General features: G+C 53.9%; 4 protein-coding genes and 2 non-coding genes across 10 annotated transcripts; 5 read left to right on the top strand and 1 right to left on the bottom strand.

Moving 5' to 3' along the window:
- Positions 1-8,073: 8,073 nt before the first annotated feature.
- On the top strand, positions 8,074-21,675 carry STAC2 (SH3 and cysteine rich domain 2). Of its 2 annotated transcripts, XM_056128038.1 has the most exons (12): positions 8,074-8,602; positions 15,505-15,609; positions 15,757-15,811; positions 16,133-16,230; positions 16,344-16,434; positions 17,987-18,099; positions 18,174-18,246; positions 18,329-18,390; positions 18,744-18,841; positions 19,070-19,121; positions 19,400-19,537; positions 21,138-21,675. In XM_056128038.1, the coding sequence occupies exons 1-12, from the start codon at positions 8,513-8,515 to the stop codon at positions 21,240-21,242; spliced, it is 1,080 nt and encodes a 359-aa protein (XP_055984013.1). In that variant the 5' UTR covers positions 8,074-8,512; the 3' UTR covers positions 21,243-21,675. The 2 variants fall into 2 exon arrangements, with proteins under 2 accessions (XP_055984013.1, XP_055984012.1); XM_056128037.1 differs by having other exon boundaries at positions 15,505-15,811.
- A 9,900-nt stretch (positions 21,676-31,575) lies between these two features.
- On the bottom strand, positions 31,576-35,170 carry RPL19 (ribosomal protein L19). The gene is made up of 5 exons (XM_056128043.1): positions 35,110-35,170; positions 34,482-34,588; positions 32,392-32,635; positions 31,943-32,053; positions 31,576-31,788 (listed from the first exon to the last, which is right to left on the bottom strand). Exons 1-5 carry the CDS (start codon positions 35,112-35,114, stop codon positions 31,665-31,667), a joined length of 591 nt encoding a protein of 196 aa, XP_055984018.1. The 5' UTR covers positions 35,115-35,170; the 3' UTR covers positions 31,576-31,664.
- A 3,767-nt stretch (positions 35,171-38,937) lies between these two features.
- On the top strand, positions 38,938-58,837 carry CACNB1 (calcium voltage-gated channel auxiliary subunit beta 1). Of its 4 annotated transcripts, none has more exons than XM_056128029.1 (14): positions 38,939-39,235; positions 41,458-41,544; positions 45,063-45,182; positions 46,411-46,533; positions 47,026-47,162; positions 47,296-47,372; positions 48,684-48,703; positions 48,930-49,010; positions 49,402-49,460; positions 49,543-49,652; positions 49,738-49,889; positions 55,389-55,484; positions 55,856-56,041; positions 57,833-58,837. In XM_056128029.1, exons 1-14 carry the CDS (start codon positions 39,152-39,154, stop codon positions 58,295-58,297), a joined length of 1,797 nt encoding a protein of 598 aa, XP_055984004.1. In that variant the 5' UTR covers positions 38,939-39,151; the 3' UTR covers positions 58,298-58,837. The 4 variants fall into 4 exon arrangements, with proteins under 4 accessions (XP_055984005.1, XP_055984004.1, XP_055984003.1 ...); XM_056128028.1 differs by lacking the exon at positions 48,684-48,703 and adding an exon at positions 47,803-47,957; XM_056128030.1 differs by lacking the exons at positions 48,684-48,703; positions 57,833-58,837 and adding an exon at positions 47,803-47,957 and having other exon boundaries at positions 38,938-39,235; positions 55,856-56,251.
- An 11,974-nt stretch (positions 58,838-70,811) lies between these two features.
- TRNAC-GCA (transfer RNA cysteine (anticodon GCA)) lies at positions 70,812-70,883 on the top strand. The gene has a single exon. It is a non-coding gene; the product is annotated as a tRNA-Cys (tRNA).
- A 638-nt stretch (positions 70,884-71,521) lies between these two features.
- Positions 71,522-71,593, top strand: TRNAC-GCA (transfer RNA cysteine (anticodon GCA)). The gene has a single exon. It is a non-coding gene; the product is annotated as a tRNA-Cys (tRNA).
- Positions 71,594-73,451: 1,858 nt separating this feature from the next.
- Positions 73,452-126,620, top strand: PLXDC1 (plexin domain containing 1). The gene is made up of 14 exons (XM_056128032.1): positions 73,452-73,634; positions 80,578-80,756; positions 94,265-94,408; positions 94,691-94,760; positions 95,217-95,339; positions 96,178-96,296; positions 97,253-97,352; positions 108,507-108,602; positions 112,478-112,559; positions 118,446-118,506; positions 119,792-119,927; positions 124,864-124,899; positions 125,516-125,676; positions 126,458-126,620. Exons 1-14 carry the CDS (start codon positions 73,559-73,561, stop codon positions 126,575-126,577), a joined length of 1,503 nt encoding a protein of 500 aa, XP_055984007.1. The 5' UTR covers positions 73,452-73,558; the 3' UTR covers positions 126,578-126,620.
- Positions 126,621-138,622: the final 12,002 nt, after the last annotated feature.

Raw genomic sequence — 138,622 nt, 5'->3', positions numbered from 1 at the left:
GTTCATGTTGTCCTCTTACTCAGACCCTACTGTGTTTGCTGTCCACAGTCGGGGGTGAGGCTGGGCCTAACTGCGTGACCTCAGGGTGATTCAGGGATCAGCCTGGGGGCAGGGAGCACCCTCCACGGGGCCAGTCACTCTCTCTGGATCTGGGAGCACTCTGGGAGCAGCCTTTGGTGAATCCAGACAAAGTAGAAGTGGGGTGAAGAGGGAGGATCGGGGAGGGAGTGGGAACATTGCAGATGGGGAGGGTGTCAGGTCCCCAAGATTACTGTTACACAAGACTAGGAAAATCCTAAATTGGATTTATTTCCCAGAGGTTCCCAGAAAGCCCCGGAAGTTTTGGCAAAGTCAGGTCCCAAGCAGGAAGAAGAGAGCTGGAGAGTACCACAGCAAGGTATTTGCCTTGTGGCAACCAACCCAGGTTCCATCCCCAACACCACATATGGACATTCCGAGCACTGCTGGGCATGATCCCTGAGCACAGAGGCAGGAGAAAACCTGAGCTGGTTCAGTGGAAGCATAAGGCCTTGAGTTCAAGCCACCAGTGCCTCTGCCCATGCAGGTCACAGTCCTGGCAGTCCACTGTTGGCAATTCCTGGTGCAGCCAGATGCGTAGGAGCCCTGAGCACTGCAAGGGCCCTGAGAGCACCACCACTGAGAACTCTCGCACACAGCAGGGAGGAGTGAGCCCCAGCAAGCACCATGAAGAAATTGTGAGCACAGCAGCCACGTAGGTGCCCACTGCAAGGACAGCATGGAAGGAAAAAAAAAAGGAAAAGCCATTTTAAAGTTTTTCTTTATTTATATTGCTTATTAAGGCCACACCTGGAGGTGCTCCTCGTTCCTCGTGGCTCTGTATTCAGAGATCACTCCTGGTGGTGCTCGGGGGACCATATGAAGTGCTGGGGATGGAACCAGGGTTGGCTGCATGTAAAGCAAGAGCCTTACCCCTGTGATATCTCTGAAGCCAGGAGAAAGCAATTACCTGTGTGAGGTGGGGTGGGGCAGTAGTTCTGGATCATACTCAGAGCTGCTCAGGGCTTACTCCTGGCTCTATGTTCAGGGATCACTCCTGACATGCACAAGCCAAACCACTGTACTGTCTCTCTGGCCCCAGAGTTTGTTTGTTTAACTGGGGGTCACACCCTGTGGTGCTCAGGGATTACTCCTGGCTCTGCACTCAGAAATCACTCCTGATAGTACTCAGGGGACCATATGGGATCCCGGGGATCGAACTCTGGTCAACTATGTGCAAAGCAACGCCCTACCCATTGTACTATCTCTCCAGCCCTCAGAAAGTAAGTTTTTAAAAGGGGAATAAGCCAGAAAGAAAGCAGATGGGTTAAAGTGCTTGCCTTGCACTGTGCCAACCCCAGTTCAGTCCGTGACTCTAAGTAGGATCCCCAAGCACTGCCAGGAAGGATCCCTGAGTGCTACTGGTGTGATCCAAAATCAAAAGAAAAAACAAGCAGGGCCCAGGAGACCTCTCAGGATTGAGCTGGGCCTTGCATGCCAAAGCCTCCGAGTCTGAGCCCGGCACTATATGGTCACTAGAACACTGCTGGGAGTGACCCCAGAGCCCTGAGTCAAATGGCCCCGCAAAACCAAACAAAAATAACAACGAAGAGTCAGAGAGGGGCTGTCCTCCTGGGAAGTTTACTTCTCTGCGGAGAAGGATGAATAGCCCCCGTGTGGCAGGATTGGGGGAACGCTGGCGTCCACCAGAGCCCATGTTCCTCCCTGCCAGGGAGCCTGGGGCACAGAGAAAAAGAACAGTTCACTGGGGACATGTTGGGGACAATGCCACGGGCAATAGGGGGACGGATCAATGCCAGTGTCCCTGACTCCAGCTGCGAAGGCTGGGGGGTGGACCTCCTCCAGCCCCTGGGACCTGGCTGTCCCAGATGCTGCAGACAGGAAGTATGTCACGCAAGTCACTTGCGTAAGAGCCTTCCATATTTCCATAGAGTCATAATTACCGATGCCTGCCATGGGCCTTTGTTCATTAGCGCCACGTCTGCCTCTGGGGACCGGGTGGGCTGGCCGCGGAAGGGCAGACACTGGGCCCAGCCGCTATCTGCTGGTCTCTGCCGCCTCAGCCCGCCAGCCTGGGCCTCTCCCACTGCCCTGGGCCAACTGGGGACTGAGGCTAAAGCGGGGCCTCAGAGGAGGCCTCTGTAGGAGAGAAGGAGGAGCAGTTCCTCAGTTCAGAAGCTCATGATTGTTTGGGAGAGAGAGACTCTGGGCCAACCTTGGATATACTCAACCTCATGATGAGTGGCTGGTGTGTTGTGTGTGTGTGTGTGTGTGTGTGTGTGTGTGTGTGTGTGTGTATTTTGAGTCACACCTGACTGTGGCTTACTCCTGTGCTCAGGGATCACTCCTGGAAAGGCTCGAGGGACCATGTGAGATACCAGGGATTGAACCCAGGTCAACCACATGGAAAGCAAATGCCTTTCCTGCTGTACTATGGCTAGGCCCCAGTGCTTGGCAGTTTTAGGTGTTGACCCAGCTGTGCCTGGAGCCATCAGGGCCATACCCAATGGTTCTCAGCAGACCACAAGGTGCCAGGGCTCACGGATATGGGTGTGCATTCAACCTTTGAGCTCTATCGCCAGCCCCATGGATCCAACCTTGAAGGGGAGGGGGGAAACATGCTGACATGCTAAGCCTAGCATGACCCCTGGCAATGATGACTAAATGTGGTGCAGAGATTCATACCAGTATGCCCACACTGACACAACTGCATGCAAGATAGGTGCCTTCCCTCCTGTACTTTGACCCTGGCACTCTGGGGTTCTCTAAAGAACAGATGAAAGCTCTGGACTCCCCCATGCCAAAAAAATCCTCCAAAATTATGTGCAGCATCAAAGGATCACTGTAAGCCAAGGTTAAGTATCTACTGGACTAGGAACAATTCATGCATGAAACTATTATTAGTATTAAGAATCACGGTACCTCGGGTCTGGAGTGATAGCACAGCGGGTAGGGCGTTTGCCTTGCACGCAGCCAACCCAAGTTCGATTCCCAGCATCCCATATGGTCCCCTGAGCACTGCCAGGAGTAATTCCTGAGTGCAGAACCAGGAGTAACCCCTGAGCATCATCTGGTGTGACCCCCCCCCCAAAAAAAAGAATCATGGTACCAGGGCTGGAGAGATAGCACAGCCAGCAGACAAGGCACTTGCCTTGCATGCATCTTACCTGGATTCAATCCCTGGCAGCCCATATGGTCCCCCAAGTCCTGCGAGGAATGATCCCTGAGCACAAAACCAGGAGTAACTCCCGAGTACCACTGAGTCTGGTATTCCCGAAAAAGAAAGAAAGAAAAGCAGCTTGCTCTTCAAGTCCGTGTTCTCCCTTTAATATGTCTCTTTGCTGGCTTGCTTTTCTCCACTCTGGAGAAGCCTGTGTTCTCTCTTGAGTACCTATTTCCTTGAATAAAAAATAAAAATATTTCTTCAATGGATAAATAAATAATATTTCTTACATAAAAATAGGGTGCACGCGGCCGACCCAGGTTAGATTCCTCTGCCCCTCTTAGAGAGCCCAGCAAGTTACCGAGAGTATCCCGCCTGCATGCAAGGCAAACGCCCTACATGCTGTGCTATTGCAAAGCCTGGCAAGTTACCCATGGCGCATTCAATATGCAAAAAAACAGTAACAAGTCTCACAATGGAGACGTTACTGGTGCCTGCTTGAGCAAATCGATGAACAATGGGACAACAGTGCAGTGCAGTGCAGTGCACTATTAAAAAAAAAAAGAAAGGAAGGAAGGAAGGAGGGAGGGAGAGAGGGAGGGAGGAAGGAAGGGAGGGAGGGAGGGAGGGAGGAAGGAAGGAAGGAAAGAAAGAAAGAAAGAAAGAAAGAAAGAAAGAAAGAAAGGAAAATCATGGGCGAGAGAAATAGCATATCAGGGAGAGCACTTGTCTTGCATGTAGCCAATCTGGGTTTGATTTTCAGCTTCCCATATGGTCCCCCTGAGCACCGCCAGGAGTGAGTCCTGAGTGCACAGTCAGGAGTAACCCTGGAGCATCATTGGGTGTGCCCCCCTACACAGATAAAGAGGGGCTGGAGGGATAGCACAGTGGGTAGGGCGTTTGCCTTGCACGTGGTTGACCCAGGTTCAATTCCCAGCATCCCATATGGTCCCCCGAGCACCAACAGGAAGAATTCCTGAGTGCAGAGACAGGAGTAACCCCTGAACATTGCCAAGTGTGACCCAAAAAGCTAAAAAAAAAAAAGAAAGAAAGAAAAGAAAAGATCAATTTCAATCAATTTCTCCTTCATTTAAAAAGGAGAAAGGGAGGGGCTGGAGCAATAGCACAGCAGGTAGGGCATTTGCCTTGCATGCGGCTGACCAGAGTTCGATTCCCAGAATCCCATATGGTCCCCCAAGTACCGCCAGGAGTAATTCCTGAGTGCATGAGCCAGGAGTAACCCCTGTGCATCGCTGGGTGTGACCCAAAAAGAAAAAAAAAAGGAGAAAGGGAGAATCATTAGGGCTAAGTCCAGAGAGGTGGCACAATTGGGTGAGACATACATACTTTGGGGTCAACCCCTGACATTCCATGATCCCCCAGAAAGTGACCCCCAAACACTGAGCTGGGAGTAGTACCTCTTAAGCATCCCCATGTGTGAACCCCCCAAATTAAAGAATAAATGAATAAATAAATGAATATTTTTATATAATAAAAATGTTTATTTTTTTTTAATTTACTTGCCAGAAACCTAAGACCAAAACCAAGAATCTGAAAAAATAAGTCACTAGGGCTGGGAATACGGCTCAGTAGTAGGGTACTTGTTTTGTTCATGTAAGGCCCTGGGCTCAGTTCCCAGCAACACACACACACACACACACACACACACACACACACACACACACCACAGAAGATTTAGTAATAATAATAAACAATAATATATGTTACCTGTTTAATCTTCTAGTTATTTACATGGCAACTCACTTGATCCTCAGTGGAACCTAAGAGGGTCAGAGAGACAGTGCAGGGATTAAGGTGCTTGTCTTGCACACGGCCAACCCTAGTTTGATCCCAGATATCGTACGGTCCCCTGAACACCTCCAGAAGTGACTCCTTGAGCACAGAGCTAGGAGTGGCCCCTGAGCATCATGAGGTGTGACTCCAAACCGCCTATAACAGAACAGCAAGACCTAGACTATTTGTGCCCTATTTTTGTTTGCTTGTTTTTAGGTCACACCTGCCAGGGCTTAGGGGACCATAAGTGGTGCCAGGGACTGAACCTGAGTCAGTCAGTCACATGCAAGGGAAGCGCCCTACCCACTCTACTATCTCTCTGGCCCTAGTGCCCCTATTTTAATCCCAAACCCCACTTTAACCTGGACTGGTCCAATGACACCAGCTGAAAAAGGAGGACCTTAGCAGACAGCAGGTCTCTGCACTGGTCACGGAGCAGGAAGGGACAGGCCAGTCAGGCGGAAGATCAGGGTCTCTAAAGAAGCTGGATGGTGTGCCCACTCAGATGTGAAGTCGGCGAGTCCCTGGCTCCCGGCCTCCCAGCAGCCACCTCACCACCCACGGCTGCCCACCTGCAGAGCCCTCCGAGATTCTGCCTCCACCTTGTAGCCTCTTGCCCCTTGCTCTGTGCCCCACCTTTAGTGCTCTGAATTGAAGGTAGGGTCGTGCTTCTCCTGCCCTGAAGCCAGAGGCTGCTCCTGCCTGGTCCCTGAGCCACTGCAGCGGGAGATGTCAGCTGAGCCACTGACTCAGACTCATCCAGGAAAGGCTGCAGGCCGGGAAGGAGAGCCAGAGGTCACAGGCTCTGGCCCCTGCCTCCCCACTGGGTCCTCAACTTCTCTGGCTTCCCTGGGGTGCTGGTACCACTACATCCGCTGGGAATTCTTCCCCACATCTCATCTGAATCTCCCAGTCCTCGTGGACAAGCAGAGGGACATGAAGGGAGGAAACTGCTCCCTCTCCAGGCCTCAGGGGAAGCTCAGGCAAGGGAAAGGTATGTGGCTCCCTGCAGAAAGGAGGGAAAGAAGAACCCTGCCTCTGCACAGAAGGGAGGGCTGCAGGACTGTGCTCCCCCAGTGAGATGAGGCTGCCCTATGGCCATTCTGCTGATGAGGGCAGCAAGACTTGGAAAGGTCTCCTTACCTGCCCAAGGTCGCTCCATCAATTACTGAGTACAGGCATTGCTCCGGAAGCTCAATTGGGTTTTGTGTTGTTGTTGTTGTTGTTGTTTTTGGAGGGGTGTTGGGGAGGTGTGGTGGGGGTGGGGGGAGCCTGGGGAGAGGATAAAAAGATGCATCCTCTCAGGAGTTTCCCAAACACAGAAGCCTAAGTCAGCTCCAGCCCAGTAGAGATGGAGGATGCCAATTCCTGGCCTCAGGATGCTCCAAGGACCCCTAAGACTGACTTGCAGGGGGAGTAGGAGGTTGCACTCATCTGGACTGGACAAGGAGGAGGTGGAGGCCAAGCATGAAGAGACTTGGAGACCTGAGTTTGAGGACAGAGCCAGGTTTGAGGAAAGACTTTCAGGAAAGCTTGCACCCAGAAAGGGCCTGTGGGGGTTGTAGGGGAGGGGCCAAGCCCCCCAAGTTTCAACTCTCACCTCTGCCCTTGACCTACCGGTGCCAACAGCTAATAGGTCTCTGCCTCCCACTCAGTGACCTGAAGCTGTACTGGACCACAGCAAGCTTCCTGAAGGCTGAGGATCTTCTTCCCTTCTGACCAGCCCCCGAGGCTGCCCCTACTGCTGCCCTCAGGAAGAAGATCCTGAGACATCCCAGCCCCATCTCAGGCTCACTGTAGAGGAGGCCAGGAGAAAGACTTAGAGCCAGTGGTCTCTCCCTCCACGCTCAAAAAATTCTCTCAATCCCTCAATCTCCCTCCACCTTCCTTCTCTTGGTCAAGATATGAAGTTAGACTTTTTGAGGGTCAGGAGGATCTGGGAGAGCAATAGAACAGCCAGAAGAGCACTTACCTTGCACACAATTGACCCAGGTTCAATCCCTTGCACCCCATATCCCTGAGCTCAACATGAGTGATCCCTGAGCACAGGAGTAAGCCAATGAGCGCTGCTGGGTGTGACCAAAACAAAACAAAACACCATAAGGAGGGGAAGAGAGAGGGAAAGACTTGGGGAAACAGCGGGAAGTGGCGTGTACTAGGAGGGGTACATCTGGACCTGGGAAGCGGAGCCAAGGGTTTATGGAAGAGACCCTGGTTTGATTCCCTGCACTGTGTGGTCCTCTGAGCAGAGTGACCCCTGAGCATTGCTAGAGGTAGCCCCCAGCACCACAGTGTGGTCTCTCAAAAAGGAATAAGAGGCACCCTCAGAGAGCACCCTGAAGCCCCAACACCTCTCCCACCCCTAATCTAGACTTTCGTGGTGGATCCTGGAGACTGTGTGTGTGTGTGTGTGTGTGTGTGGTGTGTCTCACTTCCTGGATCTGTGTTCAGGGTCACTCCTGGTGGACTCAGGGGACCATATTCCAGGGATCAAACCAGGGCAACACGTTCAAGACACGTGCAGTGCCTTAAGCCCTTGTGCTGTCTCAGGCCCAAGGTGCTGGGCACCTTAGGTGGACGTGTCCCTCTTTTCTTCTGAAGCCCAGACTCCCTGTACAGCTCTTTCCCTTCTCAGCTTGAGGCACCCCCTACCTCCTGTCCAAGGCTGTGTGCATTCGGAGACGTCCTCTCCAGGACAGAGCCATCCAAAGGGGCGCGAAGGTCCCCATGCTTCCTCCACCAAAGGCCTTCTCAGTGAGGAAGTCCCAACTTTGATCTTGGCTACCCTGGTGCAGCTCCCATGGGTTTCTCTTTGCCCCAACAACGCGGTCCAGGCTCAAATGAGCTCTGCCTCAATCTTGTAGAGCCCCCCGGGGCGCGCAATGGAAACCCCGATTCCTGGTTTTGCCTGTCAGTTACCCGGAAGCCCCGCCCCCATCCCGGCGAGCCCCCGCAGGCCCCGCCCCTTCGGCCCTCCGAGCCACCGCGGGAGCCAATGGCCGAGCAGCTGATTTGCATAGCGGCGCGGGGGAGCGGCGGAGGGAAGGGGGCGGGCCCAGGCGACCTCCTAAATCAAAGTTGGGCGGCGAGGACTGGGCGGAGGGGCCGCCGGGTGCCGGGCTCGGGCCGGCAGGGGGCGGGGGGTGGGGGGCGGGCGCAGAGCGCGGCGGAGCTGGCCGGACACCGACACCGCCGCCTCCCGCGGCTCATCCCCCGCGCGCCCGCTTCCCTCCTCCCCTGGCCGGGAGCAGCATCCTCTGCGGACCCTCGCACCTCATTCCCGGGGGTCGTCGGGCTCCCGCGGCTCCTCCCCGTCACCCGCCCACCCGGGAACTTTCCCGGCCAGTGCCGGGGAGGAGAGGGGGCTCCTGTGCCTAGGCGGGTTTCTCTTGGGGGTGGGGGCAGTCTCGGAGGAGGGTTTCGGGGTCCCGGAGGGACGCTCGCCACCCCACAACCTTGCCCCCCGCGGGCCAGCCGTCGGATCTCCGCACCCTCTCTGCCCCTGTGTCCCCCACCATGACCGAAATGAGCGAGAAGGAGAACGAACCAGATGACGCGTCCACCCACAGCCCCCCGGGGTCCATCTCTGCCCTCCAGGAAACCAAGGTAACTCGTGGGCGGAGGGGGGCTCATGGCCTGGCCCCCGGCCGGGTGAGCCCTTAGGGCGCGCGCGCGCGTCCTCCTCCCGACGCGGTGGCCACCGTGGTGGGCTCGTGTTGCCCGTGGGCGGGGGGTCACAGTCGCGGGGCTCCGGTGCCTGGGAGGTCACGCTCGCTGGGCGGCCCGGAAGAGTGGGTGGGTGACGAGTGGCCGCCTGGCGCCCCCAGCGCACCCGCACGACACGCCCTTGCGCGCGTGATGGGCCGCCGCGCGGGCGCGACCCTCCGGGGAGCTGGTCCGCGGGCTTTGCTGGGGGGACCCGACGCGGCGGGTGCGGGTGCCGACCGGGGCACGCGCCGTGCGTGCGTGCAGGGCGCACCCTCGCGGCCCCGCCAGGTCGCGATCGCTCTTTGCCTGGCTTCTCCGATTGTGTCTCTACAACCTGTTTGTCTCTGTCGTGTTGTCTCTGCGCGTGTCCCTCCCGGGGTCCCTGGGCTCTGCCAAGTGTCTGAGGCTCCCCGGGAGTCTGTGACCCGCCGCAGTCCTGCATTCCCCCCTCCCGGGCGGGCGAGACCGCGGCCCGGGGGTGCGCAGCTGGCGAGTCCGCGCTCCGGGCTGCGGCAGCACGGGCCATCGGGCCATCGCTGGCGGGGACCGGGGTGGGGGAGCCTGAACTGGAGACTCCAGAGCAGAAAGACCAGCGGCCCCACCCCGGGAGCAGGACGGGCGGGAAAGAAGAAAAAAAAGAGAGAGAAAAGTCATCATAATTAATGAATGTCATAATTAACCCTAATTATGTATGATTGTTACTCCTGCGGGAGTCGCAATGAATAAATTATTCCCCGGTGAAGGCAGGAGGAGTCAGACTCCGCGTGCTGCAGCGCTGGTAGGAGGCCTGGGCTCACCCTCAACCTCTGGGCTCCCTACTCGGACACCCCCCACCCCAGTTCTAGGTACTGGCTGCCGACCCTCTGGAAATTTGCCTGGAAGCATCTGACCAAGTGGGCCTGGGCCAGGACAGTGAAAAGGGGGCTGAATCTAGAGCTCCCTGAGCGTTCCCCAGCCTCCCCACCCCGCAGACCCCCTCCTCTCTCCTGAAACCATGGTGCTTTGTTCAGAGGGGAGCACCAGGAATGGGGCGGGGGTCTCTGATTCCCCCTGGTAGCTCTAACTCGGTTTTACACTATCCAGAGCCCATAATTCCACTTCAGTCTGCTTTAACCCCTCCTATAGTCCCCCATCAGAGTTCATTCAAGGTCAAGGTCATCTAGGGAGTGATGACTAGGGCTAGGGTGGGGTCCAGCTAAGGCACCCCAGGTAGCTCCACATCTCTAAATCAGAGGGACTTGGTGCACTGTCCAGTCACACCTGACTTTCTCTTGTTGCCTTTTAGGATAGTGTGCACTCTGGGGACACAGAGTTAAGACCCCCCTGAGATATCCCCAACCACACCACACCCCCAATCCAAGTGTGGGATGGAAGGATGCTGCTTGGAATCTTCAGAACAGCTTCTTCCAAAACGGGGGCCTGGGAGCGGAACCCCAGCTGTGCTCCCTTGACCCTGCTCTCAATGCTCGCTGGAGGGCTATCCACTCATCCCCCAGCGCTCGCTTCCCAGAAGCCAGGGGGCTTCCCACACCCGGGCTGGCTGCTGGGCTCTGCCCCCTCCTTGGCTGGCAGCTGCAGGAGACTGGAGGTGCTGCCTCAGCAAACCACAGAGCTGGCTCAGCTGCGGGGAGGGGAGGGGGTCAATGCAGCTTGCCCTGCCTACCACCCCCCCAGACCCTCCAGTGCTAGCCCTGCTGCATGGAACCTAGAAAACCCAGAACAGGGGAGCAGGGGAGCTGGGTACCCACTGAGGGATCCGGGGGGGGCCCTCTGTGCAGCCAGAAGGTCACTTACGGCTGTACCCCGGCCCCCTCCCCTCTACTTCTCCTTTGAGTGAGGGGCTGAGAATTCAACCTGCTGGCTTCCTTCCACCAGCACCATTTTGACCTGTCCCAGCAACGCTCATCTGCAGACTGTCAGGGTGAGGAAGAACTTTGCCAAATCAGATCAAGGTTGTGCTGGAAAGGGGGTGCTGATGTTAATCAAGGGGTGAAGCCAACATTCCCAATTTTTCATCAGCATCTGGGGCTCCAGGGCATTTCTTGCCAGCCCTGCTATCCTATCCTGCAATGGGGTGTCATACCAGTCACACTATGACTGCCCCCCTCCTGCCAGCATTGCCTTCTCAGATTCCCACCCTGTCCCCCATTTCTGGCCTGCCATTCCCCCCCCACTTTGGTGCCATCCTTGGGAGGACCCTGCCATGCCAGCTCTGCCATCTGAGTCAGCTCCTGCCACCACCCACCACCAGCTGCCGACTGTCCTTTCCGGAGCTGGCGGGAAGTGAGGGAAAGAAGTGAGCGACCAGGCCTGGGGTGGGGGCACTCAGGAGCTGGCCAGACAAGCCCCTGCAATGGGGGGAAGGAAAAGGGGTTGGGGGGCAGCTGGACAGAATACATAACAATTTGGTCCCCATGTCAGAGAAGGGGCCCAGAAGAGAGGGCCCAAATGATAACTAGGAGGGATGGGGCTAGGTCCTCCCTGGAATGAGAGATTTGAGAAGTGGACCCACCTGCCAGGATAGATTCAGCTAAAGTGAGGTTGGACCTGAGCCAGGCCAATGTCTCTGGGGGGCAGGCATTGCGCTATCTGGCAGAGGTGCCCTGGCCATGGCCCTTGTTTTCTGCCTGCCACCCAAGGTGGGTGCCGTTCATTCTTGCTCCTCCACTCTCTGGGGACCTGCTGGGCCCACGGCTCAAGCTAGCAGAGCTGAGCTGGGGCTGCCCCGGGGCTGCGGAACATTCTGTTCCAGAGGCTTCTGGTACCCTCCAAGTTGGTGCTTGGCCCTGAGGCCACGGGGAACCAGGAAAGGGCACAGACTGAAGAAGGAGGCTTGAAATCAGTGATGAGGATGGCTGTGATCGTGGTGGCCTTGTGAAGGGACGTGGTGATGTCTTCACCTGCTGGAAGAGCTGGTGGGTCCCAGAGGGAGGAGCTTTTTCTGGAAGAACATGCACTAATACGCAAAAATCGGAGGGAGCACATTTCTAAATAGGGAAGCACTGCCCGGGAGTGCAGCTGCCCAGAGATGGAGCGACTGTCCCCAGGGACGGGCGCTTCGGGTGGAAAGAGGTGTCTAGCCGTCACAGAACCTGACTGTCAGGAGGGCGTGTGGCTGGAGCATCCCGTCTGGTCCTAAATTTCTCTCTGGACCTGGGAGACAAATCCACAAACAACGTAGGGACCCTGCCAGGGCCGAGGATGGCTCCTAGCTTTCTGAGTCCAACAGCCAAGGCCACTGGCACTGCCACGTACCAGCTGAGGATTCGTGCTGATTCCCCTCCCCCACCTCCCCGTGAGCCTGACTGCCTCCTGGGCAATCACGGTCCTGCCAGGATTGAGATGCTTTTTAGTTCGGACACACTGGTTCCACTCCAGTGTTCTGGCAACTACCACCCCTTGTTGTATTCATGTGTTTCTGTTTTAGGGCTCTGTGGCTCTGTGGCTCTGTGGTCCTGTGGTTCTGGGTTCAATCCCAGGCTTGGCAAAACAAACAAAAACACAAAATAAGAATAAAGTTTATGCTCATAGTTGGTTTTTTTGGATCACACCCATGGTGCTTGGGGCTGCTCCCAGGCGTGGTGCTCACTCCAAAGGCCCACCTCAGAGCTCCCATTCACAAAGCGTGTAAGCATGTGCTCCAGCCTTTTGAGCTGTTTCACTCTCTTTCTTTCATTATTTAAAAGAGGCATATCCCTGGCCCCGTTCTTGGTTTCGTTTGGGGACTTGTGACAATGCTCAGGGCTTCTTCCCAGCTCTGAACCCCAGGATCGCTCCTGGCAGAACTCAGGGGACTGCAATGGGTATTGGAGATCAAACCAGAATTGTCTGTATACAAGGCAAGCACCCCCTCCCCCCCACTTCCCGACTGTACTATCTCCTTGACTTCTGTTTATTTTCACGGTGCCAGAAACTGAACCCTGGGCCTCACCCATGCAAGGCAAGTGCTCTACAGCTGAACCTCATCCTCACCTTAATACTTGTCATTTTTGCTTTTTAATAAAGCATTTTTGCTTTTTTTGGTTGGTTTATTTGCTTTTAGGACCACACCAGGTGGTACTCAGGGCTTACTCTTAGTTCAGTCCTCAAGGATCACTCCTGGTGGGGCTCAAGAGTCACACAGGGTGTAGGAGACCAAACTCAGGTCAGCTGCATATGAGACAAATGCTCTACCTGCTGTTCTATCTTTTTTGGGGGGGTCACACCCGGCGATGCACAAGGGTTACTCCTGGATCATGCACTCAGGAATTACAGTGCATGAGCAGTAATTGCAGTGCATGGCAGTGCTCGGGGGACCATATGGGGTACTGGGAATTGAACCCGGGTCAGCCATGTGCAGGGCAAACGCCTTACCTGCTGTGCTATCGCTCCAGTTCCCTGCTGTTCTATCTCTTCAGTCTTCTATCATTGCTTTTGTTTTGTTTTGTTTTTAGTTTGGTGTCATACCCGGCAATGCTCTGGGGTTCTCCCAGCTCTGCATTCAGGAATTACTTCTGTCGGTTCTCAGTGGACCATATGAGATGAACCCAGGGGACTGAACCCAGGTCAACCACGTGCAAGGCAACAGCCCTATCAACTGTACTATCACTCTATTTTTGCTTTTTGAAACCAGAGACTATGTTGCTTAGAGAGCATTCGAACTGCCTTCTTTCTCTCAGATATGGGGAAACTGAGACTGAGACAGGAAATGATGTTCCTTCAAGCAGCAGCCTCCTTTTGTCCATACCCCGACAAGGGACCAGTATCCTCTGTGCGCTCGGCACCAGACCTGTATTTTGCTCACCTTTCTGGCTAGATCAGAGCCCTCAGATCTTCATTCAGTCCCTAGAGCACATTCGGGTTCTAATTAATTGTCCCCCTGGCCATCTGGGGGCCTTGCCTCTCACACACACAGACACCCACAGTGCTGCCCAGTAAGCTGGATTTGGAAGGAGCTGGGCTACTCTCTGTGCCAGGCAGCCCAGGGCTCTGGCCTCCCAGCTGGCACACCAGAGTCTGCCTGGTGCCCAAACATCTCCCCCTCTCTGCTGCCCCTCCAGCCTGCTGCCTGCTGGTCTCCCTGAGGGCTGAAGGGGCCACCACTCTATTTACTTGGCAGGCTGGCGGTCCAGCATGCCAGCTGGGAACACAGGCCAAGTCTCTGCCTGAAGCCAGGCCTTTGGTTCCCTTTATCCATCACTGGTCAAAAGGGTCCAAGGGTGGGGGGCAAGAAAGAACCTTTCAACGGGAGAGGAAAGGGGCAAGGGTCTGAAGAGCCAGCAAGGAACTCAGGGTGAGAGCATTTGCCTCGTGTCTGTGAGACCCTGAGTTTGGTTCCTGGCACTGCAACAACAACAAAATATAATAAAAATAGCGGCCAAGGATTTGGGGAAAAGAAGTTTCCCGCCCTCACTGGGGACTGAGCAATAGATGCGATACATCAGGGGACCAGAATTCATGGGGCTTGAGAAGTTCTGGATTCCAGCCGTTCCCTTGTCTTGGGCTCAGCAAACATCCCCAAAGCACCCGCTCTGGGACTCTGCCCCCAGGGACTGGAAGCCACTGTCCCTGCCCTGGAGGGGTGTGGGGTGTGGGGGGGACTAACTGTCTTCTGAGGGGCCTTGATTGGCTTGGCCACCCCAGGGTCAGTGGCTCCTCTCAGGAGGGAGGGTAGAAAGAAGAGAGAGGACAAGCACATCTGCGGGCAGTTCAGAGGCAAGAGCCTGTGGCCTTGTGGGTCAGTGTTCACCTCCCAGCAGGTGGTGGGAAAGAAGGGCAGGCTGGATTTGGGGTGCTGGGCCAGAACAGGGGCAGGGCTGGGATGATAAGGAGATAATTCCAGGCATGTGCTGGAGAGATTTGAATTTTGTGTTTTGTTATATTTCTCGTTTGGGAGGCCACACCCAGAAATGCTGGGGAGGTCAGCTGCTTCTGACTCTGTGCTCAGGGTCACTCCCAGTAGTACCTAAGGGTTCAGGCAGTGTTGAAGATGGAACCCTGGACTCCCTCAGTCAGTTATCTTTCTGGCCCTGGAGAGATTTTGATAGGGGGAATATCAGGGGGCCCTGAAGCCACTCCCAGCAGTACTTACCCTTACCTGCCTATGCCAGCCTGACATTCAGTGCCTGGGTGCAGTGGTGCTGGGGACTGGTACAGAGGCCGCACCAGGCAGTGCTTATTGGATCATGCCATACTAGGAATATCATGTGACTTATCAGCCTCGTGCAAGGCCAACACCCTCCCCACTGTACTGCTCTGACCCCTAGAGCTTTGCTTTGCATGTGTGAAACTCCTGACTTGATCCCTGTCATTAAAAAAAAAGGGGGGGTACTGGAGCAATAGCTCAGCAGGTAGGGCATTTGCCTTGCAAGCGGCCGACCCGGATTTGATTCCCAGCATCTCATATGGTCCTCTGAGCACTGCCAGGGGTAATTCCTTCGTGCAGAACCAGGAATAACCCCTGTGCATCACCTGGTGTGACCCAAAAAGCAAAAACAAACAAACAAAAAAACAAAGTTTTGAAAAACTGGAAAAGCTGGCAGCATTCGGTTAGCATATGAATGAGCCCCTCCTAGAGGAGACCAGGAGCTACTCCTGGACATCTAGTTTGCCACGGTCCCCACCACTCCTAACTGTGCCTGTCTAACCAGAACTAAACTCAGGAAAGCTGACTGCCTGGCCCCTAGACTGGTCGCTGGACTGAGGCCCCCCTTCTGGAACTTGATTGCTACTTTTTTTATACTTCTCTCCCCTGTAGCCCTTAGTCCACTCATGGCCACTGACCAGCCGGCAGTCCCTCACAGCCCCTCTTCCTCACTTAGCTCCAGCGGTTCAAGCGGTCCCTGTCCCTCAGGACCATCCTCCGGAGCAAGAGTGTGGAGAACTTCTTCCTTCGCTCGGGCTCGGAGCTCAAGTGCCCCACCGAGGTGCTGCTGACGCCCCCCACCCCGTTACCCCCACCCTCCCCACCCACCGCATCCACAGACAGGGGCCTATCCACCCCGGCACCCTCCCCTTGCCCAGTACCCCGCCCCCTGGCACCGCTCAAACCCCTGAGGCTGCACAGCTTCCAGGAATACGTCTTCAAGCGTGCCAGCCCCTGTGAGCTGTGCCACCAGCTCGTCGTGGGTAGGTGCCTGGGCCCTGAGCTGGACAGGGTGGACGTTGGGGTGGGGGGAGTTTGGGGAGCGGGCCTCAACCTGTGCCCCTCCTCCTGAGTGGAGAAATGTGCCTGGAAGGGTTGGAGGAGGGTTTGGGGGTCGATGATGTGGATCCCAAAAATCCCGAGCTTCGGTGCCAGCTCATGCCCCAAAGTGTGCTGGGTAGACACTAGACCTAGAGATTGGCCTGAGGGTGACCCACGCTCTGCCACTGTCCCCAGTCCTAGCACAGCCTCCTTTGCTCCTCCCCATGGGCGCATCCTCCCTTGGCAAACCCGGTTCCCCCTAGGCAACTCCAAGCAGGGCCTGCGCTGTAAGACATGCAAAGTCAGTGTCCACCTCTGGTGCTCTGAGGAGCTCTCGCACCAGCAATGCCCAGGCAAGACGGTGAGTGCTGAGTGGGGAGAGCTCACTGAGTGGCCCCAGGACCACCATCTCGGGGAGCACCATGCTCTGGTGGGCTGTGACCACTCCCTTTCTCTCCATCCTTCCTGCCACAGTCCACCTCCTTTCGCCGCAACTTCAGTTCCCCACTCCTGGTGCACGAGCCACTGCCAGCGTGTGCCACCAGCAAAGAGTCACCACCCACGGGTGAGTGTCCCTTCCTCCGCCCCAGGTCCCTGATCCTCCTGGGCTAGGATAAGAAACCCACATGCCCTTCGAACAAGAAATGAGGTACAGATTCCAGGCCCCACTGGATGCTTCTGTCTCAGTAGAGAGTTTTGTTCTTTCAGTCATCCACTTATTCATTCCACAAGCACTTTATTAAGCACCTCCTAAGTGCCAGGCAATGCTAGACATGGGAGATAGCATGGAAGAAGGTGGAATGCATGGGCTGGTAAGGGAAATGAGAGAGGAGCAGATAACAGATAAATTCATCCTCCATCACCGAGGCGGGGGTGCCTCACAGAGAGGGGATAGAGGAGAAGCAGCACCCTCCAACACCCAGAGCCGCCAGCCAAGGTTTTCCAGAGACAGGAACAAAATATGTGGGCAGGGGTGGCAAGGCGAGAATGGGGAGGGAGTTCAAGAGAAGGTGGCAAGGCTGGGGCTGCAGGAGACAGCCAGTGAGGAGCTGTGCTATGAGGGGGAGCAGGGGGCAAGGGGAGCGAGCAAAGCCTTGGGGCCCAGTCTGGCCTTTGCTTTTATTTATTTGGGGGCCACACCTGTCAGTGCTCAGGACTTAGTCCTGCCTCTGTGCTCAGGGATTACTCCTGGGGGTGCTCTGGGGGATCATACGGGGTGACAGGGATTGAACCTGGATCAATGCATGCAAGGCAAGCACTCTCCCCATTGTACTATTGCTCTAGGCCTTTTTCTCTTTTAAAATATTTGGCTGGTGCAGTTAAGGCACTCGACTTGCACACAGTTCAACCTCTGGTACCCCATATTGGTCCCCTGAGCCCCACTAGGAATGATCCCTGAGCACAGAGTCACACAGCTCTAGGCACTGTTGGATGTTGCCTCCCAACTTACTATTTTTTATTTTTTTTTTTTGCGGTGGGGGGGTGTTGAACCTGGGTCAGTTCTGTGCAAGGCCTCACCTGCTGTACTCTGGCTTTGTTCTTTGGACTTTACTCTGAGAGTATCTGGCTGCCCAGGGGGATGAGAGGAGCTGGAGTGGAAGAAGATAGCTGTCTTGGTTGCTCAGAGAGTTTGGTAGCTCAGACTGGGCTAGTCACTAGAGATAAAGGGAAGTGGGCAGGTTCTAGAAACTGTTTTTGAGGTAGACTAGGTGATGGAGTGATTGAGGAGAATGGGAAAGGGAGGGCTGAAGGTTGATGGGGGCCCTGAGTGATTGCTGGAACACAGACTTTTCATGCTGGAGGCTGGGGTTCAATCCCTGGCACCCCAGGATCCCTTGAGCTTTGCTAGAGGGCCCCAAGCATTGTGCTGGGAGTAGCTACCAAACCCACGTGTACTTCCCTCCACCAAAAAGCGTCTAATCTAGAGTAACTCTCGCGGGGCTGAGGGGCAGCAGGCTAAGGGGAGATACAGCACTCAAGCCTGGACCGGCATCCTGAGCTGGGGCGGTCCTGTTGGACGCCAGGCTCAGATCGGGCTTTAGGGAAGAGCGAGGCAGGCAAGCAGCTCTCTGGTCCGGACCTGAGCGGAGGTGCCCGCCCCGGTGCCTGTTCGGCAGGGGCCAGCGGGAAGGTGGATCCCGTCTACGAGACGCTGCGCTACGGCACCTCCTTGGCCCTGATGAACCGCTCCAGCTTCAGCAGCACCTCTGAGTCCCCAACAAGGAGCCTGGTAGGCGGGGCAGCGGGGAGGGACGGGGCTCCTTGAGGGGCGTGGTCGGGACTGACCACGCCCCCGGCCCCCAGAGCGAGCGGGATGAGCTGACAGAGGACGGCGAAGGCAGCATCCGCAGCTCAGAAGACGGCCCTGGGGACAGCGGTGAGTGGGGAGGGCCAGAGCGGGCCCGGGACCCAGATCTGGGCCCGCTCCTGCTGCCTCTCACCCGCCCTGACCTGTCCAGTGTTCGCAGCCCCTGCGGAGAGCGAAGGGTCAGGCCCAGAGGAGAGGAGCCCTGGGCAGCAGGTGAGGCTGTGCGTGCGGGCGTCGGGGGGAGGGGGCGTGGCCTCTCCCAGGTGCAGATGGGGGTGTCCTGGAGAGTTTGGGGTGCACCCAACGTCCGGCCACAAGCCCACTCCTGCTCGCCGAGGAACAGTGGCTCCAGGCTGCAGCTGGTCTCACCGTCCCTCACGGGTGCCCCAGTGCCCAGCACCCCGGGGAGGGTGCGCGCAGCAGGCGGCAGGGCCATTGTCAGGGACAATGGATAGTGCTCCAGCAATCACTCAGGGCCCCCGTCCCCACTGGACACAGGACAGGAGGATGACAGATAGCGTGAGGGCGTGGGGTGCTCCCCCTACTCACCCAGAGCTTCCCCACAGGCCCCCAAACCCGCCGTGCGGAAGGATGTGGGGCCCATGTACTCCTACGTGGCCATCTACAAGTTCCTGCCTCAGGAGAACAACGATCTGGCTCTGCAGTGAGTCCCCAGCCCACCGCAGGGCTAGTCCTCCCAGCCCCCGGAGCTCTTCCTCACTGCTCACTTCCGGCTAAGAGCCCCCCAGAGTGGCCGCTGATGTGTGTGCCCGGCCCTGTCCAGGCCCTGTGTTGGAGGGCGTTCTTCCCAGCTAAGGGGGCGCGCGGGGCAGCAGGACGCAGAGGACGGGTCCCTCCTGCCCGTTGTGCTGCCCAGCTCTGTCCTCCCCAGGCCTGGAGACCGGATCATGCTGGTGGACGACTCTAACGAGGACTGGTGGAAGGTGACTAGGTGGGGGGCAGTGGGAGCACCCTGGTAGCCACCTTAGCAGCCCTCGTCCTCCGGCCCTTTGCCCTGTCAAGTTCTGGACCCTCCCTTTCAGCTCGCTCCCCGCCGCAGCCGTGTCCCTCTGCCCACCTCGTGCCCTCCCCAGCCAGAAGAACCACTGAGAGCCCGGCATCTGGAGGGCAACTGGAGGACAGTGGCTCTGAGGGGGGACTGGGTCTAGAGAAAGCCGAGGAGGAAGGGGGGAGCGGTGCTCACTGCCAGCCTCGTCCCCAGGGCAAGATTGGCGACCGGGTTGGCTTCTTCCCAGCCAATTTTGTGCAGCGAGTGAGGCCAGGTGAGAGTGTTTGGCGCTGCTGCCAACCCTTCTCCGGGAACAAGGAGCAGGGCTACATGAGCCTGAAGGAGAACCAGGTGAGCTGGAGAGGGGGACCAGCTGGCGGAGGGCGGGCCCTGAGGGCAGGAGGGGCGGGCCCTGAAGAAGGGGCGGGCCCTGAGAAGGGGGAGGGTCCTGAGGAGGGGCGGGCCCTCAGGTGGGCGGGTCTTGAGGAGGGGCCGTCCTGAGGAAGTGGAGGGTACCAAGGAGGGGGAGGGCCCTGAGGAGGGGCGGGCCCTGCTGAGAAGGGGCAGGCCCTGAGAAGGGGGAAGCGCCCTGAGGGGGCGGGTCCTGAGGAGGGGCGGGCCTTGCTGAGAAGGGGGCGGGCCCTGAGGAGGGGAGGGTCCTGAGGAGGGGAGGAACCTGAGGCCGGGAGGGGGCGGGTCCTAAAGAAGGGGCGGGCCCTGAGAAGGGAGAGGGCCCGGAGGAGGGCGGGTCTTGAGGGGCCGTCCTGAGAAAGTGGAGGGTACCAAGGAGGGGGAGGGCCCTGAGGAGGGGGCGGGTCCTGAAAAAGGGACGGGCCCTGAGAAGGGGGAGAGTCCTGAGGAGGGGAGGGCCCTGAGGAGGGGAGGGTCCTGAGGAGGGGAGGTCCCTGAGGAGGGGGCAGGCCCTGCGGAGGGGGCGGACCCTGAGGAGGGGAGGGACCTGCGGAGGGGAGGGGGCGGGTCCTGAAGAAGGGGCGGGCCCTGAGAAGGGGGAGGGCCCTGAGGAGGGGGCGGGTCCTGAGGAGGGAAGGACCCTGAGGAGGGGGAGGGTCCTGAAGAGGGGAGGGCCCTGAGGAGGGGAGGGCCCTGAGGAGGGGCGGTCCCTGAGGAGGGGGCGGATCCTGAGGAGGGGGCGGGCCCTGAGGAGGGGGAGGGCCCGGAGGAGGGGGAGGGCCCAGAGGAGGTTGGGTCTTGAGAAGGGGGCTGTCCTGAAGAAGTGGAAGGAACCAAGGAAGGGGAAGAGCGGGTCCTGAGGAGCCGGGAAGGAGAGGGCGGATCCTGAGGAGGGTCTTCTCAAGAAGGGGAGGGTCTTGAGGTGGGGCGGGTCCTGAGGGCGGAGGGCAGGCCCTGAGGCGGGGAGGGCCCCCGAAGAGGAGGGGAATAGGGAGGGTCTGAAGAAAGAGAAGGTCCTGAGGAGGGGGGTCCTGAGATGGGACAGGGTCCTGAAAAGGGGGAAGGACTGGGGGAGCTTGCTGGGGGAGAAAGTTGGGGGCGTGTGAAAAAGCAGGGGCAAGGCAGGGCCCTCCTGCCATCTGCTGGGAAATTGGGTGTCCTACAGAGGAAGGGGCTTATTGCCTTAGAGAGGGGTCTTGGAGAAAGGAGGGACAGTGGAGTAGGAGCCTCGAGGCTCGTTTCAGGACCCTGGAAATGGAGATGTTCGAGGGCCATGAGTCGGGTTCACAAAGCCGGAACTGTCGCGTTTCCGGCCCTCAGAGGCTCAGTCCTAAGCTGGCTCTGTCTAGTTGCAAGCTTGGGCAAGGCCTTTGACCTGTTCCCTCCTCTGTGCTGAGGGGCCGTGGCCCGGGGCCTGCTAGTGCTCCCTCTAGCTGCTGTACTTGTGCCCTCAGCCCTGGTTCCTGGCCTCCTCCCCCTGGTGGGCCCCTGGCACCCCCGCGGGACAGCTGGACTGGCCTCAGTGCGTGTCTCTGCACAGATCTGTGTAGGCGTGGGCAGGAGCAAGGACGCTGATGGCTTCATTCGCGTGAGCAGTGGCAAGAAGCGGGGCCTGGTGCCAGCCGACGCCCTGACAGAGATCTGAGAGAAGCCCAGGGAGGCCAGATGCCCTTCCTGCACATCCCAGCCTCGCTCCTGGCCCTGACAGGGGGTCCTGGCTCCCCCATCTGCGTCTCATCTAGGGAGTTCACCTGGCCTGGGGCCTTCTCCTGCAGGAAGGTTTTATTTTGGGGGGGTTACTCCTCTGGGAATTGGGGGAGGAGAAAATGGGAGGGAGTGGGAAAGCTCCAGGGAGACCCCACAGGGCTCAGGGACCCCCGCCCAGTGGCCATTCCAAGTCCAGCCCTGGGGGGTGTTCAAGGGACACCCCCATTGCTGCTTCCGAGAGTCTTCCTGTGCCCCTTGCATGTGCCCACCTGTCCCCACAGAACCCCTGCTTGGGTCTATGTGTGTGACCCGTGGCTGACCTCGGGGGCATGGGGTCTCTCTGGACAGGACAGCACCTGCGGGGGGGGGGGTGGGGGGTGGGGGGGCGGGGGCGCTACTCAGCCCTCCCAGCCATCAATTCTCAGGAAAGTTCTGTGGGACCCGCTCCCATTACTTGAAACCTGGGCAGACGGGGTGGGGCTCACCGCGACTGGCCCTTCATGAGGACCAGTCCTCCTGGTCGATGGCAGAAGGACACCCAAGAGCGGTCCCCACAGAGAGCACAAAACCGACCCATGCTCGATCAAGCAGCCCCATTTCACAGTTGGGAGACTGGGAGTCCCTAGAGGCAGGACCCATGAGGGGGGCACCAAGGCTCCCCAGTTTCTGCCTGGGAGTCCCTGGCCCTGACCTCCCATCGCCCTGCCCCAGCTCTCGGGACTGTCCGGTTACTGTCCCCTTTCTGGCTGCATCAGCTGTGTCCTGGCCACAGAGCAGGGGAGGAAGAGGGGGCGCAGGAAAGCAGAAATTCTCCTATGCCACCAGGAAAAGAAGGGGGGCTCTGGGGGAGGCCGACACACGAAGGAGACCCCTCTGGTGCCCGCCTCTCCTCCCAAGCTCAAAGCCTCCTTTTTGTGCCCTGATCATGCCAGCCAATGCCACCCCTATCCTGGGCACATCCTCTCACCAGGGGGAGGGACACTGCTTCCTGCCCACTGCCCCCCCCACTTGCCCTCCCCCACACTGCAGTGGGAGAAGTCACACTGCCCTGTTTGCTGCCATGAGGCCCCCCCCCAGCAACACCCCCGGGGCGGGCCCCTTGCCCACTGTACATGAGGCTGCATGATGGGTCTGCGGGGGGAGTGCGGAGCCCCCAGACTCCTAATTAAATGTTTCTGGTCTCAGCCTGTCTGAGGTGTGTGTGCTTGGGCCAGACAAGGAGTGGAGCAAGGAGTGGGGTGGGGGAGAGGGGGCTGGCCAGGCGTTTCAGGGTCCTACTGCACCCCACTACCGTCAGTCAAGGTGCGCAGTTGTGGGGGGGAGGGGGGATGACGCATTAGGACCCGAGCTAGAGCGCGGAGGAGTTGGGGCGGCTGGGGTGCCACCTGGGACCTGCGCCTGGAGAGGGGTGCGCCACGTGTCTGACCCCGCCTAGATCAGCCTCCGCCCGCTGCAGCCCCGGTGCGCTCGCCCGCAGAAACAACGCGGTGGCGGTGGCTGGGACGATGGGACCTGAGATGACTCAATCACGCCCGTCATCGGGAGACTGGCAGCGAGGAGCCGGCGGCGCCCCTCCCGCCCCGGTGCCCGCCACCCACCTGCTCCCCGGGCTGGCTGCCCCTCCCGCTGCCCCCTCCCGCCGCTGCCCGCGTCATCATCACGTCCAGGGCTATTTATAGGCAGAGGGGAGCAGCAAGGGAGGGAGAGGCGGGCGCAGGGGGGGTGCCAGAACACACAGCGTGGGGGGAGGGGACGGCAGGTACCCCCCCATCCTGAGCCTCAGGGGTTCTGGCCCCCCAAAACAAGGGAGGTCAAGTGGGAGCATACCTTGAGTCCCTCCCCAGGAAAGGTCCTAGAAAGTCCCCTAGGACTCCAGGGAAGCTCATCCGGGGTAGGTCTTGTAGCTTTGTAGGAGGTCCTTCCTAGACAACCCCCTCCCCCCCCCCCTCGCCCGTGGTAGTGGATATAAGGCTCACAAACCCAGCTGAGAGGGCAAATCACTTCAAGAGGGGGAACCTGGAACTATGCCAGGAGCTAAATTTGGTTTAAGGCTCTCCTGGATCCCAAGGGAGGGGTGGTGTACCCCTTTCTCGAAGGAAGAAACTGAGGCAAGACTAATTATCCCAGGACTAGAGTGATAGCACAGCGGGTAGTGTGTTTGCCTTGCATACGGCCGACCCGAGTTCGATCTTCGGCCCCCCAAGCACCACCAGGAATAAGTCCTGAGTGCAGAGCCAGGAGTAACCCCTGTGCATTGCTGGGTGTGACCCAGAAAGAAAAAAAAAAGATTGATTATCCAGTTCTCACTTTTTGTTCTATTTTGTTTGTTAGGCCACACCTGACAGTGCTGAGGGAGGAAAACTACTGCCAGGCTCATGGCTCAGGGGTCATTCCTGGCAAGCCCAGAGGATCATTTAGTAGCAGGGCTAGAACCCAGGATCCTGTGTGTAAAGCATTGTCCATCGTCCAGCCCTTTGAGCGTGTGCCTGACCTTGCCTCTTTTATACCTTGGCTTTTTGTTTGTTTGTTTTTGGGGGGGCACACACAGCAATTCTCAAGGTTTACTCCTGGCTCTGCACCGGGGAATTATTCCTGGTGGTGCTCGGGAAACCATATCGGTGTCAGGGATGAACTGCATGCAAGGCAAATGCCCTACATGCAGTACTATCACTCCAGCCCCTAGTAGTGGCAGGGGTTTGCGTTGGACTGGTGGTGCTTAGGGATCACTTTTGGTTCTGTGCTTGAGGCACTATATGCAGGCATCAAACCAGGGTTGACCACATGTAAGTCAAGAAGCTTTACCCAGTACTCCTAAAAATACCACCCCCTTTCTGCCAGCATTTTATTTTTTTTATGAGTCACACCACACCCAGTGGTGATCAGGGCTTACTCCTAGCTCTGCACTCAGGCTTCACTCCAGGGGTGCTCAGAGGATGCTCTGCGGTGCTGGTGATTGAACCTGGGGTCTGCTGCATGCAAGGCAAGTGTCCTACGGGCTGTACAACTCTAGGCTCCTACCTTGCCTTTTTAGGTAGGAGGCTCAGAGGAGGCCAATAAGGAGGCTCAAGGCCAATTCCTGGTCCAGCCGGCCTCAGAATCCAGTCTCTAACTTCCTAGCTCAGCTCCCATGCCAAACCCCTGCACCCCCCTAACTTAGCTCCAGGGTCTCTCTGTGTCTTCAATCAACAAAATGGAAATAGCTGCCTGAGATGCAGGCTCCCCCCACACACAGACTGGGGACAGTGAGAGAACTGCAGCCAAGCATCTGCACCCTCCCCGGCGTCTGCCACCAGCTGGCCTGGACCCCCGCCTCCACCCAGTGCATTTGCTGCGCTGCTGAGCAGAGCCACTTTCTTGGGTGACTGAACCCCTGACAGTGCACTCACTGCCTGGAGGCTGTGACAGCTGGTGCCCCCACAGTGGCCCGGCTCCCCACCCTCCTCCATACCCACCCTGGGGGTGGCAGACCGCAACACCCTTGGCCTCGGGCAGAGGAGGCCCAGGAGGTGCCAGTCCATCCATGGCTCTGTTTTCTCTGACCTCCAAGTACCCTTCATCTCCCCCAGCCCCCCAACCTCAGCTTAACCAGCACTTACTGCCTGAGAGAAAAGAGGGAACATTTGAGAGGAGAGACCCCCCTCAATGGGCAGAGGACAGAGGGTGGGTTGCGAGAACACAGAAGAAGGAGCCTCACTGAGCACCCCTCTTCTGTACCATATCCCTCTAAAGCTTGGATCAGGCTGGGGAAGCTGCCAAATGGGGAGTCGGGGGGGGGGGGGGCGGTGTCTGTCCTCAGACGTGGGGCAAGAGACAGAGAACTCTAGAACCCTTTGCTAGCTCCTGTACAACAGCAGCTGTACCTAGCACCTCCCCTGCCCTCCCCCCTCTGACTCACCCCTCCTGTTCTGTGTGCACCTGTACCGCAGTTCTAGGGGTGGGGGCCCTGGTTCCTCTGGGCCTCAGTTTCCTTGGCTAGAAAGTGAAAAGTTAGGACCCCAAGGAGCAACACAAGGACTTCACCTGCCTTGCAAGCATGCTGCCACGAGTTCAAGTCTCCGATCTGCCTTAGGGTCATGGTCACAAGTTGCAGTTCCTTGGGGTTCAGCATGTGCAAAGCACCCTCACAGTTCTGCTCTTTGTGATCCTGCGACTCAGGTGACTTCTCCTTTGAACATCATAAAAGTAGGTATGGCTGCCCAGCAGGCACATGCTCCAGCCTGGTGGCAGGCCTGAAAGTGCGACTTCTGGGGAGCACTGCAGTGACTCCCCCGCCCACACACACAGTACTGCAACCATAACCTTTGTGCCTCGACTCAGTGCAAGCCACATGAGCACCCAAACAGACACTGTATGAGCCTGATGTGTGACCCTCACCAGTCCCACAGCCAAGGAACAGAGGCTCCAAGAGATAGGATAGCAGGTCAAACCTACCTTGCACAAAACAGACCTGGGTTTGATCCCTGACACCTTTATGATTCCCCAAGTACCTCCAGGAGTGATTCCTGAGCACAGAGCCAGGAGTACCTCCTGAGTACTTCTTGGTGTGACCCCAAAACAAACTCACATCTGGGTCCAGAGAGAGTACAGGGGTTAAGGCAATTGTCCTGCAAGCAGCTGAACTGTGCTCCATCTCTGGCACCCCATAGCGTCCCCCAAGTCTTTTCAGGAGTGATGCCTGGGTGCTGTAAGGAGTAAGACTTGTACACTGCTGGATGTGACCCAAAACAGAGAGAGGAGAGAGGACACCTATTTTGGAGGAGGGGGAGGCACACCCAGTGATGCTCAGTAGGTGAGGATGAGGGGTTGTTCCCTGTAGTGCTCCCCAGGGGACCAAAATCAGGGTTCCTGGGAGCCAAAACGATAGTACAGCGGGTAGAGCAATCTCGACGTCCCATATGGTCCCCTGAGCACCACCAGGAGTAATTCCTGAGTACAGAGCCAGGAGTTACCCCTGGGCATTGCAGGTGTGACCCAAAAAGAAAAAAAAATCAGGGTGTAAAACATGCAGTCAACTCTTTGAGCTAGTTCTCTGATCCCTTGTCTCATCTTTCACTTTTTCCATTTTTTTAATTTCGGATGGGGGCTACATATGGCAGTGCTCAGGGATCACTCCTGGTGGGATTTGGGGAATCCTGTGGGATGCCTGGGTTGGAACCTGGGTGAGTCACTGCAGGGCAAGCACCTTACTGCTGTATTACTTTTTCAGTTCCTGGACACATATTCTCTTCAGTCTCACAGAATCCAGAATCTTGGCAATCCAGAATATGTGCCTGCCACGGGGACTCTTTCCCATTAACTGCCCTGGAAAGGGGTTGAAGATTCAAAGTGAAAGGTGTTGATCTCTAATCTTCGGGGAGATTGAGAAAGAATTAATTAAACACAAAATGTCCCAAGAGATAAAATTATAACCCTGGGACCCCCTTTTTTTTTTATCCACACTCCACAACACCATCAAATAGAAAAAAATTTTTGATTTCTTACACCTGCAGTGAGAGAACAGCGCCATCTCCTGGTTCAGGTTGGAAACAAGTTTTCTCAGCAGATGGCAGGGAAGCCTGAGGGACTTCCCAAGCTTGAGTCACCTCTGATCTTCCCAGTGTGACTGGCCGGAAGACACAGCAGTGGCCTTCCTCCTCTGGTCCAGGCCTCAGAAGGAGTCTCCTGCTCGAAGCTGTTTGGCCGAGGCTTTCCCCATGCACTAGTCTTTTGCCTTCCGAAAAGGCACTAAAGTGAGTGCTCTGAGAGATAGTACAGCAGAGAGGGCGCTTGCCTTGCGCTCAGACAGCCCAGGTTCAAAAATCCCTGAGTGCTAAGCAGGTGCAAGCTTTGAGCACAACTGGGTGTGGCCCTAGAACCAAAAACATTGGGAAGACTCAGGCCTGTAGCTTCCGGAAATGGGGCTGGAGTGAGAGGAGTAAATTGAGATTTGGCTAGATTGAGTGGCAGCTGAGGGGCATATCCAGGTGGAAGAGATCAGTGAAAACAGGCATGTGGATGGGTGGGAAAGCTTTAGAGTAAGGCTCTTTAGGAGGGCTGGAGAGAGTACAGGAATATACAAGCCTGGGCACCAAATAGGCTTCTTCAGATCACCGATTATGTCCCCTAACCTCCCTGTTCCCCCTCCCCCCACAAAGCTAGAAGACTGGGTCCCTTTGTTCCCCCCACCCTGCACCCTAGCCCTTTACTCCTTAGTCAGCCTTCAGATGTGCTGAGTAAAAACCTGAACAGACTTCATCTTTTCTAACAGCTGCATAGTACTCCATTGTGTAGATGTACCAAAATTTCTTTAACCAGTCATCTGTTCTCCGGCACTCAGGTTTTTTCCAGATTCTAGCTATTGTAAAGAGTGCTGCAATGAACAAACAAGCACAGATGTCACTTCGACTATACTTTTTTGCCTCTCTGGGATATATTCCCAGGAGTGGTACTGCTGGGTCAAATGGGAGCTCAATTTCTAATTTTTTGAGGATCGTCCATACTGTTTTCCAAAAGGGTTGTCTGCATTCCCACCAGCAGTGAAGGAGAGTCTCTTTCTCGCCACATCTGCGCCAACTCCGATTGCTTTTGGTCTTTTGGATGTGGGCCAGTCTCTGGTGTGAAATGATATCTCAATGTTGTTTTGATCTGCATCTCCCTGATGATTAATGATGTAGAGCATTTTCTCATGTGCCTTTTAGCCATTCGGATTTCTTCTTTGAGAAAGTTTCTGTTCATTTATTTCGTTGCCCCATTTTTTGATGGGATTGGTTGTTTTCTTCTTGTGGAGTTCAACCAGTATTTTGTATATCCTTGATATCAACCCCTTGTGAGATGTGTATTCGGAGAATATCCTTTCCCATTCTGTAGACTGTCTTTGTATTTTGGTCACTGTTTCTTTTGAGGTGCAGAAGCTTCTTAGTTTAAGAAGCTTCATTTGTCTATCTCTGTTTTCACTTGCTTGGCCAGTGGCGTGACATCTTTGAAGATACCATTAGCTTCAATATCATGAAGGGTTTTTTTTTTCTTTTTGGGTCACACCCGGCAATGCTCAGAGGTTACTCCTGGCTCATGCACTCAGGAATCACTCCTGGCGGTGCTCGGGAGACCATATGGGATGCTGGGAATTGAACCTGTATCGGCCACGTTGGCTGCGTGCAAGGTAAACGCCCTTCCCGCTGTGCTATCGCTCCAGCCCCTATCATGGAGGGTATTGCCAACTTTGTCTTCAATGTACCTTATGGATTCCAAGTCATGAAATTCATATACAAGTGGTACTACATGGAAAGTATCATGCTAAGCGAAATGAGTCAGGAAGAAAGGGACAGACATAGAAAGATTGCATTCATCTGGGGAACATAAAGTAACAAAATAGGAGACTAACACCCAAGAATAGCCGAGATAAATACCAGGAGGATTACTCCATGGTTTTGAGGAGAGCCGCACACGCTAGGGGGAAAGGCAGCTCAGATAGAGAGAAGGGAGAACCAAATAAAGGGTGTTGGGAGGTTCTTCTCAGGATGGGAAATGCGTGATGAGAGTAGACTATAGACCGAACAAGATTGCCACTCAATGTCTCTTTTGCAAACCACAGCACTCAAAAGGAGAAAGATAACAAAAGGGAATGCCCTGCCACAGAAGTAGGGGGGGATGGGAGGGTGAGGGGTGGGAGGGATACTGGGACTGGTGGTGGTGGAGAATGGGCACTGGTGGAGGGATGGGTATTCGATCGTTGTATAACTGAAACCCAAGCACAAAAATTCGTAAGTCTACAACTGTACCTCATGGTGTTTCACTAATAAAAATTTAAGGAAAAAATAAAACCCAAACCTGAACAGAGCAGTTCCACGGCAGGAAACAGAGCAGGGGTGTGTGTGTGTGTGTGTGAGCATGTGTATATCAGCAAAAACCTGAGCAGAGCAGTACGAGGGCGGGAATCAGAGCAGGGTGTGTGTGTGTGTGTGTGTGAGAGAGAGAGAGAGAGAGAGAGAGAGAGAGAGAGAGAGAGAGAGAGAGAGAGAGCAGAGCAGTACCAGGGTGGGAAACAGAGCAGGGTGTGTGTGTGTGTGTGTGTGTATGTGTGAGAGAGCAGAGCAGTACCAGGATGGGAAACAGCAGGTGATTGGTGGGGGGTAGCTTAGGCCCAGACTCTGAGCAGGGCCCAGGGACCCTGAATTCCCTGTGACCATCTTAGTTCTTTTTTTTGCTTTTTGGGTCACTCCTGGCTCATGCACTCGTGGTGGTGCTCAGGGGACCATATGGGATGCTGGAAATCAGTCAGCTGTGTGCAAGGTAAACCCTTACTGGCTGTACTATCACTCCAGTCCCCTTAGTTCCTCCTTATGGTGATTTTGTTTTGGGGCCACACCCAACAGTGCTCAGGGCTTACTTCTGTGCTCAAGCATCACTCCTGATAGAGCTCGGGGGACCATGAGATGCCAGGGATCAAACCTAACCAGCCACGTGCAAGGCGAGGGACGCTACCTGCTGTACCATTGCTGCCCTACACTCAGGGATCACTTCTGGCAGTGCTGGAGAGATGTATGTGGCGCCTGGTGAAACTGCAGCACTGTCCTCCTGTTCAATTTACTGAGCAGGCACCAGTAACGTCTTCACTGTGAGACGTGTTACTGTTTTTTGGCATATCAAATACACCACGGGGAACTAGTCAGGCTCTGCCGTGCAGGCAGGACTCTCGGTAGCTTGCTGTGCTCTCCGAGAGCGATGGAGAAATCGAACCTGGGTTAGCCACGTGCAAGGCAAATGCCCTACCTACCTGCTGTACACAGGTTCAGATAATACAGTGGTTTACATGTATATATGTATATAAAGGCATATGTATATGTATATATACATATACATATACTTATATGTATATAAAGGCATACTTGCTTTACCCTGTCAGGAGTAATCCCTGAGTGCAGACAGAGTAAGCACTAGCAACCCAGGGCATAGCCCCAACTCCCCAAAGGGGGAAAAATATAACCTATTTCCTAGGTTAGAGCCATAGCACAGGGGACCAAATAGCAGAGTGCAGGGCATTTGCTGTATATTCTAGCTCCGCGCTTAGAAATTGCTCCTGGTAGTGCTTGGAGCATATGGGATGCCGTGCGAAAGGCATATGCCCTACCCGCTGTAGTATCATTCAGGCCCCTAATGATTTTATTTTTGTCTCAATTATTCCCGCCGGGGCCCCTTGGAGGGGAGTGGGTTGAGCTTTCCTCCCCGCCCCGACCCGAAGACCTCCAGGATCAGCCACCACCATGCTGAGACCACTCCCCGCACACATGAAGGTACTGGCAGAGGGACAAAGTCACGCAGGTTCCGGGGCCGAGATCTCCAAGCCTACTCGGATTGGGGCCGAGCATCCTCCACCCAGATCCTCCAAATTCCAGTAGGCGGGGGTCACACCCACCAACTGGCCCCCTGGCGCCGTGTAATCTCATCAACGGCCAAGACTCAGAGACTATGAAAACCAGCTCCCGAACCGTGCAGCCGCCCAACATCTTATCTCATTCCTACTTTGGACAAACTGGCAGGCTACCGAATGTAGCCTGCCCACACGGCAGTCTAGCAAACTCCCCGTGGCGTAACCAATATGCCAAATACCAGTAACAATGATGGGTCTCATTCTCCTAAAGAGCCTGAATATAATCTCAGGGCTAGGATGAAGGAGACGTTACTGGGGCCTGCTCGAGACGAATAACAGGATGGTCGTGATTCGTGATGTGCTCCCAAGCCTTGCCTTAAGTGACGAGTGATTCAATAGCAGGTGGACAGGTGGGAGTCCCCAATCATGCTTTCCATTGTGAAAAAGGAATTCCTCAGGGAATTCTCCAGGACTTTAGAAGTGTAAAACTTCTGAGCCTGTAAAAAGCCTTCATGCCTCTTTGGTGGGGCAGTTTTTAAAAACTGGGCTGCTCAAACGAGCGTTACAGCCCAATAGTGTGGGCGGTGGTGCAACTTTGATCTAAGTTTAGAGGTTCAGAACCGGAGGCAGCTGAACCATCCCCACTCCAACCCCATGCTGGAATTTTAAGAGGTAGATTTCAAGCCCAGATCTCAAGACATTTGGAAGAGGAAGCATACTGTTTTCTAACACTTTTTACATCAACCTGACCCGACCGAGACCATCTCTAAGTGCCGCTCCTTTCCTCCTCAATGTTTAGGTAAAACCACCTCTTCCTGGAGAGAGAGGTTGTACACCCACCCCCCTCAGTGTCCTCAGTTCTGGTTCTAGCTGGGGAAGACCCACCAACAGGCACATTGGGAGAAGCACAAAGGCAGGCAGAGACTTGCAGACAAAGTCTTGTTTAATTCAATGATCAATAGCAATGAAGGCCCTCTGTACAGACAGGTAAAGGTGTCTTGTTCTTTGTACTGTTTACTTCTTGGTCTCTTCCTCCTTGGACAGAGTCTTGATGATTTCTTCCTTCTTTGCCTGGAGCCGTTCTTCACGGCGCTTGCGAGCTTCCTTAGTCTTAGACCTGCGGGCCTCAGCCTGGTCACTGGTTAAAGCAAGGAAAAAAAAATAGATGAGAAGGGATAAACAGCTGGTCCTGCTTCCAGGGACCTCCAGCCCCACCACCTAGAGAGACAAGTGCATGTTCAATCTCTCAAAAGATCGCTAGCAGGAACTGGAAAATGTGCAAGGTAACTTACGCCAGGAGCTTCTTGCGGGCCTTGTCTGCCTTCAGCTTGTGGATATGTTCCATGAGGATTCTCTTGTTTTTGAACACATTCCCCTTCACTTTGAGGTACAAGCTGTGATACCTGCAGCACAGAAGGATCAGAGTTGGCCTGGGATCTGCTCAATCTGGTACCCACTCACAACCCCATTTTGGCCAGCGCTGCCAGGAAAAACCTGTCACCCACATTGATTGGGTAGAAGTGATGGGGAAGACAAACGCCCAAGATACACGGCTTACACCACCCCCAGGTTAATTACAAGGTCTGTTTTTTTCTTGGGTGGTGGGGTGGAGTGGGGTTGAGGTGAGGGTTTGGAGATTGGGTCACTCCCAGCAGTGCCTAAAGGACCACATGTGCCAGGGAACAAACCTGGCTCAGTCACGAGAAAGGAAAAGCTACCAGAGAGGTCCATGGTCACTTACATATGGCGGTCAATCTTCTTCGATTCCCGGTATCTTCTGAGTAGCCGACGCAGAATCCTCATCCTCCTCATCCAGGTCACCTTCTCTGGCATTCGAGCATTGGCAGTACCTTTGCGCTTACCTATGCCCATATGCCGTCCCTTGCGGCGTGCCAGTGTGTTTTTCCGGCACCGAGCCCGGGAATGGACAGTCACAGGCTTCCGGATTATCAGCCCATCTTTGATCAGCTTCCGGATCTGCTGACCTGTTACCACCACAGATCCTGGTCAGTTAGCTGCATGCTACCAACACCAGTCACGACCCTAACACTAGACACCAGGGGCATTCCCCAGCAGCCCTACTCCATTCCTTAAGCCGGAGCACCTCTGGTTGCGGCCCATCCCAGGTAGAAACACTCGAGTATTTATTAAAAAAAAAAAAATCTTAAACGGTTATGGGTCCATACCTATTCATGCTCAGAGTAACATATGTGGAGAGCCAGGGATCAAATCAAGTTTCAGTTGCATGCAAACAATTATCTTAACTAGGTTTTAAATTTTTAAACGTTTAGGTAATCAGCGTAACCCTAGCTGCTATCTAATTCACCTATAGAAATCACGTTTGTTGTGAAACACACACAATGCACAAACCTAACAGATCGAGACCTTCACTGACTTTTGGGGAGGGGACCAGAGAGACAAGAACTTAAGATGTTTGCATTTCATCGCCAGCACCAAATAAGATTCCCAAGCACTGCCAGAACTAATTCCAACTCCCGCACCCCCAATACTTCACTGACTTAATTTTTTAGGGGGGATGTCACACATGGCAATATTCAGGGATTATTTCTGGAGGGGATTGGGGGACCATATTTGATGTCACGATGCACCTGGAATCAGCTACATGCAAGGCAAGCACTCTACCTGCTGCACTATCTGTCTGGTCCCACTTACTGATCTTAATAGATTCTTTACTCAAACTTTTGTCAGGCCCCTAAGCCCTCTCCTAGGTTCACCTGTGCACTTCAGTATAAGTTAGTCTACACAGAATTCGCTATTCTTGACAGACCCCTTTGGTCTGTCCTCAGAACCTGGCTGTGGCAGATCAGGTGAGTATCCCTTACCACTAAACTTTCTTTAGCACATCCTGCCATTTCCCATCGTCATCCACCCACCGCTCCTCTGCTCCGCTCAGACTCTAGCCCAGCTAGGACAACTGCAGTGGTGATTGTGATGTGTTCCACAGTTCGTTTTCCTTATCCCCTTTACAGAGGCCTGGACCCTTTTTTTTTTTTTGCTCTTTGGGTCACACCCGGTGATGCACAGGAGTTACTCCTGGTTCGTGCACTCAGGAATTATTCCTGGCGGTGCTCAGGGGACCATATGGGATGCTGGGAACCGAACCTAGGTCGGCTGCGTGCAAGGCAAACGCCCTACCCGCTGTGCTATTGCTACAGCTCCTGGACCAGTTTTTAAACCCTGTAAACTAAGTAAGATGTAAGGCTACTTGGCCAGCACCAAACACTTCATGTACCATGGTTTTTATTCAACTACAAATCTATGATAAATTTTAACTTACAAACTGAGCACAGTTAAGAGATAAATAAGCAACTACATAATAAAAGATACAATAAAGTTACATAAAAAAGTTACAATAATACTCTTAAAGGCACACATGTAGGAAGGCTGGCAGAAATCGTGGGAAAGTTATACTGGCACAGTCCCACTGGGCATATTTACCTGCCTAGAATAGTTAACTCCAGGTCAACAGCTCTCTATAATCTCTACTATAGCTGTGGCCCCTCAGTCTTCCTAGCTCATCACTTCCCACACGACTCCTACCCTGCTTCACATAACTTATCAACAAAACCCCCAGAAAGCAGCCATCACTGCTCTAACATGGTGCTCGGGTCCCTCCATGAACTACTCTTCCATCATCCAGGCCAACGGCTGAACTCCCGGAACCCCCGTTATTTCTGTGTCTCTTCCAATTTCGAGGACCTTCCCACCTCCCCGGAAGAGACCCCCCCCCAAAGCTCTCATTGGGTCGCTGCCTTCTGAACGAGGAGCGGCGGCCAGGGTTCCTCGGTGGGCCACGGGTCACGAACTCACGCGAGTTGGCATTGGCGATTTCATTCGTCTCGTTGGGGTCCAGCCAGACCTTCTTCTTGCCGCAGCGCAGCACGCTGGACGCGAGCCTCTTCTGAAGCCTGAGCATACTGGGGCCAAGAGAGCGGCATGAGCGCATGCCCGGCCCAGCCGAGTCTCCCAGCAGGGGTCCCGGCGGGCGCGCGCCCCCACTAGGCCCCACCGCGCACCCTCCTTAGGCCTTTCGGGCCCCTGGGCTCATTTCCCCCATCTCATCGCAGCCTCGGCCGCTTCTTGGGCCAACCCCCAAACGGTGAAACCGTCCAAAGAGCCAGGATCGCCCCATTTTCGGCGGCAGGAGGCCACGCGGACGTCACACGGGCACCAGGAGCCGCTGGGTCCCCGGGGCGCGCGGAGCTGCGGCGGCCGCGGCTCCTCCCCAGGCCCGCGTGGATCGCCGCCGCCACGTCTGGGCCGCGCTCTCTTCCTCCCCCCATTCGACTACCAGGCCTGCTCCGAGTCACCCCAAGACCCGGGAGCTGCAGCTTCAGCGTCGCCCCCATCTGACGCCCCCCACCCAGGGTTGCGATGCCGAGCCCCGCCACCCAGCCGCCGCCCGGAGGAAGCCGAAGCCGAGAGCCGCGGAGCCTACCTCATGGCTGCGGCCGCAGCGGCGAAAGGAAAGAGCTTGGCCCGTCCCGGCTCTCCCACTACCCGCCAGGGGGAGAGCCCAACCCCCCGCCCCGCTTTCGTCCGCACTCCCTACGGTCCTTTCATCCTCCACCGCCGTGAACTTACCTAAAGCCTCTATAAAAACCCCGGATAATAGAATTCTAATATCGGAAATTGGATTTAAGCTTTAAAAACGAATAAAATAGGCCCCCTTCGGTCCGGCAAAATGGTATCGTCCGAGTGGCTAGTCGGCATGCGCGGTAAGGGCACCGGTCACGTGAGCAACGGGAGCCGGAAGTCAGGATGCATCGCCCAGGCGGGGTGAAAGTTTTGGCTAGAATGGCCGCCTGAGGAGTCTTCTCTTAGCTGAGGAAGAAATTAGAAGCTAGAAAGTGATGAGGGTACATATCAGGCAGAAGCAACTTTATGTTCATTTTCTCAGGCTCCGGGTAGCCCCTGAAATGCAAATCAGATCACGAGACATTTTGCCCCACTAAATCCCTAACATGCATTCCTCCTACTATTTCTGTCTTGAAAATCGCCTGAGCTAACAGCTAGCGTTCGCTACTTTCCAAGGAAAGTTTTAAGATCTTCAACACCTTGATGATGAAAACCAGTCAAATACGCAATAGTCCACAATTGGCACAGAATTTCAGTTACAATATTGGGAAGTAGTGCATTGTCTGAATGAATAAAAAAAAACCTCTAAAATTTCAGTGGTAGGCCATCCATGGTTTTGCTTTCCTTCTGCTCTGGAAAACCCACTGCAAAAAAACTAAGAAGATCCTTGTGTCTAAGAAACCTAGGATTGAGTTCTCGCTTCAACTCATTGCTTGGCTCCAGCTATTCTGAATATTCCAGGCTACTAAATAGAACTAAGTTCAAAAAAGAGGAAAGGTGGGGAAGAGGGATCAGTGGTAGAGATTACCTTATATGTGTGAGGTCCGGATTTGATTCCCACCTCTGCAAAAACAAAAAAGGGTCTCACATCTGTGTCACTTCCTCACAACACCACAGTTAATGCCATCCTTGTTTTACTGCTGAGCAGAAATTGAAAGTCCAAATCTTTACAAGAGCAAAAATATATATATTTTTTCTGTCAGATTCTCTTTTTGTGAGAGATGGGGGTGAGCCACACCTGGCAATGCTGGAGGGGGCTACTTCTAGCTCTGTGCTTGGATTACTTTTAGAGATGGTCTAGAAGCATCTAGTACTAAGCAGTTCTGGGAGTCAAGCCTGGGCCTCCAGCATGTAATGCATGGGTTCCAGACCTCTGAGCCATCTCTCCGTCCTATGTCAGTCTCTCATGCCAAATAACAAGGTTGCCGTGCTTCATCCTCTCTCTCCCCCAAAAGTGAACAGTGAGGAAAATCACCTAGGATCACATTCATGACTAGTGTTATTTTAGTTCGTGAAATCAACAAATCTCTGTTGTCATCAATCACAATTCTGTGGAATAGTAAAAGGGGTGGAGTAGGGAGGAAGAGGTTCTATTGTCAGGACTGACCTCTCTATAGCACCTAAGGTATCTTGGGAAACTCCGGCAATCCAGGCCAGAGAGAGATTGTACAGGGGGCCAGGCACTTATCTTACTCTGATCAACCCTGGGCACCACATATGATCCTCTGAGTACAGAGCCAAAAGTTAGAGCCGAGTACTGCAAAGTATGGCCCAATCTCCTACCCCCAGTGTAAGTTCAGCAATTCATTTTATAATGTCATTCATTTTCCCTCATCAGTGACAGACACAAGAGTACTTGCAACCCCATTCTACAGAAAGGTGGAGTCATTTATCTGGGGTCATGTAATTTCATTTTTTTCATTTCATCATCCTGTTAATCGTCGATTGCCTCGAGCAGGCCCCAGTAACGTCTCTTTCATCCTAGCCCTGAGATTATATTCACGGCTCTTTAGGAGAATGAGACCCATCATTGTTACTGGTATTTGGCATATTTGGTAGGCCACGGGGAGTTTGCCAGACTCTGCCCTGCGGGCAGGCTACATTCGATAGCCTGCAAGTTTGTCCAAAGTAGGAATGAGATAATAAGATGTCGCGCGGCCGCGAATGCTGATGGGATTACACGGCGCCAGGGGGCCAGGTGGTGGGTGTGACCCCCGCCTACTGGAATTTGGAGGATCTGGGTGGAAGATGCTCGACTCCAAATCGAGTAGGCTTGGAGGTCTCGGCCCCGGAACCCGCGTGGCTTTGTCCCTCTGCCAGTACCTTCAGGTGTGCGGAGAGTGGTCTCAGCATGGTGGTGGCTGGTCCTGGAGGTCTTCGGCTGCCGTAGCCCTGGTCGGGGCGGGGAGGAAAGCTCAACCCGCTCCCCTCCAAGGGACTCCGGGAAGGAACACCCAGGCGCGGGGGCAGAGACTGCACTTTTCTCGTCCGGGATCTGGATTTTATAGTCTCTGAGTCTTGGCCGCTGATGGGATTACACGGCGCCAGGGGGCCAGGTGGTGGGTGTGACCCCCGCCTACTGGAATTTGGAGGATCTGGGTGGAAGATGCTCGACTCCAAATCGAGTAGGGTCATGTAATTAATAAAAAAATAAGTGTCTGAGTCAAACTGGCACTAACACGCATTGCCAAAAATTCCTGTTTTTCTCTCTATAAACAGTGGATGGGGTCCTGGCCTTGGATATTTGTCCCCCAAATCAAGAATGAAGGGGGAGAGGCCAGAGCAATAGTAAGTGGGAAGGGCAATTACCTTGCAAGAGGCTGACCCAACCTGATTCTTTTCGGGGCATCCCATATGCTTCCCCACCCAGCAATGCCAGGAGTAATTTATGAGTGCAGAGCCAGTAGTAATCTCAGCATCACGGTGTGTGTGTGTGTGTGTGTGTGTGTGTGTGTGTGTGTGTGTGTGTGACCCAAACAGGAAAAAAAAAGTGGGAGGAAAGGGGGAAACAATTCTGGATCAAAGGTCAAGATTCTTTTTTTTTCTCTTTTTTACCATACTCTCTTCTCCGGGTTCTGCATTTCTCCCTCCTCTTTCTCTTTCATTCCCTAGAGAGTAGGTAAAGGTATTAACTGTCACCTCCTGGGAGTTCTTGTCTTGTTCTTGTCTTTTTGTTTTTGTTTTTGGCCCACACCTGCCAATGCTCAGGGGTTACTCCAGTCTCGGTACTCAGAAATTATCCCCGGGGGTGCTGAAGTACCGTATGAGAGGCCGATTATACCTGGGTCAGCTGCGTGCAAAGCAGACACCTTATCTGCTGGTGTCTGCAAAGCAGACACTATCATTCTGGCCCTCCTGTCACTCTTTTGAACTCCCTTTGGACACCCTCCTGGTGGACAGTGCAGGGGATGAAACCTTCTGTTTGCTTCAAGCTTTGTGGACCCACACAGGGGAGAAAGCTGGGTGTCAGGATCAGGGGAAGTTCTGGTGGCCCAAGCAGAAGCAGGAAGCGGAATGGGGAGACCCGCTAGCAACAGCGATTTGGGACAGAAGAGCGGGAGGCCTTGTCAGCCAGGCCAATCCGCACTTCCCCTCTATCAACACTTGGCACCCAGTGGTAAAGCACAGCCCCCAGGAGAAATTTCTCCCCGCAGGCCCGGAGAGTGAAGCTCCCTGGGCACAGGCAGGGAGGTTGCTGGCTTTCAGCTGCCGGGTCATTGTCTGGCCCAGGAGGGCGGAGGGGCCTCGAGGGGCGGGGCCGGCGGGCTGAGGGGGCGGGGCCGCCGAGGGGCGGCCACAAGGGGCGGGGCGAGCGAAGCGGAGGGCGGGGCAGGCGGCACGGGGGCGGGGCCGAGGGCTGCGGGGGCGGGGCCGGCGGCGGGAGGGGCGGGGAGCGGCGGGGCGGGGGGAGATGCTGAGTCTTCTGGGGCGGAGGAGGCGGCGGCGGCAGAGTCGCGAGCGCGAGCGGGGAGCGAAGGCTGCCAGGGGGCCCCCGAAGGCCGGGCCGGGCGGCTGGACCTGCTGCCGGCTGCGCGGCGCTGTTCTCGGTTCCGACGGCCTCTCTCACGCGCTGAGGGCGCCCGGCTGGGCCGGGCCGGCGGCCGAAGGGGAGGCTCCTCTCCATGGTCCAGAAGAGCAGCATGTCCCGGGGCCCGTACCCATCCTCCCAGGACATCCCTATGGAGGTCTTCGACCCCAGCCCCCAGGTGAGGCGTGGGGGCGGGCTCCGAGCGCGGGGGCCTCTCCCCGCGCGCCTGCTTGGGGTGGGCTCGAGGGGCTCCGGGAAGGAAGGGGTTATAGGCCCGGCGCGGAGGGGAGAGGGGCGCCCGCGCCCCCAGTCCCTGCGTGTGTGTGATGGATGGGCGCTGGGCCGGGAGTTGGGCTGCGATGCTGCGGAACCGGGAGGGGGCGGTCGGGCCGCCTGGCAGCCTTCTCGTCGTCTCCCCCGCTTCGTCGGGGTCCCTCCTGCTCGGGGCTCGGCTGCAGTGGGTGGAGAGTGGGGGTGTTGGCGGTGGCGCCCGGGGGTGGGGGGAAGGAGGCTAGAGAGCGAGCCCGAGCCAAGAGGGCGACGCAGAGCACGCTCCGGGGCTCCGGGCGGGGTGGCCCTGGGGAGGGGAGATGGGCGAGGCGGTGGTCAGAGGGCGGTGCCAGCCGGCCTGGTGAGCCGCAGACACCGCCGGCCCCCCTGAGGCTGGCGAGGGGGCTCACCCCTGCCAGGCCCCGTTCCCGTTACCTCTGAGCCCCTGTATTAGGCCAGCTCCCCTCCCCCCATTCCCACCTTATCTCCCCCCCCAAAAAAAACGTGCACACCTACAAAGTTTGGAAAGTTGGAGGGATGCCAGCTCCCTGTCCTGGAGGGAGAAGAAGCTGGTTACCTGGGGGAGGGGATCAGCCGCCCCGCCCCCACTGTCTCTTTTCCCCGTAGCCCCAGGTTACACCGGGGGAGCGGTATTCTTGGGTATTCTTGGGTCCTCTGGAGTGACCAGCAAGGGCTGAGGGGTCCTGGGAGGGGATTTCTCTGGGACTCTTCCTTCTCCAATTCCGAATTAAAGCTGAGCGCTTATTAACCCTTTCCTTGCAGAGCCCCAGGATGGGAGTGTGGTTGATGGGGCACGTGGAGGGGGCAGGTCAGACCTAAAAATACCTCCCTCCACCCCAGGCCCCTTGGAGGCCTGGCTGCAGCTGGCTAGACCTTCCTTTCAGCTGTCCCTTGTCCCTCTGGGTGCCACTCCCTTTTCTCAGCCTGGAGTGGTGGCATGAAAAAGAGGCTGTCTCTCAGTGGTGGAGCCTCATCCTTGAAGGATCTGAGTGGCTGGAGAGGGGCTGGGGGAGCAGGGAGTGTTCCCACATGCCCCCTCTCCCATCTAGGTACCTTCCCTGTCCTCGCGCTTAAGGAACCGGACCCCCTTGTTTGCTTGGACTTGACCGTCTTCTTTGGCAAAGAAACTAGGATGGAGGCTGGGCCCAGGCTTGGAGGGCCTGAACCCTCCAGCCTCTCCCCTACTCCAGGTTGGCCTAGGGCCAGTGTGTGTATTTGCCTTGGGCGGCCCTGAAGGGCCCCCTGGGAGGCCCGGAAGCTCCTGGGTGGAAGTGGCTTTTGAGGTCAAGCTGTGGCCACACCACCCAAACCAGGATCCCAGGGATCTGCGGGGGCCAGGCCCAGGGGCATCAGGTGGAGATGGACGTAGCCCAGTGGGTGCCATGGGAACTGGGTGTGGGCATTGGTGGCTGGGGGGTTGAGCAGCAAGGAGGTTAACCCCCTCTTGCTGCCTTTGGGAGCAGTGACCACCAAGGAAGGGGCTGAGAAGATGACCGCAGAGCCGACCAGTCTGGCCCCTGGCCTTGGCTGGCCTGGGAGTTGAGGGTGGATGTTTACAAATATACTTCCCTGGTCCACCCCTCACCCCGGAAATTAGCTCAGGGTCTCCAGTTGCAGCAAACAGCCACTCCCCTCCCCATCCCTGAAGAACCAGGTGGCGAGTTCTCTTCCCTCGCGTGGGTGCTGCCAGCATACTCTGCTCCAGCTGAGGGGGCACGGAGAGCTCTCCCCCATTTCTCTCCGCCCCCCAGCACTGCAGGCAGCCTCTCCCCTCCCCCCAGGCTGCTGCAGCCTGCCCAGCATCTTAATTAGCTTTGCTTCCTAACGAGCCTCCAGCTTCCCAGCGCCTCCCCCTTCCCAGCCTCTCTGGCTTCGTGGGGTGGGGTGGGTTGGGGGGGTTGGTTGGGTCCGGGTGTGCTTCCTAGAGTCCCTTTGGCCATGGTCTGGGCTCTCATTCCCTTGGGGCTGTACCATCTCAGGAACAAGGGAGGGGGTGTCCAAATCCGAGCATGCTGTTCCCCAACTTGGCTGCAGCACCCGGCCCGGTGGGATGAGGGTTGGGAAAGGGCCTTTCTTGACTCCGCTCTTGTCCCTTCCTGGCGTCTCCAGGGCAAATACAGCAAGAGGAAAGGGCGGTTCAAACGGTCGGATGGGAGCACATCCTCAGATACCACCTCCAACAGCTTTGTGCGCCAGGTAACTGGGAGCTGGCAGGCTGCTGCCAGGCATGGGTCGGTGAGCTGGGTCCAAGGCTTTCTCCAGGGACTGACCTCGGGGTCGGGGTCACCTCCCCTGCCCTGCTGTTCCCCTGACACCCTGTGACCTCTCTCAGCATCTCCCGTCAGCCCCTGCCCCCGCCCACCCCTCCCCCAGCACCAGCCCCTGCCGCCTGCGTCATCTCATTCAGGGACAGCCTGGCCTGGCTTCGGGCTGTCACCCACTCCCCCTGCCGGCTGTCTGCTTCCACGTCCTCCCCCAGAGTGTGTGACAGCCTGGGGTGGGGAGAGGCAGGGCTCAAGCAGAACGGAAGCCTGACCGCTCCGGGTCCCTCGAGGGCTGGGGAGGGAGAAGGCAGGGAAGCTTCTGGGCCTGACTGGTCTTTCTCACGCAGAGAGCTGTGTGCAGGGAGAGGGGGAGAGGACCGAGTGAGGCTTTGAGAAGCCGGAGCCCTGCACTCCCGCTGAGGAAGGGTCACCAAATTGCCTTCTGGGGTCATTATGCTCACAGAGAGAGAGGCCATTTCATCTTGGTTCCAATCCTCAAGCCCCCCGATTCCCCTCTCCTCCCCCCAAGATCGCCCCAACACACACCTCAGGCTCAGGGCGAGGCAGCGGGAGGGATGTGGTTGCTATGACTACGGAGCATCTCCGCAAATCTGGTTCTCAAAATGGGAAGAGCAAGGCTTGGAGTCAGACTCCAAGGAAAAGGAAGGCGGACACGGAGAGCAGGAGGACAGAGCCTGTGAGGGTCAGCGGAGGAGGAGCCCCTCGGGGCCAGGAGAGGGACGTGCTCCAAGGATTCCTGCAGATTGCACGATGCTCTGCACTGATTTTTTTTTTTTTGACCACACCTGGGGATTTCAGGGCTTACTCCTGGCTCTGTGCTCCTGGCTCTGTGCTCAGGAATCACTCCCGGTAGTGTTTTGGGGACCATGTTGGGGATTGAACCTGGATCAGCCGTGTGCAAGGCAAGTGCCTTGCTCATTGTCCTGTCTCTCCAGTACCCCTAGTACAAATCTCTTTTTGTTTGTTTTTTGACTATACACAGCAGTGTCTAGGGGTTACTCCTGGTTCTGCACTCAGGAATCACTCTGGGCAAGTGCTTAGGGGACCACATAGGATGCTGGGGATTGAACCCAGGTTGGCAACATGCAAGGCAAGCACCTTACCTGGTGTATCTGATTTTTATCTCTCCCACACTTGGCACCAGTGAGCCAGGCCTTCCCTGAGGGGCCCTGACCCACACACAGACAGGAAATCCGCCTCATCTGTTGCAGACTGGGCCAGGGCCAGGGCTAGGAAGAATCTGGACTCAGTGGGTGCCCCCTTGACAGAAAAGAACCTTGGTTTCATTGGTGTGCCTACCAGGCAGTCAGACCCCAGCGTCCAGTCCTCCGTCCGTTCAGCTCTCCAGCTCTGACCCCCATAGGTGGCAGGGAGTGCTGGGGGGACAGGCCTTGCCACATCTCTGAGCTAAATATACCCCAGCGGTTTGCACATGTAGCAACTCTGCTTGTAACCTGAGCCCCTGGGGGAACGGGCAGTTTGGGCCACCCCTAGGCCAGCAGGACCAGGCATGGAGGGCACCAGGATGGAGGTGCCCAGCCGGACCCTTGTAGTGGTGAGCTCGGGTGGGGAGGTTGGGCTGGTGACCTGGAGTGGGCTGGGGAGGCTGGTGGAGGGTGGCCTGCACACTGTCTCCTGGCTCCCCTTCTCCCTATGTCCCTGCCATCCCCCTCTCTGACATGTCTGCGTGCGTATGCCTGTGTGTGCTGGGGTGACTCTACCTTCCGGCCTCTCTCTTGTGGTCAAGTCTGTTTCTGGGCATCTTTGGGCATCTGTCTCCCTGGTGCTGAGTGCTCCTGTCAGGAGGGGTGGCAAGAGGCAGATGAGGTGGTTCGCACGCTGCCGTCTTTATGTTTTTTGTTGGCGTCTCTTAGTCACCCTCCCTCCCCCCCACCCAGCTTACTCCCTTTTTTCTCCCCTTTTCATTTTTGGGCTGGAAAAGGGCTGGGCAGCTCCCATAGCTGTGTCGTGGTTTTCTCTCTCTCTCTCTCTCTCTCTCTCTCTCTCTCTCTCTCTCTCTCTCTCTTTCTCTCTCTCTCTTCCCTCTTCTTTTTTCTGGTTTTTGGTCCACACTTGACAGTGCTCAGCGCTTACTCCTAGCTCTGCACTCAGAGATCACTCTTGACAAGGCTGGGGGGACCAGGTGGGGTGCCAGGGATCAAACCTGGGATGGCCCCATGCAGGCAAGCGCCCTGATCTCTCCAGTGTCTCTCCAGCCCCCTGCTTTTCTCTCTTTTCTATAGGACCTCTGTTCTGGCTAGTGGGTCCCTCTGCCCCAGGGTCCCTTCCATACCCTCGGGAAAGAGTGGCCACCGCAACTCCACAGTCCTGCTCATTCCCCACACCATCCCCTCCCCCTCCGTGTAGCCACTACACTGTTCCAGCGCCACAGACTAACGTAAATTTGGGTACCTGAGTTTTTCCCTCAAGTGCATACGCCCTCCGGGTCCCAGACATTGTGGGTGCCCCCTCTGACACATGTGTGCACTGCAGCTCCAGTGCGCAGACGCGCACCCCTAGACCTCTGGATCCCAGACCCCTGAGGGTTGCAATCCCAGCATGCAGCTAGAAGCCTGTTCATGACTCTGTCTTCCCATCTGAGTAGGTCTGCAGTGTCCTACACCATGTGCCTGCACACAGAAAGGAGTTCATTGTGCTGTGGGAGGGACCATGACCGTGTGGGCCCAGCCAGTTTTCTGGCACATCCACACTTTTGAAGCAGTCTCCTTGGCCAGCCCGGATCCCCAAGCCTGGGGAAAGACTGGCTCCATATTCTTCATGGGGTGTGTGTGTATGTGTGTGTGTGTGTAGCAGAACTGGAACCCAGGACACCTGCTGAGCCACCTCTCTGGCCAGACCCTTGCTCGACATGCCCTTGGACCTTGGGTTCTCTTTGTTTCTTAGGAGAGCTTGAGTCTTGGGGTTCCCCTAATTCTGGCAGAGGAAGGAGGGTTTTGTCTTCCCCTGCCTGGAGCAAGAGATGGCAGGGTTGGGGTGACCCTGAAGTGCCGAGCTGGCTGCCCAGGCCAGGAGTGCAGAGAGCCTGAAAGGCAGCGGGTGGCTGCGGGCTTGCTGAGTCTCTGCTGGCGCTGAGGGCAGGAGAGGGGCGGAGGAGTGGCCTGGGAGCCTCGGCCTCTGGCGTCCCTCCCCGGGGCCTGACCCTATCAGGTTCCCAGCCCTCCCAGGGCCCCAAGCAGCTGTCCTTGGGCCTGCTTGAATTCAGACTCCCTGCTTGCTACACTCACCCTGCCTGGGACCATGCTCCCCCCAAGGGGCTGCACACCTTAGCCCTGTGGTTCTCCTGCTACTCCCCACTTGTCCTGGGGCAGCTCGCCGAGCTGGCTAGGCCTAGAGGCAGCGGGCATTGGTGGGACTCCATCCATGCCTTGCAAGGCAGCCTGGGCCCTGAGCTGGCCTGTCCACTTTCAGGGCTCAGCGGAGTCCTACACCAGCCGGCCGTCAGACTCTGATGTGTCCCTGGAGGAGGACCGGGAAGCCTTAAGGAAGGAGGCGGAGCGCCAGGCCTTAGCGCAGCTGGAGAAGGCCAAGGTGAGAGAGCTGGTGGGGCGGGGCTCCCTCCTGCCACTCCCCTACTCTATAGGGAGCCTGGACAGCAGACCCCGGCCAGTCCTCCTTGCCACTTCCTGCAGTACCTTGGGGCCTCAGCCGTGTGTGTGGGAAGCATAGGCTGCCACATGGCCTCTACTCAGAGCCACACTTCCTCGACTAATCTGCTCGCTCTGTGATCTTAGGCAAGTGACCCACACTTCCAGATGGGTACTGTCCTTGCAGAATCCACAGATAGCCATAATATCTTAGTTCAGGGCCAGAGCAGTATCACAGCGAGGAAGGCATTTGCCTTCCCTGAAGCCGACCCAGTCTGAGTTCAATCTCTGGGCATCCTACAGGGTCCCCTGAGATCTGCTGGGAGTGACTCCTGAGTGCAGAGCCAGGAGTAAGCCCTGAGCACCATTGGGTGGGGCCCCCAACCAAACCAAACCAAAACAAGACGAAAATCTAACTTCATGTTATGATAATTAACGGGAGTGAAACATGTTTCATGGTCTCTTGCACACTAATAGTGGTTGCTGTCATTATCATCATCATTTATCATCATTCCTCTGCAGGGTACCATTCTGGCTGTATCACTCCCGTATTTATCACTGTCCAGTGCTACCTTCGTCTCTGAAAGGCCTGAATTTTTAGAAATTAGTCCAGGGGGCTCCCAAGAGATGCTCAGGGGACCCAGGAGCTATTCCCCACCGCCACAGTACTTACCCAATTGGACTGGAAGTTCTGAGCTTGGGTCTGAGGATGTGCTTCTCAGGCCTGTTGGGGCTGGGGACTGCCAGGGCCACCCTAGCACTGTGCTTCCTAACCCAGAGGCTACTTCTGGCTCTGTCTCAGGGGTAATTCCTGGTAGGGCTTAGGGGACCAGATGTGGTGCCAGGGATCGAACCAGGACAGCCATACACAAGGCAAGTACCTTACCCACTGTCCTTTAACTTTTTGGGCCCCTAGTGCTTGTGAAATTTAATATACATACCAAAAAAAAAACATAGAAATTATTTAGTATACTTGGGGGGGGGGGTGGTTGCCTTAATGAGGAAGTAACCCCGAGCTTCTCACATGTGGTACATGTGCTCTGCCCCTGAGCTACATCTCTGGCTCCTCAGTATATGTCTTCATTACCCTATAAAGCAGCCCTCCATCTTTTCCGGCCTGGCCAGGATGCTGTGTCTTGCACTGGCTTACCCCTCTGGTGATCACCCCCTAGACCAAACCCGTGGCCTTCGCTGTGCGGACAAACGTCGGCTACAACCCATCTCCAGGGGACGAGGTGCCCGTGCAGGGAGTAGCCATCACCTTTGAGCCCAAGGACTTCCTGCACATCAAAGAGGTGGGCAGTGTCTGGCATCCACATGGGGATGGGGAAACTCAGTGGGGGGAAAAGCTCTCTGAGCATAGCAGGGCTGGGCTCCATGTGCTGCGTGACCTTCCACCTACTCTGCCACCTCTCTGAGCCTCTAGTGCTTCGTTGCTAAAATGGGAGAGTGGGGAAACACCTCGCTTACAGGCCCTTGAAGGGATTGGATGAGGCCTGTTGGGAGAGTAGCATTGTGCCAGGGACACGTTGGGGTCAGCACGAGCCCCTTTTAGGGCAGGAGGAGGACTCTGAGCATGGGGATGCTGAACTAGGGTAGGGCCGGTCCGTGGCCTGGGCAGATGCTGATCCCAGAGTGTCCTGAGTAGTGGGGATGTTCCCAGCAGCGGGAGCCAGTGGCACCACCAGCTGGGCAGGGCGGACAGAGACCAGGGCTGCCTCCCCACGACTGGCCCCTGCAGTCGCCCTGGTGGTCTCTCCCACACGCCCTGCCTCTGTTGCCTGCAGAAGTACAACAACGACTGGTGGATCGGGCGGCTGGTGAAGGAGGGCTGCGAGGTGGGATTCATCCCCAGCCCCGTGAAGCTGGACAGCCTGCGTCTGCTGCAGGAGCAGAAGCTCCGCCAGAGCCGCCTCAGCTCCAGGTGCCTGGCTGCCCCGCCCCAGCCTAGCTGTGGGCCTGGAGAGGGGGTGCGGTGGGCGTGGCTGTGGTGCTGCCTGCCAGGGCAGCTCTCCCATCCCGGACTCACCACTTCCTCTGCCTCTCTGTCCACGCAGCAAGTCAGGTGATAACTCCAGCTCCAGCCTGGGAGACGTGGTCACCGGGACGCGCCGCCCCACACCCCCTGCCAGTGGTAAGAGCTGCTGCCACCACTGCTGCCGCCCCGGGGAAGGGCAGGGGGTGCTCCTGGGCGGGGCGGTCTCCCTCCTGCCTGACCCTCCTTTGCCTGGAGTAAGGGGTACCCCACTCACGAGCCCGCCAGACACAGTCAGTGGAAGCCCCTCCACGCCCCCACCGCCCCAGAGCAGCCCCAGGCATGCGGTCAGGGCCCACCCTCTCGTATCTCTCCTCTCCCATTTCTTCGGTAGCTCCATCTCTCCGCCTGCCTCCCCGCCCCGCCCCGTTCATTTCTCCCAGCCCCGTTCCATTCACCTCTTCTTCTCTCTTTTCTCCCCCCCATCCCCCGTCCATCCCTGCGTTCTGTACTGGCGTCTCCATGTCCATCTCCCTCCTCCCCACCTCGCCTCCCTCCTCCCTCTCTCCTGCCTCTCCGCGCCGTCCAGGTAACGAGATGACTAACTTAGCCTTTGAACTAGACCCCCTAGACTTAGAGGAGGAGGAGGCGGAGCTGGCAGAGCAGAGCGGCTCTGCCAAGACTAGCGTTAGCAGTGTCACCACCCCACCGCCCCATGGCAAACGCATCCCCTTCTTCAAGAAGGTAACCACTCTCTGGGCCTCTGGCAGGAGGCTGGGGGTGGGGTGGGGGTCAGGGCCCAGCTCTGGGGCGGGTGGGGTGCAGGGAGGACCGGGATGGATTCGGTAGGTGCCAGCTTGCATCTGGAGGCCTCTGGGCCTCCTGCCCAGTGTGGGTGGGGGGGATAGGGGTGTGTTGGTGCAGGAGAACAGGTGTACCTCTCTCCTCTCTCTCCACAAACCAGCATCCCGGCCTCCCTCCTCAGAAAGGGCTGCTGCTCTCATCCCCTGAGTGGGAAGGGGAGAATAGTGTGGTGACCATTCTCTGCTCTGGTTGGGCCTGTGTGGGTTCACGGGGGTCTCCTGGCTACAGAACAAGGCAGTTATGGGAACTCTTAAGATGGGCAGCGTGGCATATCCTGGGGCAGGAGCTGGGCACCAAATAAGGAGCCGGCAGCCTTCCTGCTCCTTCCCGTGCCCCCACTGCGGGGTAGGCGCTCATGGAATGTCCCCAAGACCACTGGGCAGACAGCCAGTCCCGCATCCCATGCCACCCACCTCTGAGTGCCCCATGGCATGGGGTCCCCCACCCCCGGCTCTGTCTGTCACTAACACGCATGCCTGTTATCTCTCCTCGTCCGGCCCGCTCCCCCTCCCTCTCTTGTCCTGGCTCCTTCCTTGCCCCCTGCCCCGCGTGGGTCCCCTCCCCTCTCTCCTCCCTGTCCCCCCTCTTGGCAATCTCTGGACCCAGCCAAACAGAAGCAAAAGTCGGTGAGTATCACAGCTTTCTGTGTCCTCCTCCCCCCCCACCGGGATGAGCTAAGGGGACCTTCTAACACCCCCCACCCCCCTCCTTCCTGTGCTCCCTGCATCCCCCCACTCCCACCCCCTCCTCCGGGGCCAGGGGAGGAGACGCTGCATGGGGAAGCCTGAAGGCGGGGGAGAGGGGCTGATGCTCTCTCCACTCGGGCATTTCCCCTCCCTGCTTCCCCCCCAGACAGAGCACGTGCCCCCCTATGACGTGGTGCCTTCCATGAGGCCCATCATCCTGGTGGGACCGTCGCTCAAGGGCTATGAGGTAGGAGCCCGAGAGGCAGCGGTCTGGAGGGCCCCGTCTCCAGGGAGCCGCCCTGAAGAGCCCCCCACCCCTTCAGATCCAGGTTCCCAGGGGGACACCCTGGAGGCTTCCAGATGTGCAAAGAATCCCCCACATAGGGCCTGGCCCATAGCGACCCCAATCCAGAGGGTCCCCAGCATTTCCCCTACTTCCCGGATTCTCCTTGGAAAGACTTTTGGAACCAGAGACCTCTTTGGGGGCTCTGGTCTTACCTGGAAGGAATCTCCTATCCCCCACCCCACCCTCAAGAAGTGATGGCTTCATCCCAGGAGTTTGGGGAGAAGGGGTGTGAGGGTGGGGGGCAGCACTCCCAGCCCTAGGAGTTGGAGGCCTGACTGTCCCCCACGCCCAGGTGACAGACATGATGCAGAAGGCTCTGTTTGACTTCCTGAAGCATCGGTTCGACGGCAGGTGGGTATTGGGGGCCTTTGCTGCCCGGCTGGGACTCTGAGGGCTGGGAAGGGGCCTGACCCCGCTCCCGGCCCTCCTGCAGGATCTCCATCACTCGTGTGACGGCAGACATCTCCCTGGCTAAGCGCTCGGTGCTCAACAATCCCAGCAAGCACGTCATCATCGAGCGCTCCAACACCCGCTCCAGCCTGGGTGAGCCCCGGGGACAGGCTGGGAGGTGGGCGTGCCCCTGTCCTCGATGCATCTGGGGAGGTCTCTTACATTCCCTGTTCCCCAGCGGAGGTCCAGAGTGAGATCGAGCGGATCTTTGAGCTGGCGCGGACCCTTCAGCTGGTGGCTCTGGACGCTGACACCATCAACCACCCTGCCCAGCTCTCCAAGACCTCGCTGGCCCCCATCATCGTTTACATCAAGATCACCTCTCCCAAGGTGAGTGCCAGGGCCAGCACTTTGTGGGGAGGGGAGTGCTCTGGGGGGACTATGTGTGCGGAAAGTCGACTGCTGCTTGCTGATAGTGCCAGGAGCACCGCATTCCTTCCAGCCCTGCTCTGCCCTGAGGGTGCTGGGAAGAAGCCAGCTGTGCAGCCGAGCCCTCAGTCATGTCCATGGTTGATTGTACTCTGTCATGTGGTCATTATTACAAGCATGAGTGCCAGGGGGACCTGCTCCATCACTGGCCTCCTCTCTGCCTGTCTTTCATCCTGGGGTTCTGGGGTCAGAGACTGACAGTCTAGTCTTAAGGCACTTGCTTCACTCACAGCCTTCAATCCCTGGCACACCTGTGGTCCCTTCAGCACTGCCAGGAGTGATCCCTGAGCACAGAGCTAGGAGTAAGCCCTGGTTATGTAAGCTGGTTATGGCATCCTCCCAAGTAAGTAAGGGACCAGAGGGACCAAAGGCACTTGCCCTGTAGTACAAGTGCTGTGTAAGGCACTTGCTTTGCAGGCAGCTGATCTGGCTTTAATCCCTGGACCACTCCATGGTCCTCTGAACTCTGCCAAGAAAAATGTGATTTCTTGTGCCTGTGTCACCGGCCAGGATGTTGTGTCTATCTTCTTTTCATTCCTGCGCTGTTCTCACCTGGGCTGTGGCAAAGAATCGGGGGCCGGGGAGGGGGGCTAGTTTACTCCTATTTTGTTTTTTGACCACACCGCCAGTGCTCAGGGCTTACTCCTGGCTCAGTGCTTAAGGATCACTCCTGGTAGGCTCAGGGAACCACATGGAGTGGCAGGATTGAACCCTGGTCAATGTGTGCAAGGCAAGCTCCTTATTCTCTGTACCACATCTCTGGTCCCTGACTTACTCCTATTTTGGGGGCTGTTTTAGGACATACCCTGAGGTGTTTGAGGACTGCTCTTAACATTGCTGGGGGACCCTTTGATGCTGAGAATGGACCTGGGCCTCCTCCCTGCAAATTCTTAGCTTAGCATTTACCTAGGCTTTCTGGGTCACACCCGGCGATGCTCAGGGCTTACTCCTTGCTCTGTACTCAGGAATAACTCCTGATGGTGCTTGGGAGGTCATATGGGGTGCCGGGGATTGAACCTGGGTCAGCTGCGTGCAAGGCAAATACCCTACCTGTTGTACTGTCGCTCCAGCCCTTAACCCCTGTACTATATTTGCAACCCTATTTTTTGATGGGGGTATCTGGAGTTTTGGACCACACTTGGAGGTACTTGGGTGTTGCTCCTGTTGGTACTTGGACCAAGTGATGTCTGGGATTGATTATGGTCAGCTGCATGCAAGGAGATAATAAACTTTGTTTTTTTAATCTTCTTGGTCCCTGTATTTTGTTGTTGTTGTTGTTGTTGTTATTAAGCTTGGGATATTGAGGGCATTATTTAGCTTCTGAGCTTTGTTTTTTTTTTACTTAATAAAATAGCAAAGGGGGCATGAGAGAGAGAATTGAACAGACAGGAGAAGGTGCTTTGCATGTGGCTGGCCAAGGTTCAAATCCTAGCATCACATGGTTCCCGGAGCACCACGAGGAGCAACCCCTGAACAGCAAGCGGGGAGTGGTCCTTGAGCATTGCTAGATGTTCCCTCACACCTTTAAAAGGGCATTATATCTCTGTGATACTCATTTTTTAGATATTGGGCCAAACCCGGCAGTGCTCAGGATTTACTCCTGGCGGGGCTTGGGGGACCATCTGGGAGGGTGGGGCTTGAGCCCAGGTTGGCTATATGCAAAGCAAGCGCCCTACGTGCAGTGCTGTCTCTCTGGCTTCTGTTCTTGTGATATTCTTGAGAAGATTAGACGGAATGATGTAAGGAGTCAGCGTTCTTTCTGACTCTTGGTGATAATTAGGGATGGTGGCAGCAACCCCTCATGCCAGTGAGCCCCTGGGCCTCTTGCTAACCTTTCTGAGTCTGATGTTTCTAATGAGCCTAGAGGAGATGCTGGTGTGAACTGGGTCCTGGCCTAGGGCACTAGAGTGTTTTTTTTGCATCTAGCTGGCTTTTTTTTTTTTTAATTCTTTTTCTTGTGACAAACTCACTCAGGCTTAACTCCGGGGTTTGTGCTTAGAGGAGCAAGTGCCTTACCCACTGTGCTATCTTTCTAGTCTCTCTTTTCTTTGTTTGCTTTTGGGTCACATGTAGTGCTCAGGAATTACTCCTGGCTCTGCACTCAGGAATTCCTCTTAGCAGAGCTTGGGAGACCATATGGGATGCCAGGATCGAACCTAGGTTGCTATCGCTCTGGCCCCCCCTTCTTTTTTCAAAGATTTTTATTTGAAATCATTTCAAATTTTCTGAAATGAAGCATTGTAAGACTAATATAAATCTTGCACTCAGATTCACCAATGGTTTGATAGCTTCACTGAGACACAGTTCACGTATCGTTTGATTCAGTCATTTAAAATATACAATTCCAGTTTTTTTCAGATTCACTAATTTTACTACATTTACTTTCTCTATGTGAACATGACAAAGATATGTGTATGAATATGTGTTTTTGTTCCTGCATACTTTGAGAGAAAGTTGTTGATATTGTAGACATTTATCCTTAAATATTTCAATCTGCATGTATTGTAGTGGTGCTAGAGAGCAAGAGAGCAAGTCCAGGGCCTCGAGCGTAACCCCTCACACTGCAGTTCCATCCTTCAACATATATGTTTTCTTTTTTTGCTCTTTTTCTTTTTTAAAAAATTTTAAAACATTTTTTAAATTTTATTTTCATAAGGTTGTTCACATTATTTGACTACATCCAGTATTTCAACACTAATCCCACAACCATTACACCTTCCCACCACCATTATTTTGAATTTTTCCACCACCATTCAAGCCTGCCTGCCAGGGGCAGATGCTAGATAATTTATTTTCTATTGCTTACAGTGAAAATCATAAGAGGTCATGCGGCCGTGAAAGCAGTTGCATGCTTCTGGAATTCTCAAATTGTAAATGGCTGGGGTCCAGAGACATCTCTGTAGGGAGCTAATCCATTTTGAGATTCATTTGGAAGTCTCTGGATCAGGGCTGTTGATATGCTGAGATGGTGCCCAAGGCAGATCATGGGCATGACAGCCAGGACCCCAAGTGGGTGGGGAGACAGGAAGGGACAGCCCATCTCCATTGCTGCCATGTGGCCTGGAGTCCTAGTCCTTGAACCCGCGTATCTGGGTTTTGCTTCTGAAAGCTTGTGCTCAATGGGGTTTCATCTGGAGTGGGCAGGCGTGGGACACCCACTCCATCTGAGGTGCCTCAGTGAAATTGACTCAGTACAGGATCCAGAGAGATCTTCAAGTTGCTGTTTTTCGGAATTCACTGCTGTGTCTCTGAATCAAGGCCATTAATCCTTTTTTTTTGTTTGTTTGTTTGTTTGTTTTTGTCTTGGGACCACATCCAGCAGTGCTCATGGCTTACTCCTGCCTCTGTGCTCAGGGGTTACTCTCGGCAGGGGTGAGTGACCATATGTAGTGTCAGGGATCAATCCTGGGCTAGTCACATGCAAGGCAAGCACCTTAATTAACCCTTGTACACTTGTGTTTCTGGTTTTTGTTTGTTTTTGGTGTTTGGGCCACCCCTGACAATGCTCAGGGCTTACGCCTGGCTCTGCACTCAGGAATCATTCCTGGTGATGGCTCAGGGGACCATATGGGATGTGGGGATTGACCCTGGTTGGCTGCATGTGAGGAAAATGCCCTACTAGCTGTACTATTGCTCCGGTTCCTCCATTGTCATTGTTAGTGCCAGTGCTGGCCTTTGTGACAGTCCCTTGGCCCAGCAGCCAGCATGCTGTGTTATTATTAAGGTGGAACAGTTCCTCAGCCTTTCTTGCATTTTCATGACACTGCCATTTTTTATTTGTTTGTGTATGGGTCATACCTGGCAGTGCTTAGGGTGGTAACTCTTGACAATGCTGGGAAAAGAGGGGACTGGGCTTGCCGGGGACTGAATTTGTACTCTAAGGGCTGGAGGAGAGAGAGTACAGCAAGCAGTCTCGACCCAGGTTTTTTTTTGTTTGTTTGTTTTGTTGTCTTTTTTTGCTTTTTGGGTCACACCCGGCAATGCACAGGGGTTATTCCTAGCTCTGAACTCAGGAATTACTCCTGGCGGCGCTCAGGGGACCATATGGGATGCTGGGAATCGAACTCAGGTCGGCCGCGTGCAAGGCGCCCTACCCGCTGTGCTATTGCTCCAAGCCCCTCGACCCAGGTTTGATCCCAGCACTCCATGCAGTCCTCTGAGCACTGCCAGGAGTAATTCCTTAGTGCAGAGCCAGGAGTAAGCCCTGAGTATCTCCAGGTGTGACCCAAAAACCAAAAAAAAAAAAAAGAAAGAAAAGAACAAGAACTTGGGCTTGCATATACAAAGCATACACTCTAGCAGCCCTTGGAGCCATCTCTCTGGCTCACCCCACCACACACACACTCACACACACACACACACTTTTGTTTTCTTTTTTTTTTTATAGTACTAGGGAGAGAACAATCCAGGGCTTCACACATGCAAGGCTAATACTCTACGGCTAAACCGGCCCTAGTATCACTGGAGGTGTTTATATATATATATATATATATATATGTATGTATGTATGTATGTGTGTGTATGTGTGTGTGTTTGGGCCACATCTGGTGGTGTTCAGAGATTACTCCAGGCTCTGAATCCAGGAATTACTCCTGGTGGTGCTCAGGGGACCTGATGAGATGTGGGGGATCAAACTCAGATCAACTGTGTGTAAGGTGAACATCCTCCCTGCTGTACTATCTCCCCAGGTAGTGTTAGTTTTGGTCACTCAGTTCTGCTTCTGTCTTTATGTTTTAGCTATTTTGGTAGTGGTAGTTTGGGGACCACACCCAGCAGTGCTGGAGGCTACTCCTGCGGGCACTGTGCTCAGAGAGCTCTATGCTGGGGAAACTTGTGGTGACAGAAATCATACCTGGTGCTCCTGTGTGCAAAGCATGCACTCAGTCTGTCGAGCTCTCTCTGTCCCTGTGTCAGCTACTGTCATGGCTGTCACTATGATTATTGTGGTGAGCATAACAATAGTAACTACTAATAGGATTGCGGTCAGGACCAAGTGAGCTGTTAGTACCAGATTACTGAACTGGTGTCAGCACGGAGCTCTGGCTCCATCAAAGTGGCTACGAATGTGGGGTGAGGGGGTTTGAGCTGGAGAATGAAGCCAGTGAATATGGTGGGAAGAGGGGCTGAGCAGGAGTCTCTGCTCTTCAGGCAGCCAGGGAGGGAGTTTCCCCGGAGAATTTGGAAGCAGACCCAGGAGAGAGCTGGAGTACAGTGACATGGACACGGCTGGTGGGGTCACTGGGCTTAGTGACAGCAGGTGACAAGGCTGAGAGGCATTGAAGGCCCCTGCTCGGCTCTCACCCAGGCCCTCACCAGCCCCCGCCCCCTGCTGGGTTCTGCCTCTGGGGGTTGCTGCGCGGTGCAGGCCACCTGTAGCCCCTCTTCTCCCCTCCACACCAGGTCCTGCAGCGACTTATCAAGTCTCGAGGGAAGTCTCAGTCCAAACACCTCAATGTGCAGATAGCGGCCTCGGAGAAGCTGGCGCAGTGTCCCCCTGTGAGTGTGCAGGCTGGGAGCAGCGGGGCACGGTTGGTGGTTGGTTCTCGTGGTTGGTCTGCTCGGAAAGAGCAGGAGCCAGAGATGGGGTCCAAGCCCCAGAAGCCCATCTCCAGGCTTTGGATGCCTTCTCTTAGACGAGGGAGTTGGATAGTTTTGGGTACGCTTGTTTACATTTGAGAGGCTTCTCTTCCTGTTCACCCTGAAATCTCACTCTTTTTTAAAATTATTTATCATTTTTTATTTTTTTGAGATCTCTTTAACTTGGCCCCTTCGATCCCTTGACTCCACCCACGTGCACCCAGGCCACAACCCCTCCCCTTGACCAAGCCTTGTTCACCCTGGCCCTGCCCCTAACCCCACCTCCACAGGAAATGTTCGACATCATCCTGGATGAGAACCAATTAGAAGATGCCTGCGAGCACTTGGCTGAGTACTTGGAAGCCTATTGGAAGGCCACACACCCGCCCAGCAGCACCCCGCCCAATCCACTGCTGAACCGCACCATGGCTTCCGCAGCCCTGGCTGCCAGCCCTGCCCCAGTCTCCAACCTCCAGGTACAGGTGCTCACCTCCCTCCGGAGGAATCTCAGCTTCTGGGGCGGGCTGGAGGCCTCGCAGCAGGATGGGGCAGTGCCCCAGCAGCAGGAGCACGCCATGTAGGTGGCCCGCTCTTGTTCCCTCTGCCCAGAATGCAGAATTGGAGTGCAGGGAACAAGGGAAAGGAAGGGGAGAGCTTTTATTTTGTAAAAAATGTGGTGAGCGGCAGCTTTTGGTGTCTGTGGTTTTTGGTGGGATTGGGACTCACTGGTGGGGCCTCCTTGAGCCTCTGGAGTAGGGACTTTCTGGAGAGGAGGCTTGCTCAGTGGCCAGTTGGGAAACACCAGGAACAAGTGTCACATAGCCATTTGCTGGGTACCACAGAGCAGGGGCCCTCAGACTCAGCGTACCCCACAGAGCAGGGGCTGTTGCTCCAGAGTGCATCCCTCCCTAGAGCCCCGTCCCTGTGAGGCCCCTCAGAATGGACGTCTTCTGAGTTGGTGCTCACCTTCCATCATTCTCATGCCATTACCTATCTGGCACTAGATTGACTCCAAAAAAAAAACAACCCTGAAATTATTCTCGATCTTCACTTTACACATTGCCTCTCTACAGAGCCCCCTGAATATTTTTGGTAGGGGTGGGGGTCATGGAGGGTTGAGTCACGTCCATTGATACTGGGGGTTCCTTCTGGTGGTACTCAGAGGTATCGGCCACATGCAAGCAAGGCCTGTACCTTAACCCCTGAGCTCTGTTTCCGACCCAGCCCACTGAATCCCACTGAATCTGCAGCTTGTAAATCCGGCTCCTTGCTCTGCTCAGAGAAGGCTAGGCCCATGTTTTCTGTTCACTCCAGTGCCACGGGGACTCCAGAAACACTTCTCGGCCTTCCCTAGCTAAGCCTCCCATCTCTAGGGGACAATTAGGACATTGCCACTCTAGTCTAATCCGTATCACACCACTCAGAGAAATGAAGCTACAGCGAGAGGGAGAGACCTTTGCTCCAGGTCACAGGGTCACACGGAAGTGACAGGAGCAAGGATCAAACCCTCCTGCAGTCACCACATCTCTGAGGCACCTGCAGGTCACATTTTTAAAAAATTTTGAACTATACCGGCTGATACTCAGGGGTTACTCCTGGCTCTACTCTCAGGGATCACTCCTGGCTGGCGTGGGGGGACCATATGGGGTGCTGGGGATCGTACCCAGGATGGCCATATGCAAGGCAAGCACTCTACCCGCTGTACTATCATTCAGACCCCTCAGGTGACATTTGTTGGGGACATTGGGCTGCCTCATTGCCTCTAAAAGTGCAGAGCAGCCCATCAGCCTGCCTAGCCTGCTGCCTTTCATCAGGCCTGAGGTACCCCCCTCCCCACCTTGGGGAGCACCTTCTGCCTGGGGAAGGGGCGCAGGCTGCGAGTTCAGATTAGCCAACTGGATTGTTCCCCATCCTAGAAGTCGGGAGTACAGTTACTAACCCCAGCCTGCTAACCACTGGCTGAACTAATGAGCTGTGAGCACTGAGTTCCCCGCAGCGTAGGTGCCATGCATGGAATAAGTGATAAGTGATGGTCTCTGGGCTCTCTCCATGGTCACCAGGAAAGACCACCCTCCCACATGTAGGAGGGTTGGGGGGAAGCCTTGGTCTCAGAGGCCCTGAGGTCTGGCGCCTGGCTGCCCCCCCTAGAGCCAGCGCCCTCCTGCCGCGGCCAGGCGGGGGTCTGGGTGCCCTCACTAACTGCCTTGCTTTGTTGTGTTTCTCTCACCCCGCCTACCTGCATGGTGTGCCACCTGTCTGCTAACCAGGGACCCTACCTTGCTTCCGGGGACCCATCGCTGGAACGGGCCAGTGGGGAGCACGCCAGCGTGCACGAGTACCCTGGGGAGCTGGGCCAGCCCCCAGGCCTTTACCCCGGCGGCCACCCACCAGGCCGGGTGGGCACCTTGCGGGCCCTGTCCCGCCAAGACACCTTTGATGCCGACACCCCTGGCAACCGAAACTCTTCCTACACGGAGCCAGGAGACTCGTGTGTGGACATGGAGACGGACCCCTCAGAGGGGCCGGGGCCCGGAGACCCTGCAGGGGGCAGCCCCCCACCAGCACGCCAGGGATCGTGGGAGGAGGAGGAGGAAGACTACGAAGAGGAGATGACAGACAACCGGAACCGCGGCCGGGATAAGGCCCGCTACTGCGGGGAGGGCGGGGCACCGGTTCTGGGGCGAAACAAGAATGAATTGGAGGGCTGGGGCCGGGGGGTCTACATCCGCTGAGCTTTCGGGACCGCGTGGTGGGAGAAAGAGCTTGGGTCAGGGCCAGGGAGGCGCTGAGGGGCTCAGCACCCGGCATGTTTCCTGCCTCCGGGGACCGCTGTGTCCTCTCAGCTGCCTTGGATCCATGTTGGGGTTTTTTGCCAAGGGGGTAGCACCCCAGCTCCCGGGCGGGCATGTCCCTGAAGCCCCAGCTGTAGGTTTCAACTTACGTGCTGTGAGTGGATGGGGGCTCCCTTTTCTGCCGCCCCTTTCCCCCCACTTCCCCCATCTCAGGGGGCCTTCTCCCAAGAAAAGGTGCACTTCCTGAACTCTTTCTAGCCCAGGAGCTAATTTAGGCCCCTGACTGCAGTCACTCATTCTTTTCCCAGCCCGGAGTGTTTGCACAGCCTCAGGGGGGCTTTTCCTGGAGGAGGAGATTCCAGAATCTTCCCCATGTGGGCTCACTTCCCTGAATCCCAGATCGGGTGCCCCTCCTTGTGCTCACCCTCCCTCCAGCTTCCTGGAAGCACCAAATATAGGTGACAGCTACAGCACGGAGCCCTGGGGAAACTGGACTAGAGGGTCCTCTGCTTGATCCCCAGTTAGATCCCCAAGGAGTGGGCCGGAGAGATGCTGCTTCCCACCCCACCCCACCCCGCCCATGCCTCGCCCTAGCCTTCCCCCAGGAATGAGCTTTGCCTATGACATTCTCTGCCTGCTGCCATCAGAAGAGGGGGCCCCTCGGTCTGAGCGCCCCCCAACCCCCTAATCCCCATCACCTGGGTGTGGAGCTGTCGGAACATGCTGGTTTGCTTCATTTTGAAACCAAAAAAACAAAACCTGCTCCTTCACTCTCCCCGTGAGGCCCCTGAGGAGAGGCCCTGGGGTAGGGGCCCAAGAGATGCCAACCATTGAGGGGAGCCTTGGGGCCTCAGCACTCCCCTTGGGGGTTGGCTGCTCGCTGCTCCGCTGCTGCTGCGCTGTATTTGCCTCTTGCCATCCCGTCCCCTACACCCACTCCCTGGGGAGAGGCCGAGGCCTCACAACCCATAGCCCAGCAGCCCTGCCCCTCCCCAGCACCCCTGCTGGGCCAGAGCGCCAACTGTGCCAACGAGGGTGGGCCCTGCCGCTGCCCGCCTCAGGGACGGCCCCACGTCTGTCGTCACCTCCTGTGCCAACGTCATCCCACCTCCCGCCCGGAGGGCTGGGTGCCGCTTCCACTCACTGGTTAGAAGACGCCACTGCCCAACCTCTCTGCCCTCCCTGTCTGGTGTCCTGTGCCCGTCTGTCCGTCTGTCTGTCCTCCCCCAGGAGAAGTATTTTGCCATCTATAAACTGCCGTCCTGTCCTGACGGCCGCCTCTGAGCCTGCTTCTTTGTTCCCGCCGCCCGCTGCAGGCCACACAAGGCCTGGGGGGGAGCCGGGCCCGTCCCCACCACCCTGTTTGCTCAGCAGGGAGCTGGGATGTGCCGCTCCCTGATGCCAGGCGCCCGCCCTGTCAGTGCTGAGCTCAGGCCTGTTTCCCCGAGTAGCACAATGGCGAGAGGGAAGCTGGGCAGGGCAGTGGGGTGGTGGGAAGGTGTCGCCAAGGCACTGTTTGAGGGCTGTTTCATGCTCTGCCACAACTAAGGAGCCCCAGCCTCAGCTTTGGGGCAAGAGAGGAGGGGCCGAGAGGACGATAACAGCCCACTCAGTGCCAGAGAGTCCAGGAGAAAGTTGGCCGGTGACCACCAGCTGGCCGCATGTGGACTCCTGACAGCTGTCGCTGCTGTCATTATCTCCTGTCTCACACAGTGCTCACAAACCAGCAAAACAGCTCTCTCCACACAGACATTCAGTCCCTCTGGGGACCGGAGCCCCTAAATTCTTTACCTGAGTGTTCTTGCCCAAAGCACATGTGTCTATGTGTGTTATGTGTGTGTATAGTATGTGTAGAGTGTATAGTATGTAGACTGTAATATGTGCAATAGTGTGCCTGTGGTATATGAGTGTTTCTGTGGGTGTATGGAGTGTGTCCATGGTGTGTGTGTGTGTGTTTAGAGTGCCTGTGGCGTGTGAGTCTAGTTGTGTGTGTGTGTGTGTGTGTTTAGAGTGCCTGTGGCGTGTGAGTCTAGTTGTGTGTGTGTGTGTGTATATGTGTGTGTGTGTGTGTGTGTGTGTGTGTGTGTGTGTGTGTAGAGAGTGCCTGTGACGTATGATATAGCGTGGCTGGTGTGAGTGTGTAGAGTGTCTGTGGTGTGTGTATAGAGTGTTTTTGTGTGTGTGGGGGGGATGTAGAACACAACAGACATTCAAACCTTTTACTGGAGGGGCAAGAAGGCCAGGCCCATTGGGCTAGAGTCTGGGGTGTCCACCCTATGATTGGTGACCTGAAGCCGACCCTTCCTGCCAGCGGGGTGCTGGGCCCTTGCCTCCCAGGGGATCAGGCCTCCACCTCTGAGTTGATGCGTTAAGCAAACACTTCTGAGCACTTACAGTGTACCAGGTAGACGTGTAAGGGGGCCCCAGCCAGCAGGCCAGCACTCCAGGACTCTGAGTAACCATGTGGGAGGCAGGTGCCCTGCAGAGGACTCAGCCCATTCAGGCGAGATGGGTTTGAGTAGAATCTGGAAGCTTGGTTAGGGTTTGCTCTGGACAAGAGGTGGGCAGAGGAAGCAGTACTGAAGTCTGGCACACTTATGCCCTTTCCTGGCAAAGGTGCTCTGGGGGCTGTACTCAAAGAGGTCAGTAGGCACTGGGCCTTGGGGTTTTTGAATTCTGCCTGGCCTCTGCCCATGAGCTGGAGGGGAAGGAGGTCAACAGCGGAGGCCAGGCTGCCTGGGCTGTGATGAGGATGTATCTGAGGCCTGTGCTGGAAACAGACAGACCTGCAGGGGAGAAGCAAGAGGGGACATCAGGCTGCAGTGGGGCAGAAAGGGACGCCAGGGACATGGGTGCTCTTGTAGGTGACCAGAGATAGCGGAATCTGGGGTGATGGTGGGTGTGGTCTTCCCAGTCAGAGAGGAAGAACAGTGGGCGAGAGGCAGAAGCAATGACTAGCTTTGCCTGAGCTCATAGTCTGTGTGGATTCCGGAGAGTGGAAGACACTGGGTGCTTGCTATGTGTCCTGGAATTCTGCAGAGCTCATGTACACACACACACACACACACACACACACACACATTGTGAGTGTGTGTGTTTGTGCCACAGCTGGTGCTATTTGGAGGACCATGCTGTGTTGTGGATCAAACAGAGATTAACTGCATGCAAAGCAAGAACCTTAATTCCTGTATGTCTCTCTGGCCCCACAGGGGGTTATATCACTGAATGTGGGGAACTGAATCAGGAAACATTTGGCAGTAGTAGAAAGATTTTTGAGCGAGCTATGACCAAACATTAATTCAAAACCAACCACAACATTTATCCAAGGAGTCTCTGACAGTGCTCACATGTGTTGCATTTCCTGGGTAAAAAGGCATCACGAGAAGAGGAAATTTGCAAACCCCCGAACTTTAGGAAGGTAGAGGGGAATGCACAGGTTTTCAGGCCTGATGCCTGGTTTCTCCCGCACGTCCCTGGCCCCTAGCTCAGTTCTCCTCTGCTTTCCTCTTTTAGTTCTGCATTTTCCAGTTTGAACATAGAAGGAAATTCACAAATGAGAGTCTGCTTTTTCCTGTCCCTCTGCCCTCCCCGCCCCCACTCCCCCCCTTTGGCCCAGGTTCTCTGCTAGTGTCTGGGATCTCTGGGAAATCGCTTCTTGCTCTATTCCTGTCTTCAGTTCCCACCCTCAGGGGACCACAGAGCTGAGCCTGAGCCATCGGGCTGTCAGTGAATTCTAGAAGCAGTGGCTCATTTATTCCCACAAGTTGCTTAGCATCCAGGGATCTGCAGAAGGAGGAGAGCTGCTCTTCCCCAAGGGAGCTCATTTGGAGGGGGCCCACAGGACTCATACAAGTGGAACAGCAGCACTGTGTTGCGGATTGAATCTTTCTCCCAGCTCAGAGGGGACGCCTGGGCGGCCTGCCCCTCCCAGCTGTCAGTGCAGAAGGCCCTCATGTAGGATAGTGATTCACAGCCTGTCCCTCATGTTGGTGCTCTTCCTACCTGTTTCCTTCCTGCCCCCCCCCCCCCCCGTCCCACCGGTTGGCACCTCATCTTAGGTAATGACACGTTTTTTACCGGTGGCCCCTTGGAATACTAGGGGTGCACTGGAAGCTAAGTGGCTCCCAGTTGAAACACTGGCAGAAGGTCTGCTTCAGTGCCCAGGTTGGCAGCTGCTGGTGGGTCCCTGGGTCAGGTACCCTTGATTTGCAGTGGGCGGGGACAGTTCCCTACAACTCTGGAGTTTTCTTTGGATGCTGGGGAAGATGTGGAGCCTGGTCCCCATTTTCCTTGCATTCCCAGAACTCTGGAAGGTAAGAGCTCCAAAGTCCTTAGTGCCTGGGAGGTGTGAGCATCCTAGAGGGTCCTAGGCAGAGACGGGTGGGGCCTCAGTGAGCTCAATGAAACACCTGCTTGGCCCTCCCCAGGGGGAGGGGTCCAAGTGCCCAGGGAGAACCCTGGGATGCAACCTCAAAGCCCACCCCAAGTCCTGCTCCCAGCTGGCCTGGGACATGCGATGGAGCAACTGGTCACCCTGGGCTGCAAGTCACTTGATCCTGATGTCAGTGGGCCCCATGGGTGACTGATGTGAAGTGGGGAGGAGAAAGACGGTCACTTTCTCCCCAACCGCCACTGCCACCAGAGACCCAGGGTTACTGGGTTCTTGTTTCGCCTCACAGAAAGGAATTTCAGGAGTAGACGAGCGGTGAAATAAAGGTTTTTAAGGTGTGGAGGGGAAGAGAGAGAGAGAGAGAGAGAGAGAGAGAGAGAGAGAGAGAGAGAGAGAGAGAGAGAGAGAACACAGGCTTCTCCAAGGATGGAGAGAGAGTCCTTACACACATCCTAGCATTAGACATGAAAGCATGAAAGTACACATCTCAAGAGGGGAGATGCGGGCGACACCTGTGCTTGGCCACGTGGGCGCAAGCACACATGGGCTCCGGCAGCATATGTGCGCCCTTCCTTTGTTCAAGGTGGCCTTTATAGGGTTTCTCCAACCTGCCCTCACGTGGGGCTTCTTCCTAGGTAAAAGTCCGTTGCTAAGGTTACCAGGGAGGATGGGAGTGGTCTTCTTTGGGCTGGATCACATTTTAATCAGATTAAGGGAGAGGTCCTAGGGTTTGAGGAACTTCATGGCGAGGGGGCCTATATCCTCAGGGTCTGCGGGTCTGCGATGGTCTTATCAGGTCTTTGTTTTTTGTATCCACAAGGTGGGTCAGTCCTAGAATTCTTCTTAGGTGAAACTTTGTTAATCCAAGTTTCATTGCCAAGGGCCTTTCCCTATCTACCTGCCTACATCTATCCCTCTCCCTCCCAGAGCACCCAGATATGGGGACTTCGGCTCAGAGTGCCCCAACTTCCTTTCTTGCCAACTTGGTGATGCTCAGGGCTTACTCCTGGCTCTGCACTCCGGAATTACTCTTGTGGGTGCTCAGGGGACCATAAGGGGTGCTGGGGTGATCGAACCCCAGATCGGCTGCGTGCAAGGCAAGCATTCTACCTGCTGTGCTATCTCTCCAGTCCCGCACCCAGGCATTTGGGAGTTTCTGGAAATGTGGAGCGAGAGGTGGGATGCTCATTTCCGGTGTCCAGAAGGGGCGCAGGTGTCCGGGCCTGCTGGAAAGGAAAACTGCCTAGTTTGGGATCTGCCGGGAGCCTGAAGCAGGATGCGGGGGTCGGTGCTGGGCACTTGTCTCCTTCCTGAGGCCCTTGGTCGCGCTGGCTTTAGGCCTGACCCTGCCTATCCTTCCCTCCCCGCCCCCGATCCCCACCCACATGCCTCCAGAGCACAAGGTTATCCTCGTGGGACTCGACAGCACGGGTGCCACCACGGTCCGCCCCCAGCTGTAAGCGCCTCTGCGGGAGCGGAGGGGGCTGGTTCTTCACCCCAGACTGACAGGCATGTGAACCAATCACCGGAGCCTTTCCCTGCAGTGACCTTCTTGGTACAGTGACTTTTATTCATTGGCGCCTCGGCTTGACATGTAAATCCTGCGGTATCGGGTAACCCCTTCTCCCGCCATGTACCCCCCAGTTCCTGCCAAACCCCTCTGCTGGCTTGACGCCCTCGGTCTCCTGCCGCCGGGCTCTTTGCTCCCCCTAGCGGCTTTCCTGACTCCTGCACCCAACTTTGCCTCTTTCCAAGCTTAGGCGGAGGCTTGGAGCTGGTCGCTAGGCTACAAACGTGTTTTCTGTTACTTTAATGAAACAAAAGCCCTTTCTAGTCTTCGCTTGTGTCTGCCTCGTTTTTGTTTTGCTTTGTTTTTGAGTAGCAAATGGCAAATAATTCCTTGCTACTCAAAGTGAGATACACAGAACAGACCCTCCGTGTGTTGCCTTCTCTCAGGAGAAATGCCTGAGATTTTAAAAAATGTCAAAATCTGGGCAGACCCTGTGAATCGGGATGCATTTTAAGTAGGTGATTCAACTGCCGACCAAAATTTGGGGAGACTGCTGCTTGACTGCTGCTTTTTTTGTTTGTTGTTCGTTTGCTTGTTTTTGTGCCACATACCCAGTGATGCTCAGGGGTTTCTCCTGGCTTTGCACTCTGCAGTCTCTCCTGGTGGTTCCTTGGGGAACATATGGGTCCGCAGGGATTGAACCTGAGTCAGCCGCATCCAAAGTGCCTTACTGGTTGTACTATCGCTCCAGTTCCATGCTCTATTTATTATTTTTTAATTTAATTTTTGAACTTCACCAGGTGGAGCTCTGGGGACCAGGTGGTGCTGGGGGCATGGGTTGGAACATGGGGCTCCTACACGGATGTGCTCCAGCTCTTGATACTATCTCCAGGGAGCCTAGGAAGACTCTCTAATGGGTCCAGCCAGAGCGGGGGACTCAGTCTCACTCCTGTTGATGTAGGCAGAGAGGAAGATAGGGAAGGCCCCCTCCCCAGGTGATGGCAGTAAATTTACTGGGAAGTAATAGCTCTGAAGTTGCAAAGGCCAATATTGCAGAAAACAGGAACTAAGGCTTGATAAGACCCTCGCCTGGCCTCAGCAACGGACCCTGAGGAGATGGGACCCCTCCCCATGAAGGAAATTCCTTGAATACTCTCAGACCTCTCCCTTAATCTGATTAACTTTAGTGATTCGGCCCAGAGAAGACTTCAAAACATTCCAGACCAAGACATCCCAGAAGATACTCTATAAAAGCCACCTTGAAGGGTGCGCATATGCTGCCCGCGCCCATGTGCTGTCTGTGCCCACGTGGCTGAGATATGTGGTGCCCTAGCACATGTGTTGCCCGCATCTCCCCTCTTGACATGTGTACTTTCATGCTTTCATGTCTAATGCTGGGGTGTGTGTGGGGGCTCTCTCTGGCCTTGGAGAAGCCCACGTTCTCTCTTGAGCATGATACACTCCACTGTCCCACTTTCTCTCCCTCCTTCCCTTCAAAACCTCCAAATAAAAACTGCTCATCTGAGGGGGTATGGTGCCGCCAGCAGGTCAATCTGTACCTGTGAGGCGAGTGCATCAGCAGCCTCATGGAGCCTTCAGACTTCCAGATACTCCAAAATTGCTGCTGTGCCTTTGGCCAGACCCCAAAAACTTGGGGCAAAGTTTACCAAGAAAGTAAACGGCCAAAAGTTAGGTATGTGGGAAACACATCCACAAACCACCTCCGGCTCAGCTATATAATTGAAGGCAAGGCCTCTTTGGTTCCTGATTGAACTGCTTAATGGCCATGATCCCAGAGACTCAGAAACGAATCTCAGAACCCAGCGGCTTTAGGTAGAAATGTGTCTGGTCCCTGCAGTAGGCTACTGGTGCTGGGCCAACCTAGGTGGGAGTAGGTTTCATGCCTTGGCCTGTTCCCCCTGGCGGCCCAGTGGCCGCCATCCTTCAGAGGCCACTGGATAGTCACATTTGGGCCCCCAGTGATAAGACACACAGGGTCTCACGGGATGGGGTGGAGCTGGGCTTGTCCTCCCCACCCTAACGAGACCCCAAGTCATCGCCCATGAACGGCCTCTCTGGCTCCTGATCAAGCTGCTTAACGGCCATGATCCTAGAGGCTCAGAAACAAATCTCAAAACCCAGTGGCTTTTGGCAGAAATGCGTCTGGACCCCATAGTACATTACTGTCGCCTAGCCACCCCGGGGAGGAAAGGGTGTTGTCCCTCCTCCTGCTCCCTCTTGGCGGCTTGGTGGCTGTCATCCTCCAGAGGCCATTGGACAGTCAGGCTTGGGCCTGCAGTGACGAAACTTGTTGGGCCTCACGGGATGGGGGGGGGGGAGCCGGGCCTGTCCTCCCCACCCCAACGAGACCCCAAGTCATCGCCCATGAACGGCCTCTCTGGCTCCTGATCAAGCTGCTTAATGGCCTTGATCCCAGAGACTCAGAAACAAATCTCGAAACCCAGTGGCTTTTGGCAGAAATGTGTCCGGACCCCGCAGTAGGCTACTGTTGCCGGGCCACCCCAGGGGGGAAAGGGTGCTGTCCCTCCGCCTGTTTCCTCCTGGCAGCTCTGTGGCCGTCATCCTCCAGAGGACACTGGACAGTCAGGCTTGGGCCCGCAGTGACGAAACTTGTTGGGCCTCACGGGATGGGGGGGGGGGCCGGGCCTGTCCTCCCCACCCCAACGAGACCCCAAGTCATCGCCCACGAACGGTCTCTCTGGCTTCTCATCAAGCTGCTCAACGGCCATGATCCCAGAGACTCAGGAGCAGATCTTGAAACCCAGTGGCTTTTGGCAGAAATCCCTCCAGATTTAAGTGTTAAAATTTCGGAATTTCAAAATCCCGTGTCCACTACTGCAGCCACGCCACATCATATGCTATTCATAACCAGCAGTAGAAAACAAATTGTCTACTGTTGCCTTTTCAGCAGATCTGAGTGTTGAGGTAAAATCCCAAATAATAATGGTGGGTCTGGTGTCAAAATAGTGAATGTGATCAAAGTAGAGAGAGAGTAATGTAGAAATCATCTGCCCCACAGGTAGGGGGAGGGTGTGGGATGAGGGTATACTGGGGTTTTTGGTGGTGGAGAATGGGCACTGGTGAAGGTACGGGTGTTTCATTGTATGACCGAGACTTAGACCCAAAAGCTTTGTAACTGCTCTCATGGTGATTCAATAAGTAAAATTATAAAAAATGAAAAAAAAAAGTAAGGTGGAGTTCATGCACAATTCAATCAGCTAATCAGTGGCTGAATAAATAGCAGTACTCCTACAAAAACAAAAAAAAAAACCAAAAAACTGCTCATCTACTTCTTTTTTTTTTTCCCCCTTTTTTTGTAGGAGTACTGCTATTTATTCAGCCACTGTTTAGCTGATTGAATTGTGCATGAACTCCACCTTACTTTTTTTTTTCTTTTTCCATTTTTTATAATTTTATTTATTGAATCACCGTGAGAGCAGTTACAAAGCTTTTGGGTCTAAGTCTCAGTCATACAATGAAACACCCGTACCTTCACCAGTGCCCATTCTCCACCACCAAAAATCCCAGTATACCCCCATCCCACACCCTCCCCCTGCCTATGGGGCAGATGATTTCTACATTACTCTCTCTCTACTTTGATCACATTCACTATTTCGACACCAGACCCACCATTATTTAAGATTTTACCCCAACACTCAGATCTGCTGAAAAGTCAACAATAGACAATTTGTGTTCTATTGCTGGTTATGAATAACATATGATGTCGTATGGCTGCAGTAGGACCATGTGGTTTTGAAATACTGAAATTTTAACACTTAAATCTGGAGGGATTTCTGCCAAAAGCCACTGGGTTTAGAGATCTGCTCCTGAGTCTCTGGGATCATGGCCGTTGAGTAGCTTGATGAGGAGCCAAAGAGGCCATTCATGGGCGATGACTTGGGGTCTCATTGGGGTGGGGAAGACAGGCCCGGCTCCACCTCCCCCCCTCCCCATCCCGTGAGACCCAACAAGTTTTGTCACTGCGGGCCCAAGCCTGACTGTCCAATGGCCTCTGGAGGATGATAGCCACCAAGTCGCCAAGAGGGAGCAGGCGGAGGGACAGCACCCATTCCCCCCTGAGGTGGCCTGGTGACAGTAACCTACTGTGGGGTCCGGACACATTTCTGACAAAAGCCGCTGGGTTTCAAGATTTGTTTCTGAGTCTCTGGGATCAAGGCCGTTGAGCAGCTTGATGAGGAGCCAGAGAGGCCGTTTGTGGGCGATGACTTGGGGTCTCGTTAGGGTGGGGAGGACAGGCCCGGCTCCACCTCCCCCCCCATCCCGTGAGGCCCAACAAGTTTCGTCACTGCGGGCCCAAGCCTGACTGTCCAATGGCCTCTGGAGGATGACAGCCACCAAGTCACCAAGAGGGAGCAGGCGGAGGGACAACACCCTTTCCTCCCTGGGGTGGCCCGGCGACAGTAACGTACTGTGGAGTCCGGATGCATTTCTGCCAAATGCCACTGGGTTTTGAGATTTGTTTCTGAGTCTCTGGGATCATGGCCATTAAGCAGCTTGATCAGGAGCCAGAGAGGCCGTTTGTGGGCGATGACTTGGGGTCTCGTTGGGGTGGGGAGGACAAGCCCAGCTCCACCCTCATCCTGTGAGGCCCTGTGTGTCTCGACACTGGGGGCCCAAATGTGACTATCCAGTGGCCTCTGAAGGATGGCGGCCACTGGGCCGCCAGGGGGAGTAGGCCAAGGCACAAAACCTATTCCCACCTTGGTTGGCCCAGCACCGGTAGCCTACTGCAGAGACCAGACGCATTTCTACCTAATGCCACTGGGTTCTGAGATTCGTTTCTGAGTCTCTGGGATCATGTCTATTAAGCAGCTCAATCAGGAACCAAAGAGGCCTTGCCTCCAATTATATAGCTGAGCCGGAGGTGGTTTGTGGGTGTGTTTCCCACATACCTAACTTTTGGCCATTTACTTTCTTGGTAAACTTTGCCCCAAGTTTTTGGGGTCTGGCCAAAGGCACAGCAGCAATTTTGGAGTATCTGGAAGTCTGAAGGCGCCATGAGGCTGCTGATGCACTCGCCTCACAGGTACAGATTGACCTGCTGGCGGCACCATACCCCCATGCTCATCTACTTCTAAAATTGCTTTCTCCGAGGTGAGACAAGAACCCAGTTACCCTGGGTCCTGGGTGGCAGAGGCAGATGGGGAGAAAGTGACCATCTTTCTCTTCCCTGCTTCACATAAGCCACCTGTGGGACCCATCGGCATCACTGTCTCTTTCTGGTGACTTGTTGCCACTTAGTCAGCAGGAGCTGAGTGGTTGGGAGTCAGCCGGGCTAGGGAGCAGAGTAGAGAGAGAGGATGAAACTGAGCCCTTGGTGGCTTCTGTGAAGACTTTGCCCCACAGCATGATGAATGAGGCGCTCCACAGAACCCACCTCCCACCCCCCAGCACCCTATGAGTCCCACCATTAGTGGAGGAGATTGTTCCATGCACACCAGGTCTTCAAGTAAAACATACAAGGAAGTGCTTCCTGGAGCACCTACCGCCCCAACACTACTGCCGAGTGAGGGGGAGCTCCACTGAGGTGGCTGTGGGACCCCAGCCACCACCGCACCTTTCGGTTCCCTTGCTTGTGAGATGCAGAGCCTGACATTTGCCTCTAATGCATACACGGTGAACACTTAATGCAGCATTAGATTTCCAAAAAAGATTTCTGCTTTTTTTGGGCATTTTGTCCATATGGAGGGATGCGGGGAGGCCAAGCAGGGAAGGGGATGGACCCCAGGGCCCCACATTGGCAGAGCACATGCTGTACCAGTTGGTCTACATCCCTGTGGATCCCCTGCATGGGGGCTGCATGGTGAGGGCACCTCGAAGAACTTTGTCTTGCGTGTGTGTGTGTGTTTGTGTGTGTGTGGTGGTCGTGCCGGTGGGGTGTTCACAGGTCCCTAGGAGAAACCCTATGATCCGCTGTGCACATGCCTCTCCTAACTTTTACTCTAGCGGGAATGAAAGACTCAGAGCCCCGGAACAAAGCCCTGACCAGCTCCTGGTGCAACTTGGGGACTTGGGGATCTCGGGCTGGAGAAATCTGCCTTGACAATGGAGGGCTTCTGCTTTGGGGCGTGGGGGTGTGGCACCGACTCGCGCTGGGGCTCAGGTGACTGCGCCTGATCGGGCAGTGCAGGTTCCTCTGGGCTCTGCTTGGGTCTTGGGGAGGAGGGGAGGACTGACTTCACGAAGGAAGGAACACGGGCAGAAGCCAAAGAGTCCTTTCTAGGTAAAGACCAGGAACAGCCTCGGCGAGCAGGGCGAGCCTGGGGTCTGACATCTCGCGAGAGGTTGGACACTCCGGGAGGAACCGGGATCGTCCACCCCGCGGCTATTCCTAGGCTATTCCTATGGGTGGGGGAAGAAGCCGGGAATGACCGTCGTCTCCGCGCAGAAGCGGGCTTTTCTCTCGTTAGGCTCTTGGGGCATAGTCCACAGATAAAAGCACGATGGGAAAAACGCTAAACTGAAGCCCTGTCCTACAGAATTTGATTCTAGCGGAGCTGGGCCTGCACCCGGGGGGTATAGCTCAGTGGTAGAGCATTTGACTGCAGATCAAGAGGTCCCCGGTTCAAATCCGGGTGCCCCCTTGCCGGGCGCGGCAACATTTTGCTTCTGCTTTTGTTCTTTCTACCCCTCTCAACTCCAATTTTTCTTCCTGACGGGGGTGCCTGGAACTCAGGGCCGGCTGTTTTTGCAGGAAAGGACGCGGTCTTGAGCGCCGCTGAGGCGCCGTGCGTGAGCGCGTGTTTGAGGGTGGGATGCAGTCCCGGGAAGTCAGCGTTGCCCTTTGCTGCACTATCGCGAGGGTAGGGTGGGCGCTCCCCCAGGTCGGCATGCCCCCAGACTCCAGGGCTGCTCTCTGGAAGGGGGTGCTCTCGGGGTGGGGAGGAAAACCCCGAGGGGTTCGTGGGAACGCGCGCGCCGGGGAGAAGCCGGGGAGAAGCTGCATCCCGGCTCCAGAACGTGCGCCCGTAAGACAGTTCGTTCCTTAAGTGAGGAATTTTGAAGGTTCTTTTTATTTTTAACTGCATCTTTCTTAGATTATGAGGAGGCACTTTGAGCTCGTAGCTTCAGGAAACTTCCAGAATGAGTAATATCTTGAAATCTGTAAATTTTTCCTTTTTTTTTTTTGATAAATCCTAAGCACCACTTTTTTTCCTTGAATTTGTAGCAGCGCTTGCATAAGAATACTAGATAGGACTATTTGCAAGCTTTGCCCGGCAGAGGGGGTATAGCTCAGTGGTAGAGCATTTGACTGCAGATCAAGAGGTCCCCGGTTCAAATCCGGGTGCCCCCTGCGCAGCGTTTTTCTTCTTTTCCAAAGAAATTATGTCTCCGGTAACCAGCTTCTTAAAAACTTTCTTTTATCCTTCCACAATTTTATGTTGACATTTCCTTATCCGCCTCTGTTAGGGAAGACAGATCGAGTCAAGAAGCGGGAATTCAGGAGCTGTGGTTCCTGGACCAGCACCGCCACCTGGCAAAAGATTCGTGCACAGGACTCTTTTCACCTTGGAAACTTTTTGGAGCTCAGAAATCTGTGCAGGAAATTCTGGTATCCGCTAATAATTCTAAGCTCTAGGGACTTGCAGTCTAAGAAATTTACAGGTCCTTTTGCATCTTAATATTTCCAACTTGTTTCAGCCTGAGCCCTATAGGAGACCTATAAGACAGGTACCCCGAACTGAGGGCGGTGGGATGCACGGAGAGACCCGGCTAAGAAGCTGGAACCTCATGAGACAGAGGTCGGAAAACGGCAGAAAGCGCGAAGCATGCGCGTTGCGGCGCGCCACGAGGCCACTAGAGGGCAGCAAAAAGCCGCAGCTGGAAGCGTCAACCTGAAGGTTCCTTCTGTGAGAACTGGCAAAATTGGGGGGATTTAAATTAGATATCAGGGATAATTTACGGCCAGCGCTTGTCTTGTCCAATAATGAAGCTTTAGACGGCAGGAGGTCGTTTGCAGCTTCCTGGGTCCTGAGGAAGAGGGACCGGGGGGTCTGAGACATTAGAGCCTTCAGTCTACGTGTCCTGGGTCCCCTCTTGGGCTTAGGGTCAGCAAACCTGGCCCCTCAGCTCACCCTGTTCATCTTAAGGGCCCACGCGATCTTCTTTCTGGAATCCTCCCCCGCTTCCGTGCCCCCGTCTCGTCCTTTCTCTTGGCCACGCTCCAGTCCCGGAGCCCTTCGCCCAGCCCCTCGCCCAGCCCCTCGCCCCTCACTCTTTTACCCTCCAGCTCCTGTCCCGGCGGGAAGTAGGTCAGAGTCGGAGAGAGGCGCCTCTCCTGATTCCTGACCTGATTCGCCGCCGTCTATTAAGTCTCCGAAATTGCGGGTATTTTTATTCTGTCCTGGAAGGGGAGGAAAAAAAGATGCTGTGTCCCCTGAGCCCGGTACCAGGCGGAGGCGGGTGAGGCCTCCCGGTCTGTCCCTGGCTCTGAAGATGGATCGGGTGGGGCCCGGAGTTGGGGGTGGGGATTCCCAGAGAGGAAGAAGGTGACCTCGGTTACTTTTTTCGCAGTGGGGACAAGTTTAGGGTATTGCAAAGTCCACGTGAGACAAGAAGAGACCCCCATGCTCCCCATGTCTGCTGCGAGGGTGGGGTGGGGTGGGGACAAGACGCTGCTGGAATAGGGGGGTGGTGGGATAAGGTGGTGAGCAGCTTGGCTGCGGGTGGAATTCCGGGCTCAGTTGAGGAGGGAATCTGGAAGGGGCGGGGGTCCCTGCGCCCAGGTGAGATTCCTGGGGGCGGGAGACAAAGCATCAGACACCCGCAGAACTCTGGGGAACAAGCCACGGGCAAGCCGGGGCTCCTAGAGGGACGGGGAGTGAGGGGAGACCCAAGGTCCAGTGGGGGGGGGGACGTTCTTTCCCGGGACCCCTTCCCGCGCGATCTGGTCCTGCCGTCGGCGGCTCTTTCCAGGAGCGTGGAGGACCGAAGGTGGGGGGGCGCCGATGCTCTCGGGGGTCCCGGGGCCGGCCCCTCTCCTCGGCCCCCACCCGGCCGGGGTAGCTGTCGGGCGCGCTCGGGGCGGGCGGGGAGAAGCGCCGGGAGAGCTCGGAGCGCCGCGCCCCCCGCCCCGCCCCCTCGGTCCAGGTCGCCGCGGCCGTCCCGGTCCCCGTCCCCGCTCCGGGAGGCGCCGCTCGCTCGCGCCCGCGCCCGCCCCTGCTGCAGCCCGGGACCCCGCGCCGGCCCGCCCGTCCGCCCGCCCGCCGCGCCCTCGCTCGCCAGCCCGGGCCGCAGGGCCGCGAGTGCGGGCTCCGCCATGCGGGCTGAGCTCTGGCTCCTGGCGCTGCTGCTCCGGGGGGCGGCCCGGGCGCTGAGCCCCCAGCCCCGCGCAGGTAGGACCCACCCGAGTGGGCGGGGTGCGTCCCCACGAGGGGGCGAGGTGCCGGGTGGAGGGGGCTGCTTGCGGGCGGGCGGGGGGCTCGGCAGGTGGACGGGACCCCGCTTTGCAGAGCACGGCGGTGTGTGAGTGAGGGTGACTTGTCCTTTCCTCCTGGAAGGACGCGGGGGACCCTAGGATAGAGGGGCTCCTTATCCACATTGCTGACCTCCCCGGAGGGACCCTGGGCGGCGCGGTAGGACCTGAATTCTGCTAAGATGGGGAGCGGGGGCACCTCCAGATTTACCTCCTTTCTCTCTTCCCTGCTTCCACCCCCCAATGATCCAGTCCCGTTGAGGGGTGGGGGCTGAGTGGGAGCAGCCAGGGTGGAGGTGGGGACCCCACATCTCTCACCTGAACCCTTCTTTTCCCTTTGGGTACTTCAGACGGCTTCAGCCCGGGGCTCAGGAAGAAGCAGCCTCTATCCCCCATCCGCTAGCCCACTTCCTGCCCCCTGCTCTGGGAGGCCTTTGAGGACCCCCTCTCCTGCCCACAGCTCTCCTGCCTGCAAGTCCCTTCTGCCCACCCACATCTCCTGTTGTGTAAGAGAAACAGTTTCCAAGTGAGACTCAGCACCTTTCTCAGTGCCTGGGGAGGAGGGAGGTTTGTATTGAGCTTCTGGGGAAGAGAACTGGGCACAGACACCACTTAGGGGGGAGCTGTGGATGTGGGAAGGGGGCTGGGCTGGCATCAGGTCCCAGAGACCAGGTTCTTGACTTTACAGTGTGGAGGTGAGGAGGCTGGGGAGGTTTCCGAGAATAGGAGCCCGGGGTGGGGAAAGCTGTTGTAGCAAGACGATGTTGGAGAGAAACCAGCAGGTTGCAGGGAGGCCAGGCAGAGACTCTTCTAGTCCAGCATCTTGTTTGCTGTATGATCTTGAGCAAGTTACTTTCCTTCTCTGAGCCTAATTTCTCACCTATGAATCAAGGTTGTGGGCTAGGTGGTTGTTGTTGGTGAGACAATAAACCCTATTTTTCTTTCTGGTTTTTGGGCCATACCAAAACACCAGGGCTTACTCCTGGCTCTCTGCTCAGGGATCACTTCTGGGTTGGGGGAACTGTATGCGATCTTTGGCATCAAACCAGGGTTGGCTGCATGCAAGGCAAGTGCTTTACCTGCTTCTTCTCTGGGTCCCCTTTTGTTTTTTACAATTATCTTTTCAGATTTGTTGGGGAAGGGGAGCGGGAAGGTACAGTCTGGGCTGGGGAGGGCGTATCTTCATTTGGGGTAGTCGACTCTTGGGGAGGCCCAGGAGAAGAAGGGCAGGCAGAAACTTGAACCCCATGTCTAAAGTAAGGATGCTCTGTCCTCCCAGCTGTGACAGGCTCAGTGGGAGCGAGGCTCCAGCTTAGGGTACTTTTTTTTTTTTTTTTTTTTATTGAATCACTGTGGGAAAGGTTACAAAGCTTTCAGGTTTATGTCTCAGTCATGCAAATATCAAACACATTTCCCTTTACCAATACTTATTTTTTACCATGAAGAACCCCAATAAAACCCCACCCCCCACCCCTCCCCGTCCCTGTGAGGCGGATGAATTCTAGTTAACACTCTATCTGCTTTGATTAGATTCATTGTTTCAATAAAAGATTCACCACTATTATTTAGAGTTTACCCCCCCCCCCCCAAATCAGACATGCTGAAAAAGCATTGTGAAGTGATTTGCTTTCTACGGCTGGGTTCAAGAATTAAATGTTGGTTTTGGATTTCTGCTCTTTTACCTATTGACCCTGGAAGTATTTCTACTGAAAGTCAGATAGTTAAGAAATTGGTTTCTGTGTTCTGGAGTCCTGGCCGTGCTGGAGAGCCGCTCGCGGGGGGCAACCGGTGGCCTCGGTAGGGCGTGAAGGGCGGAGCGAAACGCCCCCCTTCCCATGAGGTTTTAGTCGCCCCCACACTCCCGGCTCATACCTGCTGTCCACAAGGCTCCCATGTGGCCGCCATCTTTCTTTCCAGAGAGGAGAGGGCGAATGGGGCAACACCCTTTCCCCTCCGGCAGACTTGATGGCCTGGATCAATGCATAGTCTGTTCACTTTTCTGCTCCAAGCTGCTGGGTTCTGCATTAAGTCCTTGTGCTTCTGGGGCCGTGGCCGTGCTGGAGAGCCGCTCGCGGGGGGCAACTGGTGACCTCGGTAGGGCGTGAAGGACGGACCAGAACGCCCCCCTTCCCATGAGGCTTTAGTCGCCCCCACACCCCCGGCTCATACCTGCTGTCCACAAGGCTCCCATGTGGCCGCCATCTTTCTTTCCAGAGGGAGGAGGGCGGAAGGGAGCAACACCCTTTCCCCTCTGGGCAGAAATGATTGCCTGGATTAACGCATAGTCCTTTCACTTTTCTGCTCCAAGCTGCTGGGTTCTGCATTAGGTCATTGTGCTTCTGGGGCTGTGGCCGTGCTGGAGAGCCGCTCGTGGGGGCAACTGGTGGCCTCGGTAGGGCGTGAAGGGCGGACCGAAACGCCCCCCTTCCCATGAGGTTTTAGTCGCCCCCACACTCCCGGCTCATACCTGCTGTCCACAAGGCTCCCATGTGGCCGCCATCTTTCTTTCCAGAGAGGAGAGGGCGAATGGGGCAACACCCTTTCCCCTCCGGCAGACTTGATGGCCTGGATCAATGCATAGTCCGTTCACTTTTCTGCTCCAAGCTGCTGGGTTCTGCATTAAGTCCTTGTGCTTCTGGGGCCGTGGCCGTGCTAGAGAGCCGCTCGTGGGGGGCAACTGGTGACCTCGGTAGGGCGTGAAGGACGGACCAGAACGCCCCCCTTCCCATGAGGTTTTAGTCGCCCCCACACCCCCGGCTCATACCTGCTGTCCACAAGGCCCCCATGTGGCTGCCATCTTTCTTTCCAGAGGGAGGAGGGCGGAAGGGAGCAACACCCTTTCCCCTCTGGGCAGAAATGATTGCCTGGATTAACGCATAGTCCTTTCACTTTTTCTGCTCCAAAGCTTAGGGTACTTTGGGGTGCCCCAGTCAGCCCTGGCTCTCAGACTCCTGCACACCCCACCAGGTCAGGCTGTCCCTGAATGGCCTCTGGGGCACATTTGGGGAGACCCCCAAACTAAAAGAGATTAAAAGGAAGAAGCTGACCCCCTGGGTCCTGGAACCGTGAAGCCCCCTTCACACAGGGAACAGGAGCAGAACAGAGACATAATCTGGTCCTGAGGTAGGGAGACAAATGTTCAGAGAAGGCAGGCGGAGGGCGCAGCGGGAAGAGCTCAGAGACGGGAGAGAGGGAGGAGCTCGTGAGACTACGTTTCTGTGGAGAGAGGAGGCTTGGGCGAGAAATATGAATGTGTGGAGCGCCCAGGCCAGAGGGCAGGGCCGGCTGGAGAGGGCTTCTGGGGACCAGGCAGCCAGAGGGGCGAGCGGGGACCCACTGAGGGCCTTGGGTACCAGGAGAGAGGGCCCGAGGAGCAGGGAGTGATGCACTGGGGGCCTCAGGTGGGCACGCTCAAGGCGAGTTCAAGGGCATAAAGCGGGGGCTGAGGTTTGGGGTGGGAAAGCCACACCAAGATGACTGAGTCATGGGGGTTAGCATCCGGTCTACTGAAGTCCACCCCAGCGCCTCATGGGGGGGGGACCTGGTTGGGTTGCCCTGCCCCCCTCCATCCCCCTGGGGACCTCATGTTAATGTGTGAGTGGGTGTGACTGAATTTGAGTGTGAGCGATTGTGTGTGAGATTGTGTATGTGAGTGTAAATTTGGGAGTGTGGGAGTGTATTTGAGCTTGAGACTGTGTATTTGAGTTGGAGTAATTGTGTGAGTGTGTGTGTGACTGTGTATGTGTGTGGCATGAGTGTGAGTATAACAGTATTTTAGTGTGTGAATGTGAGTGGGAGTGTGTGTTTGAGTACTTGAGTGTGACTGAGTATTTGAGTTTGTGTATGTGAGTGCAGAGGTGTGACTGCATGTGGCGGTGAGTGTGTAAGTGTGGCTATGTGAATGCGAATGTATCTGAGTGTGAGTGAGAGTGTGTGAGTGTGTGTTTGTGGATCTGTGAGTGAATGTGAGTATATGAGTGTGTGAGTAGTTAGAAATGTGCGAGTGTACTAATGTGTGAATGTGAGCCAGTGTGTGTGTGTGTGTGTGTGTGTGTGAGAATGAATGTGTGTATATGTGAGAAAGTGTGAGAGTCTGTGGCATGCACATGCAGGGGGGCCCATAACAGGCACATGAACCCCTGCACACATATGTGAGCCCCCAGCTGTGCTGGTTTCTTTGCTTAGTTGAGGGTGTATTGTCGTGTTTAGCCAGAGGGCGGGGGAGGGGAAGGGAGATGGGTGGGGTATAGCTTTGGGGGTAAGATTCAGGGCTGGCCAGGGTTCCCCAACAACAGTCTCCCCAGGCTCCCATCCTGGACTCTGAGCTGAGCCCCGTCCGGTCCATCCCTGAAGTTTCTTCTTTCCGCTCTCCCTGGCTACTCAGGGCATAGGCCAGAGGCATGCTTGTTGCCCCCACCTCCCATGTTAGGGCTGAGGAAACCGGGGCTTGCCGAGGATTACCGACAATCGGGAATGTCAGGAGTCCCCCCTTGCATCCCCATCCCTCCAAGCCCCTGCCCAGGCCTCTGCCATGGACTGTGCCGCTGGGCCTGCTAGATGGGGGTCACAGCAGCCTTCTCTCGCCCTGCACACACCCTTCTCTGTTCTGGCTGTTGCCCGGACCTGACGCCAACGGCCTTGCCAGGCACAAACAGTTTTGCCTTGGAGGAGCGGGGGACCCACCCAGGAAGAGCTGAACAGGCTGGGCTGTGGGCAGCCTGCCTGTCCGGCACTGGGCTCAGGGCCACTTTGGGCAGCTGGCGGGCATCTTAGGGCAGAGGTCTGGGGCCCACGCCCCTCCTGCCTCCAGCACATCTGGTTGAAATCAGGGACAGAGAAGTGCGAGGGGGCGGCAAGGGTCCAGCAGGCGCCAGCAGCCAAGAATGACTTAATTGGATAAAATATCTAATGACAAATCAGGCCCCACAGCCCAGGCCTGGCCCTTGCCCGCCGCCTGGTCCTGGCCAGGCTTCTACTCAGTCTCTGTCCATGCTGCCTCCTGAAGTTGCCCCCAGTATTGTGTCCTCCATCAGCAGTGATTGAGCACCTAATGTTTGTAGGCACCAAGGATCCGTGTTTGCAGAGGCAGGGGAGGGTCCTTTCTAGTCTGTTTCACCGAGACACCACACCCGTGGATGCTGGGTGGGGGCAGACATGGGATGCCTCTCTGTGATCTGTGCCCCATATTCACATTCATTTTTTTCTTCCTTTTTTGGTTTTTGGGCCACACCTGGCAATGTTCAGGCATGCCTCCTGGCTTTGCACTCAGGAATTACTTCTGGCAATGCTGGGGGGGACCATGTGGTGCCAGGGATTGAACCCGGGTGGGTTGTGTATAAGGCAAGAGCTCACTATACTATGTCTCTGACCCCTACGTGCCATTTCTGACAACACGAACTGATTCAGAAAGTTCCAGAACAGTGGTTGTCATTCATGTCTTGGGATAAAACCAGGACAGCTTCAAAACTCCTGGGGATCATTTGAAAATCCTAATGCCCAGGCTACAGAAGAGACAGCGTACATCTGGACCAGCACCCAGATGGAAGGATTTTTTATTTTATTATTTTTGGGGGGTGTCGCATCCAGTGGTGCTTAGGGCTACCACTGAGGTCACAGGCATGGCTCCTGGTGATATTGGAGGGTCATGTGGTGAAGGGGCTCAACCCCAGGACTCCTGCCTACAAAGCCTGCGCTCAGCCCATTGAACTACCTCTGTGGAGGCTGGAATGATAGTACAGCAGGTAAGGCACTTGCCTGTATGCGGCTGACTCAGGTTCAATCCCTGGCATCCCATATGGTCCCCTGAGCACCGCCAGGATAATTCCTGAGTGCAGAGTCAGGAGTAGCCCCTAATCATTGCTTAGTGTGGCCTCAAACCCCACCCCCCCCACCCAAAAGCCCATAACAAACAAGAAAAAAAAAACCCTACTTGTACAATCTTGGTGCCCAGGAATTTTTTTTTTAATCTTTGCATCTTATTTGGCCATATGACTTTCTTTTAAATTTTTATTTATTTTTGGTGTTTTTGGACCAGACCCACTGGTACTTGGGAACTACCCCTGGCTCGCTGCTCAGGGATCACCCCTGGTGGTGCTCTGTGCTCAGGGCAACTAATGCTGGGGGCTGAACTGTGGCCATCCACATTCAAGGTGACTTCCCGAACCCTTCTACTATCTCTTTGGCTCCCAAGAAATTTTGGGTAGGAGGCGCCACACCTGGCAATGCTCAGGGCTTCTTCCTGGCTCTGTGCTAGGGGATAATTTCCGGTGGTGCTCAGGGAACCATATGCAGTACTGGGGATTGAACCTGGGTTGCTGCACGCAAGGCAAACCCCTCCTGCTGTACTGTTGCTCTGGCCCCATGCCCTCCTTTTTAAAGCTTTCCAGATGGTTCTGGGTTACATGAGGTTGAAAACAGTCACCCCCTTGGAGGCATATCAGCTTAGGATTGGAACAAGTCTGCACCCCTAACCCATTCCCCTGTTAACTTTATTAATTTTTTTTGGTGCGGTGCACACTGATGGAGCTGGGATAGGGTGGGGGCTGTTCCCAGGCAGTGCTCCTGGGTTATTCCTGAATATGCTCAGAGGACTCTGGTGCAGTGGTCACACATGTGCTCCAGCCCTTTGAGCTCTGTCCCCCACCCTGTGCGACCTTCTTCAACCTGAGTTGCGACTAAGTCCTGAGTATGAACAAGAGTCAGTGCCGTGGACGAGGGGTGGCCTAAGGGTGCTAGGTGTACAGTGCTCAGCAGGAAACTGCACAATTGACTCCCAGGCTGGTCACGTCAGTGATAGTTTAGACTGTGGACACCGAACTGTGCCTAGGCTCAGGACTCAGTTCTCTGTCCCTTGCTTCTCTCAGGTCAGGATGCAGCCCAAGGCCCTGGATGGACTGCCAAGGGGACCATGGGGGTCTGGAGCCGGAGAGCCCGCGAGATCCCTGGGCAGGACTCAGAGCCAGACAGGACCCAGCTGACCATGGATCTGGAAGGAAGTACCCTGGCTATCGATACTCTGCCGGACAACGAGACCAGGGTGGTGGTGAGTGCCAGAGGAAATCAGAGAGCTCCCTAGCCCTCCCCCCAAATTCACAAAGATCCTCTACCCTAGGGGTGGTCCTGGAGGTAAGAAGAGAGGAAGGCCCCGGGAAGGATGGACACAGGACCCAGCAGGAGTGGTCCTTCCATCTCAGCTGTGCCATATAATGCATCTCTGAGAACCCAGAGAGGTGAGGTGGTTTGTTCAAGGAGGCACAGCACATTCATAGGGGCCTGCCCTGCCTTTGTCATCTTCCTAGGGCCTCACTAACAGCTGGAGGTGGCTTCATGCTTTCGTCCCTGTGATCAGCTCTGGCCTCTGCCACACTGGTGGGTCCCAAGGGGTTAATGACCACAGAGACCCAGCCTAAGGGCTGAGCAGAGAAGCAACAAGGGTGAAGCTCCGGAGGAGAATAGGGACAACTATCCAGGCCTCAGCTGATCTGAGGGGGGTGTGGTGAGAGGAGGTCCAAGTGTCAGGAGGGGGCCGGTCCTCGCAATGATCCTTTGCCCCGCTCTCCCTCCTCCACCTTGGCTTACCCTCCTCCACCCTGGCATTTGGTTGATGGAGGCCGTTGGCCTGTGTCTATTGCTGAATCTACAAGCACATGAGTGTGTTGGTGAGAGCGTGTTTGAGTGTGTATCTGAGTGTTTTGTGTATTCTGTTTACTTCCTGCGTGCCTGTACTGTGGGCTGTTTGTGAGTGTGCATATGTGTGTGCATGCACGTTCATGTTGTGCATGTGTGAAGGCTATAGGTGAAGGAAGATATGAAATGAGAAGAAATATGACATATTTCTTGCCACTTCTCTCTTAATATTTATTTTTAGTTTTGGGGCCACACCAGGTTGTGCTTAGGGCTTGCTCCTGGCTGACTCTGAAGACCATGTGGGGTGCCAGGGATTGAACCTGGGTTGGGCCTGTGCAAGGCAAGTGCCTTACCCATTGTGCTCTCTCTGGCCCTTATTTAAATTTTTTTTTCTTTTTTGGGTCACACTCTTGTGATGCACAGAGGTTACTCCTGGTTTATGCACTCAGGAATTACTCCTGGTGGTGCTCGGGGGACCGTATGGGATGCTGGGAATTGAACCCGGGTTGACCCAATATAAGGCAAACACCCAACCCGCTGTGCTATTGTTTCAGCCCCTATTTTTAAATTTTGTATTATATTTTATTTTTTTGTTTTTGGGTCACACCTGGTGGTCTTCAGGGCTTACTGCTACCTCTGCACTCAGGGATCATCCTGGAGGTGTTCAGGGAACCAGATGGGGTGCCAAGGATCAAAACTGGGTCAACTGTGTGTAGGGCAAGCACCCTCTTTGCTATCCTATTGCTTCTGCCCTATTTTATTTGATTATTATTTAAAGTGTAGGAGTGCTGCTATTAATTCAGCCATTGGTTAAAGCTGATTGATTGGGCATGAACTCCACATTACTTAAAAATTTTTTTTTTCATTAGTGAAACATCATGAGGTACAGTTATAGACTTACAAATTTTTGTGCTTGGGTTTCAGTTATACAATGATCAAGTACCCATTCCTCCACCAGCGCCCACCTCCACCACCATGGGTCCCAGCATCCCTCCCTAAAAAATATTTTTAATTGAATATCCTTGAGATATTCAAAACTGTTCATTATTGAGTTTCAGTCATACAATGATCCAACACCCATCCCTGGAGTAGCTTTTCAATTGGGTGGCTGCTTTGGGGTGTGGATGTGACTGCTGATGCTTCAGGAAGTACAGAGAGGTGGGGAGAGGTAGCCCATCCCAATACCAAGAAACCTGGGGATTTCTGCCACAAAACCGGCATACCTGAATTTTCAGCAGATTTTGTCTTGGTGAGATCCATCCTGAGACTGTGGAGTCAGGCCGCGGGTATGGAGTCCTGCCATATTCTATATTTTAAAACTTTTTGGATGTGTAATGCCCAAAAGATCAAGTAATGCTGGCTTCAGAGACGTCGAGTCTCTGCCCACCCCCATGCTGCACCCCATCTCCTGCTCAGGACCTCTGGAGTTGGGTCTCCAGGGTTCCCCCCACTAAGTGCCTTATGACTTTTTGTACACTATCTGTTGGCTGGGAGATGATTCATGGTGGGAGTTCATGCCTCGCAGACTTGAGGTCCTGAGTTAGATCCTGGTCTGTGCAGGTGGTCCCAGCCCAGGCAGGCGAGGACCAAACCATCCCTGGGTGTAGTCTCTCCCCACCCCACTCTGGGAAGGCCCCTATGCAAAAAAAAAAAAAAAAAGAAAAGAAAAGAAAAGACACATTTGGGGCTGGAATGAAAATATAGCAGGCAGGGTTCTTGCCTTGCATGTGGCTCACCCGGGTTTGATCGCTGGCACCACATATAGTCCCCTGGGCCTGCCAAACTCCATTGACTCGGGTTCTGTAGATTTAAGAGATGGCCTGAGATCAACCCCCCTGGTCCCCCTTCCATGTATCTCGCCCCAATGTATCTGATGCCCAAATCCTTGAGGGTCTGCATGCCACTTTCTCCCCTGCCTTGAACCCTTCACCTCTGCACAGACCAGCGAGCAGGGAGCAACTGTGGGACAGATGCTCTCCCTGTAGCCCCCACTGCCTCATCCTCCAGAGTCTCGACTCCTTCCGGGTCCCTGTGAGCTGGGTGGCTATGGCCGAGGGAAGCATCTTGACCGAGATTTGGTGGCCACGGGCTGGGCTGATGGGAAGGCGGCACTTCAGCAAGTGTTTTGGTGCCTTTTAGAAAGTTTTCTTGAGTCTCAAACCTGGAAAAGTGTTTCTATTATTGCTACCACAGCCGGGGACTGCTATGCCCTTTGCTTGCCTCTAAGCTTACCCTCATCTTCCCTTGGTGGTCCCCAGTGGCCCTCCTGCTCCTGGGCTTCCCTTCTTCTTTTTTTTTTTCCTATTTATTTATTTATTGAATCACTGTGGGAAAAGTTACAAAGCTTTCAGGTTTGAGTCTCGGTTATGCAATGATCAGACACATTTCCCTTCACCAGTACTTATTTTTCACCACCAAGAACCCCAATATACCCCCCTCCCACCCCTCCCAATGCCTGTGAGGCAGATGAATTCTATTTAGCACTCTATCTAACTTTGATTAGATTCATTATTTCGACAAAAGATGCACCACTATTGTTTAGAGTTTACACCCCAAAATCAGACCTGCTGAAAAGGCATTGTGAAATAATTTGTTTTCTACAGCTGGTTGCAAGAACCAAATGATGTCTATTGTGGCTGCGCAATTTTGAATTTCTAATACTTTACTTATTAAGCCTGGAAGTATTTCTGCCGAGAGCCAGATAATTATGAGATTGGTTTCTGTGGCTCTGGAGCCATGGCCGTGCCAGAGAGCTGCTTGTGGGGGGCAACTCGTGACCTCGGTAGGGCATGAAGGATGAGCCGAGAACGCCCCCTTCCCATGAGGTTTCAGTTACCCTGTCACTACCAGCTCATACCTGGCTTTCCAAAAAGCTCCGAGGCGGCTGCCATCTTGCTGTCCAGGGGGGAAAAGGCAGAAGGGAGCAACACCCTTTCCCTCCCGGGCAGGCATGGTGCCGGGGATCAACGCATAGTCCATTCACTTTTCTGCCGCAAGCTGCTGGGCTCTGCATTGTCCTTGTGCCTCTGGAGCCATGGCCGTGCTGGAGAGCCGCTCCTGGGCTTCCCTTCTGGCCCAGACCCTCTGCCCACTCCAGACCTCTCTGACCCGCACTGACTCACCCCGTCCACCCAGCAGCCCTGCCCAGTCAGCCCCTCCCCCGCCCTTGTGTTCCGCTTCTTCCTACTCAGACCCTCTGGCCTTGGAGACCTGGAGACCTGAGGCCAGCCAAGGAGGGAGCTGCCAGGCCCAAGCCAGACCTTTTCCTCGGTTTTGCTCCACACCCAGCCAGAGCAACCCAGTGCAAATAGGACTCTTGCATTGATTCAAGCTTTCCAGAAGTTTTCCACCAAGCCCAACCCCCAGACCCTGAGGGCACTGGTGATTTGGGGAGGCCTAGCGGTGGTGGGAGGGAGGCGCTGGGTGGAGCTACAGTTCGCCTTCACAGAGGGATTTGGTGGTTCTGTTCCCTGACAGGGAGAAGGGAGGGTTTCTCCCTTGACCCATTCTTTGTGCTTCTGAAGTGCAGAGCTGAGGCAGCTAAAGCAGGGCTGGAGTTGGGAGTCCCCCAGAATAGACTAGGTTCACCCCGGAACAGAAAAGACCACCCCACCCTCTGATCGGAGCAAAACTTCCCAGTTGGTTATACCCACCCCAGCAGTGGCAGTTCAGACCAACTCTTAAGTGCATGACCTAAGTCTAACCCCTTGCCCCACCTTGGGGGCTGTGGTGGTTTCAGATTTGCAGAGTGGGGTGATGAGCGCTGAGGCTTGGGGAACAGATGTGAGTCACCCCCAATTCTCAGTGCTGTCAGGAATCATGGGGGTTCCCGTGCCTGAGGCAGTGGTCCCCACGCAGCTCCTTGTCCCGTTTGGTGGCCAGGAGAGCCGGTTAGTTGTTTTATTTCTACCTTTTCCTTGTTGAGGTGAGATTTAACAGAAAGCCAACCATTTTATTTGCTCATTATTTATTTGCTATTATTTTGGGGGGAATTTGGGGCTATACCTGACAGTGCTTAGGGATTGCTCTTGGCAGTGCTTAGAGGACCTTGTGGTACCAGGGATAGAATCCAGGCCTTCTATAATTGAAGCATGTGTTCTAGTCTTGTGAGCTATGTCCCTGGCCCTCAAAGTAAGCATATTATTTATGTTGTGTCTCTCAGCAGATGATGAGGAGACCTTGGGTTTCCTCCTGTCAAATCTTTGCCAATAAGACCTGTGAGGTCAGTGTCTCATCTGTTGTACCATCTCTCCAGCACTATTTTTTAGTTTTGGGGCCACACTTGGCATTGCTCAGGGCTTACTACTGGCTCTGTGCTCGGGGGACCATATGTGGTGCTGGGGATCCAACCTAGGTCAATCATGTACAAGGGAAGGACTGTACTATCTCTCCAGACTCTCAAATTTTAAAGTGCCATTTTAAAGTGACAAACGTAAAATGCACAACAACCTTGTGCAGTCATGAAGTCTATCTAGTGTCAAAACATTTTCATCACCCAAAAAGGGAAACTTAGACCTTCAAGCATGGGCTCCCCACACCCCGTCCTGTCTGCCCTGACAACCGTTAATCTATATTCTATTTCTATGGTCTTACTATTCTGTATAGTTCGTGTGCAAATGAAATTATATGAACAATGGGATGTGTGTGTGTTTGTGTGTGTGTGTGTGTGTGTGTGTGTGTGTGTGTCGTACCAGCCTCCAACATGCCCAGTAATCTTTAATACCTAGTTTGTGTCACCACCCTTGCTGTTTGCCAGGCTCATCTACTCAGAAGGGTACACCGGGAGAGACTGTGGTTCTGTTTGTCCTTTGTCTACCGATGACATTTGGACTGTTTTATCCTTTTATTTATAGTGAATGGTGCTGCTACTTAACACATGAACTCAGTATTTACTTAGTACCTGTTTTCAGTTATTTTGGGTCTATACTTTGAGGAATTGCTGGGGCATGTGATAGTTCCATGATTAACTTTTGACCCCCTGCCAAACTGTCTTCCCAGTAATTAAACCGTTTTTACATCCCCACTGGCAGTGTAGGAAGGTTCCAGTTGCTCAAAATTCTTGCCAGCATTTTTTTTTAAATTTTTGGATCATATCCGGTGATGCACAGGGGTTACTCCTGGTTCATGCACTCAGGTATTACTTCTGGCGGTGCTCAGGGGACCATATGGGATGCTGGGAATTGAAGCCGGGTTGGCCGCGTGCAAGGCAAATGCCCTACCCACTGTGCTATCACTCCAGCCCCTTTGCCAGCATTTCTTATTTGTAGTTTTCCCCCCCCCTTTCTTTCAGCTCGTTGTGGTTGTGCTGTGTTTCCCTAGTGACTGATGAAGTTCAGCATCTTTTCATGTGCATGTTGGCCTTTTGTATATCATCTTCCTTGGAGATGTGTCCTTTTAAGTCCTTTGGCCATTTTGATAAGTGGGCCATTTGTCTTTGTTTTATTTGTCTTGGGTGGGTTTCTTAATCCATCTGAGCCCATTTCTTCAAACAGAATGTTCTCGAGCAAGTAAACATACTCACGCCTACGTAATGGCAGAGGGGGAATGAGGACCGTTGCTGACTGCCAGATGATGGGTTGACCAGTTGTTCTGATTGTCTCGGGATGGTCCTGATCTTAGCCTGACATCCTGGTTGCAGGCAAACCAGAACCATTGGTCCACCCTGTTCTAGGTGCTGGTTTAGTCAGTAGCATGTATCCTCCTCCTTGTTCTAAATTCAATTTCCTCATCTGTAGGATGGGATGGAGAATGACTCAGACTTGTTTCAGAAATCAGCTGAGGGAGGTAATGCAAATGGTAGAGCAGGTGTCTTGAGTTTGATCCCTGACATGGATGTCACATCACCCTCTCCAAACCCCCAGCACTCAATCCCCCTGCATCCTACCCCCCAGCACCCAATTCCCCTAGCACCCAATACCCCAGCATCCAAATCCCCAGCACCAACCTCTCTCAGCCCCCTATCCTGATGCCTTACCCCAGTACTCAGTTCCCCTAGTTCCCTGCACCCAGTACCTAACCCCTTTGCCCCCTAGCCCAGTACCGTTCCCCCCAGTACCTGAACCCTGAAGTGCCCTAACCCCCAGCCCCCTGCCTCCAGAAACTCAGGGGCTTGTTTGCTTTCATCTCTTTCCCTCACTTTCTCTGGGGTAGAGCGTGGCCCTAGTGGGCTACAGAGGAAAGGGTGGTACTTCTTACCCTCCCTCCCCCAGATCTTACTCAAAAACAGAAGCATAGCAACTTAAAAAAGGGCCTCCTAGACTCAGAGCTCCAGGCACTCCTCTTCATACTTCCATTGTTCCCCCCAATATGGTGGGGGGGCCAGCAACACTGGGGCTGGAGGTTTGTGAGAAACGCAGACGCTCGGGCCTCTTAGCCCTGCTGAATCAGAATCGGATTCCCTGAGGACTCACCTGCCCATGGGCTTCGAGAAGCTCTGCTTTACGTACAGGTATTCAAACAGAGACTGGTCCAGGAGGGGGAAATGCACCAGATATATTTCCCCCAGGGCTGTGATGAGAGCACAAAAACAAGAAGCCAGCTCACCACCCACCTATAGACAAAGGGCTAAGAAAAATGAGTTTTCTTCTGCGTAGCTGGCAATAAAGCCGTGACAAGTGATGCTAGAAGATCATGTTTCACAGCACCAACCACTTCAGGTATCACAAAATGTAACAGAAGCAGTCCTCAAAGGACTGGCAGGGTAATAACCATGTGAAACTATGGAGGAGCCTGGTGGAAAGAGGCCAGCCTGGCCCCAGGGGAGGAAGGGGAGGCCTGGTTGGTTTTTTCTCTGTGGCTGTCTGAGATGGCACAGCGGCAGGGCGTTTGCCTTGCACGCAGCCAACATGGCCCACCTGAGTTCAATTCCTTCGCCCCTCTCGGAGAGCCCGGCAAGCTATCTCGCCCACACGGCAGAGCCTGGCAAGCTCCCCGTGATGTATTCGATATGCCAAACACAGTAACAACAAAGTCTCCAATGGAGACGTTACTGGGCCCGCTCGAGCAAATCGATGAACAACGGGAGAACAGTGACAGTGGCTGTCTGAGATGCGTTTGCACTATCACAAACCTCTAGTTGCCTGATGGTCATCCTCAAAGAATATCCTCAGAGGTCTGAATTAGCACCAGGATAAATAATATTTCCATTTCTTTGAGCATCAGTGACGTTGTTGTCAGGGCCGGAGAGACAACCGCTGGGCTATGGAGCTCGTCTTGCATGTGGTACTTGCACACCTGCTTGCCAGTGCTCGGTGCAACCTGGTGTTGGTGCTTGAGCTTTAAAAAATAATATTTAAAAAAATTGTGCTTGCTGAATGTGCTGTCAGTTGCAGAGGTATACTTACAAGGTTTGAGGGTGGGCCCTAGGTTCTGCCTTTTTTATTTTTAGTGGGGGGCATGCCCCTCCAGGAGTCCGCAGGGCTTATTCTTGGCTCTGCACTCAGGGATCACTCCTCTTGGGGCTTGGGGGGACCATATGATATGCTGGGGATTGAGCCAGGTCAACTGCAAGCCAGGTTTTACCTCCTATATTGTCTCTCCGGTTCAGATTCTGCATTTCCTTACCTGATTTATTTTTCTCTTTTTGGCTTTTTGGGTCACACCTGGCAATGCGCAGGGGTTACTCCTGGCTCTTTGCACTCATGAATAACTCCTGGTGGTGCTGGTGGGTCCATATAGCATGCTGGGAATTGAGCCCGTGTCGGCCGCATGCAAAGCAAACGCTCTACTCGCTTTACTATCGCTCTGGCCTGGATTCTGCATTTATTTTCCTTTAGAAAATAGAAGCCACTGCTGTGGGGTCTACAGGGACATTTTCTAGGAGCAGGGATCTAGAGCATATTTCTGTTTGTATTTTTTGGAGGGTCAGGGTTGGTTTGGGCCACACCCAGCTGTGCTCAGGGGTCTGTGCTCAGGGATCATTCTTGGTGGGGCTCTGGGGATCGTATGTGGTGTCAGGGATTGAAGCCAGGTCAACTGTGTGAAAGGCAAGTGCCCTACCCACTATACTATCCGTCTGCCCCCCTGAGAACATTCCTGTTGGTCTTGGTTGGCCTCCTGCTTGGTGGAGGCAGGCAACAGGCTGCCCCTCCACCCATGGCCCCGAGTAATCCCTCAGCACCAGCTGCCTGGTGGACCTGCCTGACAAGCCTCCAGTCCAGGCCACTCCAGAAGGTCTGGCAGGGGACCACAGTTGCCTGCCTGGCATTTCCACCTGCCAGTTGGCTGGCAGGTGACGAGCTGGGGTGAGAGCTTAGCCCAAGTTTCTGTCCAGAGACATCTTGAGCTCAGCCAAGATAAATGCTTGACTGTCAGAAATGATGGGCCTGTGGCCTCCGGCCGAGGATAATTGAGATGAGGAGACACTGCCACAGCAGGCGTGTGGGATGACTGGGATGGTTGGGAGGAGGAAGAGCCATAATCAGGACCTTTCCTGGAAAGGAGCAACAAAATCCTCCCTATAACTCTGCTTAGCAAAGCCTTCCGTGGGCCTGGCGCTGGGTTTGACTCTTTCCAGTTCTCTATCCCGGCTGATCCTTTGTAGAACACTGGGAGAAAGATTGCCACTGACAGAACTGAAGCTCAGAGAACGAGGAAAGGCCAGCATCCACCGTTAAGATGTGGAGCCGAGTTTGAACTGAGATCTGTGGGACGCCAGAGCCCCTGGCCTTGGTCCTAGAGCAATGCCTGTCTCTGGAGAAGCCCTTGACCAGATCACCCTGTGGCAAGCTGATTCTGTCTTATTTGTTTTGGGGCTTCACCAGACTGTCCTTGGGACTTAGACTCCTGGCTTTGTGCTTGGGGCTCACTCCTGGCAGTGCTTGGGGATAGGCAAGCCCGTTACTTTGTACTATCTCCTTGCCCTGGAGCCACTTCTGGTTGGGGCCTTTATGGTTCTATTCCAACCATCGGAGGTTTTAATGAGGGTGGGGAGGCCTTCTGTGGGTTTCTGGGCTGAACAGCCTGACATTGGGGTCCTGAGCTGCTTTTTCTGTCCCTTGTGTCCAACGTGATCTTGGTCCCCTTTTCACGTATCCAGTGTAGAGTTTTTAAATTTAATGAGTGGCACCAAGAATGGAGCCCAGAGCCGCGACACGGGAATCCAGAGTTTTACCCCGAGCCCCTCCCCGTCCCCATTGGAGAGCAGTCTGTGGACTGCCAGTGTCCCCGAGACTGTGCCCTGATGGCCCCAGAGCCACTGCATCTCTTGCTGGCTGAGTGCTTTCACTGTGTCACTGTGGGAGCAGAAAGTGACTCCCTGTGGTCTGACCTCCTAGGAGAAGAGTTTGCCGAAGTCCAGTTAGAGGGAGCACTTTCCATGGCTCGGGCTCGCAGAGATGTAGCCAGTTCCTTCCCAGGTGGCTTTTTTGGTTTGTTTTTGGGCCATATCCAATGATGCTCAGAGGTTACTCCTGGCTCTGCACTCAGGGATCACTCCTGGTGAACTCAGGGGACCATATGAAATGCCGGGGATCGAACCAATGTTGGCCGTGTGCAAGGCAAGTGCCCTCTCTGTTGTACTATCACTCTGACCCCCTCGGGTGGCTTACCACCCCCCTGAGTGGTATGTGATGGTGGGGTTGGGGGATGCACCACAAAGGTGCCAGGTCCTGTGCTGGGACAGGGCTCAGGTGGGTAGAGGTGTATGAACCTGTCCGGGGGGTGCTATGCTCCATGAAGGACCCACTCTGGGGGCCAGTCCTTGCCACACTCCTTGGACTTGGGTGTGCTTTGACCACAGTGCCAGGTGCAGAGGCCAGGGCCTCACAGATGCTCTACCACTGAGCCACGTCCTTCGTCTGGGTGAGAAAACTTCTGACTTGAGTGGTGGCTTCCGACCCAGCAAAGGCCAGAGAGGCCATGGGGAGCAGAGGAAAGTCTCTGTGAGCCATGAGGTGGCCCTGGCTCCAGAGAGGGGCAACTTCTTCCGGTATGTACAGAATGAACTGTACAGTCCCCATGGGGCTGTCAGGACCACTGTTTCTCCTGCTCCCGCCTGTACCCAAGTCCCTCCCAGCGCTGTCTGCAGTGGCTCTCAGCTCTGCCCAGCAGTGGCTCAGATCTGGGCTGCCCTGCCCTCTCCCAGCACCATGGGGTCTCCATAATGGGGTTTTGAATAGCCATCACCCCCGCTTCAGCATCCCAGGGGTCTTCAGTCATCTCCTGCCAGGAGAGGTGAACAACCCACCCAGAACCTTATTTATGTCGCTTAGCATGGGGTCCCATTGGCACCCTCACTCCCACAGCCTAAAGGAATAGCCCAGGGATTAGCGAGGCAGGTTCAGCTCACAGTTTCAGCCGACAGCAAAGCACTGGGCCCTCCTCTCCTAGGAAAAGGTCAAAGGAAAATCTCCTGCCTCCCTTGGCAAACCCCACTCCAGTACTAACCATGTGCAGATGGGAGCTGTGGGCATAGAGAGCACTTTGCCGAGTGCTGCCTGTTTGGATGGACAGACAGGGGCTGGAGAGCGGCTGTTTAAGTGACTTGCAGTGGCTCTATGGACACTGGAGCACACGCTTTCCATGGGTGAGAAATGGGTTTTTACTACATGGTCCACCGAGTCGCAAGTAGCCCCTGAGCACAACTTGCTACCATGGAGTGGCCACTAATGGTGACCCAAAGCACAAACAAAGGTGGACCTTGTGCTCTCACCAGGAGTTCACAGAAGTCACTCCCCTGGATGGTGAGGGACATCTCAAGAAATGAAGGTCCTCCTTGGAGGGTTCTTGTGGAGGGAGGAGGTGAGTAAAATGTCCCGGAGCTCAGGGCTCAGGGGTACATGCCCTGCATGTACATAGGGCTCAGTTTGGTCCCCGCACACCCAAATGTAGTTCTGGAGACCCTCCTGAGAACTGCCAAGTCTGGCTCAGTTGTCTGAATATCGTAGGGGTGACCTCCTGGTCTCCTGATACAGTTTAGGAGGGCCCCCCTGAAATAAAAAAAAACTGAAAAAAGGTGATGTTTGAGGGGATTCTTGAAGGTGGAGGGGTGAGCTAAGAGGTGCTTTGGATAGTGGTGGAGTGGGCAGGGCATCCCAGGTCAGAGGGGGTGCAGGTGCAGGGCGGGCACTTTCAGATGGGGCTGTGACTGTCTGGGAGAGTGTACGGGTGTGTGCATGCCAGAGGGATGTGTGTATGTACATGTGTGCTCAATGTGTGTGTGGTTGATGTATGTGTGTGCTGAATATATGTATGTATGTGTGGCCAATGTGTGAGTGTGCGTTCGATGTATGTGTGTGTGTACATGTGTGTGCATTGTACTGGGGACAGTACAGTCCTCCACCCCATTGCATTTCTTTGTTCCTCCTTCTCTCGCCCCCGTCCCTCAGTACATACATACGTATGTACTCTCAATATGTGTATGCACTTGTGTGCTTGATATGTGTGTGTAGGGGGTGCATGATCCCCAAGGTTCCTGAGGAAGAAGGCACTGGCTCTGGATGAACTGAAGTTGCAGTCTTGGGCAGAGATGTCATAAATGGCTGGGGGCCCAGGCTGTGCCCTTACGCCTGCATCTGTGAGGCTAACTCTAGGGCTGAGGGTGGGTGGAGGGGGTGGCCTGGGCCTGCATATTCCTCCACCCCATTGTGTTTCTTTGTTCCTCCTTCCCTCGCCCCACCCCCGTCCCCAGTCCCCCAAGTGTTTCACCTGTCAGAAGAGCTGAATCTGCTCATGCTGTGGTCAGCACAAAGGCTGACTGGGCAGCTGGCAGGTTGACAGAAAACATGCGGCCACAGCCAGTGGGCAGCCTGATGAGTGACCCTTGATGTCTGGGGATCCTCACTGGGCAGCAGCCCCATGTCTGTGGGCACCTGCTGCCCTCTCTTCCGGAAGGCGCTCCTGGAGGGGGCCTCCTACCTCACCCCCTCCCTGGCCTTTGGGTACTGTCTGCCACCCACCTTCCCAGCTCCTGAGGCCTGTCCCTGGATCTGCTGCAGGAGAGGTGGGGACAGAGAACCCAGCACACTGCCCCTGGCAGGCTCTTCGTGTCACCCTACCAGCACACCACGGCCACTGAAAGTCTGGTGAGAACAGTTATTGCAGCGAGTAGGGCACTTGCCTTGCTTGCAGCCCACCTGAGTTTAATCCCTGTCACTCCATATGGTCCCCCGAACCAGGAATAATTCCTGAGATCAGAATTAGGAGTAATCCCTGAGCACTGTCAGGTGTGGCCCCCAAAATAAAAAAAAAAAAGGAAAGAAAGTCCCTGTGTCTCTTTTCCCCTTCCCCCACCCCTAGAAACTACATCTGAGCTCTGACTGGTCTGTGTGTTCTGTCTTGGGTGAGGACGGCTGCAGGGCGGTCCCTACCTCCTCCATTAGACTAGTCCTTCCCCAAGTTCAAGAATCTGCCTCCTCCTTGAAACCAGGGGTTTCTATTTCTGTTTCTCTTCCCTCCAGCTCTTAACCAGGCTGCTCCTGAGAGCTTGCTGAGGACAGGGTTCAGTGGGGTCTTCCCGCGCTGAGCTCTGTCTCGGGTGGGCTCTGAGGACCTGGGGCCTGTCTGGAAAGGTGGGTGAGCTGGGTGCCATGGGTGTGGACTTGGCTTACAGAGCCATTGGGATTTGACTAAGAGTCAGAAATGGAGGGGCTCGGGAGACACCAGGGGTTAGAGCACTTACTTTGCATGCAGCTGACCTGGCTATGGTCCCGAATACCATATACAGTCCCCCGTGCACTGCCAGGAGTGACCCCTAAGCAGAGAGTCAGAAGTGAGCCCTGAGCACTTTTGAATGTGCCCCAACCCAGCAAAGATGGGGCTTAAACTGTCTGGAGTCAGGGGGCCTCGGGGCTCCTAGACCCATCCCAGTCATTTGGGTCACAAGCTCAGCCCCAGGGAGCCCCGTGACTCCTGCCTCCAGCAGTCTCGGGAGAGTGCATGCACTAGTGCCTCATGGCCCCATGGCCTCTGTCTTGGTGGCGGCAGGAAGACAACCACAACTACTACGTGTCCCGTCTCTACGGCCCCAGGGAGCCCCGCAGCCGGGAACTGTGGGTGGACATGGCCGCGGCCAACCGGAGCCACGTGAAGATTCACAGAATCCTCTCGAACTCTCACTGGCAGGCCTCGGTGAGTGTCTGGCCAGGCGGTGCTGCCTTGAGCTGGGGGGAGGGCGTGCTGGGTGCCAGCCCATCCTGACTAGGCGGGGGAATGGAAGTGACGTGGGGTCTGTGGTCTGGGGAGCCTTCAGAGAACTCGGGGAGGGGTCTGTCAGAGTTGGGGTGTGGTTGTGGGCACCTGCTCTGGGCACACCTGCCCCCTCCCCTGTCCAGACAAGCATGGCGCTGTGCAGAGGGCGCCCAGCTACAGGACCTCAGCTCCGCAGTGCTGACCTTCTCCTGTCCCCTGCAGAGAGTGGTCTTGTCCTTTGATTTCCCCTTCTATGGGCACCCTCTGCGGCAGATCACCATAGCAACCGGAGGTAAGGCTTCCTGGGGGTGTAGGGTCCATGAACTTAGCCCGAGGGGGAAGGTCCATGGAGACAGACCATGGATGGAGGAGGCATCTACCTGGGGCTCTCCTGGGAATCTGCTCTCATGTGGAAGACTAGCCCCCTCCTTCCCGTGCGTGCGTGCGTGCGTGCGTGTGTGCGTGCGTGCATGCATGTGTGTGTGGTCCCCGTCTTTCTGCATCTGAGTGTGGAGGTGGAGGGAAGTGTCAGGAGTCCTGGGGTGTGCTTCTTACTGACAGAATGAGTGAGAGAGTTTCAGACCCAAGCAAAGGAGGGAGGTGTGCCCCCCAGAGGGGCTAGGAGGGCATCTCTGGTCTGGGCTGTGCCTGCCCCCTGCACACCAGCCCCAGGGTCCCCAGGGCTGTGGTTGCCTCTGCGCAGGGGAGCAAGCGAGCAAGGGCACCCTCTGCTCCTCTCCCCTTCCAGGCTTCATCTTCATGGGGGACATCATCCACCGGATGCTCACGGCCACTCAGTACGTGGCCCCTCTGATGGCCAATTTCAACCCCGGCTACTCGGACAACTCCACAGTTGCCTACTTTGACAATGGTGAGGCCAGCACTTGGTGTCCCAGTCCCCCAGTCTTGGGTTCCCTGAGCCCAGCTCCTCTAGAGGAGCCCCAGGCCCAGGGAGGGCAGGGGGCTTGCCCACAGTCACATAGCATGGCAGCCCCCACCTCTGTGATGGGGACCCAGGGTTGCTCCTGAGCAGGAGCTGAGAAGACCCCCACATGACAGTGTGGAGGGAAAGTTAGCACGCACACACACACACACACACACACACACACACACACCGTTACAGAAGGACTAGGAAGGACTAGGCCCTTTTTGTTTGTTTTGCGGGGCTAACCCTGGTGGTGCTTAGGGGCTTACTCCTGGCTCTGCACTCAAGAATCACTCCTGGAGAGGCTCAGTGAACCCGGATTGGCCACATGCAAGGCAAGCAGCTCCCCATGTACCATCTCTCCAACCCCAGGAATAGGGATTTTTTTTAAGTGGGGGCACAGTTAGTGGTGCTCGGGGAGCTGTGTGGTGGGGATAGTCAGGATCAACTGTCCCACATGCAAGGCACTTGCCTCACCCCAGAAACTATTCTGAGTTCCCTTTCTTGTTTCTGATACTAGTTAGGTTTTCCCTCGAATACCCCCATTCCCCACACCCCTCCAAGAACAGACAATACTCCTATTTCTTCCCCTTTTCCTACCCCAGGGGTCACAGTAGGCAAGAACAAGGAGTTTGAGCACTGTGTCTCGGGGGGCTGGGGCTGAAGCCCAGGCTGAAGTGTTTGGTCTGCCTAGCTCCAGCCTCCAGGCAGGTCTCCCCTGGGTCCGGGTCCTGCTAGTGCCTTGGGGCCCTTCTCCTGCAGCCATTCTTGTTCTTCTCCCCAGGCACCGTCTTTATCGTCCAGTGGGACCACGTGTACCTCCATGGCCGGGAGGACAGGGGCAGCTTCACCTTCCAGGCAGCCCTGCACCGGGACGGCCGCATTGTGTTTGGCTACAAAGAGGTGTGTGAACCCAGCTGCCAGCTCGTGAGCAGGCCCAGCCCTACTGAGCCTGTGAGGTTGGTCACGAGAGAGCCGGTCACTGCAGGGACAAGTGTACGCTTGCTTCTGTGACTACCAAGTACGATGCCAGTCCTGGAAAGCCCCATGAAGTGCTTGACCTAAATGGGGTCATAGGAGCTGTCCCTCGGAAAAGAGTCAGAATCTGCTCCGAGGATGTGGGTCCGTGGTCAAGTACCTGCCCAGCTTGTGGGAGGCACTGGGTTGGATCCCAGACCCTGCAAAAAAAAAAAAAAAAGGTGGAATCTGCAGGATTCCCAGACCCTGAGAAAAAAAGAGTTGGAATTTGCACGATATGAAACAGTCAGAAAAGCAGAGAGTGAAGTGTGTTCCAGAAGAAAAGCAAGTGCAAAGGCCCTGTGAACCTGTGGGCAAAGCATGTGTCTTGTCCAAAAGAAGCAGCTTGGCAGGAGGGGAGCAAGGGAGGAGCAAGACAGGGCAGGGGTACAACCACGTTGCCCCGGACAAAGGTTTCTTTTGGGGCCACAGAGATAGCTTAAGTGTAGAGAGGGGCTGTCGGGCACCATCGGGAAACTGTCTGCTCTGGCTGCAAGCTGAAGGATTGTGATGGAGGCTCCTAGAGATGCTGGGAGGGCATGCAGGAGAGAGACGAGCCTGTGGAGGTGGAATAAGGTGGCAGAAGAGTGAAAGGTGGGAGAGATTTGTGTGCAGTGACCCATTACTCAGCAGGACTTGGAGGGAAGGAAAGGAGGTGCTGGGGATGACCCCCAGATTTCACTAAGCTGTGAAAAGAGGTCAGATGTGTGGATGGAGACAGCACCTGTGGGGGTGGGGCTCCCAGGGACTGGAGGTGCCTCTGAGCACTGCAGGGGACTCGGGGCTGGCCCGGAGAGTTGTGCGTGCCAGGGGTCCATGGTGCTTTATCTTTACTCCTGCAGATCCCTATGTCTGTCCTGGAGATCAGCTCATCCCAGCACCCAGTCAAAACGGGTCTCTCAGATGCCTTCATGCTGCTCAACCCTTCCCCTGGTGTGCCAGGTAGGTGCCCAGGGACCAGACACAGCTCTAACTGACCCTGGTGGGGGCAGAGACAGTGTTTGTGGCAGTGTTGGGTGCCTGGGTGGCAGAGAGATGAGTGGGAACAGAGGGAAGGGGCACCAGGACCTCCAGTATTTCTTTTGTTGTTGTTTTGCTTTTTGGGTCACAACTTTTGATGCTCAGGGATTACTCCTGGCTCTGCACTCAGGAATTACTCTTGGCAGTGCTTGGGGGACCATATGGGATGCCTGGGATCGAACCTTGATGGGCTGTGTGCAAGTCAAATGCCCTCCCCGCTGGACTGTCACTTTGGTCTCCTGGACCTCCAGTATTTCTATGTGAAATCTGAGGGACTGTTTTTTTTTTTTTTTCCCAGTTCAGTCTCCAGCCGGTGGGGGTGGGGGGGGCAGGGCACTAGGTGCAAAGCCGAGGATAGTGTGTGGGGATCGCAGGACCCTTCCAAAAAGCATCTGCTTTGTCAGAAAGATCTCCACCGACCTCAGATCAGAGTTTTTGTTTGTGGTGCTGGAGATCATACCCCGCCCCCCCTGACCCATTTGGGCTACCCAGGCAAAGCCATGATGCCACATCCCCAGCCCAATTGTGGGTTTCAGGTCCTCCCAGAACACAGCCACACCTGCCCCCTGCATCCCCCACTCCCCTGCCTGTTGACAGAGGTGACTCCCAGGGCTCAGGAGTGAGGGAGCTGGAGTGAGTGTGTCTTGGCTCTGTCCCACCAACCGTACATAGCAGCACCTCTCTGGTGCGGGGAGCTGCTTCCTCCCAGGTTCTCCTCTTGTTCAGCTATTTTAGGAGACCCCGGCCCTTTCTCTTTCTGTGTCTGTCTCTCTCTCTCTCTCTGATTTTGGGGTCATATCCAGTTGAGCTCAGGCTCAGCTTACTCTGGCTCTATTTTCAGGGATCATTTCTGGTGGGCTCAGGGGATCATATGCAGTGTCAGGGGGTGAAGCAGGTCATCACGGGGTAAGGCCATGCCCCCAGCCGCTGTGCTTCCTTTCTGCCCCCCACGTCTCTCTGGGCTCTGCTGTGCTTCCTCTCTGCCCCCCATGCCTCTCTGGGCTCTTCTAACTGCCTGCTCACCTTCTGTGGGTGGGCCTGTGGGCAGGCTGCCTGCGGCTCTTGACTCCTGCCCAGAGCCACGTGAGAGTGACTACCCTGGCCAGAATGTATGGACCTCTAGAAGGTCTGGGGACCCTGTCTGCTCTTCTCTAGGCCCCCTATGCTAGTTGAGACTCGGGGCTGCTGGGAAGAGAGTGCACCATGCAGGATGGGTGAGCGAAAGCACTTGGGGGCTGGCCCAGTGCCTTCCTTAGGGAACTCTGTGGTCCTTTGTGTCCTTTGTTGATGGTGTGGTCCAGTTACCACATGCGCTCTCAGTCCCTGCTGCGTTCAAGGGCTCCTGGTTCTGGACGCTGTCAAAGTTCTACAAAGACACGGCATAAAGCGGCTCATCATTTGAATCCCTGTCCTGAACAGGGATCCAAGGGGAAGGGCTCAGTATAAGAGGGAAGGCGCTTGTTTTTCTGGCAACTACCCTGGTGCAAATCCTTGGCACCACATATGATCACCTGGAGCACCAAGGCAGGAATAGCACTGAGCACTGCTGGGTGTGGCCCATTCCCTCAAAACCCCCCAATATGACCAGAGCTCTTGTCCTAAGTCTTTGTCTAGGAACTTCTAGGTTCAGGTGAGTGGAAGAATTTGTTAGAGGCTCAATTGGAAGCCTGAGTTTGGATTCGACAAGTGTCTAACCTCAAGTCACTTTGGGTTTTGAGGGGACAGCGATACATGCCAAGATCCACAGAGTGTGATGGGGCAGCACTCAGGGTCAAGGGGGGGGGGCGCTGGTCACTGGGGTCTGGTTTGTTCCCATCCAGCTCCGAAAATGAAATGGGGTTTCTTCTCTTCTTTCAGAAATGTTTTAGCTCTTTCATCCTCCTGGTCATCCACCTTCTTCCTTTCTTTTCTTGCCTTCTTCCCCAAAGCTGCTTTCCCAGCATACCCCTGAACATCTCTGGGTGTGACCCAAAAAGAAAAAAAAAAAGATGTGAAATGTGCACTCAGGGGAGAACAGGGTCTCGACCAGCAAGCCCCAGATGGAGCCTTTAGACAATTCTTTCAAATGTTTTTTTTTTTTCCTTCTTGGGGTTTTGTATACAGAAAAGCTAATTTGGGTGTTGTCACAGGAAAGCATTGTGGGTTGCGGTCGCTTCACAATCTCAGATTCTCTGTAGCTTCTCCTTCTCTGAGGGGTCTGCCCTTCTCTGGGTGAGGCCTGGATTTCTGCATCTGCTTAGTGCCTCAGTTTCTCTTCTTCAGAGAGCTCAGGAACTCTTATATTTCAAAGGGATGTGTTCTATATGCCCTTGGGCTACTTCAGGGCCAGGGAACTTTTTCCTAAACTATGTTATTCCCCAGAAGAACATATCCAGGGCCCCCTTAACTAGATGCCTATGACTCATCTCTGGTTTTCCTGCCCTCCTCTCCTTCCCCAACAAGCCTGGAAACTTCCCTCCTTCTCCTTCTGTCCTAGAGGGGGTCCTTGTGTCAGTTTTTCAGCCCTGGAGGTGGATGTTTTGAGCTCTGCTCTTTGTGTTTGGAGAAATCCTGGAATGGAGGCTCCTCCTTCTACCCTCAATCACGGCTCCCCTGGCTTCATGAGACCCGTGACATCACACTGTCCCTTAAGGCTCACTTCCTCCCTGAGAGCAGGCCCAGGGCACCCCTCTGGGGCTGTGCCGATTGTCAGAATAGTGCAGTGCTTTCCCTCTGGCTGGTTAGTAGCTTCTTTGTTTAAGGGACTGGGTGATAGTTTGAGATTAGGGGTACACGCCTTGAATGTACAAGGGCCCAGGTTTAATCCCTGACACTGCATAGACCCCTCAGCACTGCTAGGAATAACCCTGTATGCCCCTCCCCACCCCGCTCCATCTCCAGGGGGTCCCTGTTGAGTTCTTCTAGACTTGAGCAGCACACAAGGTTTGGCTGAGCATAGAACCATCCAGATGACTGAACATTGCTGGAAAAGGTTCATGGAGATCCCTGAGCACTGTTGGGGAGAAAGCCCCCCCCATCCCAAATAACTTAGTTCTTATGTGTAACTCCCACTCCTTCTTCTGATGTCCCCTTGTACCCCTAGCTCCTGGGTTCTAGATTCTTAAAGTAGGCACACACGAACCTGCTCCATGGCTGCAGTGGCCCCTTCTTGTAACTCTGCTAAGCAGGTATAGCCCGGTTCCACCCTCTGACTGCAGCGTCTCTGTCCACCCTCTCCCACTGCCTTCCAACAGGAGCACGTGACGCCTCTGAGCTTCTGTGCATCAGGAAGCAACACACAGCCTAACAGAGCCCTGGGTCCCTCACAGTTGCCCTCCCCTATCATGGAGGCTCCTGGTCCTTTGGGAGCCTAACATGGGGTTGGGAAGTGTCTGTTTCCAAAAAGCCCCCACATACTTCTGCCTCTATTTTCTTTAATTTAATTTTATTTTTATAAAGTTGTTCATAATAGTTCATTATAGGTAGGGCATTTGCCTTGCACAAGGCTGACTGGGCCGAGCTGGGTTTGATTCCTCCGCCCCTCTCTGAGAGCCCGGCAAGCTACCGAGAGTATCTTGCCCGCACAGCAAAGCCTGGCAAGCTCCTCGTGATGTATTTAATATGCCAAACACAGTAACAAGAAGTCTCACAATGTTACTGGGCCTGCTCGAGCAATCGATGAATGACGGGAGGACAGTGACAGTGAGAGTGACAGATAATATTCAAACACCAATCCCACCACTGTGAACCTTCCCACCAACATAAGAGGAAAGTGTGTGAAGATTGTCGTATTTCATCCTGGAGACATGTAAGGCCTTGTATAAGAGATTACAAACATATATGTTAAGCCCAAACAAATGTTTTGGTACATCAGTGGGCTAGAGTATAAGAAGTTGCGCCATGCACCCAGGACATTCTGTGTCACTCTCTTCTGGGAGCTTTATTTCATAGTCTCTGGATCTTGGCCGTTGATGAGATTATATGGTGGCCAAAGACAATTTGTGGGTGTAAATGGCAAGTTACTGGAAAACTGGGGAGCTGGAGTTAAGAGTCCCAGTCCCATTTCGAGTGAGCTTGGAGTGCTTGGAGATCTCAGTCACGGGTCCCGCATACCTGGATTTTTCTGCAGGTTCCTGGTAGGTGAGACTTGTCCAAGCCTGTGGAGAACGGTCTTGAGCATGGGTTCTTGGGTTCTGAGGGTTTTCGGCTGCTGGGGTTCTGCTGGGGTGGAGGAAAATTCAATCCTCCCCCCTCCAAGTTGCCCTGTTAAGACAGCCCAGCTCGGGTTCAGGACCTGTTTTGTTTTGTTTTTTTTGTTTTAATCCCAAGGTTCACCACTGAGATTTCCCGAGTCTGACCTGCCCTCTTCTACTCTGTTCCCGGAACACCCACAGCCCAAATACAACCCAGTTGCCTTTCCAGAGAATTCTTGCACCTCGGCTCCCACCCCCACCCAACCCCAACCCAGGAATCACCAGCCTTCAAGGCAGGGCCTGGTCTCTGCCTTCTGGTCTCCCCCAGAGCCCTGAGAATGGTTGAGTCTCAGAAAGTGGGTTTAGATCTGGCTGTTGAATGAGGGTGAATCAGCGGAAGTCAGATCCCCCCGCAGCAGCTGCTTCTTGGGCTCCTCTGTGGTTCTGGAGAGAAAGACAGTCTCACCACAAGCCAGGGAGAAGGGGGAAGCGGGTGGGGGGGGGGCAGGGACGAAGAGTGGGGGAGGGAGCAGAGCCCCTGAAACAGCAGGAAGCAGCTGTGCCTGCCCTGGGAGCCACTACACCCCAGCACTCATCACCCCCAGACTCTGCTCTCCTCTCCCTCCTGCATTGCCTCCAGCATTTAAGTGGAAGTCCTTGGGGTGGCATTCCAGGTCCTGTGTCATGGGAGAATATACTTTTCATTTATTTTTTCTTTTTGGGTCACACCCGGCGATACACAGGGGTTACTCCTGGCTCTGCACTCAGGAATTACTCCTGGCGGTGCTCAGGGGACCATATGGGATGCTGGGAATTGAACCCGGATCAACCGTGTGCAAGGCAAATGCCCTATCCACTGTACTATTGCTCCAGCCCACACCTACCTTTCTGGGTACATCTCCAAACCTTCCTGCCTCCCACCACTCTCTTTCCAGGTCACACCCTAGTCTGTGTGCCCTGAATTCTCCGAACCTGGGCGGGGTAGCCTGGGTCTGTATCTGTGGGGTGCAGCTCCTTGTGGAAGATGCCCCCCACTCAATCCTTTTAACAGTGAGAAAAATCATTTCTTCCCTCCACCAGCCCAAGGGAAGGGGCCTCTCCTTCCTGGTGCACCCCAGATTATAGCCTTTCTCAAAGGGTGGTGCCAGGGAACATGGGCAGGCAGACCAAGCCTGAGTTCTCTTCTCAGCCTGGCTGGATTTTCCTTTTTTTAGGCCACACACGGTTATGCTCGAATGTTACTCTTGGCTCTGCTCTCAGGGATCACTCCGGGTGAGGCCCTTGGGAACCATATGGGGTGCTGGGGATCAAACTCAGGTTGGCCATGTACAGGGTAAACACCCTACTATCTCGTCAGGCACCAGAACTGTTTTTCTTTTTTTTCTTCTTTTTTTTGGCTTTTTTTTTTTTGTCACACCTGGCAATGCACAGGGGTTACTCCTGTCCCTGCACTCAGGAATTACTCCTTGTGGTGGTGTTCAAGGGACCATGTGGGATGCTGGGAATCAAATCTGAGTCAGGTGTGTGCAAGACAAATGCCCTACCCGCTGTACTATTGCTCAAGCCCCAGGACTGTTTTTCTGACCCTTATTCCTGACTCCAGTGACTCTGCAGGCTTGGTTATGTGGTGGGATGGCACAGCGGACCTGCGGAGTGTCTGTGATGGAGAGGAAAGGCTCTATCACCAGGAGGTGGGAGACGAAACTTGCAGAGTGGCTGAGATGCTCCTTCCTGGGCTAGAGGGGTCCCCAGAACTCAATATTGTATCCTTTATTTTCTTAAGAAACTCTTGAGCTCACTGGCCATGTGAAAGCAGTTTTAGCACAGCCCACGTCAGAAGTGGCAGACACTGGGTCAGAGGGATCCTGCGTGAAGGCTTCCTGCTGGAGCTCTGGAAGCAGCCTGCCCCGCGCTGGGCCCCAACATGCTGAACCTTCTCCTTTACCAGAACTTTCCTTTGCTCTCAAAGCCAAAGCTAGACTGGATGAATCCAGAAATGTGTCAGAGGCCTGCACTGGACCTCTGGGCTGGCCACGTGGCCAGGGTGGGAGAGGGCAAGGCTGAGAACTGACTGCAGAAGGGCAGGACAGGAAGGGGCAGCCAAGGTGTGTGCGTGTGCATGTGTGTGTGTGTGGGGGGGGGGGGGGAGGTAGGCCCCTTTTATCTTTTTACCTCTCTCAGTGCTTTAAAGCATTCTTTATTGGAGTTATTTATCCATCTGGAAGAACTTCTTCTCTTTCCATGTTTTTTTTTGTTTTTTTTTTTCTTTTGGGGTCACACCTGGCAATGCTCATGGGTTACTCCTGGCTCTGCACTCAGGAATTCCTCCTGTCGTTGTTTGGGGGACCAGATGGGATGTCGGGGATTGAACTCAGGTCAACCACATGCAAGGCAAACACATCAACTGCTGTACTATCTCTCTGGCCCCTCCTCTTTCCATATTTTCCTTCTTGTTTTTCCCTCCATTCTATTCTGCGAGTCTTGACTTTCCCCCCTCTATTTAAAAATTTATTTATTCTTGGTTTGGGGGCCACCCCCAGTGATGCTCAGGGGTTACTCCTGACCCTGCACTCATGAATCACTCCTGGTGGGCTCAGGGGATTTATGGGATGCTGGGGATCGAACCCAGGTTGTCTGTGTGCAAGGCAAGCACCATACCTGCTGTATGATCATCCCAGCCCCTTGGCCCCTCATTTTCTATTTTGCTTCAGTGCCAGTGGTTTCCTCCTGCCTCTTCTCCTGGGATCACAGTTCCTGGGGTGAGGACTCTGATTGTTTTTTTACCTTTGGGGATTTCCTGTGAGGGCTCAAATAATAATTATTGACTAAATAACAGCAACAGCAACAACAACAACAACAACAACAACAACAAAAACCATGAAGGAAAACTGTTTCTCAAGCCCCCATCTTAAATACTTTCTAGCAGAACTCCTCATCTGGGAGGAAGTTTTCTGACTTCTCATCAGTCTGGCTCTCTCCCACTGACATCTGGGATTGAAAGAAACCAGCCCGGGAAACCCCTCCCTTTCGATCTTTTCATGGGTCTGGCCTGGGCACAACTTCCCACGCCTGGACCTAGGCTGTCAGACCCTTGGGTGAGTGGAAGCCCAGGACAGAGAGTCTCAAAACGCCCAAACCAGGGCAGGTTTCAGAAGGGTCTGTCGGTCACACAGATGGACGGCATCATCCCCAGACGGGCGGGGCCCAGATGTGGGCAAGAGCGTCCAAAGGCAAATCACTCACTGCAGAAAAACAAAGTGATTCCCCAAGCTACGCACTCAAACAAGTACAAGCTGGCCGCTGAAGTGAGCCAAATCCTTTTCCACAGTTTGTATCCCCCCCCACCCCCGCCGGAACCCCTCACTCCCCCGCCCGGCAGGTGGGGCTGAGTTGGGCAATCATTTTACTATTTGCCTCCTAAGCAGTGTTGAGGGGAAACTGGGACCCACTCCCAGAAGTACTTGGCCAACCTGGTGTGGCTCAGTTCACAGGCCCTTTAGTACTGGGGACTACCTGGGTCACCCCAGCCATGCTCAGCATCCTCCAGGGCTATGCTCAGTGGTCTCTGTGGGGTCATGTGCTACCAGGGTTCAAACTCAGGTCCTGAGAGTCTGGGGAGATGGTACAGGGGTGCAGGTGCTTGCGTTGCACGTGGCTGATCTGCATTTGATTCCTGGCACCCCTTCTGTCCCCAGATCACTGCCAGGAGTGATCACTGAGCACAGAGCCAGGAGTAAGTCCTTAGCACAGTGGAGTGTGACACAAACTTCCCATACCCCTAACAAACAAACAAACAAAAAACAAAACACTCAGTGAACTCAGGTCCTGATTCTGCAAAGCAGGTGCCAGCCACTGTGCTGTCTCCCGGCCCCTTGCTTGTGTCCTAGTTGTTGTCACCATTTATGGTGTGATGTCCAGGACCCAGACTTGTAGCCCCAGGGATCACAATAGCAGTGCTGGGGATGATACCTGGTGATGTGAGGTGGTTTTGGGGATCCCACTTGTGACCTCACCTGCTCAGCATCCTCCAGGGCTATGCTAGGTGCCCACAGTTCTAGCTTGGTTCTGGCCATCTCTGATTGTTAGTCTAATCGGAAGTCAGTCTCCCTCTCTGCTCCCTAGCATGCCTGGATAGATTCTGGAGTGCAGGATCAGGGATTTCTATATCCCCTGCCTGCCACTGGTGTGTCTATCCTGAAAGAATCAGGTCCTTTGACAAGTTCGAGTCTGCGTTTATACCTCGACCCTGACTCCCTTGGCTGCTACTCATTCACTTCCTTCTGTCTGATGCTTCCCAAAGTCTGTTTCAGGGGTGGGTGGGGGATCCTGAGAGCCTGGCCTCTTGCTCCCCGGTTTAGAAGGGCTTGGTCTCCCTGCCCATATTTCCTGGAGTCACCCTTCTGAGAAAGGCTATAATCTGGGGTGAACCAGGAAGGAGAGGCCCCTTCCTTTGGGCAGTGACTGAAGTTTTAATAAGTTGCTGAAGTTTTTCTGACTATGCACCCTCTGGCTTGCCCACCATTGTTTCTACTTTTTTGTTTTGTTTTGTTTTGTTTTTGGTCTATACCTGGCAGTGCTCAGTGCTCAGGGATTCTTCCTGACTCTGCACTAGAGGATCACGCCTGGTGGGGCTTGGGACCCAATATATAGTGCTGGGATTAAACCTGGATCAGTTGTGAGCAAGGTGGGGTTAGAGAGACAGTACAGTAGATAAGGCGTTTGCTTTGCACACGGCCAACCCAGGTTTGATCCCCAGCACTCCATACAGTCCCCTGAGCATGGTCAGGAGTAATTCCTGAGTGCAGAACCAGGAGTAACCTCTGAGCATGTCTGGGAAAAGCCTCCCAAACAAAACAAAACAGAAAATGTGTGCAAGACAAGTGCCCTGCCCACTGTACTATCTCTCCAGCTCTATCATCGTTTCTAATTTTTTCTATTTGGGGGATCACATCTGGTGGTGCTCAGGGGTTGCTCCTGGCTCTGTGCTTGGGGAACTCTAAGCAGTGCCCAGGGGTCCGGGAGGTGCTAGGGTTTGAACCCGGGGTTCCTGCATGCATGCCCTGCACTGAGCTCCTTTCTTGGGGTCTTTATCTGAACAGGGCTAGGTAGCAGCCAGAGGACCATGTAGTGCCAGAGATCAAACCCAGGGCTTCTGCAGTGTGTATTCCAGTCCTTGGAACCATTTTCCAGACCCTGAAATATTTTTAAAGTCTAACCAGTATTCACTTAAACAAGCACACCAAAACTAAACAGCGGGTAGGGCGTTTGCCTTGCATGCAGCCAACATGGTCGACCCGAGTTCGACTCCTAGCTCCGTACTCAGGGATTACTCCTGGTGAGGCTCAGGGTACCTTATGGGGCGCCAGGGATCAAACCTGGGTCGGTGTTGTAAAAGGCAAGCACCCTATCCATTGTACTATCACTCTGGGCCCCCAAGAAAAAGTCACATGGTGTGAGAATAAGGAGGTTTTATTCACTGGTTGGTCTAGATTAGGCAAAGTACCAGGAACCTTGGGTCAACCTCAGGGGTAAGAACCTATTTTTTTATAGATCATTACTGCAAGCTTGTCATTCTGATTCATGTTCATCACATAGCAAAGGGATACACTTACATCATGGCATCTTATCACCATGGCTACAATGAGTTTCCAAAAATCAGCATTTTTTGGCTAGAACAGGGAAATTCATCACAAATGCATCCAGAGTGGGCTTCTCTAAAATTTTCCATCCATAAGCACAATCATAGAGTACATGTTGTACAACCAATATAAAATCAAAGATACATTACATCAATTTTCATTCTAACAAAAGCCCAAAAACACAAGTTTAAGCAGAAAAAGTGTCCATGGGGGATATCAGTGTCACACAAAGAACCAGAGGAAGAGCTGAGCACTGGAGAGACCAGGATGCGGTGGCATTTCCTGCCTCTCTGCCAGTGGTAGACCCCTTCCTTGATCTTCCTCAAACGCTGGCAGCTAGTCCCTTCCACCACTCCCTGCCTGCATCCTCTCAACATCATTACTAGAGCACAGAACAGCCTCTTGGTAACAGGTGATCAGCTCCAGGGATGGGTTCTGATTGATCTGACTTCACAAGGTGCTCAGCCTGGGCTAATCATGTGTGGTCAGGGTAGAAGAGGGCAACCCCAGTGCAGACCACATGTAGGAAGGGGCTGAGATGGTTCCCGCAAAGGCACTGCTGTTTCCAGAAGAAAGAAGGGGTTGCTGGAAAGAAAGAAGATCATCTCTAAGTGACCCTTCCCCATTCTGGGGAAACTCACTTGTACAGCCCAGTGCACAGCTGACTGCCTTGCCCAACAGAAGGACACCAACTCCTGGCTATAGTTTATGGGTGGGGCGGGTGAGAGGTGGGAAATCTCAGAGCATCTCCGGTTGCCCAGAAAGTCCTTTCCTCAACAATTCCTATTGAATCAATTCCCGCTGATGTTGCGACCCGTCTCTTAGACCTCAGGAAGCCCAAGACCCCATGGCCACAGGATGGTGACAGCACAGTGGGAGGAGGGCAAGTGGCTGGAGTGGGAGATAGAGGGTGCTGGCCCTGGGGAGATGCTGCAGAGAAGTGGCCTTCAAGCTGGACTGGAGGGGTGGGTGGACAAGAAAAGGGAGATCAGAGCACAGCAGAGACACAGGCATCCTCCTTGAGGACCTTCACCTGCTTATTATACAAGTCAAGGCAGTCCCCCCATCTTGCCCTGACTGACTTCAGACTCCTGGACTGACGCCTGATTCCTGACTTGAAGTTTTCTTTCCTGCTGTCTGCAGCCCTCCCCAGGGTCTTTCCAGTTCTCTGTGGCCTCTGGTCTGCCCGCTGGTCTGCCCAGGTCCCGGCCATTGGCCTTGGCCCTTGGCCCGGAGCAACTCCTGACCTGGCTCTTCTGTTGCAGAATCTCGGCGGAGAACCATCTTTGAGTACCACCGCGTGGAACTGGATCCCAGCAAGGTGACCAGCACATCGGCCGTGGAGTTCATCCCATTGCCAAGTAAGCAGGGTGCTTCATACTGATGGGGGAGGCAGTCGGCCGTCCAAGAAATAGCCTGAAGTGAAACAGCTGCCCACCCAACCCGGGGCACCTGTCACCTCAGCTCTTCCTCTCCTCCCTCCCAACAGAGGGGATTGGGGCCCACAGGAAGCACAGTTGAGGACATGTCTCTGGTCTCACACATCCCTGGAATTCAGGACAGAGACACCCTGAGAACTCCCAGACTCAGCCACTCAGAAAAAACAGGCAGAAGGGAGCTGACTGTCCCATTTCCCTGAGAAGGCAGAGAGAAAGTGACCATCTCCCGATTCTGAACCCCACTGCCACAATTGGAGGCACACCAGGGCTGTGTGGAGCCCACAGTCTTGGGGTGCTTTGCAAGGTCTGGGCAGGGTATGGAGGGGGAGAAAGAGAGAGGAGAAAGCAGGCCTGGTGGTAGATTTTCTTTTACTTGGGAGTCAGGAGTTGGGCCACATTAGACTGCGCCTAGGGATCACTCTTGGCTCTGTGTTTGGGGGACCATAAGTGGGGGATCTGATTGGGGTCGATTGTATGCAAGGCAGGCATCTTAACTTCTGGACTATCTCTCCTGGGAATGTATTTCCGAGCACTGTCTGTGTACATAAACCACTTCCCCTCCCTCCAAGGACTTCTGTGAGCATTTAATAGCTTGCATTCTGGCCAGTTTGACATAGCCTTCAGAGTTGCCCAGGCCTTGGGCCCATGTGGGTGCAGCTCATGAGGTGGAGGACAATGTTAACAAGACTGTGAGATTGTTGGATTTGTCCTGAGAAAACTGCCTCGTCTTGCCCAGATGTTCTCACCTACCTATGGATCCAGGCAGGATCCTTCTGTGGGTGAGGCTGGCCAATGTCCAGGATCTCACACTCCAAAGTGGCCAGAAGAGTGAGGGTGGGAGCTGGGGCAAAGACCCTCACAGCAAGACCACAAGGCTTAGAGCTCAGGCCCTGGCTTAGATGGACTGAGATTCAAGTTAGATTTGCCTTTTGGCTCTGTTTCCTGGGACTGTAGGACAAAGAAGAGAATCTACCTGTGAATTCAATAAACACTTAAGGGGCTGGAGCTATAGCACACCGGGTAGGGCTTTTGCCTTGCAATCGAACCCGGGTTCGATTCCCAGATATGGTCACCTGAGCACCGCCAGGAGTAATTCCTGAGTGCACAGCCAGGAGTAACCCCTGTGCATCACCGGGTGTGAATCAAAAAGAAAAAAAAATAATAAACACTTAACTGCTGGTCGAGGTCAGGCTTGTGCTGACAGCCCCAGGAATACCAGGAAACAAAAATTTATAGAGGAGACAGAGTACATGGGGCAGGATGCTTACCTTGCACGTGACCCCGGTTCAAGAACACTCCATTTAGTCTCTGGAGCACCTCCAGGATGGATCCCTGAGCATAGTGAGGAGTAAACTCTGAATACTGCTGGTTACAGCTCCCAAACAAACAAATGAACAAATAAACAAACAAGTCTTAGAGCACTTGCTCGACTTCAAGCTGGTCAGTCCTATCCAGTTTTCTATCTATCTTGCTGGGCAACAAAGGCCTGGTGACAAAGGGACCCCAGACTACCTACAGTCTGTCCTTCCTCTACAGCCCATAAGCTGGCTCGCTGTCACCCAGACATCTCTTCGGCAGAGGGAGAGTTTATGTGACTCCTGCCGTACTACTGACCCCCAGTAGCAGCTCAGGACAGCCAGGGTGATGCAGGAAGAAAAGGGTGGAACCCGTGACCTGGCGGGTCCCTGCAGATGGGAGGCTCTGGGTGATTGATGTAGGAGCAGTGGCCATGGGTCTCTGTGCTTGTCCCTGGGCCTCAGGCTCATCAGGTCTTTCAAGAATGAAAATATTGAATCGTAAAAACGTTCAGACTCAGAGTTGGGAAAGTTTATAAAAGCCTAAGAGAAAGAAACTTTCCATCCTAGGAGGAACTTAGCATAGGACTAAGTCAAAGTAAGGAGTCTTTGTGTAGGTGTTTTTTTTTTAATTTAAAATTTATTTTTATAAAGTTGTTATATTTATTACATTTAATATTCCAGCACCAATCCCACCACCATTATACCTTCCCACCAACAATATTTCGAATTCCCCCCCCAAGCCTACCCCAGTAGCAAAAACAACAAAATAAACACTGTCCTCCCGTTGTTCATCGATTTGCTCAAGAGGCCCAGTAATGTCTCCATTTTTTGAGACTTGTTGTTACTGTGTTTGGCATATTGAATACGTCACAGGTAGCTAGGCTTTGCCCCGTGGGTGAGATACTCTCAGTAACTTGCCAGGCTCTCCGAGAGGGGTGGAGGAAGCGAACCCGGCTCGGCTCACAAGGCAAATGCCCTACCACTGTGCTATAGCTCAAGCCCAAAAGCAAGCCTTAAATAATTTATTTTGTATTGCTTGTTAAGAATAATCTGCTAAAAATGATCAAAATTTCCTTAGAAGAAAGTGTGTGAATATTGTTGTATCTCAGTCTGAAGCCATTAAGCCCTTGTATTAGAGATTTAGTAACATGCTGTTACAGGTTGAATCTTGTGTGCTAATATATTAATATATAATTATGTATAATTAATATATATTTATATGTAATTATAAATATAAATATATTATGTGTATTTTTAATAGAGATCAGATGCCTCCTACTTTATACCCCATCCAATGTGAGGTGCTACTCCTGGTATATCAGTGGTGTAGAATATAAGTTGTTGCGTGGCTGCAGATGCCACACAAATTCTAAAATTTTAAATAGGTTGATACAACTGGAGTTAAGTTTTTAACTGGATGGTGACTTTTGAGTCCCGAGGCATGCCTGCAGCTTGTTGCTCTCTCCCAAGATGTGTTTGTGAGTCTCTGGATCATGGCCATTAATGAGCTTATATGGCACAAGGGGCAGTTCTTGGGCGTGACTGCCAGGCTCCAGGAAGAACAGGGAGATGGGACGAGGTGGCCCATTCCCTACTCCATGCAAGCCTGGAGAGTTTGGTCACAAAACTCGCGTGCGTGAGGTTTTCAGCAGATTCACTCATGGATGAGGTTTGTCTGAGCCTGTGGAGATCATCAGTGAGCATGGTGGCAATTGAGTTCTGGAGTTTTTGAGTTACTGGAGTTCTGTTAGGGCAGGTGAGTCCCCCTACCTGCCCCCCTCTGAGCTGCTCAGGATATGACGTTCAGCTTGGGTGGGGTCCGGATATCTATCTCTATGTAGGTGTTTTTATTTATTTATTTTAATGTAGGTGTTTTTAAATGAAAGATTTGGCTTCTTGTTTTTTCATTTGTTTGTTTGATTTTTATTCCTGGGGGCTCTGTGTCCATATGAAGGGCTGGGGATTGAACAGGCGTCTGTCAGGAGCAGGGCAAGTGCACTCCTTGCTGTATATCACTCTGAGGGTTCCTTGTGTTTCTTATCAAGTGACAAGATTGTTGTTTCAAAGAAGTGGGATTCCTTTTTGTTTTATGAAGCTGAGAAGCGGCTGGTTAATTTGGGCCTTTTGTGCTGCTAAGACTAACATCCTGTGCGTTCAGTGAGATTTTCTAGTTATTTAAGGGCTTTTAGGTTATTTTTCTGACCCTCTGCCCAGGAGTTGTGCATTAATCTCTCACTGCCTGGTGAGCCCAAGGACTGGGGCGGGGGGCCTGTGAACTTCCTGTCTCAGGGGCCTGTATGTTTCCTCAGCGTTCAGGGTCTCATGGAGCTGTTTAAAATGTAAGATGGGGACAATCAAACAGAGCTTCTTGCAGCAGTTGGCAAGGGAAACTGAGGCTTCCTCTTTCACCAGGATCCAGAGGGATCCAGCATTCCTGGGGGTGCCACTATAGGGAGCCTATGCTGCGGCTACTTCATCCCCCCCACTTCTCTCTTGCAGCCTGTTTGCAGCATCGGAGCTGCGACGCCTGCCTGTCCTCCGACCTCACCTTCAACTGCAGCTGGTGCCATGTCCTGCAAAGGTGGGTGCCCCCATGGGACCTGGGGAGGGAAGAGACCAGGGATCCAGGCTGTCTCCTGCCTCGAGTCTTACTGCCAGCCTAAGGGGGTCCGTGGCCAGTACACACTGTCCCCTAGGGCAGGGAAACCATACCAGAGTGCTTCTCCCTGAGATCTGTGCCTATGGTCAAGGTCAGCAGCACTCATTCACCCCAGGGAAGGGCTTCTCAGAAGGGTCCACAGTTGGGGGCATCTCAGAATCCACCTAGACTCACATTCAAAGGTAGATTCTTAGGACCTACTGCAAAGCTCCCCGCACGCAGCCCAGCAACCTGGATGTGAACTCTGAAGTCCATGCCTCATCTGCAGCCATTCGGGCATATGCTGGCTCATCTCATGGAGGGGGGAGGCACCCCAGAGCCCCCAGACACCACCTTGAAATCTTTCTCAGGATGCAGCAAGGTTTTCTAAAAGCCAGGGGTGTGGGAATTGCAAGCATCTGTGAAAAGTTGGGGGCAGGCTATGAAGTCACGTTTGCTTGGTCTGGGAAACAAAATTCTGGATGAGATTCAAGTTCAGGGATAAAGTTCCTAACTACAGCTCATCTTCCACTCCTTGTTCTGAAATCATTTCCTCACAGATTAAACTTAGAATTACAGCCCTGTTCTCCTGTCCAAGATAAATAAATGGCAGGAGAAAGCAAAATTTGAAAAAAAAAATCCCCCCTGTGGGACATTGGGCTCTCCTGAGAGTGGGAAGACCCATGAATATGAACTTGAAGTTGATCTTGAAAATGTGAGTCCCAGAGTGTCTGTGTATCGTGGGCGCTGTCAGCTTTCCTCTGCTCTGTCCCAATTCCTGCAGCAGGAATAGGAGTGTTGCCAAGGCCTGACTCACGGCATGGGTGGTTCTTTGAGAGTCTGGAGTGAGGATTCTTAGACATTTTCCACTCAGGGATCCATACACAGTGCCAGGGATTGAAGCGGGGTTGGCTGCATGCAAGGCAAGAACCCTCCCTGCTATGCTATACCATCTCTCTATCCTTCATGATTTCTTTTCTTTCTTTCTTTTTTATTTTTTTTCCATTTTGGGGCCACACTGGTAGTGCTAAGGGTTTGTTCCTGGTGGGGTTCAGGGGACCATATATGATGCTAGGGATCAAACCTGGGTTGTCATATGTGAGTCTCTTATCCACTACTCTATCACTCTGGGCCCTCATGATCCTTTTTCACTCAGAAAATGCAACATGAGTGAGCACTACCAGAAGCCTCTCAGGTTCATGACCCAGTTAGTTGATTTTGCATTAGTTTCTTGGTTGGGCCTTATTCAGAAAGCACTTGCACAGTAAACGTAATGTTAATCCTCCCCTAGAATATCTCTACCCAACCTAGCCAAAACCTATAAATTAGCTGAAACTAAACAATCACCCAACACTTAACTTTCACTCAAAACTTTAAACATTGCCAAAAGTATACCATAAATCTCTCGTTTTTTGTTTTTGGCTTTTTGGGTCACACTCCACAATGGTCAGGTGTTTCTGCTGGCTCTGCACTTAGGAATTACTCCTGGTAATACTCAGGGGACCATATGGGATATGAGGGATCGAACCCAGGTCAGCCTCATGCAAGTCAGACATCTACCCATTGAACTATCGCTCAGGCCCAAGGTATACCATAATTCTCATACTATCCCAAGCCCAAACCTTATCCACCACAACCCTAATATTATACCAATCTAAACCCTACACTATGCTAAAGCTTAACAACTAGATTAAATTTAACAATCGTCCTCGAATTAACTTTCATGTTCAACCTTGAAAATTGCTCATTCTTATCCATAATCCTCATTTAACCTTAACCTAACCTTAGACTATCTTTATACAAGCTAAGCTAAAACCTGCCAATTAGCCTAAATTGAATAATCCCCCTACACCAAACTTCCACTGTCAACTTTATACATAGCCAAATGTATACCCTAACTATCACATGAACCCCAATCCCAATGCTAACCCCGACCCTCACTGTATACTAACCATAGCATACCGTAGCATAGGCTAAAACTTAACAATTAGCCTAAATTGAACAATTGTTCTACTATTAACCTTAATTTTCTTTTTTTTGGAGGCATCACACCAAAATGATGATGCACAGGGGTTACTCCTGGCTCTGCACTCAGGAATTACTTTTGGTGGTGCTTGGGGGGCCAAAAATGCTCTACCTGCTGTACTAACTTTAATTTTCAACTTTGAAAACTGCTAAACCTGTACCTTAATGCTCCTCTAACCCTAAACCTAGATGCACCTTAGTCAAGCTAGGCTGAAACCTACCAATTAGCCAAACCGAACAATTGGCCCACACTTAATTTTCACTCTCAAGTTAAAACATTGCCAAAAGTTTACCCTACCTCTCATATGAACCTAACAGTAACCACAACCCAAACCCTACCACTATATCAACCTTTCCCTAACCTAGGCTAAACTTAACAATTAGGTTAAATTACAATACCCTAGAATTAAATTTTATTTTCAACTTTAAAAATAGCCAAACCTGATCCGTAATCCTCACCCAACCCTAATCCTGATCCTCCTGTTAATTTTAACCCTACCCCTAACTTGAACCAGCCTAAGCATATCAATTACCTTAAATTGAACAATCAGCCCATACATTTTTTTTTCCAGGCCATACCTGGCAGTGCTCAGGGTTGACTCTTGGATCTGCATTCAGGAATCACTCCATGTGGGCTTGGGAGGCCGGCTGGGACGCAAGGGATTGAACTCGGCTCAGATGTGTGTCAAACTGCACCTTACCTGCTGTACTATCACTCCGTTCCTCATTCCTAACTTTCACTCTGAACTTTATACATAGCAAATGTATAACCTAACTCTCACACAAACCCTAACCCTAACCCACTGCCCAACCCTAACCCTATACAACTTTCCTCTAGCCAAAGCCTGAATTTAACAATTAACCTAAATCAAACAATATCCCAACAAGATCCCAAGTATGAACTTTTATTTTGAACTTTGGAAACTGCCAAACCTAAACTGTTATCCAACTTCATCGCTAACCTTAACCTTAACCCTCATCCTAATCCCAACCCTATCCTGAGAACTAATCTTTTTTTTTTTGACTTTTTGGGTCACACCTAGTGATGCTCAGGGGTCACTCCTGGCTCTACACTCAGGAATTACTCCTGGCAGTGCTCAGGGGACGATATGGAGTGCTGGGGATCAAACCCAAGTTGGTCGCATGCAAGGCAAATGTCCTCTCCACTTGTGCTATCGCTCTGGTCCTCCAGAGACTAACTTTACAGGCCTAAACCTCCCAAGAGTCGAAATTGAAAATTCACTTGAGGAGTCGAAGTGGAAGTCCAGTGGGTAGGGCACTTGCCTTGCATGCAGCCACCCTGGCTCGATCCCCAGCAACCCATATGGTCCTTGAGCACTTCCAGGAATGATCTCTCAGTGCCTCCTGTGTCTTCTTCTCAGCACCTCTCTCAGGGCCTCAGTTTTTTTTCCCGATGCAATGGGCTGAACTCTGTATTCAGTGTGAGGACCCACCATTAGTTGAACTCCAAATTGAGCTGAGCCACGGTTTCGCAAAGCTTTAGGGCCAGCAAGGCCTATGGAGCGCCAGACTGAGAGCGTTGAGAGCCACTGTCATCAGAGAGAGATGTTCCAGAGGTGTTTGGAGGAGCCCTGGAATCCTGGGGTCGCTGGCTGCCAGCGCCTGACTCAGCATGCAGGGCGAGTGGAGCCCTGGGAACTGCAAAGCGGGCAGATGAGAGCTTTGCAGTTGCGCGGGCAGATGAGAGCTTGCACAGACACCGCCCCCCCCCCCCATACACACACCCCTGAATGCAGATGCCAAAGCCAGGGAGCATGGTGGTTTATTGAGGCCTGGTGGGGCTGGAGAGGGCGGGTGTGACCATGGTGGTTTACTGAGGGAGGGGGTGTGGACACTGCCTTTGCTGTTGTTAGGCCGACCGCAGAGTGGAGAAGCTTTGTTTCAGGGCAGGCCATGCTGACGCAGTGCTGGGAACCTCCCGTCCCCACATGCCCAGGGGCCTGGCCTCACCCCGTGGTGGGCTCCTCCTTGCCAGCCTCCAGAGCCGCTGCTCTGACTTGAGAGCTGAGTTCAGGGCCAAGGGAGTGGACGCGGCCGCTGTGGGTTCCCCCGCCAACAGCTGCTTCCAATCACCATGTGGGTTCTCTGTGTGCCCCCCCCCGCGTCCTCCCCACCCATTCTGCTGTCCCCTCGGCAGCTTCGCAGAGCATCTCCTTCCTGACTTGGGGTGAGACCTGTTGGAGACCTTCCCTTACCGTGGCAGCTGCTGGCCTTCAGCCCACCGTGCCTGCAAAGAGTGCCCCTGGTATGGGGACGTAGTTCAGGAAAGGAGGTTCACATGGGCCTTGCCTTACAGTGTGAGGTGCAGACTGGGGTACGCTCAAGAGGTCTCAGGAAACGCTGTTTCTCGTGCCCTCCTCCCATCTGGTTCAATGTTCAGAGTATGAGGCGCTTAGACCTACATTGAAGATTCAGTTCCTCAGAATAGTTAGTTTGGTCAAAAAGCAGATTTGGTTCACAGCCCTCCAAAGCCCCCTTTTCCCTTTATCTCCTGCACATGGGTACAGAGAACCCCAGGATAGCAGGGTGGGTATGGGCACGGGTCAGGGGAAGCAGCTCAGAGGCCTCACTAGTGTTCCACGTCCTTGGATGGCCACGTCAAGACTTGGGTCCACAGAGAGAAGGGAAACGTGCCACTGAGAACATTCTCTGCCTCAGGCTTCGCCCCCGTCCTTCCCGAGGGACGGGCCTGGTGCCTTCCGGCCAGCTGGAGGCCAGCTTTTCCTCTCTCCCAGTCTCTGGAAAGACTGTTCCTTAGATCACAAGTGTGTGTGTGTATGTCGATTAGCTCCTAGCCAGGGCTCAGGGGTCTCGAGTGACTGAGGCTGGATCCTTAGTGCTGGCCCTGCTGGGTTGAGCCCCTGCACACAGACATCTGGACAGATGCAGCCTAGGTCAGGCTGGGGGCTCGTTCAGGAGGAATGCGGGGAGACCTGAGCCCAGCGCCAGGGACTATATGGGGGGAGTGCCACAATCAAAACTGATTCATCTTTTTAAAATAGGGAATTCTGGGGCTGGAGCAATAGCACAGCAGGTAGGGCGTTTGCCTTGCACGCGGCAACCCGGATTCGATTCCCAGCATCCCATATGGTCCCCTGAGCACCGCCAGGGGTGATTCCTGAGCACAGAGCCAGGAGAGTAACCCCTGTGCATTGCCGGGTGCGACCCAAAAAGAAAAAATAAATAAATAAATAAATAAATAAATAAATAAAATAGGGAATTCTGGGGCTGAAGTGATAGCACAGCAGAAGGGCATTTGCCTTACACGCGGCCAACCCAGGTTCAATTCCCAGCATCCCATACGGTCCCCTGAGCACCGCCAGGAGTAATTCCAGAGTGCAGAGCCAGGAGTAACCCCAAAAAGCAAAAATAAATAAATAAAATTAATATAATTGGGGATTCTTACATCCTTTACACAGCTTCAGTGCTCATGTGTATTCTACAAAAGAGACTGTTTTCAAAGTTAATGATTGTAGACTAGGTATTTTTGTTAGATGGTTTTTATTAAAAAAAAAAAGTTTGAGTCAGAGTAATAGTATAGCGGATAGGGTGCTTGCTTGCCTTACACATGGCTGGCCAACACCTCATATGGTCCCCTGAGACCACCAGAAGTGATCCCTGAGCCCTGCTGGGCATGACAAAATTAATCAAAAGTTACATAATGAAATCTAAAACCAAGCAAAGTTCAGGGATGCTAGTTCTATCCTGGGTGAGCTGTTCCTCCTCAGGGACTGGGTTCCCTTTTCTGTGCACCCATCACACCTCTGACCTTTGACCCTGCAGGTGCTCCAGTGGCTTTGACCGCTACCGCCAGGAGTGGCTGGCCTACAGCTGTGCGCAGGAGGTAAGTAGTTGGTGGCTCTTCTGCAGGCCTCTGGCTCTCTCACCTGACACTTCCCTCTCCTGCTGTTTGAGTCTGCTGAACCAGCTGTGAGAGGCTTGGAAGGGTCCTGGGTGGTCCACAAGACAGGCCCCTTTCTTGACCATGAGTGGCAGTTCCCTGGGAACTCTGGGCCCTGGCAGGTGGCATGTTTGGGTGGCTTGGGCCACAGTGGAGTGCTCTGGGATGCTGCAGGCGGAAATCATTCTGAGGGGGGTTTAGAATCCCACAGAGGGATGAGGCACACTTGCCTTGTCTGTGGGGATTTGATTCCCAGCAATGCAAAAATCAAAATCAAAATCAACACCATCAAAAACAAAAATAAATACAAAAATCAACCAGAACCCCTTACACTCCAAAAAATTCACTGTTGGAATTTTCCAGAACATTTGGCACTTTGACTCTGAGAGCATCTCCCTTCTACCTTCTGCCTCCTCTCCCCCGTACACGCACGTGCGCAAACACACACCCCCCCCACACCTCACACACCACACACACACACACACACACACACACACACACACACCCTTCAGACACACACCCCTCACACCAGCACAGGCAGAGCCCTTCAAGGGAAGGAAGCTTCCCTGCCCCTGGACCTCTCTCATCACCCTCTGCAGAGTCAGCATTTCACTGCAGCTTGCCCATGGCTCTGATTTAACCCCAGTCAGACCCTGCAAGTGGGTGAGACGTGAGTGTTCAGAGAGAATTAACAACCTCTCACTAACCTGAGTCTCCCAGACCCTACAGCCATCCACCCATTTCTGGGGGCTCTTTCTGGACTGAAAAAAAAAAGCCTCCTGAGCCCACTTCTGACTCTGACAAACAAACATTTGCATTTACCCTTAAAGCCGTTGGCAGTTAAATTGCACTGGAGCAATTGTCCTTTTGGGATGGTGTGGGAGGCTCAAATGCATGGAGGGGGCTGGAGCAATAGCACAGCGGGTAGGGCGTTTGCCTTGCATGCGGCCCACCTGGGTTCGATTCCCAGCATCCCATATGGTCCTCCGAGCACCGCCAGGAGTAATTCCTGAGTACAGTACCCGGAGTAACCCCTGAGTATCACCAGTTGTGACCCAAAAAGCAAAAAAAAAAAAAACGTAATGCATGGAGGCCCCACTGTGGTGAGATGGCCACACTGGGGCCACGCCCGGGCATGTAGGTGCCATGTAGGTGCCTCCATCTTTCCATTTGAGTGCCTTTGCTTGGCCAGAAGGGCCGCATGCAGCCAGGACCGGGTCTCTTGCAGGCTGAGGGCAAGACGTGTGAGGACTTCCAGGACGAGGACCATTACTCGTCCTCCCCAGACAGCTCCCTTAGTCCCTCGGACAGAGACCTAAGCACCACCTCCTCCTCTCTCTCCGTGGACAGCCTCACCACTGAAGGTAAGGAGGCGAGGAACTGTGCAACAAACGTGCTGGACCCATATTGTTCCTGCTGGGAGTCCCTGCAGGCGAGGACAAACTGCCCACAGCCGAAGGCAGGGCACCCTAAGCTCTGGGCTCTGCTAGTGAAAACTGAGCCATGATCAGAAGGAAGACTCTGCCCCTCCTGTGCTGAGACCAATAGATCACCCTTCTTCTGGCTTGCTTTGGTCTCTGGCTTATGAGTCATGCTGGGTGGTGCTCAGAGTTTGTTCCCAAGGGTGCTCAGGGGTCATGAATTTCTGGGGATCCAACTGGGGCTTCCCATATGCAAAGACTGGGGGTTCATCCAAAAAGCAGTCCTCTTTGGGTCCGTGAGGTCTGTTCTGGAGTGGACTGCCACTGGGCCACAGCCTGAGTGGTGAGAGTCAGAGAAGGAAGGACGGAAGGAGGAAGGCAGGGATTCGCACTAGGCCCTTTCACCCACCGAAGACAGGTGAAGATTTGAGCTCCGATGTACATTCAAAGGATCAGATGAGAAACGAGTTGAAGGGCTGGAGAGAGTCCAGGGGTTAAGGTCCTGGCCTTGTATGGGACTTTGTTTCACTCCGGCACTAGATATGGTCCCCCTCACCCAGCACCATCGGTTTGCCCTGCCATGGGCCCCAAGCAGTGCCGTATCCTCAGGCCCCATTGGGTGAGAACCGCTAATAGGGGTCTTTGAATACTGCTTTGGCCCCACGCCCAAAACCAACCACAGCAATAACAACAAAAACCAAGCAGATTCAAATCAGGTTATTTTGCTCAATGGTCTTTGGAGTTATTTTGGTCATTCTGGATGAAGCAGTTTGTTATTTTTCACCTGCAGGAACAAAAAGAGATTTAGGGTTATATTTGAATTCTTTATTTAATGAAAATCTTAAAGAAAGCATATATAAATAAACAACTCTGTTCTGTTTTTCTTTCTGTTTTGTTTTGTTTTTGAGCCACACCCAGCTATGCTCAGGGGTTACTCCTGACTCTGCACTCAGGAATTACTCCTGACGGTGCTCTGGGGACCATATGGATGCTGGGGATCAAACCTGGGTAGTCCTCATGCAAGGCAAAAGCCCTCCCCACTGTACTATCGCTCTGACCCCTGCTTTTAATTTTTAATTGGCTTTTATGCTTTATTTTATAATTTATAGTAATTTTGTGTTAAATATATATTAAAACTACTATTATTATCATTACTATTTTGGTTTTGGGATCACACCCAATGGGGCTCAGTGATTACTCCTGGCTCTGCATTCAGGAGTCACCCCTGACATGTCTAGGGTAACCAATGGGAGACAAGGGATCAAACCCGGGTCAGCTGCATGCAAGGCGAGTGCCCTACCTGCTGTGCTATCTCTCTGGCCTGATTTTTTATTATTTTTTAAGACACCATGATTTGCAAAGGGGCTGGAGCGATAGCACAGCGGGTAGGGCGTTCGCCTTACACCCGGCCAACATGGCCGACCCGAGTTCGATTCCTCCGCCCCTCTCGGGGAGCCCGGCAAGCTACCGAGAGTATTGGATATGCCAGACACAGTAACAACAAAGTCTCCAATGGAGACGTTACTGGGCCCGCTCGAGCAAATCGACGATCAACGGGAGGGCCTTTACCTTTACCTTTACCTTATGATTTGCAAAGTTATTCATAGTTGAGTTTCAGGCATTTTATGTCCCGGCACCAGTTCCACCACCCATGTCAACTTTCCTTCCCCAGTGTTTCCAGCCTTCCTCTTACCCAACTCTCAGAATTTTTTGAGGGTGGAGGGTTCAGGGATCAAACTCAGGGCCTCTCACATGCAAGGAAAGTGCTGTACTATGGAGTTACATTTCCAGCTCCAAAAATCAGAATGACAGGCTCACTCTCGGCTTCACTTGTCTGGGCGTGGCCCCAGGGCCTCTCAGGTACAGGCCTCCATGACAAGGGAAGTGTGTGTGGGGGGGAGACCCCGCAGGAGGAACAGAGGTTGGAGAGAGCCCCAAGGGCTTAATAGCCCGGGGCAGCTTTTCAAGGCGTCTGCCATGATCTAGATAGTGACAGGAGGAAAGAAAAGAGAAATTGTTGGGGCTCTTGTACACCTGTGAACGAAAGGGAGGCAGTCAAAGGCTTTAAATGAGGGGCTGGGCACGCATATGCTGACTGAGCCCATGTGCTGCTTGTGCCCACGTGGCGGAGCACATGTGGTGCCCGAGCACATGTGTCGCCTGCATCGCCCCTCTTGAGATGTGTACTTTCATGTTTTTGTGTCTCATGTTAGGATGTGTGTAAGGGCTCTCTCCATTCTTGGTGAGCCTGCATTCTCTCTTGAGCGCGATACACTCTTTCATTCTCTCCACTCACTCCCACTACCTCGCTCTTCTCCCCTTCGATACCTCCAAATAAAATCTGTTCTACTTAAAAACAAAACAAAACAAAACAAAACAAAACAAAACAAAAAAGAGGGGCTGAAGCTGTGTATAGAGAGGGTGTTTGCTTTGCATGCAGTCAACCTGGGGATCTCCTGACATCCCAGAGGGTATTCTGAGCACTAGCAGGAGTGATTCTTGAGTGATTCTTGAGCCAGGAGTAAGCCTTGAGCATCACCAGCTATGGCCCCAAACCCATAAAAAAGGAATTTAAAAATGAGTATGGAATGGGGAGGTGATGGTGGGGCGGGTAGGAGGGCAGATCGCAGGCTGGACAGTGGAGTGGTTCTGTGTGCTTCAAACTTGGCGCTCAGCCCTGATTATCTGGAACGTTCTCCTAATGTGGGGACTCTTGTTTTCCTTTCCTGACTGACTCATCAGAGAGGAGGAAGTCCAGGAAACTTCAACCATCGGTACAGATTTAGGAAGCTAGAAGACGTGGGCTTCACACCCTGAGGAGCAGAGAAAGTGTTGGTCCACCCTGAGGAGCAGAGAAAGTGTTGGTCGTGGGGCTATCCTCTCACTGTTCCCTAGGGGGTGCCTCTGAGCAAACAGATCCTGGGACCCCCCCCTCCACCCCCCACTTTGCCCCCAACTCCAGTCTCCTCAGCTTTTTGTTGCCCTCTGAAGCAGGGAAAGACACTTCCCCATGGTCTCCAGTCTTATCTCTCATCAGAGTTCTCTCATACCCTCTCTACCTCCGACCACACAAAACGTTTCCTGTCCCACACAACCAGCCCCTCAGGTCCTTTCCTGACTGGGACCCCGTTTCCTACCCATACCAGATCTCAGCCCTTCTTCACTCCCTGTGTCTTGGCGAGGCCCCAGTCAAAGCTTTATTAGATTCAATTGTGATTGCTTCTCCACGTCAACTCTCTCCCCCGCCAAGTCAACAATTGTGCAATGACTGAACACAAGCCCGGAAAGAGTTGGTTTATGGGCCCATTGCTGTGTGACCTGAAGCCACGCACCTCCCCTCTCTGTGCTTTAGTTTCCTTACCTGAGGCAAAAGGAGAGGAGCAGGGACGTGGCTTGGTGGCCCAGCACCTTTCTTGCATGCCTGAGACCTTTGTCTGATCCCTGGCACTACACGAGATAAGTCAAGTGATGGGTTAGACAGAACCTCCTAACTCCCCAGTAAGACCTAAAATGACAAGTGATAATGATTCTGTTCCCAGTAACTGGTTAGTTCCTGAACGGGTTTCTGGATTTTGCATGTAAAATTAACCTACAAAATAGTTTCTGACATTATAGTTATTTAACAGTGAGTTTTTCAGGGTTTATTTATTTGGCTTTTGGGGTCATACCTGGCAATGCACAGGGGTCACTCATGGCTCTACACTCAGGAATTACTCCTGCTGTTTGGGGGACCATATGGGATGCTGGGATTCGAACCTGGGTTGGCCACATGCAGAGCAAACTCCCTACCTGCTGTGCTATCACTCCAGCTCCTATTTAACAGTGTTAAGTTAGTTTTAGATTCTCAAGTATTCTGTGTCCTGTTGGTTCCTTGCTGGGTCCCATGTACACAGTTCTTGGTCTGAGCTGGCCTCTCACTGGTTCTGTTGCTCACAGTCCCCTGCTGTTATCCAGCTATGGCCAGTGCTTTCTAGTCTGTCTGTGGGGCTCCACTCCCCATCTCTCAAGGCCTGTATCCCCACAGTGTATTGTCCCTTTGACTTTCCTTGGTTCTCTGGCCCTGGGCACAGTGAGAACTGTCACTTTCTGCCATCTGCCAGACACAGGTGAGGGGTCTCAGTGTGCTGCCATCTGCCCGGGGCAAGTGTAGGGCCAAAAGGAGTTACCAGACCTGTGTCCCCTTTTTATTTATTTATATTAATTTATATATAATTTATTTGGCTTTGGGGCCACACCTGGCAATGCTCAAGGATTACTCCTGGCTCCGCATTCAGGAATCACTCCTGGAAATGCTCAGGGAACCATATGGGATGCCAGGGATTGGACCTGAGTTGGCTGTGTGCAAGCAAGCGCCCTCCCCTCTGGACTATGGCTCCCACCCCTGCGACTCCCTTTTAAATCTTATTTTTTCCTCTATTCCCACCCCCTTTCTTTTTTCTTTTTGAGTCACACCTGGCGATGCACAGGGGTTACTCCTGGCTTTGCACTCAGGAATTACTCCTGGCGGTGCTTGGGGGACCATATGGGATGCAGAGAATTGAACCTGGGATTCTCACCCCTTCTGTTGTCAGTTTATTATTAATTTATCCACTATCGATGATCTCTTGGCCATTTCCATTATCTGACTATCCCTATTGTTGTTGAGATACTAGTTTTGATTATATATTTTGGGCCACACCAGACCGTGCTCAGGAATTAGTTTTGACTCTATGCTCAGGGCTCAGTCCTGCTGGTCTGAGCCAATGTGGTGCTAGTGTCAAACACAGGTCAGCCTCATGCAAAACAAGACCCTACCACTCTCTCTGGATTACCCAGTGTCCCTGTCCTTGGTGCCAGGAGAACAGTTACGCTCATTGTGTGCTTCTCTCTTCTTTTGCAGATGACACCAAGTTGAATCCCTACGCAGGGGGAGATGGTGAGTCTGTACCACACACACACACACACACACACACACACACACACACACACACAGATGCCTGGTTTCTTGGCTTTGGTTTCCAGTGGGATGAGGGGTTGGGGAGAAACATCAGTATCAGCTTCCTAGACCCTGTGCTGTGCAGAGGTGGTCTCTAGGTCCCAACCCCCCACACAACGTTGAACATTGAGACATGATACATTTAGACATCTCACCTTAGCCAGGAACCTCCCCAAGTTCTTTCCCAGTTTCTCTGCTCTTGGATTCATAGCAGAGAGGAGGTGCGGGAGGAGGGCAGATATGTGCCAGCCTGCAGAACAGAGCAGGGGCCTGTGGCCACGGGCTCTCGTTTCCTCCAAGCTTAAGCCAGGGGCCGGTGAGGGGTAAGGGTGGGGTGCTCCCTTCACATCGATTCATGTTTGCATGGTTTGAAGAAGCAAAAGAGCCTGAACTGTGCCCACAATGCCAGCCCCACCGCCACCCCCAGCCATGCCCACCTCCCCTTTTGTGATAACAAAAGCTCCCTGTCACTCTCCTCTTTGGAATGTTGCCAGACCCTGGGACCCCAGACCTCACCTTCCCTGTTCCCATCCTGGCACTAATGGTTTCGCTACAGGCCTCCAGAACAACCTGGCCCCCAAAACTGAGGGTGCCCCTGTGCACCTGGGCATCATCGTGGGCATCCTGCTGGCAGTGCTGCTCGTTGCAGCCCTCATCCTGGTGGGGATCTACATCAACAGCCACCCCACCTCCAATGCTGCGCTCTTCTTCATCGAGGTCAGTGGCAATTCCAGGCCCAGTGGTCAATCCTCCACCCTCTGCTTCTGTACCCAGTTTCCTGGCCAGTCGGTGCTTCTCATTCCCTGTTCCCCCGTTCTCCCTGTAGGCACGTCTTGTCCCAGCTGCTCCCCATTTAATCCCTCCCTCCCACGACTCTACCCCTCACACCTTGCCAGCCTCTCTGGCTCTTTGTGCATGAACCGCTTGCTTCAGCCCCGACCCTGCCATTTACAAAGTGGGAGGAGTCCACAGAGAGAAGGAAGAGGGAACAGTGCGGCACCTTTCAACGGCTGTGTACCAGATCCCTGTGATTTGGACTTTTTCACCCAAAATCTGGGCCCTGTGCATAATCTATGCCACAGGGGACCTGGTTTCCACTGAGGCTGCTGCTGGGAGCTATAGATTGAAATCGACAAACCTTGCTAAGAGGACTTGCTCCCTCTGAGGCCTTTTCAACTCTCCTGCTGATCCACACAGAATTGGACTGCCTGGAGAATGATCTTGACCTTTCTAGAATCTTCCAGATCATTCTGTCTCTTCCCCACTCCCTCACACTCTGTGTCAGGGCTCCTCTCGAGCCACTGCTGGCCTCGTGACCCCCATTTCGCTCCCACCAGGCTTCCTTCCCGTCGTGAGGGCTCACAGTGGGAACCTTCTCTGAGGGGACATCTCTGGAGACCTAGCACCCTTGTCAAAGGGCCATGGTGCTCAGCATTGTTCCTTGGGAAGGGGAGTCACTGGAGGGCATGCCCCGACTCTGTTTCTGTGTCCCCCACAGCGGAGACCCCACCACTGGCCGGCCATGAAGTTCCGCAACCACCCCAACCTCTCCACCTACACGGAGGTTGAGCCCGTGGGCCACGAGAAGGAGGGGTTCGTGGAGGCCGAGCAGTGCTGAGTGTTGGGACTTCCAAAAGTGGAAGGAAGGAAGACCCTGGACCTCCCCCTCTCCCCAAAAAGAGATAAGTCAATGCGTAGTAGCCCCCTGAATAGACCTGGCTGGAGAGACGCTGTGTGGAGCCAGAGCTGCAGCGGTACCTGACCTGGGTTAGGAAGAGCAATTCAGTTTTAGGTTTGAAGGTCCAGGCGCCCCCCTTCAGGGTCTCTCACAAGCGAGTCTGTGACTGCCCAATGCCTCCTCCTGCCCAGTGCTCTCTGGATCCTGAAAAACCCCAAGCCTGTGACCCTTGAGAATGGACGACCAGCTTGGGGCTGCTGCTTTCCAAGCTCCATACTCCCCAGAAGTGTTCTCACAGACCGTGATGGGTGTGTTCACCACAGCTGCTGGAGAAGAACCCCTATGTGCTGACAGCATGTCCTGGAGCAAGAGAGAAGGACCCAGGAACTGCATCTCTTGGCGTGACCCCTCAGCATGGCTCCTGCTGAGAACCAGAACTAGTGCATCAACCAACTGCACAAGTAGGCACTTCCCGGCTTCCTGGAGAGCTGGGCAGCACACAACCCATCCTGTTGTACAAACAACCCAGTGTACAGCCCATCTTGGGGTACAACCCACGTAGTGTACAGACCATCCTGGTGTATAATGCACCTGATGCACAGATTGTCCTGGTGTACAACCCACATGGTGTACAGCCTGTCCTGCTGTACAGCCTGTCCCATTGTACAGATCATCCTGGGTTACAGCCTGTCCTGGTGGACAGCCCATCCTGGTGGACACCCCTGGCACCTGCAAGTTTCTTCATTCTCAGTCCCATTTTCTCACTGGTCTCACCTGCTGCCAGGGCCCACCAGGACCTCTAAGGTCTATGTCCCCTTCTGAGCTGTGTCTGGAGAGCCTCACTCACAAGACAGGGTGGCCAGAGCCCATCTCTCAGCATTTTCAGCAGGACTGGTGGGCAAGAGGGCAGGAGCAGAAAGGAGGGGCATCCTGTGGAAACCTTAGCCTGGCTCCGGGCTTCTGTCTCCCCGGCTTCAGTCTCCTGGCTTCCTCCTCCCCCACCTTCCCAGAAGTTTGGGAGACAAATCAGGTTTAGCTCCTGATCTTAGCCTGGCTTTAAAGGAAGCCTGCACCACAGAGACCCACAGAGTGGAGGCTGCATCTGAGGATGATCTAAAATGAAAACTTCCTGTAACTCCCACGCCTTCAAAGACATAGCAGCAGCAAATAAATGTCGGGTCCAGCTCCGCTTCGTCCTGTTCCGGCAGCAGCAGAAGGTCGAGTAATTGTTTTGCAGCATCAGGAATGGAACCTGCGCTGGGCACGGTCTGTACCAAGAGCTGCTTCCCTGGGCCCAGAAGTTAGTTCTTGGCCCCTAAGTGCAGGGAGGGCAGCTGCAGAGTCAGGACCCATCCCCATACTGGAGCTGCATTCTCCAGCCACTTAGCGCTTTTCCTTGGTAAGGAGATCCTGACCACCAGAGCCGGCCATAAGCTGGACCTGCAGAGGCCTCCTGAGTCAGGCGAGGAAGATCTGTGGGGAGGGTCAGAATTTGAAAATGTAGCTGAGCAGCTGGGAGCATTCACGTTTCCGGAGGCCGGAAGGGTGGTTCGGCTATTTGCCCTGTTCGCCAGAGAGCGGCAGTGGCGCGGCCTCCCCGGGCCCAGCTGGCCTGCCCGCAGGACAGGGCTTTTGTGTTCTTGCCAGATCAGCAGAGCAGCACTGACCTTGTGTCGCAGATGGCCAGTGGGTCTGTTCGTCTGGAAGCCAGCCCCCCTTGTCCCTCTGAACTCCAATATGCTTCTTCCCTCGGGGAGCGCTGCCCCCAGGCCCCTTTCTGGATTCCTGAAGGATGTACCCAGGCAGTGAATTCTGTAGGGAAAGGAAAGTTTGGGAGGGCCTTGGCCAGCTGGGTTCACTGGTGCTGAGGGCAGGGGGTGGCCTGCTGCATTTACAGTGGAATGAATATGGGGTGTCTCTAAGAAAGGGCCCCTGGACAGTGAGAGTGTCTGGATTTCTCGGATCCACACACTCCTGCAACTCTCCCAGGCCCATCACCTTGCTGAACCACTGCAGGGCTCTTCTGCACAGTTGTCACCTCATCTCTGGAGAGAAGCACCACTTACTGCTTTAGAGCAGGCTTGAGAACTGGAAGGAGATGGGGCTGGCTGCATTGTGCTCCATCAGCCACCTTGAGTGTGTGCCCCCCACTTCCACCCGTAGTCCCTAGCCCCTCCAGGCATGCATAGTCTGCTAGGAAAGCAGTTAGGATGCTCTGGGGGTGAAGGGGAGGCCTTTGGACCAGCCACAGTGACCCCACTGCGGGATAGGTAGGGACGATGCAGACGAGCACATGCCTGGGTCAGTTTCAGTCTGTCTGCATTGTGCCCGAGTCTCAGCAAGACCAGTTCGTACCGCAGCTCTGATGAGGAGCTATGAGAAAAGTAGGACAGCAGAGGCAGAGTGCGTGGAGGTCCTTGGGTCAGGCTGGGAGCAGTTTCCTCCTCCTTCCATTGGCAGCTCTGATCGTTGGCCTGCTAGGACCACTTCCAGAGTGCGAACAAGCGTCCAGCCATCACCACCAGCTCCCAGGAAGCTGGAGGAAGAGCACCCATGGTTCCCCGGCCTCTCACTGACCACCCTCCCTACATCATCAGGGCCACCCACCCATTCCTGCTGGTCCCCTATCTGGGGGCCACTTTTTCAGAGCTGGACCTGAGATTGAAAATGTTCTTCTGTCTCTCTCAGAGGTTCCTGGGAGGACTTGTAGAAACAGTCATTGTGATTCCTGTGTTGGAGCTGGACTCCTTGTGTGAGTGTGTGTGTACTGAGGTAAATATACACAGACACAATAGAGGTTCTGTGTATGCACACACACGAAAGTGCCCATATATGGATATGCGCAACAGTTAGATGCATGCATACTCACGTGTGCATTTTAGCTCTAAAACCCTGCAATGGTTCAGAAGCTAGATCTATAAAAGTAAGATAGTGGCAGAAACTGACCTGCCCACCACACTGTGAGAAAGCAGAGCATCCCCACACTAAACTGTGCACTCCTCGGCGGGGAGCTTGGCTAAGGCTCTTTTCCCTGGGTCTCAGAGCAGGTAACACTTGCAGTCATGGGGCTAGAGCAGTAGTACAGCAGTAGAACATTTGCCTTGCATGCAGCTGACCCAAGTTCTATCCCTAGCATCCCATGTGATTCCCCTAGCACTGCCAGTAGTAACTCCTGAGCACAGAGCCAGAGGTAACCCCTGAGCATTGTCGGGTGTGATTGAAAAAGCCCCCCAAAACCAACAAACAAACCAAAAAACCCACCACTGCCACCCCCCCCCCAAATAACCTTGCAGCCAGTCTCCTTCTCTCCCTCTCCTGCCTCCAATATCACTGTCTCCTTCCTGGTCTCCTTCCCCCATCTCTCCCATCACCCTGCCTCTCCCCAGTTCACACTGCAGCATACACACACCTGAAGTTCAACACCATGATAAAGATCTGGGGCTCTGGGGTGCACTGTAGTAATGGATTCAGCAAATCCTCAGCACTGGTTCTCAGTGTTCAGAATAAAAGGAGATGTTCTTTCTCAACCTCTGCTGTGCGCAAATAGAGCTTAAAGAGTAGCGAGTGACATTCTGCAGTGCACACGCGGGACTCTGCTGAGCACTGTTGTCCAGGCTGGCCTGAGATTTTTCCCCAAATCCTGTCCCAACTCCAGGAGAAGCAGGACCCTGTTATGTCTGTATCCTGGGTCTGTACATCCCTGAAAGGAAATCTCATGGGTTTCTAATCTACTCTCTCAAGATACAAAATAAATCTGCCTGAGTTAACGCTGCCACCTTTCTGGAGTCTTATTTTTATTCAAACTGCTTTAACAGCTTTAGCAGCCTTGTTGGGTTTTTATGACTTGGGGGTATGTTTTTTCTTTTCCTTCTTCTTTCTTTCACAAAACATTTTAAGTGAACCCAAACAAAGAGAGGGAAAAGTGAGCCTCACAGCCCCAGTCAGTTATGCCAGATTTCAGGTTTCAAACAAGCCAATTTATAAATAAACACGCTGTGCTCGCCAATGCAGAGGAATGTGGAGTGGGCTGGGAGGGGGGCAGACAACGTGGATTGGGAGAAAAAGTGCTACGCTAGGCTGAGTCAAGCCCCTCTCTACCCGCCTGCCTCTGAGGAGCCATGGCATGTGCCCTAGGTCACCCAGCTTCTCTGAGCGTCTGCAAAATCAGGGCCTGGGCAGAACTTGTGGATCCAAAGTGGGATTATGTTCCTCTTCTGAACAAACAGCTCTCCGAGTTTTTAATCAGTTCACACAACTAGTCAGACGACAGCATTCATTTCTCACGTGAGAAAAGGGGCTCAGGGGGAGAGCGCTTGCTAGCATGTGTGAAAGCCTGGATTTGATGCCAGGACTGCAAAGGATCCCTTTCTTTCCCCTTATTCTGAGAGGGTGACCCTCTTGTACTAGCTGGCCAGGCTTCCCCCCAGTCTGATACTGAGAGTCGCGAGTTCCAGGAAATCCCCCAGAACATGCAGGGACAACTAGGAATCCCTGGGGAAATCAAGTTTAATAACTCTATGTGCTGATCCGGGGAGATAGTGCGATGGATAGGCACTTGCCTTGCACAAGTCTGATCCCGGCACCCCAAATAGTCATCTGAGGGCCTGAGCGATAGTACAGTGGGGAAAGTGTTTGCCTTGCACGCAGCCAACCTGGATTCAATCTCCAGGAATCCATATGGTCCCCTGAGCACTGCCAGGAGTAATTCCTGAGTGCAGAGTCAGGAGTAGCCCCTGAGCATCACTGGGTATAACCCAAAAAGGAAAAAAAAAAACCAAACAACAAAACCAAACAGTCATCTGAATATCTCCAGGAGTCACTCCTGAGCACTCCCAGACAAAAAAAATTTCCCTTGCTTCTAGAACAACCGTGAATCTTAGACCAGGTAGTTACTCCAAATACTGCAGTGTTAGCATCCCTGGAGTATAATCCAGACATGCCACAAGCTACGAGTAAGTAGCCAAGACAACTCAAAGCCCCAAAATCACATTTTGGGAGTCCCATATGGGAATGTTGGCTGTGTACCACGGGTGATGTCAAAACTGTGTGGTTGATTTGGTTTTCTATTGTTGCGGAGGCCATGCCTGGCAACACTGGGAGCCAGGATTCAACAGGCACAGGATGCCAAAGACCAGACACTGAGCCCCATCCCTTATCCCCTGAATGACCAGAGTTTCACTTGGAAGCTGATTTTAGGCTTTGGGTGGTCCTCAGGGGCTAATCCCAGCTTGATGCTGAGGGTTGATCTTGGCAGTGTTAAAGGGACCGTGTGGTACCAGGAATGAAGGCCAGGGCCTCACACATGCAAGGCAAGCACTCTACTGCCGAGCCACGTCCTTCCTTGGAAGCTGCTGTTGGATGAGAAGTATCTGCCTGGGCCTGCAAATACATAGTCTTGGCTCGAGAAACTGGCAGCTTATCACTCTCTCCGTAAGCTACTCAAGAGCTTGGAAATGTCCTTGTTGTTGCTGCCCCTTTTCAGCCCACACCCCTTGGCTCTCCCCCAGAAAGATGGGGAGTTACTTTCCTTAAGGCTTTTCAGAAGCCCTGGCCAGGCCTCTGAGCTCTCTGATGGGGAATCAAGGCTTCAGTGGCCACCAAAGGACTGCAGAGAGGGAGACGGGAAGGGAAGAGAGAATCAAGAATCCTCGCTTGAACTGTGAGAGTGAAGAAGAAGTCTTCAGGGACTGATTTTTCTGGTGTGTATAAAATAGCTTTAATTTGGTCCCACAGTTTTCCTTAAAGCTCATGGCACTGGAAAGGAAAACTCTGAATAGAGGCCAATAAAATTTCCTCATTCACCCCAAGGCTTGGGTTAGAACCTTCCTGGCTTCATTTGCCTCTTGACAAGTTTTTATTGGAATTGCACTGTAACCATCATGGGGTCTGACGGAGGAGCCAAAGGGTCTAAGACTCATGACGTCTCAAGATGTTGAGAAAAGTCTGAAAAGCCTCAGAAAGTCAAACACCTCCCTGCCCACGCTGCCTCCAGTCCCGCTGGGGAGAGTCTGAGTCACGTAGAAGCCGCTCTCAGTGAGGTGGGACAAGGCCTCATGGTGACCCCCTTGCCTGGACACCCCATTCCCAAGGAATGCTAGTTCATTCTCCGAGTCCCTCGTGGAGACCAAAGGGACAGCGCACCTGCCACCCTCCCCTCTTCAGAGCTGCCCACATCTCTCTCTGTCCCTTGGTGTTTTCCTCCCCTCCAACTCCCATGGCCGGAGCAAAGCCTTCCTGGCGGAGTTTGCTTTTCCCTCTGCCTGTTTCATGTCAAGGAGGAGCAGGAGTGGGTGCGGGTAGCTCTCACTCACAGAGACCCTGCTCCATTGACTTTTTCTTTTTTTTTTGGTTTTTGGGTCATACCCGAAGATGCACAGGGGTCACTCCTGGCTCTGCACTCAGGAATTACTCCTGGCGGTGCTCAGGGGACCATATGGGATGCTGGGAATCGAACCCGGTAAATGCCCTACCCGCTGTGCTATCACTCCAGCCCCTCCATTGACTTTTGAACTCTGACACGATGGTGGTGGTGGCGGTGATGGTGTTAGTGGTAGTATTGATGGTGGCAGTCATGAAACTGGTGATGATGGGGATGACATTGGTGGTGATGGGGGTGAGAGAAGTGACACACTATCCCTCGGGGAATGAACCCTCTTGAGTGTTCCTCTCATCTTTGGGCTACACATGTTAGAACCACCTTAGTTTTTCAGAGAGAAATTGGAGGATACCCACCACCCCGGGAAAACCCCAGCCGGGGTCAGCTGTCCCCTTCCAGGCGGGCACTGGGCTCCTGTCTCCTTCCTCTGAGAAACAGACCATCTGCATGCTCCTCTTAGCTTTTCACATTTGTCTTTGCCACACCTATGCATTTTATGTTCTTTAGGGGGAAGACATGGAGTATGAAAAAGATCTTGCAGGATTTGGCCTGCAAAATCCAAATCCTAGAAACTTTCCTTAGTTTCATTTTTTATTTGATTTTGTAAGTTTGGGGGCTACTTCTGGCTCAGTGCTTGGGGGTTGCTCCTGAGGGTGCTCAGGGGACCATATGGTGCTGGGGATAAAACCCAGGCCTTGGGGTTGGAGCAATAACACAGCGGGTAGGGCGTTTGCCTTGCACACGGCTGACCCGGTTCAATTTCCAGCATCTCATATGGTCCCCTGAACACCACCAGGAGTAATTCCTGAGTGCAAAGCCAGGAGTAACCCCTGTGCATTGCCAGGTGTGACCCAAAAAGAACAAAACAAAACAAAACAAAACCAGGCCTCTTGTATGCGAAGAGTTTGTTCCAGCAGTAGGACCCAAAGTGAATTGTTTGAAAATAGGCCAGGTAAGTCCTTAGGTGTTACTTCTCTCTCCTTGCTTATTTCCCTTGGTTTTAGGGTCACACCCAGCAACGCTTAGGGACTATCCAGGCTCTTGTTTGGGGAATCGAGCAATGCTAGGATGAAACCTGGGGATCCTGCTGTGTTTCTACCTTTGGAGTTACCATCTCTCCAGACCCCCACCCCTGCCTCCCCACCACCCACCTCTTTCTCTCATTTCTCTTTTTCTTTTCTTTTCTTCTCTTTTCTCTGTGTATGTGTGTGTGTGTGTGTGTGTGAGGGAGAGAGAGAGAGAGAGAGAGAGAGAGAGAGAGAGAGAGAGAGGGAGAGAGTGTTTTGAGCATATCTGACTTGCTCTTAGCTCTTTACTCAAGGATCACTCCTGGAGGGGCTCAGGGCATCATAGGGGGTGTCAGGAATCGAACCTGGGTGGGCCACATGCCAGGCAATCACCTTACCTGTTGTACTGTCTCTCCAACCAAATCCCTCTCTTTCCTTTGAAACCTCAAGTAGATTAGGCTGTGGTAGCTCAGTGATAAAGGCACTTGTTTGTGGGAGGACCTAGGTTTGCTTCTAGGACCTCAAAGAAAAGCCTTAAATGAGATTAATGGTTGCAATTCCTCTTTATAAATAGGTTAAGCTGAGGGACAGAGAGATAGTACAAAATTTAAGCTGCTTACGTTGGGGGCTGGAGAGATGGTACAGTGGCTAAAGGTCTTGTCTTAATATATGGCCAACCTGGGTTCAATCCCCAGCACCCTATATGGTTCTCCAAACCCACCAGAAGTAATCCTTGAGCACAGAGTCAAGAGTAAGCCCTAAGCACTGTCACACGGGGCGAGGTTCAGGGGTTATTCCTGGCTCTGCACTCAGGAATTATCCCTCATGGTGCTCAGGGGACCATACAGGAAGCCCGGGATAGAAATCAGGTTTCTATCATGCCAAGCAAATGCCCTACCTACTGGACTCTCTCTCTCTCTGGTTCCACACTGCATTTTGAAGGAAGGTTTAAATTTACAAGAGGCAGGTCTCTTAACCCACACAGAAATTAATTTTCTTCATCTGAAACATTTTGAGGGGAAGAGAAAAAGGTGAAAATCTCTTATGTTCTTTCAAAGGCATGTAAGGCAAGACAAGCCCAGACGGAATTCTGCAGGTTTGTGGGTTCTCATGTGGGTTGGGGGTTGCCACTAGGAAAACGGAGGAAAGAGGTAATTGCTCAGGGCTGGAGCGATAGCACGGTGTGTAGGGTATTTGCCCTGCATGCGGCCAACCCAGGTTCGATTCCCAGCATCCTATATGGTCCCCTGAGCACTGCCAGGGGTAATTCCTGAGTGCAGAGCCAGGAGTAACCCCTGTGCATTGCCGGGTGTGACCCTCCCACTCCCCAAAAAAGAGGTTATTGCTCATTCCTAACCAGAGAATAAGTGAAAACCCCAAATATAAGAGCCCCATTTCTCCCATGTCTCCCCTCATGAGGGAAGAAAGGGAATCAGAAACGGGGCAATGGGACATGGAAGCATTTCTTATTCAGGGGGCCCCACGGCTGGATCTGGCAGGTTCTGTTATTTGTCAAAAAAGCCTAAATTACCTCTCAATTCTCGGCACCCAAATACATGACTCATGGGCAGCCCACAGCGCAGAGAAAGGCCAGGAAGTGAGGAAATGCAAAGCAAAGGGCCAGCGGCACCACGAGTGTTTCTGGGACCAGGGCCTCTGGGCCGTCTGCAGACCCAGCTGCTCTACTTCTGAAGAAAGTCCCTTTCAGCAATAAAAATGCCTCAAAAAATTGGAGGTTTGAGAGCATGCTCCAGGCAGAGTGGTAGCAAGCACCATGAGTCTGCAAAGAAATTCCTCCTTCATTTGTTTGGGAAGATTCATTTGGAAGTCCCCGGAGGAAGTGCTTGGAGAGCTCAGAGAAGCAGCCAGGCTCATTCTGGGCCTTGGCCAAGGTTTCTCACAGTCCTGCTTGTATCTGATGGTTAATGAAATGACCTCCAGGGGCGTCTCTGTTACTGCCTCCTGAGTTTTCCTTTCTAGGCAGCTGTGCGGATAGCCGGCAATTTCGAAAACCCAGATGAGTATGGTTCTCTTGCACCACCTTCCTCCCTGCACTCCAGAGAAACAAAGCTCCTCTCAGCTTGCCAGAGACGGGCTTCTCTTCCTCCTCAACCTGAGAGAGACAGAGACTGAGGGAGACGGAGACTGAAGAAGGCACATCCGGGCTCCCCACCTTCACATCAACCAATAATATGCCAGTGTCCCAGGGACGCTCCATAATTTCTAGGGTTTGGCTGAGATAGGAGTTCCTTACAGGGGCCAGAGAGGTCACACAGCGGGTAACGTGCCTGCTGACCATGCAACAGACCCAGATTCCATCCCTAGCACCCTGTATGGTTCCCCCAAGCCCACCAGGAATGATCCCTGAGTTCAGAGCCAGGCATTAGACCTGAGCATGGGTATGGCTCAAAAAAACAAAAAGAAAGTAGGGGGAGGGAGAAAGAAGGAAAGAAAGAAAGAAAGAAAGAAAGAAAGAAAGAAAGGAAGGAGGGAGGGAGAGAGAGAAAGAAAGAAAGAAAGAAAGAAAGAAAGAAAGAAAGAAAGAAAGAAGAAAGAAAAAGAATGTGATGGGTTCCAAGTTTGCAAGTGGGGGTATGGTGCCGCCAGCAGGTCAATCTGTACCTGTGAGGCAAGTGTATCAGCAGCCTGATGGCACCTTCAGACTTCCAGATACCCCAAAATTGCTGTTGTGCCTTTGGCCAGACCCCAAAAACTTGGAGCAAAGTTTACCAAGAAAGTAAACAGCCAAAAGTTAGGTATGTGGGAAACACACCCACAAACCACCTCCGGATCAGCTATATACTTGGAGGCATGGCCTCTCTGGTTCCTGGTTGAACTGCTTAATGGCTATGATCGCAGAGACTCAGAAACAAATCTTGAAACCCAGTGGCTTTTGGCAGAAATGTGTCTGGTCCCTGCATTAGGTTACCAGCACTGGGCCAACCAGGTGGGAATAGGTTTCGTGCCTTGGCTTGTTCTCCCTGGAGGCCCGGTGGCCGCCATCCTCCAGAGGCCACTGGACAGTCAGGTTTGGGCCCGCAGTGATGAGACACGTAGGGCTTCACGGGATGGAGGTGGAGCCGGCCCTTTCCTCCCCACCCCAACGAGAGCCCAAGTCGCTGCCCATTAACAGCTTTTCTGGCTCCTGATCAAGCTGCTAAACGGTCATGATCCAAGAGACTCAGAAACAAATCCCAGAACCCAGTGGCTTTTGGCAAAAATGTGTCCGGACCCCGCAGTAGGTTACTGTTGCCGGGCCACCCCAGGGAGGAAAGGGTGTTGTCCCTCCGCCTGCTTTCCCTAGGTGGCTTGGTGGCCTCCATCCTCCAGAGGCCACTGGACAGGCTGGTTTGGGCCCTCAGTGATGAGACACGTGGGGCTTCATGAGACGGGGGTGGAGCCAGCCTTTTCCTCCCCGTCCCAATGAGACCCCAAGTCACCACCCATGAATGGCCTTTCTGGCTCCTGATCAAGCTGCTTAACGGCCATGATCCCAGAGACTCAGGAGCAAATCTCGGAACCCAGCAGGTTTTGGCAGAAATCCCTCCAGATTTAAGTGTTAAAATTTCGGAATTTCAAAATCGCGTGGCCACTACTGCAGCCGCGCAACATCATATGTCATTCATAACCAGCAATAGAAAACAAACTGTCTACTGTTGCCTTTTCAGCAGATCTGAGTGTTGGGGTAAAATCTCAAATAATAATCATGGGTCTGGTGTCAAAATATTGAATGTGATCAAAGTAGAGAGAGAGTTATGTGGAAATCATCTGCCCCACAGGTAGGGGGAGGGTGTAGGATGGGGGTATACTGGGGTTGTTGGGGGTGGAGAATGGGCACTGGTGAAGATACAGGTGTTTCATTGTATGACCGAGACTTAGACCCAAAAGCTTTGTAACTGCTCTCACAGTGATTTAATAAATAAAATTATATATATATTAAAAAAAAGTTTGCAAGTGCAAAAGGAGGGTGACCAATTCAATCAGCTTAATCAATGGCTGAACAAATAGCATTACTCCTACATTATTAAAAAAAAAAAAAAGGAGGGTGACCTGAAAGCCTAACTCCCATGATACACTCTGTACCCTGCACCATTGGTGAGGGTACGAGGAGGAATGCTGGTTTGCCAGTGTCCAGGTTGGGTATTAACAAGCATGGAGTAACTGATGAAGACTTTCCTAGCAATTGATTTATTTCTTTATTTGAGGGCCACACCTGGCAGTACTCAGGGCAAATGGTCACTCCTGGTGGGGCTTGGGGGACCATATTTGGTGTGGGGAATTGAACCAGGTCAGCTGCTTGCAAGACAAATGCCCTACCTGCTGAACTGTCTCTCCTGGCCCAGACAGTTTATTTTAAATGCAGACAGTAAGCCACTTGCTCCTGGCGAGCGTGTGTATGAATATATCCAGAAATGGGGTCATCCACTGCCTTCCTAGATGGAACTGGTGGCTATTGTTTCTCTCAAAGCAGGAATCTGTCCGTCCTTAGTTTTCTCCTTGCATTCTGAACCCCCGCTCTCCCCAGAGGAGTGACCCATTTGGCTGCCTTGGCCATGCCTTAAGAGTGGGCTGGCTTGTTCTGCTCTCTGAGCGAACTCAGCA

Source organism: Sorex fumeus, unplaced genomic scaffold (genome assembly GCF_029834395.1).
Source record: "Sorex fumeus unplaced genomic scaffold, SorFum_2.1 ptg000063l, whole genome shotgun sequence".
Lineage (NCBI taxonomy): Eukaryota > Metazoa > Chordata > Mammalia > Eulipotyphla > Soricidae > Sorex > Sorex fumeus.
This window is presented reverse-complemented; position numbering and strand designations above follow the sequence as displayed.

What these genes read in the sequence shown, in the direction of transcription:
- STAC2 (XM_056128037.1), top strand. Translation starts at nt 8,513, where the DNA reads ATGACCGAAATGAGCGAGAAGGAGAACGAACCAGATGACGCGTCCACC. An exon ending in CTGCCCTCCAGGAAACCAAG is followed by an intron (nt 8,603 to 15,504) that starts GTAACTCGTGGG and finishes TTCCTCACTTAG; the next exon opens with CTCCAGCGGTTCAAGCGGTC. An exon ending in AGACGGCCCTGGGGACAGCG is followed by an intron (nt 18,247 to 18,328) that starts GTGAGTGGGGAG and finishes TGACCTGTCCAG; the next exon opens with TGTTCGCAGCCCCTGCGGAG.
- RPL19 (XM_056128043.1), bottom strand. An exon ending in AAGAAGATTGACCGCCATAT is followed by an intron (nt 32,054 to 32,391) that starts GTAAGTGACCAT and finishes TCTGTGCTGCAG; the next exon opens with GTATCACAGCTTGTACCTCA. An exon ending in GCCCGCAAGAAGCTCCTGGC is followed by an intron (nt 31,789 to 31,942) that starts GTAAGTTACCTT and finishes TGCTTTAACCAG; the next exon opens with TGACCAGGCTGAGGCCCGCA.
- CACNB1 (XM_056128028.1), top strand. Translation starts at nt 39,152, where the DNA reads ATGGTCCAGAAGAGCAGCATGTCCCGGGGCCCGTACCCATCCTCCCAG. An exon ending in CCAACAGCTTTGTGCGCCAG is followed by an intron (nt 41,545 to 45,062) that starts GTAACTGGGAGC and finishes GTCCACTTTCAG; the next exon opens with GGCTCAGCGGAGTCCTACAC. An exon ending in CGCAGCTGGAGAAGGCCAAG is followed by an intron (nt 45,183 to 46,410) that starts GTGAGAGAGCTG and finishes ATCACCCCCTAG; the next exon opens with ACCAAACCCGTGGCCTTCGC.
- PLXDC1 (XM_056128032.1), top strand. Translation starts at nt 73,559, where the DNA reads ATGCGGGCTGAGCTCTGGCTCCTGGCGCTGCTGCTCCGGGGGGCGGCC. An exon ending in AGTTGCCTACTTTGACAATG is followed by an intron (nt 95,340 to 96,177) that starts GTGAGGCCAGCA and finishes TCTTCTCCCCAG; the next exon opens with GCACCGTCTTTATCGTCCAG. An exon ending in CCTACAGCTGTGCGCAGGAG is followed by an intron (nt 118,507 to 119,791) that starts GTAAGTAGTTGG and finishes GGTCTCTTGCAG; the next exon opens with GCTGAGGGCAAGACGTGTGA.